General features: G+C 41.4%; 1 protein-coding gene across 1 annotated transcript; it reads right to left on the reverse strand.

Annotated features, from left to right (window-relative positions):
• Positions 1–28,828: 28,828 nt before the first annotated feature.
• On the reverse strand, positions 28,829–87,329 carry tmem170b (transmembrane protein 170B). Its single transcript, XM_060849989.1, has 3 exons — positions 86,944–87,329; positions 52,806–52,976; positions 28,829–32,223 (listed from the first exon to the last, which is right to left on the reverse strand). Exons 1-3 carry the CDS (start codon positions 87,089–87,091, stop codon positions 32,093–32,095), a joined length of 450 nt encoding a protein of 149 aa, XP_060705972.1. The 5' UTR covers positions 87,092–87,329; the 3' UTR covers positions 28,829–32,092.
• Between the last annotated feature and the right edge of the window lie 56,850 nt (positions 87,330–144,179).

The following is a 144,179-nucleotide window of genomic DNA, read 5'->3' on the forward strand; positions in this document are numbered from 1 at the left end:
CCTTTTTAGGCATTCCTGGACAGCTGAAAATACAGGTAAGTCAATTTTTAAATGTTTCTTGGGGCTCCACAATCTTTCCAACGCCCCAAGAAATCCTGATGACCTGGGTTGGGTGGGTTAAAGGACCGTCCTGCTCCTGCTGCGATGCGAAGCTCTGCAGTGTGATCTTCTCAGATCGCTGCCATCTTAGATCCCCCCTCTTTGTGCTTTCTTAACAAGTCTTTTAACTGATCCTCCAACCTTCAGAGGTCTGTCAACAAGCACATATCTGTGTGTGTGTACCATCAGTTAGCTCTGAACCCAGGCTGTGTGCACATCTATGATACTTGACCTTAAAAAAAATTGTTAGCATTGTTGGCAAAATTAAACAATTTGACTCTATAGAACCGAACTATCTGTAGTGCATGTTTTTCAGCAACAATATAGAAGGCCACAGACGCCATTGGAGTGGGTTTTCTTCATGAATCTTAATAAACCAAGAACCTTCATAGGTTTGTTCAGAGGGAACGAAGGAGAAGAAACTGGAATCTGTCAATTATAAAATGGACTCAAAGCATGTAATGTCCTCAATGAATGAGTAAGATCAGCATCAATTATTTTATATTTGTAAATGATTAGTGCAAATTTGAGGAAATTGAGGGATTTGTCAGTGCTGAGTAAGGCAGGTTCTGACTTGTTCTTTATGGTTGCAAACTGTTACTAAGTTTCAAATAAATAATTTAAAGATCCATTCTATGGAATCCAGGGGAACAGTTAGCATCTCACCCCACTCATTGCCTATTCCAGTCAACCCTTCGTGACCCAGCTAAGGCCAATTCATGATTTTAATGCTCAGTTTTAATTTTCACTGATATGCTCACAAGTTGCTTGGATCAGAAATTCCCTTGTTTTCAAAATGCATGTAAGAAGGCTGCTTTGCTCAGTTAACTGAATGGTGAACACAAGGGTCAGGATAATGCAAATAGTATGGATTTGATTCCTATTTTTGGGACCTGCATCTCGAGATAGGAAGACAACATGTCAATGCTTGTTTACCTAACTACCCAAAAGACTTGTTAACAATGTAGACAATGAGTCAAGGACATGCATTTAGATAGAGTGCACATGAAGGAAGTAAATATATGTCAAATATGTCAATCTATGTTGGATACTCATAGGTTGTTCCTGAATTCCAGTTACTTAAATTGCTAACACAACATTGTGCAATAGAAAACTTCCAAAATGTGCTGATATACATAAAATTATTCAGAGGGTTGTTTTGATTAATAACCTTTTTGAAAGAAACTTGCCTTTGTTTTAAAGAAATTCAACAGTATAGCTGGACAGCTTATTGAGTGCTCACTCCCCTGTTGCTATTTTGTTTTATACAACGACAGTGGGAAAAATTTCAAGGAGCTGAATTACCCCTGCAAGAAATAGCAGAATTTTTTTACCTTATGAGAATTTTAGAAAATGGTTTAAATGATTGTTAAAGTAAACCATTTGTGCGAATTTACTGTACTCTTAAACTTCTTTTTAATGAAGACATGTGCAAGTAAAGTTAACTGATAAATTTAATCTGAACAATATGATCTGTCAGTGGGGTGTTTTCTGCCTTTTGATGTTGAAGATTTAGGGTGATGAATCAAATGTCTGACATGAAAGACTACATTGAAAGATAAATGTTAACCTTTTTGTTTACTGCCACCTTCATCTCATGCATCAAATGTCAAGTGATGGGAAACACTTGAAGAAAAGTATAAATGTACCTTTTGAATATTGAATGTTAAAAAAAAGAGTAATCCAGAACTACAATAGGTGGATTAGAATTCTAACCTTTGATGAACTCAAAATCTTTTTGTACACAAATATATTCAATAATATATTCATTATTTCCTCAAACTCCAAATCAGGGATTATGTTTTCAAACTTAGAAGAGGGACAGAAACAATTTCAAAACTAACCTTTCAATACTTGGATCAACGCAGTGCATCAAAGATCATGTTTAGATTAGATTAGATTACTTACAGTGTAGAAACAGGCCCTTTGGCCCAACAAGTCCACACCGACCCGTCGAATCGCAACCCACCCATACCCCTACATTTACCCCTTACCTAACACTATGGGCAATTTAGCATGGCCAATTCACCTGACCCGCACATCTTTGGACTGTGGGAGGAAACCGGAGCACCCGGAGGAAACCCACGCAGACATGGGGAGAACGTGCAAACTCCACACAGTCAGTCGCCTGAGTCGGGAATTGAACCCGGGTCTCGGGCGCTGTGAGGCAGCAGTGCTAACCACTGTGCCACCGTGCCGCCCACTAGAACTTTCTTTCAATTCAATTTCAGAAATTAAAATTTGGATTTAAAAGTCACCACTCTAGTCAGATTGCAATTACATCGCTTAAAATAATATTCTATTTTCTCAACAGCACAGATCTTCATTCACATACTTAATCTGATATAACAACTTAATTTACTAAATGATACAGCACAGAACCTTTTGGTGGGAACAATATTGTTGGATTGACTTTAGAATTACTGACCAATAGCCATTAAAATTCTGACTTTGTCCTTCAGAAGTTTGGTTATGAATTCTCTACTTTGTGTAAATGATACAAACAGCTTGTGCCATAAAACAGCTTGACATTCAAAAGGACATAGGTGCTGACTGAAAAGGTCAGAGCACACGAGTATTTGACTTTTTGAAAGTATAATCAGATTTTCAAATCACTAATAAATTATGGCGTTTTCAAAGTATTAGCCAACCAATTTGATCTGTGACAGAAGAGATGTATATGATTACTACATAAACAACTAGTAAAAGAAACAAAGCATTGCTGAACTGACAATACGTTGAATTTAAACTGTGGATTCTCTTTTTAAAATGGATCGTGCAGATTGAGGTAAGTACAAAGATAAGTAAATCATTTTTACTTCTTTTTATTCTTACTTGCTCCTACCTACTTAGATAAAGGATAAGAGTACTTTGGTTTTAATAGTATTGTACAGACAACAATGCCTTTGAAGACTGCTCTATAATAAATTTCTGTTATAGGTATAATCAGTACTTTCCTCTTGCTTGTATTAAATGTATGATTTAAGAGCACTTCAGTAATATTGAAAAACACATTGAGGATCAGAGATTATGGGGCCTAAGGATAAAAAGTAAATGGTAACACTCATGCTTATTACAATTTGATTATTGTTAAATCTCCCAAGTCACATTCAATTCTTTTGGTTGGAGTGTCATTAAAAAAAGTCCATCTGGTTCATCAGCATTCCTTTAGTGATTGAAACGCATCTTCTTTGTCTTTTCTGGTTTCCATGTGGCTCTGGACCCTTAGCAATCTGGATGATTTGAAATTATTTTGCCAGCCATTCAGTTATTCAAACTGCAACAGCAAAGTCAAAAAAGTATCAAACAGGATTGACCATCTGACAATGTCAAGAGTAGCAGAGATATTAAATGTGCACAGATCCCAATTGATCCTGCAACAAAACTTCTCACAAACACCAGGAGACACGTACTAAATTTGGGAACGGTATTACACAGACTAGTTGAGGAAGAGTCTGATAAGAGCTGAAAATGTGTTGCTAGAAAAGCGCAGCAGGTCAGGCAGCATCCAAAGAGCAGGAGAATCGACATTTCGGGCAAGAACCCTTCTTCTCCTGCTCTTTGGATGCTGCCTGACCTGCTGCGCTTTTCCAGCAACACATTTTCAGCTCTGATCTCCAGCATCTGCAGTCCTCACTTTCTCCTCGAAGAGTCTGATAAACATAACCACCTTTTCATACTTTAAACCAATGATGTAGGCTGCTTCAATATCATCCCTGAATAGATTTCACTAGCAAATAAATCCCCAGAGCAAGGGTCACAGTGATGTATAGTTCGGGGAAAGAGTGATCATGGAAGTCCCCAAAATTGACTTAGGGCCTATGAAGTCTCATGACATCATATCTAACATCGACAACTCAATCTCCAACTGATTATTACTTTCTGCCCTCATTGAACTGTTGAATTGGTACTCTTGTATGTTGAATACTACTTGAAAGAGACACTGAGGATACAGAAGGCACAAAATACATTCTGGGTTTGTTGGTGGCGGGGGGTGGAAAAGGGGAGCTTCAATGTTGATTACCAAGAGCATCTTGAGAGCATCATAACTGTTCAAACTGATCAAGTCCTAAAGGACATAGCAGACAGACTGGGTGTCTCACAAATCTGCAAGAATGAATCAGCAAGGGAAAGAAATCTACTTGACATTACATTACCTTTAAGAGAGAGTAAATGCTGTTCTGCACTGAGAGCTTACAAGAGCAATCTCACAGTGTACTAGAAAATCGAAAATATATAATATTTGGCTGTGAAATACATACCTGGTTGTTGTTTTGGTTAAATTCAAATTGTTATTAATCAGTTTAAATTATGCCCCAGGGTAGTAAACCCCATTTGAGTTTGAATTTATTGTTTTGCCAACATCAAACCAATGAGACATTCTAATTGGGGATATAAAAAAAGAAAGCATTTTGAAAATCAGACAGAGCAACTGTCATCAACACAGACCCAAGAAATTAGGAAACACTCTCTATCAAAGGTACCTTTTCATATGAAACATCTGCACAGTAAAAAGAACGAAGACGACCCAAGGAGATCTTCAGCCGGAAGGCGACAGACACAGAAGATGACGGTGGCTGTGTGGTTTTGAAATTGAGTTGATGTAATTTTAATAAGTGTTTTATTAGAACAGTAAAGTTGGAAGCAGGTAATAAGCAGTTAAGAGAAAGGGGGGCTTAGAGATGTGAATAGCTGTCTTATAATGCTGACTTTTAGAGTCAAAGAATAAATTGATAGTATTTTCTTTAAATAGTGGAATTTGGGAGTTCTCTGTCACTCATTATTTAACGTATTACAAGGTAAATGAGCTTTTCTGGGTGTTTGGTTTAATTAACAGAGGAGTTCACTGCCATGTCTAATAACCCTAAACAATTTACTCGTCACAGATGCATCTGTCCATGATGCTATAGGTAGGAGTGATCGCTCAAAGTCTCATATTCACACTGAGGATGCCCTCCATAACAGTGTGTGGAACTAACACTCTAAGAGACATAGATCTAAATCCAATTGAGCAGTGTAAAACTAAGCTTCTATATAGCTTGGAGGTGCATCAGCAACAGTAGAATTTAGGTTCAATCAGAATAGGAGAAAGGTCTGTCAGAAGCAAGTGACAGCATAGGTAAATGTGAAAGATCAACCTGATGAAACTAAAACGCAGGATTAAAAACAAACTCATCAGCGGAAATGAGATGCAACAGACAGAACTAAGTGATCCAACAACCGTCAAATTTGACCAAGAGTCTGAAATCCACCCATATCCAGTTTTGGATGATAATGAATAATTCTGAAATAGCCAGAGGAGGTTCCATGAACATACCCTCCCTCAATGATTAAGCAGCCCAACATGTCAGTGCAAAAGACACAGTTGAAGCATTGTAACTATCTTTAGACAGAAATACAAGATGAATCATGCATTTTGGCTTCCTTCTAAAATGCCCAACCATAACAAAATGAAGAGCTTATGCTTGAAGTATCGACTCTCCTGCTCCTCAGATGCTGCCTGACGGACCGTGCTTTTCCAGCACTGCTCTTTTCAACCATAATAGATACCAGGCTTCAGTCATTTAATTCACTTAATATTCAATTAATAAATGGCTGAAGACACTAAATGCAACAAAGTCTATGGGACCAGACAACATCTTGTGCAAAGTGTTGAACGTTGCATCTGCTGTCATCATTCTTGTCAGTGTAAGGATTAACAAAAGCTCCTTTGTCTAGAGTGATAAAGATAACCACTTACTGCTCTAACCAGATGTACGACATGGATTTAAGACTGTTGGCTTTGATTCTGTTCCTGACAATATGAGGTGTGAAAAATCCCTTTAAAACTAACCACTTTTAAACTCCGATTGGTTTCTCAGAGGATATCTGGCCTTCAGTAAAAGGCAATTTCTTTTTTTCATATCTTGAATCATTAGTCATTACTCAAACTCTCTCAGTGCTAGAGAGTGCTCATGGAGTTGTATGCAATGCATCTTCAATCTGTGCTAGCAAAGTTTTATTCTTAATTTGCCAATTATTGTGACCATGTAACTATTGTTGATTGTCGTAATAGATCATCTGTTTCACTCATGGACTTCAGGATATCTGCCATTCTTAACTGAACTGTCCCAAAGGAGACTCCTGACCCATGTGATTAAACATTAACTGCCCTTTGGGCAATAAATGCTGGCTCAACTAATGAGTTATACATCCCTGATTGAGATTCCATGTAGGAATATCAGCCCCTGCAGGTTCAATATCAAGCTACACAAATTATTCAGCCTTGGAACTATCTCACCATTCCTTCACCATCACTGGGTCAAAATCTTGTAACTTCATCCCTAACAGCACAATGGATGTTCCTACAGCAAATGCACTGCACCACTTGTTCAAGAAGGTGGTTAATCATTTCCTCCTCAAGGGATTGGCAACAATGCTGGCCTTGTCAGTGTAACTTATATTCCATGAATGAGTTTTTAAAAAACTGACCTACTTTAAAAGGACAGTGTTGGGCATTATTATCAACAAGCTGGTAAGCTATGGATGACTTATGCAGTGCACTGGATAAGAGCCTCAGTATCTATATCACTGTATCATTGACATTCCATGAAGTGTAAGAGAAGAAGGGATGTTCAGAAGGAACAACATAGTGGGGATTGACTTTAAGGAGTTTTATGATGGGAGGATGATGACGGGAATAAGGAAGGGTAGCAGTGAAAATAAAAATTGACTGACCTCACAGTCAGAAGGAAGTAGGGCGACTAACAGCCAATGCGAAGAAATATTTGCTCCTAACATCTGCACAGTTCCCATGGTAATAATTTTAAGTTGGTGCATCCTTGTCACTGCCTTTTTTTTATTACCCATTCAAGCTCTTATTAATTTTTAACAACTTAGTTAAATCTCTTGGAGAAAGTAAGGACCCCAGGTGCTGGAAACCAGAGCGAATTGATGTGGAGCTGGAAAAGCACAGCAGTTCAGATAGCACCAGAGGAGCAGCACAGTTGACATTTCAGGCTGACATTTTTGATGGTAATGAAGGATTTCAGCCTGAAAGGCTAACTCTCCTGCTCCTCGGATGCTGCCTGACTTGCTGTGCTGTTCCACCTCTTCAACCATTAGACGCCAATAACCAAAATATTTGGAATTTTTCTTCTCTCAATGCTGATTTCACCTTGCTGAATTTATCCTCTACACTAAACCAAATAAATAAAGAGGGGAGCCAAACAATTTCTCACCTCCAAGTGCAAACCCTGTGCCATGTTTATGGCAGATCTGGCATTTCAGTGTGTAGATCTTCCTCCTTTAGCTGGTCAGAGTATTGAATACAGGAGTTGGGAGGTCATGTTGCAGCTGTACATGACATCGATCAGGCCACTGTTGGAATATTGCGTGCAATTCTGGTCTCCTTCCTATCGGAAAGATGTTGTGAAACTTGAAAGGGTTCAGAAAAGATTTACAAGGATGTTGTCAGGGTTGGAGGATCTGAGCTACAGGGAGAGGCTGAACAAGCTGGGGCTATTTTCCTTGGAGCGTCGGAGGCTGAGGGGTGACCTTTATAGAGGATTCCAAAATTATGAGGGGCATGGATAGGATAAATAGTGTTTTCCCTGGGGTGAGGGAGTCCAGAACTAGAGGGCATAGGTTTAGGGTGAGAGGAGAAAAATATAAAAGAGACCTAAGGGGCAGCTTTTTCAGGCAGAGGGTGGTACGTGTATGGAATGAGCTGCCAGAGGATGTGGTGAAGGCTGGTACAATTGCAACATTTAAGAGACATTTGGATGGGTATATGAAAAGGAAGGGTTTGGAGGGATATGGGTCGGGCACTGGCAGGTGGGACGAGATTGGGTTGGGATATCTGGTTGGCATGGATGGGTTGGACTGAAGGGTCTGTTTCCATACTGTACATCTCTGTGACTCTGTAACTGCTGGACTCCAAACTAAGCTGGATATGTGTAAGTGCTGCTTAATAGCATCTTCCACTCCTTTAATGACTGCTGAGAATACATTGATAGGTGGTAATTGGCTTTGTTAGATTTGCCCTGCTTTACTATGGGCAGCACTTGCCTGGAAAAGTTTCCATTCAGTTGGTAGAATCTTGTGTTATGTGTTAACTGAGCTGATTTGGGCACCTAAATCCCATCTTAAATTGATCAATGGTCTGTTTGATAATCAATCTGGTCACAGCAAGGTTCCCATAGAATCATAGAGTCCCTAAAGTGTGAAAGCAGGCCATTGGGCCTATCAAATCCACACTGATCCTCTGAAGAGAACCCTTACCAGATCCACCCCCATCCCTGTAACCCTGCATTCCCCATGACTAATCTCCTTAATCCTACACATCCCTGTGCCACTATAGGTAATTTAGCATGGCCAATTCACCGAACCTGCATGTCTTTAGACTGTGAAAAGAAGCCAGAGCACCCAGAGGAAACTCTCGCAGACCCGGGGAAAATGTGTAAACTCCACACGGACAGTCACCCGAGGCTGGAATTAAACCCAGGTCCTGGTGCTGTGAGGCAGCAGTGCTGACCACTGAGCCACCATGACACCCACTCTCATTATAATACTTCTCTTTCTCAATGCTAGGATTCATTAGCATTTTTCAATGAGTACTGCTTATTAGTAATTATGCAGACTTAAAAGTGCAAAGGGTGAAGTTGACGTCTACATATATAAAAGCAAGACTGTCCTATGAATAATGTTCATATGATGTCTGCCCAGTAAAACTATTGACTAATGGATGCTTAGGTTTTCTGGATATCTAGATGTCTCACCTTTAATAAATTTCCCCTTTAATGTTTACAGACTGTTTGGTTGACATGGATATCTGTTGACCCAATGTCTGTTCAGCATCAGCAATTCTGTCAGGAAGTCTCTACTTCCTCATCAGAACCCCATTTTTATACCAGCAGCACTGCAGAACTTCTGCTCCAGTTTCTGTCGATTTGAGATGATTGTGCTACTGAAGTCTGATTTGACTTGCTGAGCCTCAGAGAAAATCTAGGATTTCCTTCATCTTATTCAAAATCCCAAAAAAATTTCAGCTATTCAAATACATACCTGGTGTGCCAATTTGACCTCCTGGAAAAGCTATTATCTCAAAGTTTGTGAGAAGATTTGTAGCTCGGGTGCTTGTAGTTGTGGTGCTGTTCGTCGAGCTGGGAGTTTTTGTTGCAAACGTTTCGTCCCCTTTCTAGGTGACATCCTCAGTGCTTGGGAGCCTCCTGTGAAGCGCTTCTGTGCTGATTCCTCCAGCATTTATACTGGTTTGAATCTGCCGCTTCCGGTTGTCAGTTGCTGTCCGCTGCAGTGGTGGGTATATAGGGTCTAGGTCGATGTGTCTGTTGATAGAATTCGTGGATGAAGCTACTATCTTCACTCATACCAAACCATTCCAAAGAGTAGGGCTCCATCTTCAAGTAAACTGTGGATAACCCTTATCATTATTATACCAGACATTAAGATGCACTCCATTTGCATCCAGTACAAAGATACTAGTATTTACTCCCTGCTGATACTACTTTCTAAAATTCTGCATTTAATGTGTTCTCTGGTGAAAAAAAATTATACGTTTTCCCAGTGAAAGACTTTGGCTGGCTCCTATATCCCAAATTATGATGACAGGTTTATCTACCTTGTTTGATGGAAAACTGAGTGATTAGAATGGATGGCCTTGAGGTATGTAGGGAAGAGGTCTGGGGAATACTGGAAAGGATGAAAATAGATAAGTCCCCTGGGCCTGATGGCATTTATCCTAGGATCCTCTGGGAAGCTAGGGAGGTGATAGCGGAGCCATTGGCCTTGATTTTTATGTCGTCGTTGTCTACGGGAATAGTGCCAGAAGACTGGAGGATAGTGAATCTGGTCCCCTTGTTCAAGAAGGGGAGTAGGGATAGCCCTAGTAACTACAGGCCAGTGAGTCTCACTTCTGTTGTGGGCAAAGTCTTAGAGAGAATTGTAAGGGATAGGATTTATGAACATCTGGATAGGAATAATGTGATCAAGGATAGTCAGCATGGTTTTGTGAAGGGCAGGTCGTGCCTCACAAACCTTATTGAGTTCTTTGAGAAGGTGACCAAGGAATTGGACGAGGGTAAAGTAGTAGATGTGGTGTATATGGATTTTAGCAAGGCGTTCAATAAGGTACCCCATGGTAGGCTAATGCAAAAACTATGGAGGTTTGGCATTGAGGGTGCATTAGAGGTTTGGATTAGGAATTGGCTGGCTGGAAGGAGACAGAGGGTAGTAGCTGATGGTAAAGGTTCATCTTGGAGTGCAGTTACTAGCGGTGTTCCACAAGGATCTGTTTTGGGACCACTGCTGTTTGTCATTTTTATAAATGATCCAGACGAGGGGCTTGAAAGCTGGGTGAGCAAGTTTGCGGATGACACGAAAGTCGGTGGAGTTGTGGACAGCGAAGAAGGATGTGGCAGGTTACAGCGAGATATAGATAAGTTGCAGAGCTGGGCAGAAAGGTGGCAAATGGAAATCAATGTAGCTAAGTGTGAAGTCATTCACTTTGGTAGGAGTAACAAGAAGATGGATTACTGGGCTAATGGTAAGCTACTTGGTAGTGTGGATGAGCAGAGGGATCTTGGTGTCCATGTACACAGATCTCTGAAAGTTGCCACCCAGATAAATAGTGCTGTGAAGAAGGTATATGATGTACTGGGCTTTATTGGTCGAGGAATTGAGTTCCGGAGTCCTGAGGTCATGTTGCAGTTGTATAAGACTCTGGTGCGGCCTCATCTGGAGTATTGTGTGCAGTTTTGGTCGCCATACTATAGGAAGGATGTGGAGGCATTGGAACGAGTGCAGAGGAGGTTTACCAGGATGTTGCCTGGCATGGTAGGAAGATCGTATGAGGAAAGGCTGAGGCACTTGGGGCTGTTCTCATTGGAGAAAAGAAGGTTTAGGGGAGATTTGATAGAGGTGTACAAGATGATTAAGGGTTTAGATAGGGTTGACAGTGAGAACCTTTTTCCGCTAATGGAGTCAGCTGTTACTAGGAGAAACAGCTTTAAATTAAGGGGTGGTATGTATAGGACAGATGTTAGGGGTAGATTCTTTACTCAGCGGGTTGTGAGTTCATGAAATGCCCTGCCAGTAGCAGTGGTGGACTCTCTCTCTTTATGGTCATTTAAACGGGCATTGGATAAGCATATGGAGGTTATTGGGCTAGTGTAGGTTAAGTAGGCTTTGGTCAGCGCAACATCGAGGGCCGAAGGGCCTGTACTGCGCTGTATTTTTCTATGTTCTTTTTGACAAGAATTCCCTGTAGATTTCTGACCCCTAACTCTGTCAGTAAGCCTGCTTCGTATGAGCAGTGATCAGTTTTCTTTTAGGCATAGTAGCAGTTTAGCTACATTTTAAAATCTATAACCCTTTTGTCAAACTTTTAGAGGGATTTTACAGATTTAAACAGCTCCTGACTAAGTTTTGAATAGGAGTCAAATCTCTCTCTCCTTAGGAGGTTCTTCTCAGACTTTTCCACACTGGAGGCCTGTGACCAGTGGAGTGCCACAATGATCAGTGCTGGTTCCACTACTTGTCATCATTTATTTAAATGGATGCGAGCATAAGAGGTACAGTTAGTAAGTTTGCTGATGACACCAAAATTGGAAGTGTAGTGGACAGCGAAGAGAGTTACCTCAGATTACAACAGGATCTAGACCAGATGGGCCAATGAGCTGAGAAGTAGCAGATGGAGTTTAAGTCAGATAAATGCGAGGTGCTGCATTTTGGGAAAGCAAATCTTAGCAGGACCTATACACTTAATAGTAAGGTCCTAGAGAGTGTTGCTGAACAAAGAGACCTTGGAGTGCAGGTACATAGCTTCTTGAAAGTGGAGTCGCAGGTAGATAGGATAGTGAAAGCAGCATTTGGTATGCTTTCTTTTATTGGTCAGAGTATTGAGTACAAGAGTTGGGAGGTCATGTTGCGGCTGTACAGGACATTGGTTAGGCCACCATTGGAATATTGCGTGCAATTCTGGTCTCCTTCCTATCGGAAAGATGTTGTGAAACTTGAAAGGGTTCAGAAAAGATTTATAAGGATGTTGCCAGGGTTGGAGAATTTGAGTTATAGGGAGAGGCTGAACAGGTAGGTGGGACTAGCTTGGGTTGGGATATTTGGTTGGCATGGACGGGTTGGACCGAGGGGTCTGTTTCCATGCTGTACATCTCTAGGACTCTTATGGTCATTCATCACTGGGTAAATAGCACCATCTAATGATCTAAAGTGAAATAACATCAACAGCCAGTGAAACATCAGTACACAGTAATTAAAGCATACCTGTATGCTGACGTATACAAGTTTGGCAAAATCATTAAAATTGCATTTAATAGCAGCTTATTACATCTTGAGAAACAGTGCAAATCAATTGATGTGAATCACCTTTTCCAAGGTATAGCTGCTGCTATTATATAGAAGAACAAAACAGCCAATTTTCACAAGACAAAATCCCATAAAGAGCAGTGAAATAAATGAATAATTAATCTGTTCATGATTGGTGTTTGAGAATGATGATTCTTGTAAACTGCGACATCAGGAAATTCCATGTTTGCAGCAGGACCTTTCACGGTTAACTGTGTTGGCATTTACTTAACATCTCATATTATGGTCGTACTTCTAAAAAAACATAACATATCCTACTTTATTTGACTTCAATTTTGGCAGGGGGTTTGATTTTATAATATTCTGCATTAACGATAACAATAACTACTTGGGCCAAGTTCATGTTCTAAAAGTAATTGTGGAGTTTAAAAAAAAATCAATATTTTATGTTTCGTAACGAGTCCAATCATATTATTTACAACTTACTTGGTTGTTTAGCTCAGTTCGCTGATAACACTGCGGGTTCAATTTCCACACCAGCCGAGGTCATAAAGAAGATTCTATTTTCTCAACTTCACCATGTGGCAGGGTGAGGTGACCCTCTGGTTAAACTCACCACCTTTCTAATGAGAGCGCGCTCCTCTGGGATTATGGTGACATTTCTATTTGTAGATCATCTGTGGCATTACTCTTGGATTGTCCAAGCCAGAAGCATGGCTGTTGAAATTCATCAGTTGTATTTTGTTACCAAGCAAAAAACTGTCAACCACTTTAGTCATGCTGAAGGATAGCCCCCACTCCATCCTATATATCCAATTTACTGCTCAATGTTATTTTGGAATCTTCCTCCATCAGACAGCACATTCCAGATGGTTACAATTTACCACAAGACAAATTGCCTTCTCATCTCCTCTTCAGTTTCTCAACTTATCTGAACCAGTTTCTCCTTAATTATGTTATCACAGTCCTTCATAATTTTTGAATATCCTTATTAAATGTTCCTGTAATCTTGCCGCAAAGAGAGAAAGAAACCAACATCTGTATCTCCATGGAAAATCTTACTGAGTTATTCTGACTGAGAAGAGCAAAAAGGGGGCATAGTGAAGGACTCGTGAACAGGTTTATAAAGTATTCTAGGATTCTCCTTAAATACATTAAAGGGAAGTTAACCAGGAAAACGGAGGAGCCATTAGAAACCAAGGCGCATGAAGCTGCAGGATATTGAAATGATGTTAAAGGATTCCTTGGTCTTCACTTGGAAAAGATAAACATGGGTAAGGAATTCAGGACAATTTGACATAGGAAATGGGAGGTTTTGGAAACTCTGAATAGGCTGAACAACAGACATATCCTCTGGCCCAGACAAAATGCATCTCAGGCTGCTGTGGGAGCCGAGGCAGGATAATGGAGCTCTGACAGTTATGAAGTTGAAGGCGTGTAATGTATCTTTGAGAGAGAGTGCATGTTGTTTTAGATGGAGAGCTTACAAGCCTGTATATGTGACTAGATGGTAGTCATATACGCAGGCTTGGAAAATTGGAAACATGGAATACTTGGCTGTGAAAGGGATACCTGAGGTTTGGTTGCTATTTTAACAATTTGAATTTAACCAGTTTAAATTATGCAGCAGGATACTAAAACCCAACTGAGTTTGAATTTGTTGGTTTGCCAACATCAAACATTTTGAAAATTGGAGAGACAGCAACTGCCATTGGGACAGAAATGCAGGGAGAGCTCTCCATGAAATTAGGAAACACTCTCTATCAAAAGGACCTTTTCATGTGAAATAAACTCACAGTAATAAGACAAACGACAACCCAGGGAGATCTTCAACCGGAAGAAGATAGACACAGAAGATGACAGTGGCTCTGTGGTTTTGAAATTAAGTTAATGAAATTTTAATAAGTGTCTTCCTAGAACAGTATATTGTTATAGAATTGAAGGCAGATAATAAGCAGTTAAGAGAAAAAGGGTGCTTAGAATTGTGAATACTTGTTTAATTTTCACTTAGAGTTTAAAAAACAAATTGAAGTTATTTTCTTAAAATGAGCGTTCAGTTTAATAGAGGGGCTCACCCCTGTGTCATAACACTGACATAAATTATTAATTCCTCGCGGGCCATGGGAAGTGGTCTGGATGGTGAATGTGGTTCTACTTTTCAAGGAAGGTGTTAGAGGTGAATCAGGAAATTGCAGACCAGTGAGTTTCATATCAGTGGAAGGAAAGCTTTTAGAGAAAATTCTGAAGGAGAATTAGTACCCATGTGAAAACATATAGGTTGATTACGGATAATCAGCATGGCTTTGCCAGAGAGAGGTCATGCCTAACAAGTTTGTTAGAATTTTACAAAAATGAGAAGAAGCGTGTGGGTGAGGGAAGTTCAGATGATGTAGTTTATATGGATTTTAACAAAGCTTTTGATAAGGTCCTATGGGGAGACTGATTGAAAAGGTTAAAGCACATGAAATGGAGGAAAACTTGCTGAAGTGGATCAGAAACTGGCTTAGTAACAGGACACAAAAAAATAGTGGTCAAAGGCTATTCGAGTGACTGGAGGACAGTGTCCAGCAGTATACCACAAGGATCAGTACTGGGACCCTTACCGTTTGTTACACACATAAATTATATAATGAAAGTCTGGAGGTAATGTTAAACAAATTTGCAGAGAACAATAGTGAAGAAGATGCTTCTAGGTAACTGAAAGACATACATGGGTTGACCAGATGGGCTGAGCAGTGGCAGATAATATTTAATCCTGACGAGTGCAAGGTGACTGGAAGATGACACAAGATGAGTTTATATTTAATGAATGGCATGGCACAGGGTAGCTCAGAGCAAGAGAGAGATCTTGGAGTGGGGGGGGGGGTAATCATTCACAGATCTCAAGTCAGAATACAAGGAGTAAGATAGTTAAGGCAGCGTATGGGCATTTGTTTTCATTGGTTGTGGCATAGAGTAGAAGAGCAAGGAGGTAATGTTGGGAGTTGTATAGAGCATTGGTTAGGTCACGGCTGGAGTAATGTGTGCTATTCTGGTCACCTTACTACAGGAAGGATGTAACAGCACGACAGGTGGTGCTGAGAAGGTTCGCCAGGATGATGCTTGGGATGAGCAGTTGAGCTACAAGGAAAGACTAGATAGGCCTGGATTGTTTACTTTAAAGCGGAGAAGGTTGAGATGTATCAAATTATGCGGGGAATGGACAAGGCGTGTAGGAAGCAGCTGGTCCCCGTGGTGAGGGTTCAATTACAAGAAAACAAAGTTTTAGGAGCTTCAGAAGGGATTGAAGAAAAATGTTTTTTCCCTCAGAAGGTGGTGGGAATGTGAAATGCTTTGCCTGAAAAAGGTATTGGAGGCTGGAAAGCTTACAGCCTTTCAAAAACAAAAATTTGTATGAGCACTTGAAATATCATTATATTCAAGGATGTGGGACAAATGCAGGAAATCGGGATTACCACTAATAAGCTCAAGGGCCTTTTCTGCACTGCATGAATTTATATCCATGCACATTCAAATTAATGTTCACTTATTAGTAAACTTCTCTCTTTCCCCACCTACATTTGGGACAGAACCCACACCATCCACCTCCATGGCTTTTGTTTCCCCCCCCAGCCCCCAGTGCCTCACCTTCACCATGGACTTCTAGTCCCTTTACGCCTCTAACCACCATGACCAGGGCCTCCGAGCCCACCATTTCTTCCTCTTCTGGCATACCCACAAGTACCCTTCCACTGACACACACATTCATTTTGCTGAACTGGTCCTCACCTTCAATTTCTCCTTTTCCTCCATACCAAAGAGGTAGCAGCCGCATGGGCCCGAGCTATGTCAGGTACATGGAACAGTATCATCTTCTGCAGCTACATGGCACCATTAAGGCAGTGTGGCTCCGTGGTTAGCACTGTTGTGTCACAGCGCCAGGGACCCGGGTTTGATTCCCGCCTCAGGCGACTGTATGGAGTTTGCACCTTCTCCCAGTATCTGCGTGAGTTTCCTCCCACAATCTAAAGATGAGCAGGTCAGGTGAATTGGCCATGCTAAATTGCCCATAGTGTTAGGTGCATTAGTCAGGGTTAAATATATGGTCAAGAAACAGGTCTGGATGGGTTACTCTTTGGAGGGTTGGTGTCAACTGGTTGGGCCAAATAGTCTGTTTACATACTGTAGAGAATCTAAACATTTCCCTCTGTTACATTAATAACTGGATTGGCACGACCTCGTGCCCCCACGAGAAGGTTGAACAGTTCATCAACTTCATCAACATATTCCACCCCAACCTTAAGTTCACCTGGACCATCTCAGACTCCTCCCTCCCCTTCCTGCACCTCTCCATCCCCATCAACAGTGACTGACTCAACATGTCTTCTACAAACTCACCGACTCCCACAGCTACCTGGACTACACCTCCTCCCACCTTGCCTCCTGTAAAAATGCTAATCACTTATTCCTAATGCCTCTGCCTCCACCGTATCTGTTCCCAGTTCCACCACAGAACACACTAGATGGCCTCATTTTTCAAAGACCGCAATTTCCCCTCCTACATGGTGATTGATGCTCTCCGGCGCATTTCATCCACTTCCCACACTTCCATCCTCGAACCCCATCTCTCCGACTGCAACCAGGACAAAATCCCCAGTCCTCACATTCCACTCCAACCAACCTCTGGATACATCATATCATCGCCTGCCATTTCTACCACCTACAAGTGGACCCTATTGCCAGAGATATATTTCCCTCCCCACTCCTATCTGATGCCAAAAAGACCATTCCCTCCATGACTCTCTTGTCAGAGACAGGTCCCCCACTAACCCACCCTCCCCTCATAGCACTTAGCCCCGCCACCACAATAATTGCAAAACCTGCATCCTCACCTCCACCCAAGGCCCCAAAGGATTCTTCCACGTCCATCAGAGATTTATCAAGGAACTTGGTCAGGAACAGCTGTACTAAACTGTTCTAAGGGTAATTACAAACAAATGAGAGCTGAACTAGCTGGAGTGGATTAGAAAAAAAAAGAAGAGTTTAGCCGCAAAAATGGTTGATGAACAATAGCAAGCACTAAAAGAAAATTCATGCCTCACTGAAAATATATATCCCAATCAGGAAGAAACATTATTAGAAGGGAAGAAGTCAACAGTGCTGACCCAGTGAAGTTACAGATAACATTATTTATAGTTTAGTTTAAGTTAGATTCCCTACAGTGTGGAAACACACCCTTCAGCCTAAAAAGTCCACAGCAACCCTCTGAGGAGTAACCCACACAGACCCATTTCCCTCTCACTAATGCACCTAACACTGTGGGCAATTTAGCATGGCCAATTCACCTGACCTGCACATCTTTGGACTGTGGGAGGAAACCCACGCAGACACGGGGAGAATGTGCAAACTCCACGCAGACAGTCACCCGAGACTGGAATCGAACCTGGGACCCTGGTGCTGTGAGGCAGCAGTGCTAACCACTGAGCCACCGTGCAGCAAATATTATTGGTAAGACAGAAGATTGGGAGCTTTTTAAAAAAGCTAAATGATGACTAAAAAATGAAAAAACAGTATGAATTTGCAAATAACATCAAGATGGACAGCAAGAGGTTCTTTAAAATATATATAATAGCAAGTGAAAAGCCAAAGCAAATATCTACCCCTTAGGGAATGAGGTTAGGGAAGTAATAATGAGGAACAAGGAAATGGTAAGGTTATGTAATTTGGCAGCAATAGAAGAGTTGGATATTATTTAAATAGAGGAAGACTGCAGAGGGTTGTGGAAGTCCTTGCGCATAAATCACAATTCAGCAGGTAATAGGGAGAGCAAAGGGGATATTGGCCTTTATTTAAAAGACAAAGACAAAGAAATATAAAAAACAGGGAGGCCTGCTCAATGTATACAATGTCAGACCGCAACTTGGGGGAGGGGGGAGGATGAAGAGTGGTCCCGGGCGTGGGAGAGAAAGGGTGTGGGGTTGGGGGAGTGGGGGGGGGGGTGGAGGAGAGAAGTTAAGAGAAGGGCAGAGAGAGAAAATTATAATATAGAATAAACAAAAACAAAAAAATGTGGATCCTGAAGGTCTGGCAGCCTCTGTGGAGAGAAAACAGAGTTAACATTGACACTTTTTCAGAACTTCCCTTGTGCTGCCTGACCTGAGTTTTTCCAGCAATTTGAGAGCATTATCATTTCAGGTTAATCACTATTGAACAAGAAAAATGTTGTTTAAAACAAAGCATTAATTCAGTTTTCCTCTCCACAGATATATTTTTTTTAATTACCCCCAGGACTTGGATGTTCAGACTGATTGACAGGCTGGCCAGCATGCATTGACCAGCCCATGATTAAATTAGATTACTTAGTGTGGAAGCAGGCCCTTCGGCCCAACAAGTCCACACCGACCTGCCAAAGCGCAACCCACCCATATCCCTACATTTACCTCTTACCTAACAATACGGGCAATACAGCATGGCCAATTCACCTAACCCACATATCTTTGGGCTGTGGGAGGAAACCCAAGCAGACACAGGGAGAACATGCAAACTCCACACAGTCAGTAGCCTGTGAACATAGAACATAGAACATAGAACATAGAAGGATACAGCGCAGTACAGGCCCTTCGGCCCTCGATGTTGCGCCGACCGAATCCTACCTAACCTATACTAGCCCAATAACTTCCAAATGCCTATCCAGTGCCCGCTTAAATGACCATAAAGAAGGAGAGTTCACCACTGATACGGGCAGGGCATTCCATGAACTCACAACCCGCTGTGTGAAGAATCTACCCCTAACATCTGTCCTATACCTACCACCCCTTAATTTAAAGCTATGTCCCCTAGTAACACCTGACTCCATTAGCGGTAAAAGGTTCTTAGTATCTACCCTATCTAAACCCCTAATCATCTTATACACTTCTATCAGATCTCCCCTAAACCTTCTCTTCTCCAATGAGAACAGCCCCAAGTGCCTCAGCCTTTCCTCATAAGATTTTCCTACCATTCCAGGCAACATCCTGGTAAACCTCCTCTGCACTCGTTCTAAAGCTTCCACATCCTTCCTATAGTATGGCGACCAAAACTGCACACAATACTCCAGATGAGGCCGCACCAGAGTCTTATACAACTGCAACATGACCTCAGGACTCCGGAACTCAATTCCTCTGCCAATAAAGCCCAGTACACCATATGCCTTCCTCACAGCACTATTTACCTGGGTGGCAAATAGTGGTGGGAATTGAACCCGGGTCTCTGGCGCTGTAAGGCAGCAGTGCTAACCACTGTGCCACCGTGCTAACCACGGTGCAGCAGTGCTAACCACTGTGCCACCGTGACGCCCGTGATACCCTTGAAAAGACGGTGATTAACTGTCCTCTTAAACCACTGCCGTAGGCGATATGGTGTAACAGGTAGACCCACAAACCTATCAATGGGAGGTGGTGGTAGTGGTGGGGTGGGGAAAGAGAGCGAGCATAGAACGAGAGAATGAGAGAGCATGAACAGAGAGCGAGCGAAGAGAGAGTTTGGAGAATTCCAGGATTTTGACCCAGCTATACTGAAGGAATGCAATATATTTCCAAATCAGCAAAGTGTGTGGCTTGGAGAAAAACCTGCAGATAATGGCGGTCTCATATCTGCTGCCCTTGTCCACCTAGATGGAAGAAGTTCTGGGTTTGGAAGCAGCTATGGATCTTGGGTGAATTTCTCCAGTGGATCTTGTACATTGTACACACTGTTGCTGCTGAATGCTAGCAATGGAGGGAATGGATGTTTCTGGATCTGGTGCCAATTTTAAACAGGATTTGCCCTGGATAGTGTCAAACTTCTGGTGTATTCAAGTAGTATTGGGAATTCTTGGAGGTGCACCCATCTAGGCAAGTGGGGTGTATTCCATCACACTCCTGACTTGTGCATCGCAGATGACAGATAAGCTTTGGGGAAATCAAACAAGGAGTTACTTGCAGCAGTTTTCCTAGCCTCTGACCTACGCTTGTAGCCACAATTTATAACTCCACTTGAATTTCTGGTCAATAATAAATCCCAGGATGTTGATGGCATTGCTATCATTGAAATCTATACTATCATTGAATGACAAGGGACAGTGCTGAGCCTGTCCTTATATTGAAGATAGATATTGCCTGGCATGAATGTTACTTGCCACTTATCAGACCAAGCCTAAATAATGTCCAGAACTTATTGCAGCTGACCATGGACTGCTTTACTATCTGAAGAATCATGAATAATGCTGAACATTGTACAATGAATACCTCTACTTTTGACCTTATCATGCAGAGGTGGTCACTGATGAAACAGCTGAAGATGGTTGGCCCTAGGACACTACCCTGAAGAAGTCCTTCAGAAATATCCTTCAGCGGAGATATCGGACCTCCAAAACCACAACCATTTTCCTATATTGTAGGTCTGACTCCAAGCAGCAGAGGTTTTATTCCCTAATTACCATCAATTCCAGTTTTGCCAGGGCTCCTTGCTGTCAAAGGAGTTGAATGCAGCCTTGATGTCAAGGGCTGTCACTCCTACCTCATGTCTGGAATTCAGCTCTTGTCCATTTTTGAACAAGGCTTTAATGAGGTCAGGAGCTGGGCAATATTGGTGGACCCAAACTGGGCTTCACTGAGCAGGTGTTGCTTGATAGCACTGTTGATAACACCTTCAATTACTTTAATTATGATCAAGAGTAGACTGAAGGGGCAGTAAAAACCAGTTTGGATTGGTCTTGCTGTTTGAATTAAGTCACACCTGGACAATTTCCACATCATCAGGTAGATGCCCTTGGTGTAACTGTACTGGAACAGATTGGCTAGAGTCATGGCAAGTTTTGGAGCATAAGTCATAAAGTACTATTTCTAGAACGTTGTCAGTGCCCATAGCCTTTGTAGTATCCAGTTCCTCCAACAGCTTCTTGAGATCCTGTGGAGTAAATCAAATTAAGTGAAGACTGGCGTCTGTAATGCTGGCGATGACTGGAGGAGGCAGAGATTGATCATCTACTCCTGGCTGAAGTTTGCAGTGAATGCTTCAGCCTTATCTTCTGTACTGATACACTGGACTGATCATCCTCATCCTTGATAAAGGATCTCTGTGGAGCGTTCTCCACAAGTTAGATTTTTTAAAATCTGCCATGTTGGGATTTCAACTTAGATGGCCAGAACACACATTGAGCATCTGGATTAATAATCTAGCAATAATTACGCTAGACCATCTGCTCTCCAGAAAGGAGAGATAATGCAGACCTGATCAAAAGTAGTTTAAAATTTAGTTGTACATGCTCCCTTGAAATATTTCTCTGGACTATGAATCCAATTACCCATCACAGAATAAGGCTAGCATATTTTACAGGCCGTTTCAAGCTAATGTGAACTTTGCTGCTGAATATTTGCACCAGTTCCTGTTCTTATTTCCTGCTGTTCTGTGACATTGCACATTGACGTGCTGATTGAAAAAGATAAAACTTCAACAATTTACAAAGCGATAATCAGCACTTTTCACAGCTACCTTTAACCTTTCAAGTGACCTGAAGTGAAACAGAATGGATAAAGGCAGGCCAAGTCAAAATAGTTCACTGCAAAACTTTATTCTCCAAGTAGTTATGTACAATACAGGGCTGTATCGTAAATAGGGAAATAAAAATGGTTGCTTATAAAAGAAATTAAAAACTATAATATACATTATTTACAGCTTTGTAATTATCATACAGTAAGTGTAATCAAACCCAGTTGTAGAGTTCAATGCACCCAAACATCATTGGGATGGGAGGAAAAAGGGGTGCCAGGCAAAACACTAAATGAATTTGCTACACATACATAACCATTGCTTGAAGCCAAAATTCTTTCATTGGCAAAATAAAAGTGCGCTATTCCATTTTGTAATTTTATTCATTTCAACAAACAAGAGGAAACAGCAAGCTTGTTGACGAGTGCGTAGGTGTTCGGAGTTGCTACAAGAGAGTATATTTTTGAAGAAGATAAATTGAAAAAAAATGAAAGGTTTTGATTAAATACAGAGAGGAGGATGCTTTGTTTCACTCCATCAGGTTGAATAATAGAATTTTCTCCACTGCAGCAGTCTACTACAGTAGGCCACAGTGTTGCAAACAACACATGTTAATACAATATTGTTTGCAAAAGAACTGAAACACAGTTAAGTCTAATTTTGCTCCAATTAATACATCGTCCATCTGCAAAAAAGTTAACAAATCTTTCTATTCAGTTAAGATTTTAGAAAACACAATACTTTGAGAAAACTTCCCTTCCATCATTTATAGTAAGCCATACACAATACAAATATTCCTTCGTGTTCAACAATTCCCACATTTTTGGTCTCACCATTGAATCTGGCCTCCAACTAATCAATTAGTAATACATGAGTTTTTTTTAGAATTGAAGTTCTATCCAGTTCTGGACATGGTGGTTGCATTATTAAAATTCCCTAGAGATGTTGTGTGCTCCCTGCAAAACTGTAATACTTCTGTAAACAAATGTCTTTTGAAATATTTGAGACAAATAAGACACAGTTACTAACATGGTTTAGCTCTCAAGTGTGAGCTCAAACACTCAGCACATTGGAGGGAAAGATTGCAAGAGAACCGGGTTAACGGATGCACCTTCGATCCTCTAGCAACGTCTCTCAATTAGTCATTCTTTCTTTGTGACTGACCTTTACAGGAAAGTAGTTTCATTAATGGTCACCTAACTCAGGGAATGCAAGGAAACAAGTTACTACAAATTGGATTCTTCCAAACACCTTGCTTGTTTGGTTACAGCCACTTGCACTGTTGAACAGGCTAGGAGTATCTAAGAGACAAAAGTAGCACAGAAGTATTTGCAATCAAGGAGCAGCCTCCAGTGCTGTCCCCACTACCCAAGATATGAAACAGAGGATTGTTTTGATTATTATTATGGCACTGAGGAGTTGAGGTGCCCCTTTCTTCAAAAGAAAAAACCCAGAATTTTGTGATAAATGCAGAAAGAATCAAGCTGCATTGTTGCTCCTCAAAAGAGGCCATGTACAACTCATTACAACTTAATGCTGAAATTTTGCAAGGTCACAATTACTGCACAATTTCTAAAATTGATAATTTTCACATTAGGAAAAGGAGACCTGCATTGTATATTTAACAAAAGTGCTATCAACCTGAATGCATTAAAACCATTCTCATCCTGGCTCCTCACCACTGTCCTGACCAATGGTTCAGGAGGACTGAACAGCTGGAATGGCCTTCCCAATTCCTGCGTAAAGAGGAGGAAAAGCACCTGAGACAAAAGCTTTCGATCATACGCTTTTTTACAATTGAATTGTCAGATATCAAAGCTCGCAGATGATAGAAACTTAGGAGATCCAATTGGTCAAATGCTTAAAAAAAAAATGTTGCTTAACTGAAGGTAAAACTATGATAGATGCAGTTTATGGTAGACAAGAGAGAGTTCATCCATTTTCAGGAATTGCAAGGTTTGTAGCTCGGGTTGAGGTTTAGGGTGTAGGCTTGCTCACTGAGCTGTAGGTTTGATATCCAGGCGCTTCATTACCTGACTAGGTAACATCAGTGGCGGCCAAGTGAAGCGAAGCTGTTGTCTCCTGCTTTCTATTTATAGATTTGTCCTGGATGGGGTTCCTGGGTTTGTGGTGATGTCATTTCCTGTTCATTTTCCGAGAGGTTGATAGATGGTATCAACAGGAAGATGGCTTCTTCCTGTTTGTTGGAACACTATTCCAACAAGCCACCACACACTGCAGCACAGGCGAACTTCAGAAAACAGGACAACCACCGATATAACATATTCAAGAACGGATACTCAAAAAATACAGTCCGCAGATTCAAGAACAAACGACGACAAGCAGCCAGAAACCCTAACCACCTTACCATATGTCAAAGAAGTTTCAGAAATGACTGCCAGACTACTAAGACCCCTCGGAATCCTAGTAGCACACAAACCCACCAACACTCTCAAACAAAAACTAAAAAGACCCAGTAGAAACCATGGACAAAACCGACATCATCTACAAAGTTCCATGCAAGGACTGCCACAAACACTCCGTAGGACAAACAGGAAGAAAGTTAGCCACCAGGATACACGAACACCAGCTAACCACAAAAAGACACCACCCCCTCCTTCTACACACGGATGAAAAAAAAAACACCATTTCGACTGGGACAACACATCTATCCTGGGACAGGCTAAGCAAAGACATGTCAGAGAATTCCTAGAGGCCTGGCACTCCAACCACAACGCCATAGACAAATACATAGATCTAGATACCATCTATCAACACCCCCCCCCCCTGAAAACAAACAGGAAATGACATCACCACAAACTCCAGGAACCCCATCCAGGAGAAAGATATAAACAGAAAGCAGGAGACAACAGCTTCGCTTCACTTGGAGGTCGCCACTGATGATGTTACCTAGCCAGGTAATGAAATGCCTGGATATCAAACCTACACACTAAACTTTCAGGAATAGACAGCAAAATGGAATATTCTTTTAATTGTGTAAAGTGAGGAATTATATTTGACCAAAAGAGATGCCAATATACACCATCACGGCAAAAATAATCAAAAGTTTTGAAGAGCAATTAAAGAAGCCTAGGACTAACTGCAGGAGTTTCTTAGGTCCAACCATCTTTAGCTGATTCAATGACTTCCCTCTAACAAATGTTCAGAATTGTAATGTTCTGATGATTGCACATTGTTCAGTACCATTTGCAATTCCTCAGACACTAATACGTGCGCATATACAACCAGACCTGGAGAAAACGGAGGCTTATGCTGATAGTAGGTAGTGAGTAAATGTGCAAAGCCATCAGGCAATGATTATCACTACCTGAGAAAAGCTAACAATCTCCTTTAACCTTCAAAGCATCATCATTGACCCCTCTATTACCAAGAGATGAGATTGCCACTGAGCAGAAATTTAACTGAAATAACCACAAATATTGTGGTTACCAAAACAAGCCAGAAGCTAGGAATCCTGTAGCAATAAACTCACCTGCTGAATTTCCAAAGTCTGTCAATCTACAAATATACTTTCCTTGTCAGGATGGGCGTAACTTTAATAATACTAGAGATGTTCAAAGCCATCCCAAAATAATCCACTCACTTGATCAGCACCTTCCCCATCACATTTATGCTCTCCACCACTGGCATCAAGTGACAGCAATGTGCATCATTAGAAGGATGTACTACAACAAACAGTCCGAGCTCTTTCAACGGTAGTTAAAACTTGACTTCATCACGAAGAAGAGCAAGGAAGTGTGGAAACGTTAGCACCCAGATGATCCACTCCAAGCTACACATCATCCCACCTTGAACCACATTGTATTCCTTCACCATTGAGACAGATGCTGGGCTAATAGAGAGATGGGCAAAAATACTGACCTCACCTGCAACATGGACAGCGCAAGAGCAATTTTGTTTCAATTAAATATATCATTGTATGCATGAATTACCAGAAACAAAATAGCTGAATTTCAAAAAGTGGAGAATTTATTCTTCAGTTGTACAAAAAAAAAACTTATATCAGACCCCATCTGAACTACAATGAGTTATAAAGATTTATTGCTGTAGTCGTGGGCACATAATGTACTTTTTTCTTTAAAAAGTGGCTCATCAGAATAGACATTTTTGGATTTTGTTTTTACAATGCATTAAAAATATTGCTCTCAGTTTCAATACAAGTGATAAGCTAAGGATACTGTTTGTCTGTACAGTTGGCTTTAAAACATTACAGCAGGTTGCTTTCTATTGCAAGAAATGTTTATATACATTTAGCAAGCTTGAAGTTGCAGCTGGTTTAAAGGTTTCCTGGGAATTTTTTCATACTGGATTTTGTTTGAATGATTTGGAATAAGAAAAGTTTGACTAAAATATTATATAATAATTGCATGAAATTACAAGCATATACTGTCAAGAAAGCCCTGCCAGTCACTGAGCTTTTAGTTTTAGTTGGTTAAACTGTGCTAAATATCCATTTTTTAAAGTTCTAAACTCTCAGTGTTGGCTGAAGGAAACAAAGGGCAATGTCTTGGAAGTAAACTCATTTAATTAATTGTAGAACAGGAATGCCTAAAACATTAAAAACAACTAAACAATTTTCAGGAAGGGGGAAAATGCAGTGCATTAAGTGACAATTTTTAGTTGAATACATTTTAAACAATGAATTTAAGAGTTCATTCCACATGCCACTAATCTTACTCTTGGATGTAGGTTTGCTCGCTGAGCTGGAAGGTTCATTTTCAGACGTTTCATCACCATACCAGGTAAGATCTTCAATGAGCCTCTAGATAAAGCACGACTGGTGTTTCCTGCTTTCTATTTATATGTTTGGGTTTCCTTGGGTTGGTGATTTCATTTCCTATGGTGAGGTAATTTCCTGGTCTTTTTATCAGAGGGTGGTAAATGGGATCCAAGTCAATGTGTTTGTTGATAGAGTTCCTATTGGAATGCCATGCTTCTAGGAATTCTCATGCATATCTTTGTTTGGCTTGTCCTTGGATGGATGTGTTGTCCCAGTCAAAGGGGTGTCTTTCCTTAGCTGTATGTAAGGATACTAGGGACAGAGGGTAATGTCTTTTTGTGGCTAGTTGGTGTTCATGTAACCTGTTTGTCCAATGTAGCATTTTTAACAGACCTTGCAAGGTATTTTGTAAATTACATTAGTTTTGCTTGTTGTCTGTATAGGGTCTTTCAAGTTCATTAGCTGTTGTTTTAATGTGTTGGTGGGTTTGTGGGCTACCATGATGCCAAGAGGGCTAAAAATGAACCTTCAAGCTCAGCGAGCAAGGCTACATCCAGAACCTCAACCTGAGCTACACAAAATCTTCTCAAAACATGCTAATCTTAACCTTACCACAATTGTCTGAAATTTGTTTTAGATAGCTAAAGATAATAATGAGGTAGCCAAAATAAATATGTTTTTAATCATAAAATGTTTAACTAAAGGAAAGAATAATTGTGCACTAGAACAACAGAAATGCACAAGTTTTGTCATCTAGAAGGTGGTGATTGCATCAGAAGTGTTCCCCTTTACTGGGGCCAAGCATTCCTTTCAGCCCTGTTAAGGAGTTATTGTCCAGTTTAAGCACTGCGCGTCTTCTTTGGAGAAATAAGCAGAACTCAGGATTTAAACAATTTTACAGCACCTGCTGTTTTTAAAAATAAAAAATAATTCAGCATTTTCACACAAAAAGATTTACCAATTTCTTGACTGAAAATTAGGGCCTGTGCAAAACCTCAATTGTCTTTTTTTTTGTCACCAATACATCAGATATGGGGGTGAAAACAATCAAGTAAACTTTACTGACCAACAAGTGCTCCCAGATCCAAAAGAAACAACAAACATTTTAGACTAGATTTTCCAAATCTAAAACTGACTATAAATCCATTTAAAATGAATGACATTCTGTAAGAGGAAAAAAATCTAGGCCTTTTACAGCAGTATATTATTATTTTCAGTGTCAAGTATGGCACAGGTCAAATACACATCTGCAGCCACATTACCATCAATAGAAATCCAAAAAGTCAAGCTGATCTAAATTTTAATGTTATAGCATCTTAAAGTGGAGTCCTTTCAGACTAATGCCAATTAGGAGGACATTAAGGAAATCAAAATCAGCAAAATCCAAATAAATATCACTCAAAATCATTTAAGCAATGATTACTCAAGCAATTTAAATATAGAAAAGGAAGTCTAGGCCATCATGTTTCAGCAGATTTGACAACACTAATTTGCATATCTCCCAACCTTTACACCAAACAAGTTATAATAAAGTACTCGAAATAGGTTTTACTGCCTTCTCTTATACCAACTACTAGTGGAATTCTCTACAGTTTGAAATTCAGACAAAGTTGAACCAATACACAGCCCTCCTTGGATTGGACTCACATGGCACAGTGTTCTTACAGACCGAGCTACCATAGTGGCTTTAGGTTATCATTTTAAGACAAGTACAGTTATGGGTTTCTGGTCACCAGTTTTCCAAACTGTGTAGACAATAATGGGGGGAAAAAAAAAAGTGCCCAGTACTCAAGAACAGTAAATCCCACTGATACAATTTTATAACTTCCAGTTTGCATGTGAATTCACATTTTAACCTCGAATACTGTGTTTGACATAGAGAGACATCTCATTTTTAAAATATTGTTTGAGATATACAAAAGACAGCTTAGAGCTAATTTGACTGAACTCAGCCTTTTGTAATGGATAACTGATAAGATTTGAAACACACCAGGAGCATTCAACAGGCTTTTGGTTGGTAATAAGAATAAAAACCAGTTGGAGATGAAATTTAAGGCTGTAGCAGGCAGATGATTTATTGTAGATTCAAAATAAAGAACCAATAAGTTTACTGGACTAGCACTGCATCTTGCTATCCAGCAATTAAAGAGCACAGTGCTGGAAAAAGTTTAAAATCCTGGCATTTACTTAGAACCTCAATAATAAATACTGGTCTTTAAATGATGTATAAAAATATAGGTTAGATTTTTCTTCAGAGAGATTTAACTATTGGATCAATAAAAAGGTAAAGTATTCATAAGAAAGTTTATAGTGGAGATGTTAATGCAGAGTCTGAGGCATTGACATTGACCAGCAAAACTTCACTCCAGAATGTTAGCAGACATAATTGGGTATTCCTAACACAGGCAGAAAAATAACATCATGCATGAGTCAAACGGAACATAAGATAAATGCTAAATAACCCAGCTGTTAGAGTATACCATATTTGTCACCCCATAAACTAACATTCTTTTGTTATATTCACTAATCATTCAAATAGTTCTGAAAAGAAATGTCAAAGATTAAATTCTTATCAGTTTTGGCTCATTTTTTTAAAAAAACCATTCATTGATTGTTGGGGTCACTGGCCAAAAGGTAATTACTAGACATCCACATTGCCCAGACCATTAAATGCTGGGTTCCTTTTCGAAAGGACATTAGTGAATTAGAGGAGTTTTCCTGACAATTGACAGTGCGTTCCTGGTCATCATTAGGTTTTGAATTCCAGATATGTATTAAATTGAAATTCCACCACCAAGGCTATCATTAAAGCCTTTATACTGCAAGCAGGTAACCATAACTAAAACTCTATTGATGGTAGTGACTTGGAAGTAGGTACAATTCTACGTGGATCTGAAGGGCTCTCATTTTATCTAATGATTTAACAGCTGTAGCAGAAGGTTAGGAGCACACATGGAATTTCAGAGCTTAAATACTTTACAATCTGTCTGCAGCTTTTGGCAAACTGTAGATCTTCATTCCCCATAGAATGAGTCAAATAGAATATGTGTGAGGAGATGGAACTTTCTGAAACATGATTGTATAGATCAAAATTATGGGCATCAACTGGATAGATTTAGGGTGTATTTTGCAATCAGGCAATGATTCTTTTATCCATCCCAGTCCTTTCTCCTGAAAACATACTTCTAAACTTGCATAGTTTACTAAAACAAACGACTTAAGGAAATACTCTCTGGCTTTCAGGTATTCCTTTGTTTTTCAGTCCTCTACTCATATTTTGCTTATAGTTTGCCATTTCAAGATTCAATGAAGGAAAGTTTTGTTTACTAAGTCGGTCCAAAGGAGACAGCTACAAAATGTTCCAAGTTAACAAAGCACTTGCATTACACTCCACCCATGTATATTCAAAAATTATGTTTTTGATGTTACACCAACACAGTTGAAAGCTATAATATTTTTAAAAAGGCAAACTATTCTTTGTGATAGCCATCCTCCTTATACCATTCTGAGGAAGGCATACAGAAAAAATAAAGTTTCATTTTTTGATAAACTAGTTTAGAAAAGTTTATACACCAGATACATGTGAACATAGTCTGCAGTCTCTGTGGGTGTTAAACAAGATTTAAAAGGGTTAGTTACCAGATTATCACAAGTCATCAGATAAATTTTAAAATTGTCCATTGAATGCATTTCTTCAAATTGTGATAGACATGGAGCCTTTTTGGAGGCCTTTAGAAATTTGTACCGTGTATATTAGGGACACATGATTTTTAAAAAAAATATTAAAATGAACCAAGCCTGAAGTCTTGATGTCCATGAATATATTTAGTTAATAAAGCAAAATTAAAAATAAGTCTGGAGCCAAACTTGGATCTTAATGTTTCCAGAACCATAGCCTCCAGCAATGTAATGTTTACGTTTCAAAATGATTCACAAAAAGAAAATTTACTCAAGTTAAACAAAAACAGTGACAAATTAGCAGCAGAATGGGCAACACCCCAACACCTGGTTTACAAATCTTTGGTTACAGTCCCAGTTTCAATGTTACAAATAAATCAAAACATTCAATGCATTCAATATACAGTAATGCCCATCTCTCATACCATCAAACATAGCATTTTAAATCAGCTCTAAAGCTACCTCTATAACAGCAGTGTCTGAGTATTTCCAGCCACAATTTACTACAGTAATGTAAATCCAAAAGGATGTGCACAACAGACATGCTTCAAGTATACCATGGTGTTCAACATCAAGGTTTGCAACTTCCACCTTATAATCAAGTGCGAGTATTCCCAGCTGTAACAGGCGAGAGGAGTTAGAGGAACATGCAAATCAAAATTTGAATGGAGTTTGTTGGGAAGGCAAGCCGCGTAAACTACTGCACAGCAACTCAGATCTGCCTAGAAAACTGACCCTGTAAACCACTGTGCATCCATTTGAACCACAAAAAAAAAACTCCACGCAGCATAGGGAGGTTGGATGAAAGAAGTGGAAATGATAGATATGTACGAATTTCACAGGATTACTCAGAAATACTTAACCATAATTTTCCTGTGCATATTAAGAAGTGTAAACTGAGTGAACAATGGTTCATTTTTTTTTGCTGCTGGCATGCACACTGCTAAAAGCTAGCTTGTGCACAATCATACTGGCTAAAAGGTGACATGCACAAGCAGCAATACTAAGTTTCAGTCGAGTGAAGAGTTTACTGGTATTATGATTACTTTCCAAAAAAAATAACATAGTTGAATAGTCTGCACTGTTTGAGGAAGCCGCAGTGATGAACAAAAGCAAGATTGGTCATTACAAAAAGTTAAAATGGCAATGCGCTAATGCTCATTACTAATGGCGGTATTTAAACCTCGTCATCTGATAGGGCTTTTCTATCATTACAACACAAATACAAACACAATATCCTCAGGTTTGTGGGAGAAAAGGATGAACAAGAAACACCATGTCTAATTCTTATAATAATCTTACTTATGTACAGTAGTAAACATCTCCCCAGAGCCCACTTTTTAACCTGGATATCATAGTTCACATTTTCAAATTAATGTTTAAAAATGTCCAAGTTTGGCACATGTAATACTGACACTCTCCCTGCAGTTTATATTGGAGTGCATTTACAGTTGTGTGCATTTGCCACCATTAACAATTAATGGTAACTGTATAAAATGTTTTGCTTGTGAGCCTTCACTGATCCCATAATCATCTTCATGCCCTCCTTTCTGGGGAAAAAAAGCACATGTGGCGCCATACTACAGAGATCCAAACAGCAAACTGTCTTCCCCTGCTGGCCTGGAGATCACAACGGTTGGATATTTCATACAACTTCATGACCTTACAGGTTGGCATTCAATTCTGGTGTCTTCAGCTGGTTTTTCCTCAACCATTCCCCACATTGAGAGCTCCAACAGTCTTGCTTAGCTTAAATGAAATCTGCCCTCATAGAGTGGCTAGAATCCTCGAGAATGAGATGACAACTGTGAGAACTGTCTGTCCAGCACCAAATACCAGAGCCTCAAGCGGAGCCATCGTTTTGCCTGCTACCCTGTATACACCAGCCACTGCTGCACCTATACAAAATTTAAAAAAAACAAATTACTTCACAAGAAGCAAATCATTAACATTTAAAAAAATGAATACATAATGGTGAACTAAACAAAGCATTTCTGGTAACAGAAAACATGAGTATCCGTAAGAATAAAACCAGGATTTGCCATCAATATGACCAACAGACTGGACTTAAATAGGATACAACTCCAGGACCAGATATGATGGATCCAACAACATGAAAAGGTTAAAGATGGAAATCGTAGAAGCACTAGCTAAAATCTTCTAATTCTCTTTCTTGAACAGGGATGTCACCAGAGGATTGGAGATCCCAAAAGGACATGCAAAGAAAATCTCCACAATTGAAGACTAAAGCTCTCGAAGCGGGTTCCCCCAGTGAGTGTCACTTTGGGCACATATATATTAAGGAACAAGAGCACAGGTTTAGTAAAAGGCATTAAATAAACAAAAGTATTAGAAAAACTCAGCAAGTCTGGCAAGTTCTTGGTAGAAAGCAACATAATTTAATATTGAATTCAATGACTCCTCAACACCTTACAAAACACTAAGAGGTAAAATAGAAAACAATGAAGATGAATAAACTGAAAAGAAAAAGTGTGAAATAGAAACCCTGTCAGAGAGAAGAGCAGAACCTCTTCAATGGATATACCTGCAAAAGAAGTGGCAGTAAATTAAATACTCAAAAACAAAATAGCAGATGCTAGCTTTATGAAACAAAACGTATTGGGAGAACCTCCGTATCTGTGGAAAGAGAAACAGAGTTTTCATTGAATCCATTGATTATTCAACACTTCAAATACCAGGAGGGTAATAGAAATAAGAACTCTTGAAAAAGGAAAATTGCATTTAATTAACTTCATTAACTCTCAGATGAATTAGCAGAGATGGTAGTTGAGGGTAAAAATATATTGAAGTGGTGTTTATGAACTTCCAAAAGGCATTGGTCAAGTGCTATACATGAGCACTCCCAGTAACTTTCTAGTTTTTAAGTGATAAAATAAAGCACCAAATAGAAAAATATGGATCAAAGATGATCAACTTGAATTGGTTTAGAAAAGATTCTACTTGACTTAAACTGATTTTTTAAACAATTGCCTACACGTGGAATTGAGGCAATTCAACAGGTTACAATATATTTGTATTTTAGCACATCTTTGATACAATATATTTGTATTTTAGCACATCTTTGACAAAAAACAGACAGGCCAGAAAAGCAAAAGCTCATGGGAAGTCAGAAACTTGCATATATAATTGGCTCAGTGCAGGAAACAAAAGGATAATAATCAAATGAGTCCTTTGGGACTGACATGTTGTTACTAGTACAATTCCACAGTGCTCAGGATCAAGCCCTCATGTGCAGGCCCACAGATCCCTGAAGGCAGCACAATAGGCACAGAAGATTTTTCTAAGAAAAAATCATTCATAGTGAATTAACTGAGTCAGTGAGCAATTATGAGCCAATGATCACTCTTAGTCCATTCGACCTACCTAATTTCCTGTGATAGGAAGAAGGCATTCCTAGATCCAAGAGGGCCAATGACATCACAATCAAGGAAATTCTCGGGCACACATTTCCAAAATTCCTCTCCCTCTTTTACCTTTATTGTAATTACCCAAATACAGACTGATAAAATCAGGTCTCTCAGTATCAGCATTCTACAGTTCTTGCAAAACTGTGATCTCCCAGATTTGTTCTCCCTCGTTATTGGAGGGTCTATGGAATGCACATATCCTTTTTACCTCTAACCAAATTGATTCTGTCCTTAGTTCCTCAAGGGTGTCTTACTTTGCAACACCAAAAGTACATTCAAGCCAATCCACCATTTCTTTTCTAACTGCAAGGATCGGTGCAGGGTCCTCTAGTTTTTGTCATTTACATAAATGATTTGGATGCGAGCATAAAGAGGTACAGTTAGTAAGTTTGCAGATGACACCAAAATTGGAGGTGTAGTGGACAGCGAAGAGGGTTACCTCAGATTACAACAGGATCTGGACCAGATGGGCCAATGGGCTGAGAAGAAGTGGCAGATGAAGTTTAATTCAGATAAATGTGAGGTGCTGCATTTTGGGAAAGCAAATCTTAGCAGGGCTAATACACTTAATGGTCAGGTACTAGGGAGTGTTGCTGAACAAAAAGAGACCTTGGAGTGCAGGTTCATAGCTCCTTGAAAGTGAAGTCACAGATAGATAGGTTAGTGAAGGAGGCGCTTGGTATGCTTTCTTTTATTGATCCGAGTATTGAGTACAGGAGTTGGGAGGTCATGTTTCGGCTGTACAGGACATTGGTTAGGCCACTGTTGGAATATTGCATGCAATTCTGGTCTCCTTCCTATCGGAAAGATGTTGTGAAACTTGAAAGAGGTTCAAAAAAGATTTACAAGCATGTCGCCAGGGTTGGAGGATTTGAGCTATAGGGAGAGGCTGAACAGGCTGGGACTGTTTTCCCTGGAGCGTCGGAGGCTGAGGGGTGACCTTATAGAGGTTTACAAAATTATGAGGGGCATGGATAAGGTAAATAGGCAAAGTCTTTTCCCGGAGGTCAGGAAGTCCAGAATTAGAGGGCATAGGTTTAGAGTGAGAGGGGAAAGGTATAAAAGAGAGCTAAGGGGCAACTTTTTCACAGAGGGTGATAAGGGTATGGAATGAGCTGCCAGAGGAAGTCGTGGAAGCTGGTACAATTGTGACATTTAAGAGGCATTTGGACGAGTACATGTATGGGAAGGGTTTGGAGGGATATGGGCCGGGTGCTGACAGGTGGGAATAGATTGGGTTGGGATATCTGATCACCATGGATGGGTTGGACCGAAGGGTCTGTTGTTTCCATGCTGTACATCTCTAAGCAGACAGTACATTTTGACCAATAACTGAAATATTCTAAGAGTGAAGATGGATTTATGATGGACCTATAGCGGTCTCACAAAAAACCCCAAACAAAATGTGGAATAGGAAGCCAGAAAAGGAAAAAAAAAAGAGATAGACATCAACTAGGACAGCATCACATAAATAACAGATTAAAATGAAAGGCAGTGAATTTATAGGAGCTGACAACAGCATTATATTTTGCCTACTGGTTAATGCATTACGCCCCGTGGTACAGGAAGAATTATAACATAAGGCACTTCCCTTTGGTATCATTTACACCAATGTAAATTCCTGATCAATGCAAGTTCAATGGCACCTCTGGTGTAAATGATGGTGCAACATTTCTGTTGATTAGTGGCTACTGCCGCATGAACAGCTCTCACTTCCTTTAGAGTACAATAAAACACACAATGAGTTTCTGCAAGAAAATACAACTTTGTTATCATTCCACATTATGACTGATTGCCAGAACCTATCTGAAAAGCCAAATTCTCTTGAGCAATAGATAATCAAAGCTGAAAATGTGAACTGAAGATCACATTTGAAAACAGTTCCTATCTATTCCCTACAGTTTCCTCTTACTAAAAAAAAACACCTAAAATATCTATCTATCTATCTATCTATATCTATCTACACACACACACACACACACAGTCTACACAAGACATCAATAAAAGGACAGGGTTCCAAAACTGAAAATCTTCCGCAGCATTTCACTCCGAGAGTAGTGACCTGTCATTGCAATATAGCCAGTTTGTCTATAACAAGATGGTTGCGTTGTGAAACCCGGTGATATTGAAAAGTTGCGCTTTAGAAACAACACTTAAACCATGCGTTGGCTGTAACATGATTACAGCGCCAACACTTTAACTGTTCACGCCACAGAAACAGCATCCCCCATTCATGAATCACGATACAGCACATACATGTTGACAAAATGTGCATTACTGCTGTATTGGAAATTCTAAGCCCTTTCCCACAGAGGCCACTTTGTTGCCTTCTATTCTGCTGGAGAGGTGGAAATAAAAAAAGTCACACAGGGAAACCAACGTTCCTAAGATCAAAAATTGGCATTTCAGAACTGGTTTAAATTGTCTGTCTCAATTCCTTTTCATTTCAACATGGGTCCATTGTAAAACGATAGTCATTGTTGATTTGATGGTTGATTTAGTGGGCGGCACGGTGGCACAGCGGTTAGCACTGCTGCCTCACGGCGCCAGAGACCCAGGTTCAATTCCCGCCTCAGGCGACTGACTGTGTGGAGTTTGCACGTTCTCCCCGTGTCTGCGTGGGTTTCCTCCGGGTGCTCCGGTTTCCTCCCACAGTCCAAAGATGTGCGGGTCAGGTGAATTGGCCATGCTAAATTGCCCGTAGTGTTAGGTAAGGGGTAAATGTAGGGGTATGGGTGGGTTGCGCTTCGGCGGGTCGGTGTGGACTTGTTGGGCCGAAGGGCCTGTTTCCACACTAAGTCTAGTCTGATCTTATTTTAAATTATTTGAAAAAAAAAGCAATATATTGCAGCTATTGGAGATCTTAAGCAAAATCAGAAGTTGCAGAAAAAATTCAGCAGTTCAAGCAGCATAAATGGAAAGAGAAACAGAGTCCAATATGACTCTTCCATAAATTCCAAATTAGTCTGATCAGACATGAAACATCAACTGTTCTTCTCTACACTAATGCTGCCAGGACTGCTGAGTTTCTGTAGTACTTCTGCTTTTCACTCAATACTGACTGACTGCCGAGAGTCAAAATATCAATCGTCTCTTGGTGCAATAATTGCCAGTACAATGACATAAGGGTTAGGATATATATTTTCTTCTCATGTTATTCAATTTTTTTTTAAAACGATTCATTAGTGGGATGTGGGTGCCACTGGTGATGAAGCATTAATTGTCCATCCGTAGTTGCCCTGAAGACATTGACGGTGAGCTGTCTTCAACTGTTGTCCTTGTGGTTTAGGAACTTGCCAATGAGTGTGTGTGGCACAAGTATGCAGTACCGTGCTCAGTACTACCTGGATGTTACCCTTTTAGATGCGGAGGTAGCAGTTAGCTCCATGGAATAGCTGACCAGTTTAAATGTGAACATCTTTGACTTGGCCTTTTCCAATGTATTCCAGCATAAATACATATCTCACAAGTTAACCTTCAAAAATTCTTTGTAAATATTAAAAGCTCAAACCTCTCATCTACCATGTAGGACACTATTTCGATAAAAGTTACTGCTGTCTGGATGTTATGCAGAGCCTGGTTTTTAGGATTTAACAAAATCACTTCACTTCTGAAGCAGTTTGGAAATTCTTGCTGTGTTGTATTATGTCACCATGTTATAGTGCGTTCAAACAGAATGACAGCAATGTCTTATTGTTCCAGCATATACGCTGCACCAACACTGCAGCTAGCAAGTGCTGTTTAACTGTACAAGATTTGAGTTGCAATTTAAGGTGTACATTAAGTGGAGGTTACAAGACATCATATAGTAGACATTTTACATCAATACACCTTCACTGTACCACAATCAAAATATGTTGTCATCTTACGACAGTGGAAGTACCCTCATTGACTTCCCGAAGGACATAGCATTTAAAATCTAAATCATAGGTAAATTATCTGGGGTTAATCATGGTCTTGCTTCAAGAGGAGAACATTAATAGGGCCCATTATCTCAAAAAGAGATTTTTTTTCTTCTTTTGAGCAATGTGGGGCCACTTTCCAAATCCCCAACACATCCACGTGCCATCCAAAGCTAGGGCTCCAACGTTGTGAAAGCAGATTGTTCTGGTGGTTGATGTTCCTGTGGTTTTACAATGCAGGTTTCTTTTTGAAATGGCTTCTATAAAATGATCATATAGTTGTGTCTTTTGGGAGTATAGACTGGAATGGAATTTCGATTGCTATGAAAGGTGAAATAGCAGAAAAGCTCTGCAACACAGAAGAATCACTAGTTACCTATTTTTCGTCGTACAAGAAAATATAGCTTTTGGGAGCAGCCAGAGGGAGGGAGGAGAGGGGTAAAAAAAAAACGGAGAGACAGACAGCAATAATGAAACGAGAAAAACTGCCTGAAGATAGCCCTCCAATTGTAACAAACTGCCAAAGTAGCACGCTCAGGGAAGCCATCATCATTCAGAGCCTAAAACTGAAAATCTCCCTCTGTCCCCTTTCTTATTCTGGATGAAAGAGAGAGAAAAAAAAACAAGGAGGGTTAAAAAGACTGGATTCAAACAAAATAAAACATCCTAGGTCCATAAGATCAACCATCAAATTAACAACAAGCATTGCTGTATCCAGCGCACTCATACTGAAATCAAAAAGAATTAAGACAGACAATTTAAACCAGCCCTGAAATGTGAACTTTTGATCTTAGGAATGTTGGCTTCTTTGTAATAATAAATTACAACAATTATTACAAAGAAGTTACATTAAGTATCAAACCAGTTATGTTAAGCATGAATATGCACAAGGGGTTTCTAAAGATATATAGTTTAAGCTGTTGTTACAAAATGGCCAACAACTGCCACTGACAAGCTCTTCAGAACATGGCTACAGTAGTTACAGTGTCTGGGAAAATATTTGCCTAATGTAGCCTCAGCAAGTAGGACAATAGCAAGACTGTTTAATCAAGGTTACTGTGGGATGGAATGCACAGCTGCAATTTCTTACATAGACAAGAACATTTTACACTAAGTAGTCGTTTCTCTTGAATTATTTAATCAATCTGTGACAATATTAAAAAGTAGGTTTTTTTCAGATCAAAAGATATAGTAATATATAGATTCCATAGTAGCTATAGATCTACATATGTATGAAAAATAACCAAAAGAAAATGATTCAGGCAATAGAAGTGGCCCCTCTTATCATCAAAGACTGAAAACATCATGAGTGTGGGTGAACCAGCCTGTCCATTGGTTTAAGATGCAGTACTAAAAAGGCAATTACAGAGGGTCATCTTAGTGCTGCTGACCAATAATGTCAAAGGGAGAACGTGTGCATTCTAAGTATTAACTACACGCAATCTGAAGATTTTGTGTACCTTATTGGGAAGATAATCTGAAGCTGTACAAAGTTGTACCTAAATCTACCATAAGATTTAGACTCTCATGGTTAAATAGGAGATCTAAACGTTGTGCAGCGAATCCTTTCCTTTGTCAATATTTGTTGAAATGTATTACAGTAAATAAAACTCTGAATTACTTTTGCCCTGAATTACAGTCAAGCAAAATTAGTCTTCTTGGTGGTCTAACTGGAATTTCATGATTTGGAGATGCTGGTGTTGGACTGGAGTGTACAAGTTAAAAATCACAACACCAGGTTATAGTCCAATGGGTTTATTTGGACTAAATAGACCTGTTGGACTATAACCTGGTGTTGTGGGATTTTTACCTTTGGAATGTTATAGCTTTTAGGGAGACCTGCAGAACAATGCGCATGTTTAGTGGTACGTCAAAAAGTGTGGTACTAGAAAAGCACAGCAGGTCAGGCAGCATCAAGGAGCAGGAGGGTCAACACTTTGGGCATAAGCCTTCATCACGGCTTATTCGCAAAACACCAACACTGCTGCTCCTCGGATGCTGCCTGACCTGCTGTGCTTTTCTAGCACCACACGTTTTGACTCTGAACTGAAACCAACATGGTCATTCTAAAAGATGAGAGACTTAAACAATTCAGGTCTTTTTCAATATATAATTTCAGTTACATCACACTAAATTCTGTGTCTTACGATCGGATACTCCACAACCACATGAAAAAGCAGCGCTTAGAAAGCTAGTGCCTCCAATAAACTTGTTGGACTATAACCTGGTGTTGTGAGATTTTTAACTTTGTACACCCCAGTCTAACACCGGCATCTCCAAATTATAGAATAACTACCTGTCCCTATATTCGGAGGTCTTTGATCTTTCACACTTCAGATATCTATTTTAAATGCTTTGTATCAAAGTACACATTTGTTATAATTTTCCTAATTCACTAGATTCTGCAAAAGTCCAAGTGGGTTATTAAACTGCAGATACAATGCGATTTTAAAAAAAGGAGATAGAAACCAAGAAATCATAGACCAGTTAGTCTAATAATCTTACACTGAGAAAATACTGCAATTCATTAAAAGGTCATTACAAAACAACTAGAAATCCAATTGTAATGCACATTATGGAGCTGTGAAAGAAGAAAAAAAAGTGTCTTTGGCAATTTTTAGAAGTTAGAGAATGTAACAAGCAGGCTACATACTTGGGAGTACCATGACAAAATTAACAAGATGCCATGAAGAGCATTATTATAAAGATTCATGGTGTTGGGGCACTAAATTAGGACAGTTGGCCAATGGGTAACTGACCAAAAACCAGAGCCAGTATAAATAGCTCACTTTCAGAACAACAGTATAGGTAATAAAAAGGTGGCAAAGATATTTACAATGCTTGTGTCAGTACCAAGAATGCTGACAATACATAGATTAGGTAGGAGAACAAGCACAAAGTACAAAAGAAATGTACATAAGTTGTGTAAGGGCAAGAAAATTGCATTATATTGTGGGAAATTGTCAAACCACCTACTTTAGCAGGGACTCTAGAAAAGCAAAATAGTATGTAAATGGAGAAACAACAGGGACTTAAGTATCCTTCAGTACCATAAGAGCATAAGACATGGGGGTGGAAGCAAGGTCATTCAGCCCATCGAGTCCACTCCACCATTTAATAATGGATGATGGGTGTTTCAATTCCACTTACTCTCACTCTCCCAGTATCCCTGAATTCCTTGCGAGATCAAGAATTTATCAATCTCTGCCTTGAAAACACCCAATGTCCTGGCTTCCACTGCACTCTGTGGCAATAAATTCCACAGGTCCACCACTCTCTGGCTGAAGAAATGTCTCCTTCTTTCAGTTTTGAATTGACCCCCTCTAATTTTAAGGCTGTGCCCACAGGTGCTAGTCTCCCTGGTTAATGGAAACAAAAATTCCCAGCATCCACCCTTTCTAAGCCATGCATTATCTTGTAAGTTTCTATCAGATCTCCCCTCAACCTTCTAAACGCTAATGAATAAAATCCCAGGATCCTCAGCTGATCATTGTATGTTAGGCCTCCATTCCAAAGATCATCCGTGTGAATCTCCACTGGACATGCTCCAGTGCCAGTATGTCCTTCCTGAGGTGTGGGGCCCAAAATTGGACAGTATTCTAAGTGTGGCCTAAGTAGACATCGCTACTTTTACATTCCACCCTCTGGAGATAAATGACAACATTACATTTGCTTTCTTAATCATGGAATCAACCTGCAAATCAAACTTTAAAGAACCCTGGACCAGCACTTCCAGATCCCTTTGTACTTTGGCTTTATGAATTTTCTCACCGTTAACAAACAAACAAAAACAAACAAAGAGTCCATGCCTGTATTTTTTTTTCTAAAGTGAAATTCATCAGCTATTTCCTGGACCACTCTTCTAACTGTCTAAATCTCTCTGCAGGGTCTTCACCTCCTCAGTACTACCTGCCTGTCCGCCTAACTTCATATCATTGGCGAACTTTGCCAGAATGCCCCCAGTCCCTTCATCCAGATCATTTACATATAAAGTGAACAGCTGCAGCCCCAACTCTGCAGGACCCCACTTGTCAGCAGCTGCCACTCCGAAAAACAACCTTTTATCCCAACTCTCTGCCTTCTGTCAGACAGCCAATCCCCAATCCATGCCAGTAGCTCACCTCGAACATCATGGGCCCTCACTTTACTCAGCAGCCTCCCGTGAGACACCTTAAAGGCCTTTTGAAGTCTAAATCAATAACATCCACTGGGTTACCTAGTCTAACCTACTTGTTAACTTTTCAAAGAATTCTAACAGGTTTGTCAGGCACGACCTCCCCTCACTAAATCCATGCTGACTTGTTTAATCTGACCCTGCACTTTCAAGAATTTAGAAGCCTCATTCTTAAAATGATGGATTCTAGGATTTTACTTACAACCGATGTTAGGCTAATCAGCCTATAATTTTCCACCTTTTGCCTTGATCCTTTCTTGAACAAGGGGGTTACAACACAGAGTTCCCAATCATCTGGGACTTTCCCTGACTCCAGTGATTTTTGAAAGATCACTGTCAGCGCCTCCGTCATTTCCTCAGTCACCTCTCTCAGAACTCTAGCATGTAGCTCATCAGGACCAGGAGATTTTTTAGATCTTTTTGCTTTTCTAACACTTCCTCTTTTGTAATGGCTACCATACTCCACTCTGCCCCCTGACCCTCCTTAATTGTCGGGATATTACTCATGTCTTCCACTGTGGAGACTAACACAAAGTACTTATGTTCTTCAGTTATTTCCTTGTCTCCCAGCACCAGCCTTCCTGCATCAATTTGGAGCAGCCAATTTCTACTTTTGCCTCTCATTTGTTTCTTATGTTTTGAAAGAAACTTTTACTATCATTTCTAATATTACTGGCTAGCTCACCTTCATATTTGATCTTCTCCTTCCTTATTTCTCTGTTATCCTGTTTGTTTTTGTAGTCTTCCCAACTTTGATTTCCCAGTGCTCTTAGCCACTTTATAGGCTCTCTCTTTTTCTTTGATACATTTCCTGACTTCCTTTGTCAGCCATGGCTGTCTAACCTTCTAATCTTTCTTTTCTATGGGATGTACCTCTGTAATGGTGCCCTCAATTACGCCCAGAAAATCCTACCATTGTTGCTCTACTGTCTTCCCCACTTGGCTCTGCTTCCAGTCAATTTTCATCAGTTCCTTTTTCATGACCCTAATTATATTTAACTGTAACACCATTATATCCAATTTTGCTTTCTCCCTTCCAGACTGAACTCTACCATATTATGATCGCTGCTTCCTAAGTGTTCCCTGACTTTAAGATTTTTTATAAAGTCTGGCTCATTACATAGTTCGAAGTCCAGACTGCTCCCTTGTGGGCTCCATCACAAGCTATTCCTAAAAGCCATCCTGTAAGCATTCCATGAATTCCCTTTCTTTGGATCCACCAGCAACATTATTCACTCAATCCACCTGCATATTGAAGTCCCCCATGATCACTTTGACCTTGCCATTCAGACATGACCTATTTATTTCCTGGGACATCTTGCATCCCTGGTCCTGACCACTGCAGGGAGGTCTGTACATAACTCCCATTATGGTTTGATGGCCTTTTAGTGGTTCCTCAACTCCACCCACACAGACTCCACATCATCTGACCCTATGTCATTCAGTGCCATAGATTTGATCTCATTCTTAACTAACAAGGCAATCCCACCACCTTGTCCGTCTCCATCTTTTCGATAAGTTGCAAATCCTTGAATGTTTAACTGCCAGTCCTGAACTCCCTGCAAACACGTCTGTGACGTCTATCACATCATAATCATTCATGCTTTGTGCCATTAAATCATCAGCTTTGTTACAAGTACTATAAGCATTTAGATAACGCTCCTTAATGCTAAACATCTTATCCTCATGATTTCCAACATCTCTCGTAATATGTCCTAAGTTATCATTTCTTTTTGCTTCATTCCTAGCCTGTTTTGAACTTACATCATGCACACATGCTAACCTGCTGCTAATCTTTCTACTTGAGTCCAAACTCCCTGTTGCTTTCCTTTTCCCTTCCCTCCTACTCAAACTTAAAATACAAAGGGATCGGTGTGTCCTTGGACATAAAACAAGTTGTTAGTATGCAGACACAGGAAAGGTAGGTAACCAAATGGTCTGTTGCCTTTATTGCAAGAGATTCAAAAGGAGAGAAGTCTTGCTACAACAAATCATCGGTGAAAGCACACCTAATGTATTGCATACAATTTTGCTTTCCATATTTAAAAGGATGAAATAGTTGGGTTGGAAGCAATTCTGATAAGGTTCATTAGACTGATTCCTGGGATGAAGGGGTTACCTTATGGAGGAGAGATTGATGGTTTTAAGGATTTTTTTAAAGAGATGGATAAGCTGGCAATTTGACAGGAAATTATACTCTGCTTGCAACACTATCTACCAATTAAACGTGAAAGGTAAGAATAGGAGTAATTATTGAGCTTTCACAACCACTAGGCTGACACCAGCATTGCTAACGATCTTGCAAGTGATTCAAGAATGAATCCTCTAGGTTTTAACCTCCATCAAAACAATGGTCTATACCCAATCAGATTCACTCCTCCACAACTGAAATCTTAAGAACTGTAGTCTGAACACCACATTGTGAATTAATGCAGCATACAAAACTCTGCCACAGGATGCAAGATATTCAACTCGCCACTGTAGTGTGACTTACTGTCTGCATTTAACTTAGACTTGTGGTTACCATTGTGCAGCTTTACATGATCATAAATCATTGAATCCCTACAGTGTGGAAACAGGCCCTTTGGCTCAACAGGTCCACAGCGACCCTCCAAAGAGTAATCCCCCCAGACCCACACCCCTACCCTACTACTCTACATTTACCCCTGACGAACGCACCTAACCCTCCATATCCCTGAACAGTATGGACAATTTTGCATGGCCAATTCAACTAACCTGCACATCTTTGAATTATTGGAGGAAACTGGAGGACCTGGAGGAAACCCACACAGACATGGGAGCTTGTGCAAACTCCAGGCAGATAGACAGAGGCTGAAATGGAACCCAGGTCCCTGGCGCTGTGAGGTAGCAGTGCTAACCGCTGAGCCACCGTGCTGCTCAGTAGATAAATTGTAGATGCCAAGAGAAGGTTCCCTTCAATAAAAAAAAATGAACTAGGGGTGATAATTTAAAAAATAAGGGTCTCCATTTAAAATGAACGTAGGGAGGAATTTCTTTACTCAGTGGGTCACGCAATTATGAATCACCACAGGAAATGACGGCATCACCAACCCAAGGAAATCTAAACAAATAAAAAGTGGGCCATACAGTGCTTCATGGGAGGCTCACTGATGTTACTAGTATGGTGACAAAACGTCTGAAAACAAACATTCCAGCTCAGTGAGCAAACTTACATCCATTAGGAAATTTTCTACTTCAAAAGCAATGATGCTAGGTTATTAACATATTCATTTAGGCAATACAGTGAATCCAGAGTTTATATGTAAAATGGCTTACTCCTCTATCTTACATTCTTTAAGCCAACTTTAATCAATATGGTAAGAATAGTTAAAGAAAGGAATGAACAAGATTTTCCTACATCATGTGTATTACAGATCTGTATATGTTGAGGGATTGACTTATAACTACAATACAAGAACAGGCCTTTAGACCCACCAAGCCTGCACCAAATCCTTATTTAAACCCACTACTTATTGCCCATGTGCAGTGTCTATGTCTCTGTTCACCTCATGTTCATTGTCTGTCAAGATACAGATTAAGTGTTAACGTGCCTGCTTCCACCACCTCCAGCGGCAGTGTGTTTCAGACATCACCACACGGAGAAAAATCTTTCTCCCCCACACTTTCATCTGCTCACTTAGAAACTGGTCATTGACTTTTACCACCCTGGGAAAAAAGCCTTTCCACCCTCTCTATGCCTCTCAATTTTGTAGACCATCAAATCGTCCCTCAGCCTCAGTCTTTCCAGTGAAAAGAATCAGAGTTTATCCAACCTCTCCTTACGTCCAAAGCCTTTCAGACTAGGCAACGTCCTGCTCAACCTTCTCTGCACCCTCTCCAAAGCATCTACATCCTTCTGGTAGTGTGGTGACTAGAACTACATGTAATATGACAAATGTGTTCTAACTAAAGTTGTGATTGGCTGTACAGACGTAATAGAGTAGGATTCATGAAATTTAGTGAGAAAATTTTAATGTACAATAAAATCAGAGAAAGGTAACTAATAGTGCTCAGCATTGCAACTTAATTGGGGGTGTGGCATTTAAAAACATCCATTAAAGGAATCGATTTTCAAATGCTGCAAAGGGTTTTACATTCCTGGAATCAACTCCACTTAAGAATAAACAATCCCTTAAGGTTTACGAAAGTTAAAACAAGTTTCAAAAAGAAACTTTTAATTACATCAGGATATGAAATATTATTGACAATCTTAAATGAAAGCCAATTAATGTGTCACTTCAGGTCTTTAGCTATCACCATAAGACAGCAGGTAAAAACTCTGGTTCAAATTCCTGAGTGAATAGGGCTATAATCAAATGAATTGGAAGTTACTAGTTTAAAAAAAAATCAATCAAGACCATATGCTGTCCACATCGGTGGTCAAGTTGCATTTATGTTACATGTTTACTGGCTTCCTCTTCTGCCTTAAATCACTCTTCAACATAATAACACATGCCCCTTTGACCTTCAAATTTTGAGGGATCATGTTTGACAATCTCCAGTTTCCCCTTCCAGAGTATAGACATCACATCCCTAAGGAGCTAAATTGGTCAGCTCTGGTGTTTCTCTGGTTTCCAGGCTCCTTTCCATGTTAGTTTCTCTCATTCATTCACTTAACTCTCAACTTTTGTTCATTGCCGTTACATGAGCTCTGGAATCGACAATGTTATTGCAGGTAGGAAGGTCACTCAGCCCCTCAAACCTGTACCAGTTCTTTTGAAGAGAAATTTAATCAGTTGTATCACCTCCCTGTACACAGTCTCTCCCTCTCCACCACACCCCCCCACCTCACAAGTATTAAATTTCTTTTTGAAAGCCAATTTAAATCGCCAGCACAATTTCAGGGAGCAAGCGCATGTCAAAGCCCAACCGTGAAAACTTTTCCTCATCGCACCTCTAGTTCATTTATCAACTTTAAGTGAATCTATATCTGAGCCCTTGGATTATCAATTCTTAAGCCACTGGAAACACTTTACATTTACTAAGAAAATAGTATTTAGGAACAAGATCAGGCTAATAATGGCAGAGAAGGTGTCAGCCCCATTTTCTTATTGGCCCTCCTTATAATTTAATCCTTAGTTATGTTTTTCATATCTGCATCAAATCCCCTCAGGTTTCTGGGGTCAGTGAAGAACAACCTCAGATCCACATCAGTCCCTGATTCCTAGAGCCATTCTACTGAATCTTTGGACACTCTACAAAGTCTTCATCTCCTTCTCATGTCCAGAATTTGAACCCATAGGCAGAGTGGGGTTGATCTGTCTCAATATAGGCACAGGACAGCTTCGTTGTTGGTGGACTCTGCCTTGTATTATAAACGTTCGTTAGAAGTGCAGGTTTCAGTATGATACCTAGTCAGAGTCATACAGAAATGTACAAGACTGAAACAGACCCTTCAGGCCAACTCGTCTATGCCGACCAGATATGCCAACCGAATCTAGTCCCATCTGCCAGCACCCGGCCCATATTCCCTCCAACCCCTTCCTATTCATATATCCATCTAGATGCCTTTTAAATGCTGCAATTGTACCAGCCTTCAACACTTTCTCTGACAGCTCATTCCATACATGTACCTCCCTCTGTGAAAATGTTGCCCTTCTCACTCTAAACCTACACCCTCTAGTTCTGGACTTCCCCACCCAAAGGAAGAGACTTTGTCTATTTCTCCTATCCATGCCACTTCATGATTTTATAAACCTCTAAAAGGTCATCCCTCAGTTTGAGTTCCAGGCAAAAAAAAAAACAACCCCAGCCTATTCAAAACTCTCCAGCCCTCTCTAGCTCAAGCAACATCCTTGTGAATCTTTTCTGAACCATTTCAAGTTTCACAACATCTTTCCAATAGGATGGAGACCAGAATTGCACACAATGAATTCACAATCATTATTTAGTCAGGCAAATGCAACTTGGTCATTCATATCACACAACTAACCAACCCCACTTCTCTGAACCTCACCGTATGAAATATCGGGACAGCAACACCCAAAAACCAAGTACTATTATCAATAACCCCAAGCACAAACGAGAACTTCTGGAATTAGCAGCAAATCAACTGCAGTGTACTATTCATATTCTAAACTAAAAGGGCTTTGTTAACAAAACTGAGTGACAAATATTGTCTCATTTTAAATTAAAGTTAACCAATTTACAAATTTCCAGCAGCAAGCATTTAATAGAACATACTAGAGATACTGAAAATAATACAAACAGAAAACCAATGGTATACTCAGCAGCCAGGCAGTATCTGGAGAGGTCACATGAGAGAATCAATGCATCAGGGGCACAATCTACACCAGATCTGACAAAGGGTCACTGATGTCTAATTCTCTCAGCATAGATGCCATCATATATGCTGAGGATTTCCAACATTTCCCATTTATATTACAGCAAATATAATTATGCACCTTTTGCAGCTGCATTCTTCTTTCCTTCCACCCTCCGTTGCCTCCCTCTTCCCTCCCACATTTGCTGCTGATTCACTACTATTGAGACAGTGAGCCTATGTGGGTAAGAACACACCATAATTAGAGGAGCAGTTTCTCAAAGGCTATGTCCCTTTCACCTATACAGATTACCTTGCTCTGACTGGTCACCCTTTAAGTTTTTTCCTCCCTGGAGCTGTGGGCAAAATCACCCTCTGCCCTCTCATATTTTAAAATGCTGCAAGTGACAGGAGATGGTTACTTGAGAGACAGTCGGTCAGCACTGCAGGAGACGGAAGCTTCCTGAAGGCTCCAGTAATTAGCATTGTCAGTACCATCCTCTCTCAGCCACTGCCCTCACCCTCACCTTTAATGGCCTCATCATCATCATCATTACACTTTGCAAAATGGGCTTTCATCTCTGTCCCCTCAAGGTTTAATAAAGTAAGCTTGAATAAATAAGGTGGACAAGTGGTTTAGCCATTCACTGCTAGATCTCATTTGTGAAATCAGTTCACCTTTCTAGGATAACACCAGAACATAAATGTAATGTCAGTTTCTCTCCTTTGTTGAAATTCCTCTTTTACGCAGGACTGCAGAGATCATGGATTTTTTATTACTAAGAGCAAGGCCACCCATCAACTGCTACGTCTCCATTTCCCCAAACCCACTAGGTCAAACTTTCTCTAAAGCTATCCATGCACTAGCCTTGAATTTGTGACTCTCTCTGAATTCTTTCCAATTTTCTGTGTTCTCCACGCTCATCCTGTTCATGAGACCAACCTCCCACTTCTCACTAAACTACTGACAGCTGTTACAATAGGAAGGTTAAAAGTATTATGATGTTTTGGATACAATCAGTAAATGTATGGGGAAATTAAGGGAGTTATATGACATGTTCTACAGCCTATCAGACAGTAAGCCTGGCTAGTTTATGTTTATAGTAGTCATGATTTGGAGATGCCGATATTGGACTGGGGTGTACAAAGTTAAAAATCACAACACCAGGTTATAGTCCAACAGGTTTAATTGGAAGCACATTAGCTTTCGGAGCGACGCTCCTTCATCAGGTTGGACTATAACCTAATGTTGTGTGATTTTTAAACTTAGTTTATGTTTGATATCAAAGAACAGCTTAGATTGTTTATTGGGAAGGCAATGCAAGACATTTCGCTTGAAATCAACACCAACAGAGAGAGTTTGCAAACTCCTTGCAGTCTCAGTCATAATGTTTTTTGATCTAAACTAGATTCTGATAAAATCAGACATTTAAAATTCTCACCAAAATCTCTCTACAGACTTGCTGTTTCACATTTATGTAATCTCTTTCAGCCAACAATGCTGAGGTGTCTATAGTCCTCTAATACAGGCCTCTTCAACATTACCAATTTTAAAATTCATTCACCATTGTTTGTGGTTTGGTTTACAACTGTGTTTCTAGCTCTGCAACTTCCTTCTAAGTCCCAGAGATTCTTCCACCTATCTTCCCTTTAGTCACCCTTATGAATCTGTTTTTCAGCTGTGATCTAAGAACTGTGGGTAGCAGCATATATGTTTAAAAAAAAACCGAACAAACTGATATTCATTAGGCCAGGCCTGGAAGTTAAGTGCAGGTTGGCTTTCAATCAAAAAAGGTTCTACAGACTCTGACACCAGGGACAGACATTATGTTTAAAAAGTTGACATACACTGGCCATTAAAAAGGTCAGTGCCTGGGAACTGGTTCTTCTAAATCTGAAGCAGAACTTATCCTCCTGAAGACGGTAAATGTTAAAATGGTAACCAGAACCTCATGGGGAGACAGGCCGGAGTTTTGAACTCTGTTTTAGACTGCATTTTCTGTTAGAAGGAGAAGTTTGACTGTTAATGAGACATTCTTTTGACAGGCAACCACACATTTGCACATTGTACCTCACAGTGACCAAGCTGAACTTGGTCCTTTTGGTGCTCAGAGAGAAAGTTACTAGAATTAACTTTATGATTTTTTTAGAATAAAAGTTTTATTTTTGAAGAATGGCTGCCATAGTGTTTCAAAGATAAAGTCAACAACTTCAATTGCATCATGGTTGGAAACTATAAATGATCTTTCATGGGTTGTTAAAGTTCAAGAACCTTGAAAATGTTACGTAAATAATTATTCACTTAAATTAATTTTTTTGTAAAACATGAACAATATTTCAATTTGAAATAATCTAACAGAGGCAATCCCCATTTGGAAACAAATTCACATTACTTCCTACAGTCTAATGGAGAAACATGACTGACATGATTCTCAAACTTCGTGACTTTAATTTTACATTTGGAGATAATGTGTGCAATACAATGAGTCAGCATAATCTGAACAGTTCAGGTGGAAGAATATCACCTCTGCTCTGAAGAAGTCTGGATTGGGCACGGGCTTTGGGGGTTGGCCCTCCCACCTAATCAGCAACTGAAACCTTCAAGCAGGTGTAATTAATGCCTACTTAAAAAGGGACTCATCGCACTGTCACTTAATAGCTTACCAATAGGCAGGAGAGACATGACAGGCAGCACCCAGTATCTCTGAGGGGCTTGGCCCAACATTAACCTGTCAAATGCCCCAGTGGACCAAGACAAGGCACATTTTCCCTAAAAATAAAAAAAAGCAATGCAGGACTCCCACTGGATCTTCAGACATCAGAGATCTCCATCCCATGCCATATCTTAAAGCCAAGACATCAGGAAATTGGTCTTATTTCTCTGAAAATAATGTGCATTCAGTTTAATTTTAAGCAATCCCCACATTCAATAAAACACTTTAAAAGTTACAGAATAAATACATGTAAGAATTATCTGGAATTTCAGTTTAAACTAAATTCTCCCCATTGCTCAACACTGTTTGAATGTTAGATCAAAACAGGACTTTTGAGATTGGGTGCACCCAGTATAACACTGATTCAAAAAGGTATGGAAACTGAATACAGAAATATTAAGAGTATAAAAGAAGTCCACAAATACGTATGGATTGCACAATGAATGCAAACATTTTAAAACATTATGAACACTTTGCCCCCCTATCTCCTGTTGCCCTGGCAAACTGACTGGAAACTCCGCCTGATTTGCTGCATGAACTTTGTGGGGCACAGGCTTAGATAGTAATTGTAAAATGTTGACTTGTCAGATCAATCTAAAAATAAGAATGCAAAGGGGTTGGTATTGACAATACAAAAACAACTATATACAAATTGATGTGAACATGGTTTTAAATTTAATATGCCTGCCAAAGTTTCATGGTAGATACATGGGCCACAAAAACAAAAAGCGTTGGTGTCAATGCCTTAAAGAGGCATTCCTGTGTTAATAGCATTGGTATTGAACCAAAACTCAAACACTGCAGTTACTAACCCCAAATCTGTGCAATTTTTGATGACAATTTGCATCAGTCTTCATTCATCATCTGAATCTAACCACAACTTCAGGGAAAGTATTTTGGAAAATTTGATGTTGCAGTCTACCTGCTCTGTCTCAGTCTGTGGTGTGACATGACCTATTTCCACCACTGAATGGGCAAAACAACTTGCTCAAATGAAAGCTGCCCTTTCACCAAGCAAAAAAAAAATATTTGTCATAATGGACTAGAAACATTAGCTCTGTTTTTCTCTTCACAGGATGTGGTCAGACCTGCCGAGTTGCACCAGTTCTATTTTTATTTCAAATTACTATAGATGCTGAAGATCTGTTTTTTATTCCCCATTTAGCGTTCTCATTGGGCTGTTAGAAAGCTGATAACAAGCTTATCCTTGTTCAAAGAGCTGCAACTGGGTTATAATGGCAATGAAGAAATACTTGGGAAAAAAATCAGTCTAATACCAATTTGGGGACAGGGGGGGGGAAGGTTGTTACGTTCTTAAAATTAACCTGTTTAACTGTCTAAAAAAAAGCTACTACATTTTATGCATATTTTAGCTTCCACCTTATTACTCCTATTTCCCTTCAGTAAAATGTTCACAGTAGTGATTTAGAGCTTTTCATTATGGTTCAGAGATCACTAGACCGACCTATAGCTTTTCTTCAGGCTCAAACTGCCATCAGGTTGATCACAGGTTTGCCAGTTATAATGGCAAACATTTCATGATCTTATCAATTCACGTTATAATTAGTCTCATGACACAGCCATTATTCTGTTCTCACAAACATTTCCTGTTCAATATCAGAAATAAAAAAGTGACTAATAATTCCTGAAATGACAACACTTATTCTTGAGGGGATCCAGACTGTCAGAAGCCTCAGTACTTTTAGATACACTGTGTGCCTCGGTTTGGTGAGCAGAATATTGCATTTTGCAGTGTGCAAACAAACATCAATCACAGCATTATATTTAGAGAGACAAAAAGGAGGGGTGGAGGGGGGGGAATTTTGTTTTTAACCTCAAAGAATATACAGTACATTAAAATGCAATTTTCTTTTACAATATCTTGTAGCCAGAGGTCTAGGCAAAGGCACAGAATTTAACTGTAGCTAGCATATGCTGAACTAACAAAATAGCACCTATGTAACAGCACAAACACTTACTGGTAATCATTCCTCCAGTTATGGATGCCAGGAATCCCACAACAATTGCCACCACTGATATCACTCTCCCTTGCTTGTGCCTTTGAAGCATCACAAACATCAGCAGTCCCACTGCACCATGCAGAAAGAGAGAGGAGAAGAGAGCCCACAGGAAAACCCAGTACCACATTTCTGGGAGAGAAAAGAAATAATTAATTAGGATGGATAAATAAACCAAAAATATTTATAATTACTGACATACATGAAAAGACAAGGCACATAAGCTCATTAAATCTTCGACAAAGAGTTGGGTGAATAAAGCAAAACCCCTTGAAAGAAATAATGTAAGTTCCCAGGAATTGGCTGCGATAGGGTTAAGATTTCTCTTACACACCATCTGCCGGTCATGAAAACTTGTTTCTGCAAAACCCACTGGATGTTCTTACTGTCTGCATCAATTACCTCTAGCGGCTAATTTTAGCAATCAAACTCAAAATTTGCTAACAGTTAAAATTTAAGATAGAAAAATCGCTAAGGTTATTCACAGATGAATATAAAAAAAGTGATCATTTCAAAAGTTTCAAGCCAAATTGGTGGCACCTTAAAAAAGATTTTTCACAACATTGAAATCTAATAATATCTAGCAATTTTACAAAGTATCCACCCTAAGATTTTCTATTACATTAAACAAAGAACATGATTAGAACATAGAAAAAGTACAGCACAGAATAGGCCCTTTGGCCCACAATGTAGTGCCAAGGTTTAATCCTGATGTAAAATATAATAATTTAACCTATGCACCTCTCAACTCACTGCTATCCATGTACATGTTCAGCAGTCACTTAAAATGTCCCTAATGACTGCTTCTACCACCATGCATTTACAACTCTCTGTGAAAAGAACCTACCTCTGATGATTCCTTTATATCTTCCTCCTAATATTTCCAAACTATGATTCCCCGTACCAGTCAATCCTGCCCTGGGGAAAGGTCTCTGGCTATTGAGTCTATCTATTCCACTCAGTATCTTGTATGCTTTGATCAGGTCTCCTCTCTTCCTCCTCCTCCTCCTCCTCTCGAGAGAAAAGTCCGAGGTTATTCAAGCTTCCTTCAAAAGGCAAGCCATCCAGTCCAGGCGGCATCCTGGTAAGCCTTCTTTGCATCCTCTCCAAAGCCTCTATCTTTCCTATCGTAGGGTGACCAGAATTGGACACAATATTCCAAGTGTGGTCTCTCCGGAGCCTTGAAGATCTGCAGCAAAACCGCACGACATTTAAACTCAATCCCCCTATTAAGAAAGCATGATGTTTTGACTTTCCTTAACAACCCTATCCACTATTACTTGAACACCAAGATCCCCGTGCCAAGAATCCGGTCTTTAATCCCATATTCAGTATTAGAGTTCGACCTTCCAAAATGCATCACTTCGCATTTATCCAGGTTGAACTCCATCTGCCATTTCTTAGCCCAGCTCTGCATCCTGTCTATGTTGCGCTGCAACCCGCAATAGCCCTTGATACTATCGACGACACCTCCAACCTTTGTGTCATTTGCAAATTTACTAACCCACCCCTTAATCTTCTCATCCAAGTCATTTATAAAAACTATAAAAGAGCAGAGGTCCAAGAACAGAGCCCTGCAGGACACCACTCAACACTGACCTCCAGGCAGAATATTTTGCATCTACAATCACCCTCTGCCTTCTGTCAACCAGCCAGTTCTGAATCCAGATAGAATACAGGGAAATTTGGCTATACTTCCTGACGTTTAAATGAGCCTACCACGGGGAACCTTATGAAATGCCTAGCCGAAGTCCATATATACCACATCCGCTGCTCAACCTGTCTTGACACCTCCTCAAAAGAGGTCAATAAGATTTGTGAGGAATGACCAGCCCCTCACAAAGCCATGCTGACTGCCTTTAATCACACTATGCTCTGCCAAATAGTCATAAATCCTATCCCTCAGGATTATTTCCAAAACTTTGCTGACCACAGACACAAGACTGACTGCTCTGTAATTACCCTTCTTGAAAAGAAGAACAACATTCGCCTCATTCCAATCCCCCGGTACGACTCCTGTGGAGAGTGAGGAGGCAAATATCCTCACCAGCAGCTTAGCAACCTCCTTTCTCGCTTTCTGGAGCAGCCGAGGATAAATCTGGCCTGGCCCTGGGGACTTATCATATCTTATCTTGTTTGCCAAAAACTTTCCAGCACATCAACTTCATCAATCTTGATCTGGTCAAGACTGATTTCCACCTCCTCAAAGTTCTCATTCGCAACTAGGTCCCTTTCTTAAGTGAAAACTGAAAAAAAAATGCATTTAGGGCTTCCCCTATCTGTTCAAACTCCACACAAACATTTACTCTGGTATCCCTGATCGGCCCTACCTTCTACCTGATCATTCTCTTATTCCTCACATCTGAGTAAAATGCCTTTGGGTTCTCCCTAATCCTTCTTGCCAAGCCTTTCTCGTGCCCCCTCCTGGCTCTCCTCAGTACATTTCAGAGCTCCTTTCTAGCAAGCTTGTAATCCTCTAAAGCTGTGCTAGATCCTTGCTTCCTCCACCTTACATAAGCTGCTTTCTTCCTTTTGACGAGAAGCTCCTCTGTTCTAGTCATCCAAGATTCCTTAATCCTACCCCCTTCTTGGTAAAAACAAGGACTGCAGATGCTGGAAACCAGATTCTGGATTAGAGTGGTGCTGGAAAAGCACAGCAGTTCAGACAGCATCCAAGGAGCAGGACAATCGACATTACGGTCAAAAGTCCTTTATCAGGAACAGAGGCAGAGGGTGGAGAGATAAATGAAAGAGGGTGGGGTGGGGAGAAAGTAGCAAAGAGTACAATAGGTGAGTGGGGTGGGGATGAAGGTGATAGGTCAGAGAAGAGGGTGGAGTGGATAGTTTGAAAGGAAGATAGGCAAGTAGGACAGGTCATGGGGACAGTGCTGAGCTAGAAGTTTGGAACTGGGGTGAGCGGAAATGAGGAAACTGTTGAAGTGTCCCAAGGCAGAAGAAGATGAGGCGTTCTTCCTCCAGACGTCTGGTGGTGAGGGAGCGGCGGCGGAGGCCCAGGACCTCCACGTCCTCAGCAGAGTGGGAGGGGGGAGTTGAAATGTTGGGCCACAGGGCAGTGTGGTTGATTGGTGTGGGTGTCCCAGAGATGTTCCCTAAAGCGCTCTGCTAGAAGGCGTCCTGTCTCCCCAATGTAGAGGAGACCGCGCTGAGAGCAACGGATACAATAAATGGTATTGGTTGATGTGCAGGTAAAACCTTGGATGTGGAAGGCTCCTTTGGGGTCTTGGATGGAGGAGAGGGAGGTGGTGTGGGCGCAGGTTTTGCAATTCCTGTGGTGGCAGGGGAAAGTGCCAGGATGGGAGGGTGGATTTGGGGGGGGGGGGGGGGGGGGCGCGTGGACCTGACCAGGTAGTCACAGAGGGAACTGTTTTTGCGGAAAGGGGTGGGAAGGGAAATATATCAACGGTGGTGGGGTCCGTTTGGAGGTGATGGCGGATGATTTGGTTTACGTGAGTGAGCACCAGAAGGTGTTCTGTCCTTGTTACGGTTGGAGGGGTGGGGTCTGAGGGCGGAGGTGCGGGATGTGGACAAGATGCATTGGAGGGTATCTTTAACCATATGGGAAGGGAAATTGCAGTCTCTAAAGAAGAAGGCTATCATGTGTGTTCTGTGGTGGAACTGGTCCTCCTGGGAGCAGATACGGTGGACACATTGGGAATACGGGATAGCGTTTTTGCAAGAGGTAGGGTGGGAAGAGGTATAATCCAGGTAGCTGTGGGAGTCAGTGGATTTGTAAAAACTGTCGGTGTCAAGTCGGTCATCATTGATGGAGATGGAGAGGTTCAGAAAGGAGAGGGAGGTGTCAGAGATGGTCCAGGTAAATTTAAGGTCAGGGTAGAATGTATTGGTGAAGTTGATGAATTGCTCAATCTCCTTGCGGGAGCACGAGGTGGTGCCAATGCAGTCATCAATGTAGCGGAGGAAGAGGTGGGGAGTGGTGCCGGTATAATTGCAGAAGATGGACTGTTCTATGTAGCCAGCAAAGAGATATGTATAGCTGGGGCCCATAAGGGTGCCCATGGCTACCCCTTTGGTCTGGAGGAAGTGGGAAGATTCGAAGGAGAAATTGTTAAGGGTGAGGACCAGTTCAGCTAAATGAAAGAAAGTGTCGGTGGAAGGGTACTATTGGTGACATCGGGAGAGGAAAAAATGGAGGGCTTGGAGGCCCTGATCATGGTGGATGGAAGTGTAGAGGGACTGGATATCCATGGTGAAAATGAGGCATTGGGGGGGCGGGGTAAACAGAAGTCTTGGAGGAGGCGGAGGGCATGGGTGGTGTCGAGGTAGGTAGAGTTGAGTTCAGTGGGGCAGGAGCATGCTGAGACAAATGGGTAGGCCAGGGTGGTCAGTCTTGTGGATCCAGCTCCAAACTTCCAACTCAGCACTGTCCCCGTGACTTGTCCTACCTTCCTTTCCACCTATCCACTCCACCCTCCTCCCTGACCTATCACCTTCATCCTCACCCCCCACTCACCTATTGTATTCTATGCTTTCTCCCCACCCCCACCCTCCTCATTTATTTCTCCACCCTTCAAGCACTCTGCCTATATTCCTGAAGAAGGATTTTTGCCCGAAATGTTGATTGTCCTACCCCTTCTTACCGGTCTCAGAGGAACAAATCAGTGCATCATTCCCAACAACTGCTCCTTAAATTGTCTCCACATGTCTGCTGTGACCTCTCTGTGGAACATTTGCTCCCAACCTGTACTTCCCAACTCCTGTCTGATAGCGTCATAATTTCCTTTTCCCCAATTATATATCTTCCCTCAGTAACTGCTCCTTTCACTCTCCAAGGCTATGCTAAATGTGAGGCAGTTATGATCACTGTAACCAAAAGTGCTCTCCCACCGCGAGATCGGATACCTGTCCTGGCTCATTGCCGAGCACCAAAGTCCAAAATGGCTTTTCCTCTCATTATACGATGTAGCACCATAGTGCATTACTCTACAGGTGAGGTTCACTGGTGCCTGATTAAAGACCACCAGATCTACATTAAAAGAATCAGTCTTGCCGATTGCTGTTAGTAAACAAAGACATATTTTCAATTCCTGGTGTGGATAAAAGGAAAAGTTCAGATGTTGTTGTTACAAACTGTCCGCCATTTACATGGTTAAAGTAAATATTACTGGTTTTACCTCAAACAACTAATATTCCAATCACAGTTGCTTTTGAAGCAATTTGGGAAAAGCCATATAGTTATACCCAGAGGAAGAGTTGGAACGTTGAAAACCCAAAACAGGAGTATGCAATTCAGCCTTGAGCGCTTGTTCTGCAGTTTAAATACGATCATGGCTAACCTCAGACACAGCCAACAGTGACCATGAGGAGAAGCAGATCTCAGGCTTTAGGACTAATAGTGGGATGGATAGACGAAATCCAAAAGTTGTTAATTACATTACTGGATTAGTTATTTGACAACTCCAAAATATTCATTTATCTTGTGGTTCAGGATCACACAGGGTTGTCATTTATCCTCATTTCCTCTCTCCTGGTGCCTGAAATGCTGTGCTTCCGGTATTTCCCTTTTTACTTACTTTCAGCAGGTCTGTTTTACACCTATCACAGCAATAAAAACTGAAAATACTTTTTGTAGCCAAAGGAATCAATCAACTGAATATTCTCAAAGAGAACTCAAGCAGAAAGAGACAGGCAGGTTTTCCCAGTAGGTGGTGATTCCAGAAGTTTGGAGGGGCCCAGTCATTGTTGTGGTTCCGCTCACCAAGCTAGGAATTTGTGTTGCAGATGTTTCGTCCCCTGTCTAGGTGACATCCTCAGTGCTTGGGAGCCTCCTGTGAAGAGCTTCTGTGATGTTTCCTCCGGCATTTATAGTGGTTTGAATCTGCTGCTTCCGGTTGTCAGTTGCTGTCCACTGCAGTGGTCGGTATATTGGGTCCAGGTCGATGTGTTTGTTGATAGAACCTGTGGATGAGTGCCATGCCTCTAGGAATTCCCTGGCTGGTCTCGGTTTGGTTTGTTCCACAATAATAGCATTGTCCCAATCGAACTCATGTTGCTTGTCATCTGAGTGTGTGGCTACGAGGATAGCTGGTCATGTCGTTTCGTGGCTAGCTGGTGTTCGTGGATACAGATCGTTAGCCGGTTTGTCGAATGCAGTGTTTTGTGCAGTCCTTGCATGGGATTTTGTACACTACTTTGGTTTTGCTCATGTTGGGTATCGGGTCCTTTGTCCTGGTGAGTTGTTGTCAGAGAGTGGCTGTTGGTTTGTGTGTTGTTATGAATCCTAGTGGTTGTAGTAGTCTGGCTGTCAGTTCAGAAATGATCTTGATGTATGGTAATGTGGCTAGTCCTTTGGGTTGTGGCATGCCTTCATTCCATTGTCATTAAATAATATTTTAATGCACCTAAAATCAGTCAGATATCTGAAACTACTTGGAATAAAATCCAAAGATAGTCAGAAGGACCAGGAATCAGGGCTGGCTGTTGTCACAGACCTAAGGGAATAGTCCCCAGTTTGGGGTTAAAACATAGATGTTGCCAGAACCTGAAACCATTGTAAAATGGGGAGTACTGCGGAAAGAGGAAGCCTGAGAATTTATGTCAGGGTCTGGACCTTCATTTCTTCTACTCCTACAACCCTTCAGAGATTACACTGTGGAAACTAAAGTTTCTCTTTTCTAAAAATAATTCATTAATGCGAGTGAGTGTTGCTGGCATTTATTGCCTATCTCAACTTGCCTGCAAGAAGCTAAAGACAAGCCACAATCTTGAAATGCTGCTCTGTGTGGTATAGATATGTACACAGTACGGTTAGGGAAGAAATACAAGCAGTTTGACCCAGCAATAATGGGGAAAAAAAAATCACATAAATCCACATGTGAGTGTGTAACTCGGTGGGAAACTTTCATACACTGTGTTTAAAGGCCTCTGTTGCTCTTGATCTGATCAAAGTAGATACTGTGGTTTTGGAAGGTGCTGTAGAATGTACGGTTGAATTTTGCTGTACAACATGCAGGAGATACAAAGTGCAGCCAAGGTGTGTCTGCATTGAACAGAATGAAATGTTGAAGGTGTTGGATGGAGTGCCAGTCAAATGACTTGCTTGATGGCATTAAGCATCTGGGAGGTGGTGTTCTCGGAGTTACACTCATCCAAGTAAATGGAGAACATTCCATCATATTTTGCACTTGTGCCTTGTAGGACAGTCTGCAACAGAGCAGCTCATGCAGAATTCCAAGCTTTTTTAGCCATTAAAGTAGATACTGACTAGAGAATTGCACACCAATGCAACTAACATCAATGGTCGAGAAACGATTGGAGAAACGAGCGATGGTGATTTGAAGTTTCTCCATTTAGAAAGGCAAGATTTGAACAGATATGGTCAGTATGGCTTTGTCAGAGGCAGGTCATACATAACAAATCTAATGGAATTTGTGAGGAGATAAAGATGGGGCTGACAGAGTTTATATAGATTTCAACAAGACCTTTGACAAGGTCCCATATACAGAAGCAATAAAGAAAGTAGAAGCTCTGGGGGTCCAGGGAAATTGGTCAAGATGGATGCAAAATTGGCTTAGTGGCAGGAGAGAGAGAGGATGGTGGTAGAAGAGGTGTCTGGAGGCTGAGATGCAGTGGAGAACACAGGCATCAGTCCACAGGCTGGTCCTTTATCATTTGTGATAACAAACAAAAAATTCCTTTGTGGAGATATGTAAGTTTGCTGATTACAAAGATTGGCCAGGTAGTCCACAGTGAAGAGGAAGGTGTTAGGTTACAGAAAGACAAACAGATTGATCTGATTGGCAAAACAGTGGCAGATGGAGGTTAAACTTGATAAATGGGAGGTGATGCACTTTGGCTGATTGAGGAAAACAATAGAGTACTCTATGAATTACAGGTCTCTAGGAAGTGCTGATGTATCTTGCCGTGCTTATCCTGAAGGTGGCAAGACAGATTAACAGAGTAATTAAAGTGGTTTACTGGATGGTTGCCTTCATCAGATGAAAAGAGCAGGGGAGTCATATTGGAGCTATACACAACTTTGGGTATGCTGCAGCAGGAGGAGTGTGTGCAGTTTTGGCCAGCACAATAAGAAAAATGGGACTGCACTGGAGGGAGGGCAAAGGCAATTCACCAGGCACTTGCTTGGGATGGAGCATTTCACCGATGACCAGACTGGATAAGCACACAGATAGTTTTCCTTTGAGCAGAGAAAGTGGAGGAGACCTGATTGAGGTGTATATGGTTATGAAGGGCTGGTTAAGGTGACTAGAAAGCAGCTATTCATCTTAGTCCAAGGGTCAATAACAAGGAGGCATAATTTTAACATGAAAAGCAGAAGGTTTAAAGGTCATTTGAGGATTTTTTTTGTTTTCACTTTGAGGTTGTTGTGTCTCTTGAATGCATTGCCTGGAGGGATTGCAGCAGAAAGCTCAACCTTTTTAAAAGTATTGGGCTAAGCACGTGGAAGTATCCTGACATTAAAGGCTATGGATCTAATGTGGGAAAAGTGGAACTAGTGTAGGTAATAGTACATTTTTCAGGGTATAGACTTAATGGACCAAATGGCCTTGTCTCAACTATTTGATTCTGTGATTTATAGGGTTGGTGAAGTTGCATTCGTGGTCAGTACTGAATCCCAGAATGGTGATGGTGGGGGAAATCAACAAAGAATACTATGAATGTTTGGGTGGGGGAGAGAAGAAGAGGAGCAGGGAAGAAAGGTCAAGGCATTCGAAACAAGGAGTAGACCATGAGGTCAATCTAACCTGCTCCTGTGTCAGATTAACAGCCTTAACTCCACTTTCCTGTCCACTGCCCACTTCCCACAATTGCCCGAGAAACCAAAACTCGGCCTCTCAATTTTAATAATAATCAAATGATGGAGCATCCAGCATCCACAACACTGTCGTCTGGTAGAGAATTCCAAAGATTCAGAACCCTTTGGAGTGAAGAATATCTCCATCTCAGAAGCAAACAATTGTTCCTTTATTCCAAGGCTCTGTTCTTCCTGTTCTACACGCCCCAGCCAAAAGAATCAACCACTGTGTCTAAACAGTCAAACCCCGTCAGAATCTGGAATGTTTCAGAATGGCCTTTCGTGGAGTGATATGCTCTTCTTGTCGGATGTGGGAGTTTAGGGAGAGTTTATGTGTTACTGATAATTATATCTGCAATAAATGCAGTTGGTTGCGAATGCTATCAGGTCGAATGGATCAGTTGGAGAGACAGTTAGAGGCAATGAGGAATTTACAAGAGCAAGGGGATGTGATGGATGGCAGTTATAGAAAGGGGGAGAAAGGTCGCAATTACACTCCTATAGATGGGTTAACTCCAGGAAAGGTAAGAGAGGTAGGTAATTAATGCAGGAGTCTTCTGTGGCTATCCTCATTTCAAGCAAGTATGCTAAGGAGAACATAGCACGAACAGCCAAGTTTCTGGTATTGAGACTGGCTTTAATCCAATGAGGGATACGTTGGGTTCCAAGAGATCAATTGTGATAGGAGACTCTAGTCCAAGGTACAGACAGACGTTTCTGTGACCAACAGCAAAAAAGAATCAGAGTGGAGTGTTGCTTTACTGGTGCCAGGATCAAGGATGTTTCCCAGAGAGTGCAGGATGTTCTCACGGGAGAGAGGAACCAGCAAGAGGTCATTGTATACATTGGAACCAACAACATAGAAAGGGAAAAGTTTGAGATTCTGAAGGGAGATTACAGACAATGAGGCAGGAATTTAAAAAGGAGGTCCTTGAGAGTAGTAATATCTGGATTATTCCCAGTGCTACGAGCCAGTGAGAGCAGGAATAGGAGGATAGAGCAGATGAATGCATAGCTGAGGAGCTGATATATGGGTGATGGATTCACATTTTTGATCATTGGAAGCTCCTCTGGGGTAGAAGTGATCTGTACAAGAAGGACAGATTGCACCTAAAATTGGAAGGGTAGAGCTGCTCAGGAGAATTTAAACTAGTAAGGTGGGAGGGTTGGGAACCAGGGAGATAGTAAGGAAAAAGAGATCAATTGGAGACTGGGACAGTTGAGAACAAAAGGCGAGTCAAACAAACAATCAGGGCAGGCAGAGACAAAGCAGAGAACAAAAAGGTAGAACTGATAAATTAAACTGCATTTATTTCAATGCAAGAGGCCTAACAGGGAAGGTAGATGAACTCAGGGCATGGTTAGGATCATGGGACTGGGATATCAGTAATTGCAGAAACATGACTTGGGGTGGACAGGACTGGCAGCTTAATGTACAGCTGTACTGAGGGACAATATCCATCCAAATAACTTCCCTGGATGTAACTGAGAAATAACAAAAGGGATGATCACCTTATTGGGATTGTATTATAGTCAGAGGGAAATTGAGAAACATTTGTAAGGGGATCTCAGTTATCTGTAAGAATAATAGGGTGGTTATGATAGGGGATTTTAACTTTCCAACATTGACTGGGACTGCCATTGTGTTAAAGGATTAGATTAGATTAGATTAGATTACTTACAGTGTGGAAACAGGCCCTTCGGCCCAACAAGTCCACACCGACCCATCGAAGCGCAACCCACCCATACCCCTACATTTACCCCTTACCTAACACTACGGGCAATTTAGCATGGTCAATTCATCTGACCCACACATCTTTGGACTGTGGGAGGAAACCGGAGCACCCGGAGGAAACCCACGCAGACACGGGGAGAACGTGCAAACTCCACAGAGTCAGTCAGTCGCCTGAGTCGGGAATCGAACCAGGGTCTCAGGCGCTGTGAGGCAGCAGTGCTAACCACTGTGCCACTGTGCCGCCCACAATGGACAGGAATTTGTTAAGCATGTAGGAGAAAATTTTCTTATTCAGTATGAGGATGTACCTACTAGAGAAGGTGCAAAACTTGACCTACTCTTGGGAAATAAGACAGGGCAGGTGACTGAGGTGTCAGTGGGGGAGCACTTTGGGGCCAGCGACCATAATTATATTCGTTTTAGTGATGGAAAGGGATAGACCAGATCTAAAAAAAGTTGAAGTTCTAAATTGGTGAAAGGCCAATTTTGACAGCATTAGGCAAGAACTTTCGAAAGCGGATGGGTGGGGCAGGTGTTCGTAGGTAAAGGGACAGTTGGAAAATGGGAAGCCTTCAGAAATGAGATAACAAGAATTCAGAGAAAGTATAATCCTGTCAGGGTGAAAAGGGAAGGCTGGTAGGTATAGGGAATGCTGGATGACTAAAGAAATTGAGGGTTTGGTTAAGAAAAGAAGGAAGCATATGTCAGATATAGACAGGGTAGATTGAATGAATCCTTAGAAGAGTATAAAGGCAGTAGGAGTATACTTAAGAGGGAAATCAGGAGGGCAAAAAGGGGACATGAGATAGCTTTGGCAAATAGAATTAAAGAGAATCAAAAGGGTTTTTACAAATACATTAAGGACAAAAGGATAACTCGGGAGAGAATAGGGCCCCTCAAAGGTCAGCAAGGCAGCCTTTGTGTGGAGGCGCAGGAGATGGGCGAGATACTATATGAGTACTGTGCACCAGTATTTACTGTGAGAAAGGACATGGAAGATATAGAATGTCGGGAAATAGATGGTGATATCTTGAAAACGTGCTGGATGTCTCGAAACGGGTAAAGGTGGATAAATCCCCAGGACCTGATCAGGTGTAGCCTAGAACTCTGTGGGAAGCTAGAGAAGTGATTGCTGGGCCTCTAACTGAGATATTTGTATCATTAGTAGGCACAGGTGAGGTGTCAGAAGACTGGAGGTTGGTTAACATGGTACCACTGTTTCATAAACATGGTAAGGACAAGCTAGGGAACTATAGACCAGTAGCCTGACATCAGTGGTGGGCAAGTTGTTGGAGAGAATCCTGAGGGACAGGATGTACATGCATTTGGAAAAGCAAGGTCTGATTAGGGATAGTCAATATGGCTTTACGTGTAGGAAGTCATGTCTCACAAACTTGACTGAGTTTTCTGAAGTAATAAAAAGAGGATTGAGGAGGGCAGAGTGGTAGACATGATCTGCAAGGACCTCAATAAGGCGTTCGACAAGGTTCCCCATGGGAGACTGCTTAGTAGGGTCAGATCTCATGGAATACAAGGAGAATTAGCCATCTGGATACAGAATTGGTTCAAAAGGTAGAAGGCAAGAGGGTGGTGGTGAAGGGTTGTTTTTCAGACTGGAGGCCTGTGACCAGATCGGTGTTGGGTTCACTACTTTTCATCATTTGTATAAATGATTTGGATGTGAGCATAGCAGGTCATAGTTAGTAAGTTTGCAGATGACACCAAAATTGGAGTTGTAGTGGACAGCGAAGAAAGTTACTTTAGATTACAATGGGGTCTTGATCAGATGGGCCAATGGGCTGAGAAGTGGCAGATGGAGTTTAATTTGGATAAACGCGAGGTGCTGCATTTTGGGAAAGCAAATCTTAGCAGGACTTATACACTTAATGGTAAGGTCCTGGGAGGTGTTGCTGAACAAAGAAACCTTGCAGTACAGGTTCACAGCTCCTTAAAAGTGGAGTCACAGGTAGGTAGGATAATGAAAAAAGGTGTTTGGTTTGCTTTCCTTTATTGGACAGAGTATTGAGTACAGGAATTGGGAGGTCATGTTGCGGCTGTACAGGACATTGGTTAGGCCACTGCTGGAATATACTGCGTGCAATTCTGGTCTCCCTCCTATTGGAAAGATGTTGTGAAACTTGAAAGGGTTCAGAAAAGATTTACAAGGATGTTGCCAGGGTTGGAGGATTTGAGCTATAGAGAGGTTGAATAGGTTAGGGCTGTTTTCCCTGGAGGGTTGAAGGCTGAGGGCTGACCTTAGAGGTTTATAAAATCATGAAGAGCATGGATAGGATATATAGATAAAGTCTTTTCCCTGGTATGGGGGAGAATAAACAAGAGGGCATAAGAGGGTGAGAGGGGAAGACATAAGAGACCCAAGGGACAACTTTTTCATGCAGAGGGTGGTACATATATGGAATGAGCTGCCAGAGGGAGTGGAGGAGGCCAGTACAATTACAACATATATACCCATACAAATGCCTCTTAAAATGACTAGGAAGGGTTTGGAGAGATAGGGGCCAGGTGCTGACAGGAGGGACTAGACTGGGTTGGGATATCTGGTCAGAATGGATGAGTTGGACTGAAGGGTCTGTTTCCGTGTTGTACATCTCGATGACTCTAACAAAATCACTTCACACATTCCTCTAAACCCCAAAAAACATTCATTCTGTTTTGGGACAATCCACTTATCCTGGGGATCAATCTAATGAACCTTTGAACTGTTTCCAATGCAAATATTTCCTTCTTTAAATAGGAGACAAAACTTTCAGAAAGTTTCCAATGCGTGGTCTCTTCAAAATAGTGTACAATTATCAGAAGACTATTTCATTCCTATGATCCAAATCCTCCGAAATAAAAAAGTCAACATGCCATTTTCTTGCTTGCGCCACCCACCTGTCAACCTTGCATTTATGGAGCACATCCAAGTCTTTCTAAAAACCAACATGTCCAGGGTCTACCTTCTAAATATATTCTGCTCTTTTATTTTGTGCAGGAAGTGATTAACCTCACTTCTGCACATTTACCTCACCTCTCCATATTAATCTATAGCTCAGGTCCTCCTAGCTTCATATTGCCTACAAATCTAGAAACCTTATTGCCTTTTCACCCAAGTTATTAAATATTCATAAACAGTCAAAGGCCTGACCTTGTTACAATCTGCCAACTGGAAAAGACCCTTTAAAAATCACTGTTTCTCATCCATTAACCGATTTTCTATCCATAGCCATATTAACCTCAACTCTGATCATTTATCATTGGTGTGTAACTGCATGGAAACCCAAATACACTACATCTACTGAATAAATATTTAACTATCCTGCTAATTAGATCTTCAAAAAAAAAAATCAACTAAAAGCAGGCAGGCTTTGTTTGATTATAATATGAACTTGAAAAGTCATTGTAAGTCTTCCTTAACAGATTACCACATTTTCTGGACAACAGTTTTCAGGTTAGCCACATCTCTTTAGATTAGATTAGATTACTTACAGTGTGGAAACAGGCCCTTCGGCCCAACAAGTCCACACCGACCCGTCGAAGCGCAACCCACTCATACCCCTACATTTACCCCTTACCTAACACTACGGGCAATTTAGCATGGCCAATTCACCTGACCCGCACATCTTTGGACTGTGGGAGGAAACCGGAGCACCCGGAGGAAACCCACGCAGACACGGGGAGAATGTGCAAACTCCACACAGTCAATCGCCTAAGGCGGGAATTGAACCCGGGTCTCTGGCACTGTGAGGCAGCAGTGGTAGCCACTGTGCCACCCCCCCCACCAAATCTTTTATCTTCCTCTCTATAGGGACCATGATAGAATCCAGGAATTTTTTGGAATGTTAGCAACATAGATAAAGGATACACCGGTTCTCTTTTCGAACCTTTGACTAGGAATTTACCAAATTGTAGTCCCTTGAGTTTTTCCACTACATTTGTTCTGCTGGGATTAGATAACTTACTTTCCTCACTCCTTTCACCCCTAGGTTGCCCTTTATTTCTGGGATGCAACTGTGCTTTCTACAGCAAAGGCAGACAGAAGTACTTGTTCAATGTTGCTTCCATTTGCCTAGCTGCTGTGATAGGAACAATTCTCAGTCTCTTTTAGGAGGTAAATATTTACATATTCCTTGATGTTCTTGTAAAAGCTCCTACAATAAATCTTTATATCCCTGACTAGATGATTCACTCCACCTTTTCCCCCAATGGTTTCTTGGTAGCTCAACACTGGTTTTGAAAATTCTCCCAATTCTCAGGCTGCTGTTCTTGGCAACGTTACAGGATTCTTCATCTATTACTAGCCTTAATCTCCCTAGTAAGTAAGTTGAACACCGGTGGATTTTCTCACTGAATTTTCTGTTGAGCATATTCAATTATTTACTTTGCCATTAATTTACTGCAAGGCCTTTATCCAATAAGGAAATTCTCCCTACCTATGAACCAGGGAAGAGGAGCATACAGTATTCCAATCCCAAAGCAATGAAACTATTGTCCAAACTCAGTCTTAAATTTGAAAGAATAAAAAGCCAAATACTGCAAATGCTAGAAGTCAAACAATACTAGAGAAACTCAGTAGGTCTGACAGCATCTGCAGAGAGAGAAATAGGGTCAACGCTTGGAGTTGGTTATGACTGTGCTTCAGAACGTTGTTGGAATGTTTTTTAAAAAGTCACACTTTTGACTGAAGCAGAAGAGAACTAAGGGCAGACAGTGAACAGGCACTGTGCAACAAACAAAGGGCTTATTAATGATAGTGAAAGATAAAGGGATGCAGAATGGGTATAAAATTAAAGATGTGCCAGTGAGACAAATGGATCTTTTTAAGACAAGACAAACAAGAAAATGCCTTGGCCAGGATTGCAGAGGGAGGGAGGGAGAGAGATGCATATAAAGTGCAAGATGTACATAATGTGGTCAGTTACTGAAGTTATGCAATTCAATATTGAGACCTCAAACCACAACATGCCCAAGCAGAAAATAAAAAGAAAGGTGCTGCTCCTCAAGCCTGCATTCTGCTTTGTTAGAACATTGCAGCAGGCCCAGGACGGAAGTTCTAATAAGGAGAGAGAGAGAGAGAGAGACAGGGAGAGAGAGAGAGAGAGAGAGAGAGAGAGATGCTTCATTGGAATAGTAAGCAACTGGGGAGGTCAGGGTTATTCAGGGTCAGTAACTACTCAGTCTGTGTAATTTCAAGGATTGCAGTTCTCAGGTCTCAACTGGACTAACTCAAAAATATTGTAATTATTATAATTACAAAAACAATCACCAACTCCATAAGAAATACGAACAGGAGTAGGCTGTTTGGCCCTTCCAGCCTGCTCTACTATCCCATAGGATCATGACTAACCTGACACACCATGTCCACTTTCCTGCCATTTCCCCAGAACCCTCACTCTACTGATGAAGAATCTGTCTAAACCTTGTGTATACAGACAAGGCCTCTCCCCCACCCCCGGCCCCCACCAGAGCTCTCTATGACAAGCAGGTTCACTACCACTTTTACACAGGTAAACACAGCATCACCTCAGACTGGAGGCACAATCTTCGCTTAGATTGCTTATTTAATTCACTTGCTTTAGTTCTGAATGTTAATTCAGGTGATGCAGAGAAAACTCTGCTGTGGTGACAAGGAAGAAAACAGGAAGGCAGCAGAGACTCAGAAGTCACTGTCTCTACAACCATGAGCATAAATTATAAGATGCTACTTTACTTTTAAATGCGAAGGTGAAGGATATTACGAAAAGGCTGCAGAGAACATGAAGGGGAGGTTGATGGCCAGAGGTCATGGTCAATATCAGGTCACAGGCAGGAATAAAGCAAGGTCACTTAAGTAGATTTTAGGAACCTCAGAAAGCACAAACTCAAGGGGTTGTGATTTTAATACGCAACTAACTGTGCTGTGTAAGACATATATCCCAAGTAATATAGACTGAAACACAAATCCTTGGAGCACATTTCTGCTGCTACAAATTAATGAAAAAGTCACATAAGTAAGAAAACCAAGTTAAAACCCTGGCTAACCAAAGCAAGGTAGCTACAATTCTTGAGGATAAAAATAATGTACATAACTGATTGACACACCCAAACTGGACTGATGCCAGAATACCAACTGGGCACTGTTTAAATAAGATTGGGCAGGGCAAGGTAAGGTTTCATTGCTTGAACAAAAGACAGATTAATAAAACCGGATTAGAATATTGCCAAAACTTCAGCGTCATAAAACGCATCACGTCATCCAGATAGCAAAAGTGAACCACCACATGGGATTGTTAAAAAGATAAAGAGCAGAACAATCAACATTTGATCCGTAGCCACTGATGCATAAAAAAGGTGCATTAGAGGGATTATTGGAACCCAAATTAGAATGGAAATACTAGAGAAACGGTCAAACAAAGTCCACAGGGAGAGAGAAATGGAGTTAACAATTCAGGCTGTTTAATCTAAAGGTGGGAAGAATTTGAAACACGAATTGCTTTAGCCAAGTGAAATGAGGGGAGGGAGATTTTAAAAAAAGGGAAGGTTTGCGATAGGTTGGAAGATAAGACAAGGAAACGTCTGGATGGAATGGAATGGCACAAATGGAATGATGAACAGTTACCATCCAAAAGGTGATGCTATCCCTTGAGCTGAATTGAGTTTCATTGTTCTCAACTGACTACAGTTTACCACAGAGATCAGCATCAGAGAAAAACAGAGATTTAAGACTGAGTGATTGGAGGTGTTCTGCCAAGTGGCCAATGCTGGGAATTTGCTGAATAATAAAAAAAGGACTTCATCTCTTATAAAAAAATCTTATTTGGTTTATATTTCACAATTAGCATTGAACTGTAAATTTACTGTTTAAAGTCTAAACTTCTTCCAGTTTAAGCAGTGTTATACAAGCTCTCTTAAAGAGGTAATTAAAAGCAACTGAAGTTAGTTAATGAAATAACATTAACTAAAAAGTTTACTCTGTAGCTGGACCGAGTTAATTCTTTGATTCAAAGCATACAAATGGCAAGGGGGGGGGGGTTTAGCACAAAATAGCTTTTGAAGCTAGGTGAGTCAGTGAATCAAGGATCAGGTGGTGCTCACTGTTCATTTTAAATGGAATTAGCTCATGTTCTAATACAGAGGAAGCAGCTAGCAACTCAGAATATCTGGCAAGTGGTCAAGGGCTATGCAGATCCTAATATTTAAAATAGTACAGAAGCTGGTGGGAAGTTCAGCAAAATGCAGAGGGCAAAAAAAAACTACATAATTATTTTAATCAGTTAATTAAAACACACTGAAGTTTGGCAGAACAGGTGACGAGGTACAATTACGAGCGTGACAGCCGCTAGGTGAAAAGGGGATTCTGACAAACAACAGCAGTGACTGCAGTTCAAATGGTTTGGGCAAAGAGAATAAGAACTGGAGCAAGGATTCCCATAAACCGCAAGGGGAAAAAAAAATTTCCTTCACGCCAACACCAAATCTCCTGCCCTTTACCTTAAAGGTATGCCCCCTGGCATTGATCCTTCCACTAAGGTGAGAGGTTCCTTTCTAAACAGGTCAGTTATGTCCCCTCTCAGTCTTGACTGCACCAAGGAAAACAACCCCAGTCGATCCAAAGTTAGAGACAAAAAAAACCCTGCAGATGCTGGAATCCAAAACAGACAAACAGGAGGCTGAAAGAATGCTGCAAACCAAGTAGTATCAGGAGATAGACAAGTCAACATTTCAGGTATTAACTCTTCTTCAGAACTCAGTCGTTGATTTCTCCACCTCCTGAAGCTGCTTGGTTTGCGGTGTTCTTCCAGTCTCCTGTTTGTCTACCCAGTCTATCCAAACTCTTTTCATAAACTCTCCAGTCCAGGCAACATCCTGGTAAATCTTCTCCCTACCCAATGCAGTGCAATCATATCCCTCCTATGATGTGGATTCCAGAATTGCAGATAATAGCTGTGGCCTTTAACACTTCAACTCGTTCCAGCAGAACATGCCTAGTCTTAAAAACTTTATGCCTCAGCTAATAAAGGCAAGTATCTCATATCTTTCTAACCACTTATCAACCTGTCCCACTAATTTAAGGGACAGAAGTTCATGCATGCCAAGGTCTCTCCAACCCTCAGTGCTTCCCAGGCTCCAACTCTTGATCATGCATTCCCTTGCCTTGTTTGCTCTGTCCAAGTGCAGCATCTCAGAATTTCATATGGTAATGATGATTTATCACCCATACCCTACAATGAGCAAAAAGTAAACAGCTTCACCACAATCTGTTACCATGTGAATATTTTAAGAATTAAGAAGATAAAGCTAAAAAAAATTCTCTTCATTCTGCTATTTCCAACATCATTCCTGAGTCACTGACCAACATCAACACTGCCACCCACTGTCAGACCCACCATTGCTACAGACACCACTATTTAGGTGCCATCTCTTCATTGCTGGGCTCACCTCACTGATGGGCCACCAATGCCTTTTGGACCCACACTCGCCCTGCAACCAGGAGACCCTGACTCCACTGCCAGGCCAGGCTGCCATCTCACCAAGAGTCTCACTCTGGCACTCCTCCCTAATGTCACCCTCTTCTTCACTGCTGACAGGAAGATGAAGGAGGGAAAGAAAAAAAAGAGGTAAGGAAAGAAGGAAGCAAGCAAGCAATCATCTGGAGCAGACAGGCCCAGGAGCGTGAATACTGCCTACCTTGCCGACAGCACCATCTTGATTTGCTGCTGATCATTTATCACTGATCAGCCCATCTATATCCCACTGTAATCTCAACTATCCGCATTATTTACTATCCACTAATCAAACTTCCAAATGTTCAACTCTATGTATGCCACAAACATTAAGAAACATTAATAATCCCTATTGAAGCCCATTGGTGAAAAATGTGTTGCTGGAAAAGCGCAGGTCAGGCAGCATCCAAGGAGCAGGAGAATCGACATTTCGGGCATAAGCCCTTCTTCATTGGATCCAGTCACAAAGACACTCCTCGACCATCCCCTTCTGCGTCTTGCACTCAGCCAATTCTTTCCAATTTGTCAAAATTTCCTCAGACTTTGTTGGCTCTCATTTTCACTAAATTTCCCATGCAGAACTTTATCAAAAGCCTTGCTGAAATCTAAGTAGACGATGTCAAAAGCACTGCTCTCATCTACACACCAGGTCACTTCTTCAAAGATTCAATCGGATATGACTTCCCTTTAAAACCATGCTGACTGTTCTTGAATTAATTGCTGCCTCTCCAAGTGCAACTCAATTCTGTCTCTCAATTGCTTACAATCATTTTCCCACCACTGAGATTGAACTACAGTTTCCCGGTTTATCCCTTGGTCCCTTCTTGAATAATACCACCATACTGGCTGTCCTCCAGTCCTTGGGCACTTGTCTGGTGTATCTGGAGTTATTAGATTAAGAGGTGACTTGACGGAGACACGTGATGATTGGGAATGTTGAGACAAGGTTCATGAGGAATTTCAGTCCGAGAACAAAATAAATCTAGAACAATGGAAGTGCTAACTTGCAAATAAACATGAAAGCAGTGTTGCTTTATTGGCAACAAGACGTCGAAAACTAAAGGCAGTAAAATGGAGAGACAGAGACACAGAGTTATGGTTAGCATTTTAAAATTTGGGGCAGCTCTTCTAGACAGAGAGTAGGAGAAATTTTCTCGAGGATTGTTCCAAAGTTGCACAATGTCACTGCAGGAAGTGGATTAATCAATGAATCTATGGAGAGAAACAGAACCATAATCGAAGTGTTAACTCTGTTTCTCTCGCCACAGATGCTGCAAGTCCTGATACGTTTCTCCAGCATTCTCTGTATATAGATTCTCATTAGGCAAGGGAATCAAAAAGGTTTCTTTGTTAGTGGTGACAGTGATGAAGATGGTGGAAGAGTGGGGGTGTAGAATGGAGACTTGGAAATTAAAACAAACACAGTCATGATCTTCCCGACTGGGACAGCAGCTTGCAGAAACTGGGAGAGTTGCCCCTCTGTTTGAGTCAAGAATTCCAGAAGGGACCACACTCTTTCCCCCCCCCCCTCATAGAATTCTTCAAGTAATTGAATCAATTACTGAAGGTCCAAACCACTAAGAACAATGGCTGACTAATTCACAGACGTGCCCAGAGAGGCACAGCAATTGCAAAACAGAAGACGATCAAGCTACTCTTTCAATATTATAACAAAGCAGCGAGTTAAAACACTAAACTCGAGTTGAACCGAGCATGAACAGAAAGTGATAAACGTGCTCAACGATTAACTTTTGTAAGTGGAAAGCTAGTGAAAAATATCAAATACACACAATGTTCACTGAAAATTTGAAAATGATAAAATATAGAGGTTATTCTTGAATAAAGATCTTCACTTGCCTTTTCTCCTTTAAGGATACTGTTTAACCAGTATACCTTTAAATCAAGTCATTCATCACCTGCTTTAACTGCATTTGACAAAGTTCCTGTGAAGTACACTAAGTTTTTCTAGCTTAAAAAGGCAAAATGTAAATGAAAGTTGTGAACTAGTTGTCCATAGAAAGCACAAGAACTTCACTGACTTGAATATTTGGATATCCCATAATTAAAGGACAGAGAAAAACACTTTTTCCTTCCATTCCTCTTGGTGTAAAGGAGAGGAAGTTGTGTTTCCTATGTGTGAAGTATAGAGCACGGTGTTCAGTTTTGCACTATTCAGGATACATTCGTGTTTGAAAGGGATCCAACTCAGACAGAAACAGGGGAAAAAATAGGTAGTCATCCTGAAGACAAATTCCATACACCTGGGCTTGTACTTCATTGGGTAAACAAGTAAAACAGAACATGATCTTTAAAATGTGAGGGTGATTTGATAAAGTAGGTGTAGAGAAATGATTTCTTTTGATAGTGGAATTATTAACAAGGGGATATAATCTTAAGTTTGTTTCTAAAGTCTCATTTTTATGAAGCACTTTTGAAATCTGACATTCTCCAGAATTCTGTATTTTCCAAATCAATTGAGCTTTTAAAACTGACTGACATGTTGATTTTTTAAAAAAAACAAGTGAGGATTTAAAGTGACATGGTGCAAAGGTACAAAACCAGATCGGTGGTACAATTCTGCAAGGATCGAAAAGGAAGGAATGGTAAGGGAATAGCAACAGGCTTGTCAGGTTGAATGTCCTAAATTTGAAAAAGATAAATGAGAATAAACATCAGAGCAAAGCGCAATTATGATGAAACCAAAGTGAGAAAATTGCCACCTATTATATCTCTCACAGATAATTCATTTGCATGCACAGTGTATTGAGTTTATGAAATACAATAATCCTAAAGTAAGCAAACAGTGGAGTTGTCTTGCAGTCAACATGACCCCACAAATAACATTAAATTCACAATCTACCTTGGACGACATTTAGCCAATTGTAGCCATGACATTTAATTTAATAAAGGATTTAATAATTACAGCCAAGACTAAATTGCTATTGAGAGTTTTTAAGAAGTTAAATCTAATGAACAGTTTACCTTTTAAAAGGAAATTGGTGTTTCATTTTGTTAAAACGTTATGAACACATGCCCTTAAGGTTCACTCTTAAAAGACCAATGACAATTCCCATGCTATGATGAGGCAATGTTTTTGGTATTTAGGTTGCCTCCTTCCTCATAATTTGAGTGACATATCATGGAAGTAAAAATGCTCTATTTCAGACTGGAATCAATTGGAAATTATTGATCTCTCAGCAAAATCTATCTTTTCGGAACTAAATTTTCTGCACTTTTAATAAAATTTTGTTATACAAAAAAAAACTGGCAGGTTAGCAATAAAATGAGCAACAAGTAAAAGCAATAATTTAAATTTTAGTTATAACTGAAAATTGCCAGAGATTTCAAACGACTCAGCACACTTTATGAATATTGTGTCATTCTGAAAGGCACTGCACTTGTCCTTCTTTCTAGATAAATAGAAGTATTACTGAAGCACAGACCAGAAATAATAAGAATTCCCATAGCATTTTATTTCAGTCTTGTGTCACCCCTTTCCCACTTCTTCCTCCATACATATGATGAGACGGAGCATACAAAACAGAAGAGCAACAAGGGTGCATCAACTAGTTGTAGACAATATGCTATGAGTCAGAATGAATGACCAATGACTCTTGCTGGCATTAATAGAAATTAAATTCAGAAATTTATGAAAAATAAGTGTTAGAAGTTCCACTTCTCCATACATTGTTGTGTAATGTTAAAAAGATTAAGTGAGACTCTCTCTCTCTGGACATTAATATTACATTAAAGGGTTAAACTGCACGGTCTTTGGGTGGAGATAAAATCCATGACAATAGACAATAGGTGCAGGAATAGGCCATTCAGCCCTTCGAGCCTGCACCGCCATTCAATATGATCATGGCTGATCATTCCTAATCAGTATCCGCTCCCTGCCTTATCTCCATAACCCTTGATTCCACTATTTTTGAGAGCTCTATCCAACTCTTTCTTAAATGAATCCAGAGACTGGGCCTTGCCATGAAAGAATTTGGATGACTATCCATTGTAATTGAATTTGTAGATGCCGGGGTTGGACTGGGGTGTACAAAGTTAAAAATCACAACACCACCAGGTTATAGTCCAACAGGTTTAATTGGAAGCACACTAGCTTTTGGAGCGCCACTCCTTCATCAGGTGGTTTACCTTCAGGTAATTGACACTTCATTTAGACATTACTCACCTGCTATTGTCAAGTTAAATTATCAATTCAATCTCTTCCATTCAGGAATGCTTTCTGGCCAGAGGTATGTCACACTTGTATTGTCTTCGGAAAGCACTCAGTCAGAAAATAGTCTGCATAACGATTCCCCAGGATTAAGTTATTAGCATTATCTCAGAGAATGATCTCATCCAGTCACTGTACCTGGGGTAACACGTGACTGTGAGTAACTAGGGGTTGTCTTGAGTGGAATGTGACTGGGGAAATGGCCAGAGCATCTGTAATTTAGCCAACTGACCTGTATAAAGGAGATGTGCTTTCTTTGTCCAGGGCCTCACTTTGACTCAACTTTGCACAGCTGCAAGGTGGGGTGGTCAAAAGGGGGTCATCTAGCTTGTGCAAGCTTTAATAAACTAACTGTTTGGTTTGTTCACAGAGAGCTTTTACCATGACCCTATAAGCTCTGCGAGGTGTGTTAAAGGTTCCTCCAGAAAGCTTGTACTTTACCGTGTCTAATAAATTTGGTTGCTTGTTCGCAGAAGTTGGTGTGTTGCAGTTTCATCGAGGTGTGTGAAAACCTCAAGAGTAAAAGGAACTTAACATTGGATAACACAAACTGTTCTGCCAAAAGCCTCACCAAAGCGGAGCAACAAATGTTTGTTTTCAATGTCAGGCTCCCCAGTGACAATAATGCAAGATTTGCAACATTACTATGAAATATTCCCACCAGTCATTTAAAGTCTGGAAATTAATACAATGAATTCGGTGGTGACTTGTGGCTCTATTTGGAGCCTGAATACTCAGAGTCTATTCTGGAAATAGTGAAGCTCTAGTACTTCACAACAATGGGTAGTGAACTGTTCGTATTTTTTTAAAAAAGGATTATTTTTAAAACTTGCTTCACAATATTTTTGTGTCACATTTCTGTTGGTGAAACAAGACAATAGATATAAAAGCTGTTCACAAACACAAATTGCTCACCATTCAAATGCAAATTAGATAGATCTTTCAGAAACTAAAACTGAGAGTATGCAAGTAACTTAATGCCATCATATTCAACACAGCATGTTCAAAAGTTAACATGGAATTTTCAACCTATGGATCTCACAAACTTTCCATTTTTGGATTTTCCTATTTAGGTTTCTGTAGGCTGTTTTTTTAAAAAAAAGTCAGAGAAACCTGCAGCACAGAAGGAGACTAATTACTGTAGTCAGTTACATCTATGCTTGTTCTTTGAAAGAACACTCATGCTTCTTCTCTGAAGTACCTGTCCAATTACCCTCTCTGGTCCAAGGAGAACAGTTCCAACGTTTCTTCTGTCCTCAGAACTGAAGTCTTTCAAGCCTTGGTAAATTTCCTCCATTTTCTGACTGAAGGTGTTTATAACTTCCCACAAGTACAGCATCCAGAATTGTCAACAATGCTTAGACTGAGGTCTAATGGCATTCAAGTGTATCTCTTTGCTTTTATGCTCTATTCATAAACCACCACGCTCCCCCCCCCCAATAAAAATAGCATTTCTGTGGTGTTTTTCAAGGCACAGTCAATAATTACCATTTTGAAGCTTAGTCAGAAAACAATGTTTAATTTTGCCCAGCAACTCTCACCAACTGCAAATGGTGACAAACATTTGTTTATGATGCTCACTAAGAGATAAATGTTGTAAATCTTCAAATAGTGTTATTAAATCTTATGTCCACCTGAGAGCACAGATGTTAAAAATCACATCCAGAAGCAACACCTCTGGCAGTGCAGCATTCCTGCATTGGAATATCAGCTATGAGTTTATGCACAAGCCCCATAGTGGGACTTGAATCTAGAACCTCTTTCAGCTCAGATGCAAGTTTAGTACTGACTGAACTCTCATAGCTGACTCATGACTTTGTAGAAGAGAGAAAAAAAATCACCATCAATTCCTACCACCTTTAACGATGTGACTACAAAGATATCTCAGCTTCACAACACATTTCAAAATTGAGAAATTTATAATTGTGCTGTCTTTCCATCACAGCTTTCCCAAAGTGCATCACTTATCACCTCTCCACAGGAATGAGCTGCTTTGCTCCCACCCATCCCACCATATCACCACCCCATCTGGTAGGAATCCACACCTCCATGATAACACATCACGGGAGGTGCCCAAGAATGCATTCTCAGCCCTCTACTGTACTCCCCGCACACTCACGACTGCATTTCCAAATTCCAAATGAGCGGTATCTATCAAGTTTGCTGACAACACCACTGTGGTAGGACAGGTATCAAATAATGAAAAATCAGAATACAGAAAGAAGATAGCAAGTGTGGTGACGTGGTATGAGAACAATCTCTCTCTCTCAATGTCAGCAAAACTAAAGAACTGTTCATTGACTTCAGAAAAAAAGGAGGAGAACGTGCCCCATTTACATTAATTCGGCAGAGGCTGAGGGGATTAGGTTCCAAGGAATGACAATAACCAACCGGACATGGACTTCCCATGTAGATGCAGTGGTCAAGAAGGTACAACAACACCTCTTGTACCTCAGGCAGCTCAGGAAATTAGCATCTACATAAGAACCCTGACCAACTGTATAGATGCACCACAGCAAACATACTATCTGGATGCATAGCAACTTAGTATTGCAACTGCTCTGCTGTAAGAAACTACAAAAGTTTGTGTGCACAGTCCAGACCATCACGGAAGCCAACCTCTTACCTATGGACTCCATAGCAACAAGACATTTAAATGGAAAGGCTGTAGACTTTCCCATCTCATCAATGCTCTCCCACAATCTCCTCCATCTGGTAGAAGATGCAGAAGCTTGTACACATGTACCAGCAGGTTCAGGAACACCTTCCCTGCCATTGTTGGACTGATGAATGAACTCTCCAACTTCAAATAATGCCAACCTTGCGAATGTAATCTTGCCTAGCGCACATTCCTGTGTGGTGTAACCTGTCTGCCTTTGTCCAAGTTATTTTTCCCACCCTTATGAGTTGTGTGTCCTTGCTTACTATGATCTGCCTGTATTGCTTGCAAACAAAGCTTTTCACTGTAGTTGGTACACATGATAATAAATCAAATCAGTACCACTTTCCTCACTTGCTGCTACTTTGGCAAGTTTCATTACATCCATAAACTTCTCCCTGCATGAAAATCTGTCATTTATAAAAATTCAAAAAAAGTAGAATAATGTACCCAAAGCCAAAACTTGGAAGAATGTCACTGTGAACTACCCCCAAATCTGAAAAACAAAATCTGACCACCCCTCACATTCTGCCACTGATTCCATCCTGTATTCATAGACACATTTCCTCCAATTCCATGGGCTCCGATTTTAATCGTTCTGCTCAACAAATATTCTAAATTGAACTTTGTTGAAAGCCTTTTGAAAGTTAATATATTCAATTCATAGTCTAACTTGATCAAAGTCATCAAACATGCTAGTCAGATATGATCTGCCTTTAATACACTGTCTCTCCTTATTAGCCTTTTCCTACCTGACTTACAGTTAATTCTGTCCATTAAGAGATGTACCAGTTCAGTGGCAGGGACACTATCCCTGCACCACAAGACCCTTCAGAGCATCTCTGTCACTGGGTTTTTCTTTGTTTCTTTATATTCACGAAACAAAGTACACAAAAAAAAAATCACAACAACAGGCTATAGTCCAACAGGTTTATTTGGAGGCACTAGCTTTCAAAAAGCTGCTTCTTCATCAGGTGGTTGTGAATCAGGACCATAAGAGAATTTATAGCAAAAGATTTCAGTAGATCATTTGAGCTGCATGACACTATACAAACCTAGATTAAGTCTTTCATCTTTTAGAAAAGGTTTACTAGTTTCGGTTCTTTAATATATAAATACCAGAACGTCATTTAAGTCACATTCTTGAGGTACCTTTTTGTTTATAAAACCTGAAGTTACCATCTCAGCTCAGACAATGCATTAAAAGGTGTGAGGCTAAAAAGTCAGTCTGTATCCCAGTCTTGAATCAGACTGGTTCCATCTCTAAAGTGGAATTTACGTGATATCACATGGACTGACTATCTGTAGGTTATGCATTTTTTGAGCAAAATAGAATTTATATGCAAATATAAACTCACCCCATAAACTTAAGTGTGCGCATGCATGCAGGAGAGAGAGAGAGAGACAGACAGACAGACAGACAGACAGACAGAGAGTGTGTGCTTGTCAGACAGTGCGTGTAAGCTGGGTAAAGTATGTGAGAGAGAGTGTGATAGGGTATAGGCCTGTGAGGTGTGTGCATGGGTGAGTGAGAGTGAGTGGCAGTGCGCGAGAGTGCGCCTGTTGTATGACATGAACCCACGGTCCCAGTTGAGGCCATTCCCACTGGTACTGAATCACTCTGCATTATTGCCTGTGCCAAAGCCTGCCTTGGAGGATGGTCACCCAAAGGTCGAATGCCCCTGACCACTGGAAGTATTCTCCAACTGGGAGGAAACACTTGTCTGTTGTGTGTCCATTCATCCGTGGTCATAGCCTCTGCTTGGTCTCGCCAATGTACTATGACATCCTCAGGGCATCCTTGCCTGCAGCGTATGCGATAGACAACATTGGCAGAGTCACATGAATACCTGCCGTGTACATGGTGGGTGGTGTTCTCACACGTAATGATGGTATCTGTGTCGACACTGACATGTCTTGCAGTGGTTCCCATGATAGGGTTGTATGGTGTTGTGGATGATGTTATGCTGAAGGCAAGGCAGTTTGCTGTGAACAATAATTTGTTTAAGGTTTGGTGGTTGTTTAAAGGTGAGAAGTGGAGGTGTGGAAAAGGTCTGGTCCAAGAAGCATGATTCTAAAAGATGAAAGACTTAATCTAGGTTTGTTCAATATCATTTCAACTGCATGACACTAATCGTTTGCTATAAATTTTGTGTCTTACAATCCTGCTCGACAACCACCTGATGAAGCAGCAGCACTTCGAAAACTAGTGCCTCCAAATAAACCTGTTGGACTATAACCTGGTGTTATGTGATTTTTAAACTTTGTCCACTCCAGTCCAACACCAGCTCCTCCAAATTAAAGAAATAAGTATGGACAACATAGACCACTTAGCGCATTATTCAGGTGGTCACAGCTGCAACATTAAGTTCATTGTGACTTGATTATATACTGTCAATTTGGAGAAGATTAATGTTAATAGTGAGCAATGAAGTCAAATTAACATTGTTGCCACTGCAGTAATCTCTAGCCCTACATCTGCCAATTTTAGATCTAATATGTTGAAGCACTGATAATCTTATGTTGTGAGCAATAAAAAGGAGTGCTTACTTAAAAGGAATATAATTGTGATGATAAAGTATAACTCAAAGTATGTGTTTATTTAAACAGTGCACTTTACAGTAGCTAATACATTCAGTCTTGCCAAAAATACATAGTACTTAGAACTCAATGTATCATAATTTGATATGACTGTTAAGGAAACCTTCCTTTGTAACTTTCCCCATTTATCACTTGCACTTCAATCTAGTTAAATATTTTCCGAAAGGAAAAAATGCAATGATAATGGAAAAACAGAAGAGCAGAAGTCTGGGACTAACTGGATTGCTCCTTGTAAGGGCCAGTGCAGATTCAACGAGCCAAACAGCCTTTTTGGGTGGTCTTTAAATTTATAAAGAATTCCCAAAAAGTGGAGATGTTTAAATATTCCTTATTAAGGTTGAATTCTTTTAACTTCTCCTACCTTAAAAGCAACTTCTTCCCAAAATGACTTTAATGTATCTGCAAGGTCTCTACATAGAACCATCTGGATGGGTACAAAACTAACCATACTTAATTGATTTGATCATGAGTAATTGGCTCTATATGTTGAGTCTAGAACATTTGTATATTCCACACAAATACTCTCAATGCCAGCAAAACCAAGGAATGTGCTATTGATTTCCAGCAGGATGTTACTCATGCTCCCCCCCACCCCACGAAACATTAACAGCACAGAAGTGGAATGAGTGAACAGTGTCAAACTCCTGGGAGTGGTCATCCACAACAAGCTTTCTTGGACTGCTCATGTGGACACACTAGTTACAAAGGCCCAACAACGTCTCTTCTTCCTCAGGCAGCTGAGGAAATTTGGCATGACAGCAAATACTCTTGCCATCTTTTATAGGTGCGCCAGAGAGCATTCTGTCTGGATGTATCACTACCTGGCATTGCAACTGTACCATTCAAGATCAGAGACAGTTACAGAGAGTGGCGAACTCAGTAACATCCTGCTGGAAGTCAATAATACATTCCATGGTTTTGCTGGCATTGAGTGTATTTGTGTGGACAATCACAAAGACCAACCTCCCATCTATAGAATCCAACTACCATCATAGAAAAGCTGCCAGCATTCTGAAAGATCCATCCCATCCTGGCAATGTTTTTCTACAACCTCTACCATTGGGGAAAAGGTACAAAAGCCTGAACACACGCAGACAGTTTCGTAACAGTTTCTACCTACTGTTTTTAAGAATACCAAATGGATTCTCAAACTCTTAACATTCGCCTGTACCTCTTTTTGTTTACCTATTATTTACCATCTACACTACTTAATGATGATCTGCCTGTATTGCTCGCAAGACAAAGCTTTTCTCTGTGCCTCGGTACACGTGACAATAAATTCAATACCCTATCATTCACTTATTAAACTTTCACAAAAATCAATGCTACAATTTATGGACACAACTGAGTTACAACGTTCTCTTCTTCTGCTTATTTAAAAAAAATCTTATCACTTTTGTGTAACTGAATGCTGATAAAAATATGTCTGCTTTTAAAAATGTATATACTTGTAATATATATTTAAAGCAAGTTACTTTATCTGACTGCAAACAGGACCAAAATAACTGCTTTCTAAAAAAAAAACAATTTTAAGTTACGATCCAATATTTCCGTAACAGTCACATCGGTGAAAATTAAAATGGAAGTCAAGCTAACCGTTACCCTCAATGCCTCATTTTGCTCAGTCTCCATTTCTTTGATGCCTCAGTTGAACACTTTGGAACATTTTTCTACATTAAAAGTAGTATAAATGCATGTTGAACAATAAAAATCAGTTTATTAGCTATTTAATGCAGTCCTTTTGCGAGAAATTATTTAAGCTCGAAAACAAAGGGTTCATCAAAGAATATGAAGTCATTGAATTGTGGATCTTTAGTTTAAGAAGTCCTAATTTTTTTTAAACTGTAATAGTACTTTAAAAAAGGGATGGTTGTTATCATAAAAGGAGAGCTGGGTTAAGTATGAAAAAAAAATCAACAAAACACACTTGCTTTGGATGACCAAATCTAATGAGATTTCGGCACTAGGACTGTGAACAGCTTTATTGTACAACGGAAAAGCACAATGTTGTGACGGTCCTATCAAGGCATTGTGTGGAAACAAAACAAGCTGCAATTTATCATTAAAAATCCTGCAAGATAAAGCTGGTGCTGATCAGTATAAGAAATGTGATCAAGCTGCTTTAAAATAATGAAAATTTCACTGTATCTTCTCATTATAACAATATTTAGTAAAACCCCTCCCCAAAAATGATGCTGTTGTGGTTTTTGCCAGCATGTGTTCTATTCATGCTATGGAAAGTGCAGTATCCAGTCAGTACAATAACTCTCTGCTAATAGGTCTGGTTGTAATCATGCAAATTGTATGCAGAGAGCAAATTCAGGATGCTCATTAAGGTATTGCAAAAAAAAATGAAGATGGATAAATTCTGCAGCATTTTACAAAGCAGCAATGCATTTTGACCTCTGAGATGGTATCTTATTTACTTCAACTCCTGTATTTTTGAACAAATTCTCATCCCTCAATACAGGGTCTTGAAGTTAAGAATTCCATGGATCTTCAAAAGAGAAAACAAAAACAAAAACAAAACTTGCCCCCAGTACACAAGAGGATCATATATTAGGACAGGTAGTGGCCTGGAGCAAAGTTTCAGGGGAGACACAGGAGCATAAGGAGGGAGGGATTTCCAAACCTTAGACCCAGGCAACTTAAGGCATGACTGCCATAATATCATGCCGACTATCATAAAATAGTTCACATAATGTGGATTTTTCTGGAGACGCTATCATTTACTGCCAATCCCCAAATGCCTGGAGAAGGTGGTGGCAAGTTACCTTCTTGAACTGCCTGAGTCCATGGGTGCAATTACATCTTCAATAAGATCGAAAGGATTTGGTTTTTAACCCAGAAACAGAGCAATATAAAATCAGGATTGCATGGTTTGGAGGGAAACATGGTGGCAGTGCTCCCACGTAGCCACTGCCCTTGTGGCTCTCAGTGGTAATGGTCATGGGTTTGGAAGATGCAAATGAAGGAGCCGTGATGAATTACTATGGTGCATCCTGTCGATGAAGCACCCTGCTGCCACTATGCGTCAGTAATAGAAACAGTAAGTATTCACAGAGATGGATGGGGTGCTGATCAAGTGGATTGCTTTGTCCTAGACGGCAATACATTGCTCTGACATATTGTCCAATAACAATTGCTGATTAACTAGAGACAATTCACTACATTTTAGTGCAAAGTACAATATGTATCCAAAACACATGAAAATACACTTACTGGGATATTTACTTACATATCAATTCAATCCATTAACAAAAGGAATTAAAATACTCAAATGGTCAAAACAACATCTGTACTCTCATGTCCATATATTTTTAAAAGAATAAATTCAGTATGCAAATATTTAAAGATTAAAAAAAGGACTTTGGAGCAGAAGTAGGCCATTTAGTTGCTAAAACCTGCTCTGCCGATTAACAGGATTCTGGTTGCAACTCTGCTTCAACACTCTTCTCCTGCACTTACCCCATATCGTTTTGTTTCTAAAAAAAAGACATTGATCTTGATCATAAATATTCAAAGTGACTAAGATCCTACTTGTATCCCAGGATAAAGAATTCCAAAGATTCACCATTCTAAAAGTGAAGAAATTTCTCCTCATTTTAGGCCGAAATTGCCTCTTACTCCGAAAGTGCTCCAACCTAGTTCTATTTTCCCAACCGGAATACCACTGCATCTATTCGGTTGAGCTGTTTAAAGTATTTTGTATGCTTCAAATGAAATCATTTCTCATTCTTCTGAACTCTAGAAAATGCCAGCGCAGTTTTAGCAATCACTCAGTCACAGAATCAGCGTTGTGCAGCATGAAAGCAGACTCCTCAAGCCCAGCAGATCAAGGTCCTACTGTACTCAGAGATCACTATCTATTACACCACCAATTTTGATGTCATCTGCAAATGTACTAACTATTCCTCCTCTGTTCACATCCAGATTATAACAAAAAAAAAGTAACTAACGCCAATCCTTGCCGGTCACAGGCTTCCAGTTTAAAAAAATACAACCCGCTGCCACCACCCTCTGTCTCCCACCTTCAAGCTTACCATGCATCACTCCTCATGGCAAAAATTCCAGGAAATAGCCTGGTTATCCTGCCAGTATGGTAGGTATGTAGCTGCTTAAGTAACATAACCAAACCTGCACAAACTATTCCAGGAGTTGACTCACAGGGCAGCACAGTGGCTCAGTGGTTAGCATTGCACCTCACATTGCCAGGCACCAGAGTTAGATTCCAGTCTCGGGTGACTGCCTGTGTGGAGTTCACACATTCTCCCAGTGTCTGTGTGGGTTTCCTCCAGGTTATCCTGTTTCCTCCCACAATCTAAAGATGTGCAAGGATGCATTGGTTAAGTGCATTAGTTAGGGGTTAATGTAATACAGTAGGGAAACAGGCCTGCACGGGTCACTCTTTGGAGGGTTAGTGTGGACGTGTAGGGCTGAATGGCCTGTTTGCATACTTTAGGGATTCTACGATGACTTTATGACAGCACAAATGAAGATGTCTATTTCTCATAATAACCAATCTGAATTTCCATTTAACTATGAAATTGGAATGCATATAATCAAATTGCTCCTTTCTTTAATCTGAAAGCAAAGTAGATTTTCAAACCACCTTCCCCTCTTCTTCATATACAAAAACAAAATTCTAAAAAAAAGTTTAAGGTAAACTTACAATGAAAGTTACTGCAAGAAAGCAATTGCTCTTCAGGCCTTGAAACAAAGTGTACACCCACCTCCCCAAAACAATACCTCATAACCATGAATAACAACAACACCACCTCTTTGTCTGTCCCATCTTAAAGCACACTGCAAGTGATTGTTAAATGGCATTTCATTATAGTAGTCAATGTGACTAGTATTGCATGTGATATTATCATTTGCCAGGGACAAAGAACAATCCCACTGGCAGATTGGTAGCTTAATATATAATTCATGTCGCAGTATCTCATTTCCTTACCCCATACTCCGTGGGTAATATAATTAACTCTTTATTCAGAATTGGTCAACACATGAAAGTGATAAAACTTATTTTAAAATGTTGAGATTTTTTGCCCCGCCCCATTTAATGCGAGGGTGTGAACATCATTTTAATTTTCCAACTTAGGCGAAAAGGATATTGAAACAATATGTACAGTTCCATCACAAAAATTTTTACTCCATCCCAAAAATGTCGATATTAACCTGGCCAACCTCAAGTAACCTAACTCAGTAACGCCAGCTTCGAAACGCTGGTTTCTGCTCCAGGTTCGATCCTATTGCGGCCCTCAGTGTTGGAAGTCACACAACTAGGAATCAATTGTTACAATCAGCTGCTACATATTGTAACCACCACAGCTCGCAACTCGGGCTGTGCAGGAACTCTCGACCTGCTGGAGAACCGGGGATTTCGGGGAACTGGCCAGCCCTTCGCTTGTCGCTCGGGATTTCATTGCAACCTTTTCCCATGTCTTGACTTGGCCCTGGCGGCCTGGAGTTTAAGCAGCCTCGGTTTCCCTGACCGTCTCTCCGGCACCAGCTGCAATCACTACACTTCAGTAGACTCCCACCACCCGCCCTGCTTCCAGCCCCCCTCTCCCCCTCCGTTGTGTCCCTCTTTTACCTGTGAAATGCCGCAGGGTGCCGTGTGCCCACAGGCTCAAGACTTGCTGCACCGTCAGATTGATGGAGTAATCGCCGGCGGCCATGGCAGTACGGCCCGCTCGCTGCTGCTGCTGCTGGGGAACCCTCTTACTCGAGGCGGCCGGCATTGGGATGCAGGGTATGGGGAGAAGAGAGACTGCCAGTGCTGCCTGCCGCGACGCCCAGCCCAGGACTGAGGCGGTGTGCGGTGGACAGCCGAGAGGAGAGCAGCAGCAGCAGCAGCCTCTCCCAGCACTCTCCCCCAGCTCGCTCCCTGTCAGCCAGCGTCGCGAACGGGCACTGCAAGCATTGCAGGGTCACCTCAGACTGATAGCCTTCCCGTGCTAACTCCCCAGCCTTCCTCCAGCATTGCATACGCCTTTAAGAGAGAGAGAAGGCGTAAACTCTTAAAGGGGGTTGTCTAAGATCGAATCAGGTGTTTCTGGCGCGGAAGATCCGGGTTCAAGTCACTCCTGTTCCGAGGTCTCTGACAACAGGGTGATTTTTTTTAAAAAACCTGGCGGTCACTTCTATATATTTATAATACTCTCTTAAATCCATTTTTTTCAAAAATAGGGCTAAAGCGTTTGATAAGGTTCCCACGATAGGCTATTGCAGAAAGTACTATGGGATTGAGGGTGATTTAGTGGTTTGGATCAGAAATTGGCCAGCTGAAATAAGATCTTAAGACATAAGGTGGTGGTTGATGGGAAATGTCCATCCTGGAGATCAGTTACTAGTGGGGCACCGCAAGGACCTGTTTTGGTGCCATTGCTGTGTATCATCTTTATAAATGAGCTGGATGAGGGCATCGAAGGATGGGTGAGTGAATTTACAGACAACATTAAAGTCGGTGGAGCTGTGGATTGTGTGGAAGGATGTTACAGATTACAGAGAGACATGGATAAGCTGCAGAGCTGGGCTCAGAGGTGGGAAATTGAGTTTAATGTGGAAAAGTGTGACGTGATTCACTTTGGAAGGAGTAACAGGAATACAGAGTACTGGGCTAATGATAAGATTCTTGGCAGTGTAGATGAGCAGAGAGATCTTGGTGTCCATGTGCTTAGATCCCTGAAAGTTGCCACCAAGTTTATAGATTTTGTTAAGAACGCATATGGTGTGTTAGCTTGTATTGGTAGATGGATTGAGTTTCGGAGCCATGAGGTAATTTTGCAAAACTTTGGTGTGGCTGCACTTGGAGTATTGCGTACAGTTCTGGTTGCCACATTATAGGAAGAATGTAGGAGCCTGGTATGGAGGGAAGGTCTTAGGAGCAAAGGCTGAGGGACTTGAGGCTGTTTTCATTAGAAATAAGAATGTTGAGAGGTGACTTAGAACATAGAACATTTTTGCGCAGTACAGGCCCTTCAGGTATGTTGCGCCGACCTGTGAAACCAATCTGAAGCCCATCTATCCTACAGTATTCCGTTTTCATCCATATGTTTATCCAATGACTAGTTAAATGCTCTTAAAGTTGGCCAGACTGCAACTGTTGCAGGCAGGGCATTCCACTCCCCAACAACTGAGTAAAGAAACTACCTGTGACATCCGTCCTGCATCTATCACCCCCTCAGTTTAAAGCAACGTCCCCTCATGCTCGCCATCACCATTGAGGAAAACGGCTCTCACTGTCCACCCTAACTAACCCTCTGATTATCTTATATATCTCAATTACATCAATAGACAATAGCTGCAGGAGTAGGCCATTCTGCCCTTCGAGCCTGCACCACCATTCAATATGATCATGGCTGATCATCCTTAATCAGTATCCTGTTCCTGCCTTATCTCTATAACCCTTGATTCCACTATCCTTGAGAGCTCTATCTAACTCTTTCTTAAATGAATCCAGAGATTGGGCCTCCACTGTCCTCTGGGGCAGAGCATTCCACACAGCCTCCACTCTCTGGGTGAAGAAGTTTCTCCTCATCTCTGTCCTAAATGATCTACCCTGTATTTTTAAGCTGTGTCCTCTGGTTCGACACTCACCCATCAGCAGAAACATGTTTCTTGCCTCCAGAGTGTCCAATCCTTTAATAATCTTATATGTCTCAATCAGATCCCCTCTCAGTCTTCTAAACTCATGGGTATACAAGCCCAGTTGCTCCAGTCTTTCAGTGTAAAATAGTCCCACCATTCCAGGAATTGACCTCGTGAACCTACGCTGCACTCCCTCAATAGCCAGAATGTCTTTCCTCAAATTTGGAGACCAGAACTGCACACAATACTCCAGGTGTGGTCTCACCAGGGCCCTGTACAGCTTCAGAAGAACCTCTTTGCTTCTATACTCAATCCCTCTTGTTATGAAGGCCAGCATACTATTAGCCTTCTTCACTACCTGCTGTACCTGCATGCTTACCTTCATTGACTGGTGTACAAGAACACCCAGATCTCTTTGTGCTGCCCCTTTACCTAAATTGATTTCATTGAGGTAGTAATCTGCCTTCCTGTTCTTGCCACCAAAGTGGATAACCATACATTTATCCACATTAAACTGCATCTGCCATGCATCTGACCACTCAGCTAACCTGTCCCGGTCACCCTGCAATCTCCTAACATCCTCCTCACATTTCATCCTGCCACCCAGCTTAGTATCATCAACAAATTTGCTAATGTTATTACTAATACCATCTTCTATATCATTAATATATATTGTAAAAAGCTGTGGTCCCAGCACTGATCCCTTCAGTACCCCACTGGTCACTGCCTGCCATTCCAAAATGGAGCCGTTTATCACTACTCTTTGGTTCCTATCAGCCAACCAACTTTCAATCCAAGTTAGTACTTTGCCCCCAATACCATGCACCCTAATTTTGCTCACTAACCTCCTGTGTGGGACTTTATCAAAAGCTTTCTGAAAGTCCAGGTACACTACATCTACTGGATCTCCCTCATCCACCTTCAGAGTTACATCCTCAAAAAATTCCAGAAGATTAGTCAAGCATGATTTCCCCTTCATAAATCCATGCTGACTCTGACCTATCCTGTTACTACTATCCAGATGTGTTGTAATTTCATCCTTTATAATAGACTCCAGCATCTTTCCCACCACTGAGGTCAGACTAACTGGTCTACAATTTCCTGCTTTCTCTCTCCCAACTTTCTTAAAAAGTGGTACAATATTAGCCACTCTCCAATTCGCAGGAACTGATCCCGAATCTAACAAACTCTGGAAAATAATCACCAACCATCCACGATTTCTCGAGCCACCTCCTTCAGTACCCTGGGATGTAGACCATCAGGCCCCGGAGACTGATAAACCTTCAGACCTAACAGTCTCTCCAAAACCAATTCCTGGCAAATATAAATTCCCTTAAGTTCAGGTCCTTCAGCCACCATTACCTCAGGGAGATTGCTTGTGTCTTCCCCAGTGAACACAGATCTGAAGTATCAATTCAATTCTTCTGTCACTTCTTTGTTCCCCGTAATATATTCCCCTGTTTCTGTCTTCAAGGGCCCAATTTTAGTCTTAACCATTTTTTTTGCCTTTCACATGCCTAAAAACACGTTTACTATCCTCCTTTATATTTTTGGCCAGTTTACCTTCGTACCTCATTTTTTCCTCTGCGTATTTCCTTCTTAGTAATCCTCTGTTGTTCTTTAAAAGCTTCCCAGTCCTCCGTTTTCCCACTTATCTTTGCTATGTTATACTTTTTCTCTTTTAACTTTATATGTTTTTTAACTTCCCTCGTCAGCCACAGCCACCCATGCCTCCTCCTGGGATCTTTCTTCCTTTTTGGAATGAACTGATCCTGCATCTTCTGCATTATATACAGAAATATCTGCCATTGTTCCTCTGTCATCCCTGCTAAGGTATTGCACCACTGAACTTTGGCCAGTTCCTCCCCCAGTTCCTCGCTCATAGCTCCATAGTTCCCTTTATTCAACAGAAATATTGTCACTTCCGATTGTATCCTCTCCCTCTCAAATTGCAGATTGAAGCTTATTGTATTATGGTCACTACTTCCCAATGGCTCCTTCACTTTGAGGTCCCTGATCAATTCTGGTTCGTTGCACAATACCAGATCCAGAATTGCCTTCTCCCTGGTCGGCTCCAACACCAGCTGTTCTAAGAATCCATCTCGGAGGCACTCCACAAAGTCTCTTTCTTGAGGTCCAATACCATCCTGATTCTCCCAGTCTACCTGCATGTTGAAATTCCCCATAACAACTGTAGTAACATCTTTGCGACAGGCCAATTTCAGCTCCTGATTCAACTTACATCTGACATCCAGACTACTGTTTGGGGGCCTGTAGATAACTCCCAAGAGGGTCTTTTTACCCTTAGAATTTCTGAGCTCTATCCATACTGACTCTACATCCCGTGATTCTATGTCCCCCCCACGCAAAGGATGAATATTATCCCTTACCAACATGACCACCCCACCCCCTCTGCCTGTCAGTATGTCCATACGATAGCACATGTAGCCTTGAATATTCATTTCCCAGACCCTGTCCACTTGAAGCCACGTCTCAGTTATCCCCACAATATCGTATCTGCCAAGTTCCAAAAGAGCCTCAACCTCATCTATCTTATTTCTAATGCTTCGTGCATTCATATATAGTATTTTTAATTTGTTACTGCCCTCACCCCATCAACTCCTATTTCACTCAACCTTACAGCATGATCCCTTTTTGAGTTTTCTGCCTCATTGATACAGTTGTCTTTCTTGACTTCCCTTGTTCTAACTTTCCCTTCAATTTCCTTCTTAAACATTCCGTTTGTCCTTCCCCCCCCCCACTACTTAGTTTAAACGTAGCTGTATTGCAGTAGCAAACCTGCCTGCAGAATGCTGGTCCCCAACCTATTAAGGTGCAAACCGTCTCTCTTGTATAATTTATGCTTACCACAAAACATAACCCAGTGATCCAAGAACATAAATCCTTGCTTCCTGCACCAGTTCCCCAGCCACAAGTTCAAGTCCATTATCTCCCTGTTTCTGGCCTCACTTTTCAACCTTCTTCTCGTTAATGAAAACAGCCTCACGTCCCTCAGCCTTTCCTCATAAGACCTTCCCTCCATACCAGGCAACATCTTAGTTAATCTCCTCTGAACCTTTTCCAAAGTTTCCACTTCTTTCCTATAATGCGGTGACCAGAACTGTACGCAATACTCCAAGTGCAACCACACCAGAGTTTTGTACAGCTGTAGCATGATCTCATGGCTCCGAAACCCAATCCCTCGACCAACAAAAACTAACACACCCATATGCCTTCTTAACAACCTTATCAACCTGGGTGGCAAAACATAGAACATAGAACAATACAGCACAGAACAGGCCCTTCGGCCCACCTATCCATGTACCTACCCAATTGCCGCTTAAAGATCACCAATGTTTCTGACTCTGCCACTCCCACAGGCAGCGCATTCCATGCCCCCACCACTCTCTGGGTAGAGAACCTACCCCTGACATCCCCCCTATACCTTCCACCCTTCACCTTAAATTTATGTCCCCTTGTAACACTCTGTTGTACCCGGGGAAAAAGTCTCTGACTGTCTACTCTATCTGTTCCCCTGATCATCTTATAAACCTCTATCAAGTCACCCCTCATCCTTCACCTTTCCAATGAGAAAAGGCCTAGCACTCTCAACCTATCCTCGTACGACCTATTCTCCATTCCAGGCAACATCCTGGTAAATCTCCTCTGCACCATCTCCAAAGCTTCCACATCTTTCCTAAAATGAGGCGACCAGAACTGCACACAGTACTCCAAATGTGGCCTTACCAAGGTCCTGTACAGCTGCAACATCACCTCACAACTCTTTAATTCAATCCCTCTGCTAATACACCATAGGCCTTCTTACAAGCTCTACCCACCTGAGTGGCAACTTTCAAAGAGCTATGAACATAGACCCCAAGATCCCTCTGCTCCTCCACCTTACTAAGAACCCTACCGTTAATCCTGTATTCCACATTCTTATTTGTCCTTCCAAAATGGACAACCTCACACTTGACAGGGTTGAACTCCATCTTCCACTCCTCAGCCCAGCTCTGCCTCATATCTAAGTCCCTTTGCAGCTGACAACAGCCCTTCTCACTATCCACAACTCCACCAATCTTCGAATCATCTGCAAATTTACTGACCCACCCTTCGACTCCCTCTTCCAAGTCATTAATAAACATTACAAACAGCAGAGGACCCAGAACTGATCCCTGCAGAACTCCACTTGTAACTGGGCTCCAGGCTGAATATTTACCATTTACCACCACTCTCTGACTTTGACCGGTTAGCCAGTTCTCTATCCAACTGACCAAATTTCCCACTATCCCATGCCTCCTGATTTTCCGCACAAGCCTACCATGGGGAACCTTATCAAGTGCCTTACTAAAATCCATGTACACTACATCCACTGCTCTACTCTCATCCACATGCTTGGTCACCTCCTCAAAGAATTCAATAAGACTTGTAAGGCAAGACCTACCCCTCACAAATCCATGGTGGCTGTCCCTAATCAAGCAGTGTCTTTCCAGATACTCATAAATCCTATCCCTTAGTACCCTTTCCATTACTTTGCCTACCACCGAAGTAAGACTAACTGGCCTGTAATTCCCGGGGTTATCCCTATTCCCTTTTTTGAACAGGGGCACAACATTCGCCACTCTCCAGTCCCCTGGTACCACCCCCGTTGACAGTGAAGAAGAAAAGATCATTGCCAACGGCTCTGCAATTTCCTCTCTTGCTTCCCACATAATCCTAGGATATGTCCCGTCAGGCCCGGGGGACTTGTCTATCCTCAAGTTTTTCAAAATGCCCAACACATCTTCCTTCCTAACAAGTATCTCCTCTAGCTTACCAGTCCGTTTCATACTCTCCTCTTCAACAATACGGTCCCTGCGCTATTCCTGCAGACAATGACAACATAAAGATCAAAGCCAAAGGCTTAATTGAGACAGATGAGTTAATCAGAGGCTTATATTAGGTGGGCAGTGACAGCCTTTTTCCTTGGCTGGTGATGGCTAGCACGAGGGGACGTAGCTTTAAATTGAGGGGTGATAGATATAGGACAGATGTCAGAGGTAGGTTCTTTACTCAGAGTAGTAGGAAGGGTGTGGAAAGCCCTGCCTGCAACAGTAGTAGACTCACCAACTTTAAGGGCATTTAAATGGTCATTGGATAAACATATGGATGATAATGGAATAGTGTAGGTTAGATGGGCTTCACGCTGTTTTCATAGGTTAGCGCAACATCAGGGTCCAAAGGGTCTGTACTCAACAGTAATGTTCTATGTTCTAATGAAAAAATATGTTCAATTTAGTTTAACAGATGTGAGTTTCTTCTTAAAGACATAAAGCACAGAATGAAATAAAAAGAAATCCTATCTATATTTAGGAATATCGCCAACTTTCTAATACAGTACGTTTTTTTGTCCTGCACTGCTTTTGTGGGGAGTCAATTTCACATCTTTATTACCCATTGGTTAAAATCTAAACTCTGTCATGGCATATTTTCTAAAGCAGACCTCCCCTAGTTCTACAGTCTCCAGCAATCTCAGATAAATAAGAATTTTGAATACTTGCATGATGCTTCCATATAAATTTCCATTCTTCAGAGTGAATACTCCCAGCTCTCTTTAGCATCTCTACGCTCAACGTCAACTTGGTTGTCCTTTACAGCTCAGACATCTTACTGTTCAGCACCAGAATTTCTGATGAAGGGCTTTTGCCCGAAACGTTGATTCTCCTGCTCCTCAGATGCTGCCTGACCTGCTGTGCTTTTTCAGCACCACGCTCTCAACTCTAATCTCCAGCATCTGCAGTCCTCACTTTTTGCCTACCAGAATTGTGCAGGATATTTCTGATATGACCAAATAAAAGTTTGCAGTGCTCTGGCAGCTCTTGTTAAGATCCTGCTAACCTTCCTCACTACTACTGCTTCAATGAACTAAATGGTACAAATCTCCAACTTGGGTTGTGTTCTGTTGTCTCCATACAACTCCCAGGTCATTTCCTCTGCTATGAAGCTCTTCTATGCTACTCTCTCCCCACCCCACCCCCCTCTTGCTTATCTCTCCATGCTTCCAGCTCACTGCCTTTATTCCTGATGAAAGGCTTTTGCCCGAAACGTCGATTTCGCTGCTCGTTGGATGCTGCCTGAACTGCTGTGCTCTTCCAGCACCACTGATCCAGAATCCATCTACTTCCCTGCTTACCTCTCTGTCACACAGAGACATGGTCACTGCAAAGTCCATCTTTTCAAACTCTCCAGATCCCTTTATGTGTTTGCTGCTTAACCCCTTATCCTGTTTAATGCAGGCAGGTAGGGAACAGAGTGAATACTTCAGGAAAATGATAAGAAAGATAAGAAAAATGATTTTAAAAAATGAATATTAGATTACATTAATTCAATATCATCAGGACATAAGACATTGGAAGGAAACAAAAAATTCGACTTGTCAGGTTAGCGGGTCCGATGTTTTGATTTGAACACAGAATGAATGTAGAGAGGAAGGAGAGCATTTAGAAGGAACAAAAAACATGGTCTATAACTTGATGTTATGTGATTTTTAGCTTTGACAACCCCAATCCAACACTAGCACCTCCACGTCATGAACAAAAAACAGGTCAGGTTAGCATAGACCACCTAGCAACAAGAGAGGAAATAAAAGCTCATGTTTGTTTGAGGCAAATGGAAACCAGGAGAGGCAGCGGATTCAATATCTTCTGTTTTACGCTAACAATCAAAGTCAAACCATCTATACAATATGCTTGATACTGAAAACTGCCATTTTCATTCAGTTTGTATAATTTGACTTTTCAGAAGTTAGGAGATGGATGACTTATTAACTTCATTCCTAATTTCTTTGTCTCTTCCAATTTGCTGGGGTATTTTCCCAATAAACCTGGTTATGGTCATTCTTCCTTGGCGTCCATTATGCATTAAGGGAGTCTTGGAATTTTCTAAATGCTGTGATAAAGCTTAATCGATAAACATTGGCTTTTCTTTTATGGCAGTTATTGATCATATTCTCCAGTACATTACTCATTGGTATGTTTTCTATTTCGTTAAATTAATATTCTTAAGAATGAAGTCGTTATCTGCTGCCATTCCCACTCCCTCCAGTCTGCAACCACACCTTTTATCGAATTCCAAAATGGGATTCAAAGGGATCACAAGGGAAAATATTTTGAGGAGTACTGTGGAAGAGGTTAATGGCTTTAAAATCATTGGTGCAAAACCATTGGTATTAAGTGCTAACCATTGCTTAACCAGTGCTAAGCAACATTATGAAGTCTATACAACATGCCCAAGGTAGAGAAAGTTTTTGTAGAAGAGATGATGTGCCATCAGCATTGTCAACCTGTTGACTCAAGGTGATTTGAATCAATTTAGGGATGAGTGAACCTGCAGATAAGATGTTTCAGTGTTTCATTTGGAGATTGAAACATTTCTTTCTCCCATTTTGAAATGATGCTTAGGAGAACTGCAACTACCATTCTCTCAAAAAGAAAATGATGCATTCTGAGCGACCAACATCTGAAAGGCTATGTTGATGCTAAATATCCCATTGAAGTCACAATTGGATTAGAGAAATATTTCTATATTTTCTTTGTATCACTTTCTGTCATCCACTACAGTGTGAAGCTTCCAGATCTTGACAATTATGACCATATTTCAAGATCACATTGATTCCGGCGGTTGTGAAAAGACCGTTTTTCTGCATGTATTTCCTAACAGGGCATTTTATTTCTGAACAGGAACAAGATGTGAGAAGTAATGATAATCTAAAAAAAAGTTGTATTAATTTAACTTTTGAACATTTGAACTGCAAAAAAATTTAACTGTCTACTAAGTGCCTGCAACCAAACATCAGAAAGTTCCAAATCAAATTAGATAATGAGTTAAGTCAATAACCTAATGGCAAAGCAGCGATTTTAACTATGACGAGCTTAAAGATGGAAACAGTTTTTTTTACGGTATTTAGAATTCAAAATAAACAAAACAATTGCTAACGTTCCCAATAATGGTTACAGGAGAAATCTCAATGCCTACTCAGGCAGAAAATTTTAATTAGGCATCTGGGCCTTTTCTCCTACAAGTGAAATGTGAGGTACATACACACACAATTTCTTCTTCCTGCTGTTATGCCCAGAAGGCAGGAAAAAAGAAATCCTATGTTATTTTGTTTGAAACTTGTTCCCTTTGCTTAAAATTTCTTAAAAATTGACAACTCTGGGTAGTCAACATGGATGTCATTGATCTCATGATGCCAGCTGGTCATAATTTCTGGAACGTTGTAACCAGCAATTACTAGAGGTCAAAAACCTTAAATCTAAGCAGACAATCTGAGAGAATCTCAGCAGGTCTGACTGCATCTGGCAGAGAACGAAACAGAGTCTAAAATGACTCTTCTTCGCAGCTGAAAGGGGTTTGGATAATGGTAGTTATTATGCTTTTGACAGAGATGGAGTAGGAATAAGTGTAACATATAGTGAGGGGGTCCAGAGCAAAAGACAAAGTGAGTGCTAATGGTGTTGAAGCATGGGTAGAGCTGTGAGTAAATGATTAAACAGAGAAAATGGTTCTCTGCTGACAGGAATGCTGACAAGACAACAAGAAGCCACTTTGGAACCCTAGAGGCATAAAATTGCCAAGGCAGAAAATGAGATGTTGTTCCTCAAACATGCATGATCTTCATTGGAATGTTGTAGAAATTCCAGGATAGAATTGCAACTAGAAGGTCAGGCTCATTCTCACGGATAGAGTTGGGTTATTCCCTAAAGTAGCCACCTAGTCTAGTTTTTGTTTCGACAATGTAAAGGAGACCACATTGTAAGCAGTGAATACAATAGACTAAATTGGAAGAAGTGCAAATTAAATGCTACTTCACCTGGAAGATGCATTGGTGAGAAGGGAAAGGTGAATGGGCACGTGTAACACCCTATGTGATTGCATGGGAAGGTGCCATAGAGGAATGAGGAAATATTGAGTGGTGGAGGAGTGGATCAGGATGTTGTGGATGGAGCAATCCTTACAGAATGCTAACAGTCAGGAGAGGGGAAGGTGCCATCCCTGCTGGAGGTGGTGGACATGGTAGAGGATGATTCTTTGAATACAGAGATGGGTAGGCTGGAAAGTGAGGACAAGAGGAACTCTGTTGTTGCTCTTGGAAGGTGGGGAAGGCGTGAGGGCAGAAGTGCCAGAACTGGGTCCCATTAACCAGAGTGGAAGTGAATCCTCAGTTGAGGAAAAAATGAGGACAAATTGGAGGAGCCCTGTGGAATGTGGCATCATCAAAACAGATGCAACAGAGATGGAGAAACTGGGAGAATGGGGTGGAATCCTTGCAGAAGACAGGGTGTGAGGAAGTGAAGTTAAGGTAACTTCAGCGTTCTTTAATTTGTAGTGGTTATTTGTGGAATGTGCTCCACCTTGTAAAAGACCATAACAAATAAGAACAGGAGGAGGCATTTGGCTCTTTGAGCCTGCTCTGCTGTTCAATAGGATCTTGACTGATCCGACATGCCTCACGGCCACTTTACCGTCCTTTCCCTGTAACCCTTAATTCCCCTACTGATCAAGAATCTTTCTGTCCCAGGACTTAAATTTGTACAAGGATGCTACCCCCACAGCTCTCTGTGGCGAGGAGTTCCAAAGACTCACAACCCTCTGAGGGAAGAAATTTCTGCTTATCTCAATCTTAAATTGGTGCCCCCTTATTCTGAAACTATGCCTTCTGGTCCTAGAGTCTCCCATGAGCGGAAACATTATCTTCCCATTTATCTTGCCAAGACCCTTATGAATCCTATGTTTCAATTCTTCTATACTCCAATTAGTAGAGTCATGGACCAACCAACCCAACCACCCTGTGGCTCAACACTTCAACTCCCCCTCCCACTCCACCAAGGACATGCAGGTCCTTGGACTCCTCCATTGCCAGACCATGGCAACACAACGGCTGGAGGAAGAGCGCCTCATCTTCCGCCGAGGAACCCTCCAACCACAAGGGATGAACCTAAATTTCTCCAGTTTCCTATTTCCCCTCCCCCCACCTTGTCTCAGTCAAATCCATCAAACTCAGCACCGCCTTCCTAACCTGCAATCTTCTTCCTGACCTCTCCGCCCCCACCCCACTCCGGCCTATCTCCCTCGCCTTGACCTCCTTCCACCTATTGCTTTTCCAACGCCCCTTCCCCAAGTCCTTCCTCCCTACCTTTTATCTTAGCCTGCTGGACACACTTTTCTCATTCCTGAAGAAGGGCTCATGCCCGAAACGTCAATTCTCCTTCTCCCTGGATGCTGCCTGACCTGCTGCGCTTTTCAATGAAATAGTACCATTCCATAAATAAAGGGACCAAAATTGCACCCAATACTCCCATTATCTCACCAGCACCTTATATAGTTGGCTTAAAATAAGGGCCATTATAAGAACACTCCAGCCAAGTCAACAGAAAAGATTCATAGTGCTAATATCACTGGGCTGCTAATCTAGAGACTCAGGTAATATTCCGGGGACTCGGGTTCAAATCTTGCTGTGCCAGATGGTGGAATTTGAATTCAGTTAAAATCTGGAATCAAGAGTCTATTGATGACCTTAAAACCATTATTGATTTGCAGAAACACCTAAGTAGTCCACTAATGTCTTTTAAGGAAAGAACCTACCATCCTTACCTGGTCTAGGTTACACGTGACTCCTGACCCACAGCAATATGGTTGACTTTTAATTGCCGTTTGGGCAATAAATGCTGGAGTAGAAAGTCATACTTTCATCCCTTGAAAAGTAAAAATAAGCTCATGATACTTACCCCACAACCCTGCCTGCTCCAATCTTAGGCTTATTGTCAAAAAATGCATCAAAAGAAACCAGACCAGTAGTGTTGGAACCAGGCCCTGATATGACAGACCTCCATTCCATTTCCCTTCTCTTGTGAATCTGCAAAACAAGCACCTGATAGTTACAACAAAGAATATATTTTTCAAAGCTACATACTTAGGATTTTTCAGAGCAATGTATGGATTGTGAAAAGTTCTAAATTTCCCTTGGCACAAATTGGAGCTGATGTTAGGACTGCACCCTGGTTGGGAACAGTTAAAATAGCGTAGCTAGCCATAGAATCAGTTCCCCAACTGAATCTCAAGGTAGCTATTTTCGCAGTGGTAGGCTGGTGGAGAGATATCAGGTACCAACCAGGCTTAACAAAGGCCACTTATAGTCAAGGAAAAGAGGCTGACTGAAATAGCAGCAGGTGGCCGCATGGTAACAGATCCTCAGAGTGTAAAGATGCAGCACTGAAACAGACCCTTCAGTCCAACCTACCTATGCCGACCAGATATCCTAAATTAACCTTGTCCCATTAGCCAAAATCTGGCTCATATCCCTCTAAACCCTTCCTATTCATATACCCATCCAAATACCTTTTAAATGTTGTAATTGTACCAGCCTCCACCATTTCTTCTGACAACTCATTCCATATACGCACCACCCTCTGCGTGCAAAAGTTGCCCCTTAGATCCTTTTTAAATCTTTCCCCTCTCAGGCTAAACCTGTGTCCTTTTGTTCTAGACTCCCCCACCCCAGGGAAAGGACCTTGTCTATTTACCCTGCTTTTTTGTTTTTATACATATAAATGAATTGGATATTGGAAGACAACGTAAATTATTGCAATATCTCAATGATACCAAACTTGGAGGCATGACTGAAAAAGGATAGAGATAAGCCAGAAGAATGGGGAGACAAGGGAAAATGGAATTTAATGCTGAAAGTTATGAGATGAATCTTAGCAGAAGGGATAGTGACAGCCAAAAACGTGGGCAGAGAAACATGAGAGTGGTAGGAATATTGAGAGATTAGTTAGTAAAATGAGATTTTAGGTTACATAAAGTATTAAATACAAAAACAGGAAGTAAATCTATACTTCCAAAAATTTCTGGTTAGCTCACAACTAGCATATTTCTGGTCAACACATTCCAGGAAGGAAATGTTGAAACTTGAGAGGGTGAAGAGGAATTTTAATGAAATGATTCCTGGGATGAGGGATATTAACTAGAAGGTTGTTCTCCTTGGAGGGAAGATTGATTAGAAGTGTACAAGGTTATCTCAGGATGAGATAAGGTAGACAAAAAAAGAGCTGTTCTCATTTGTTGTGGTAAAAGGACTAGAAAAGTCAGATTTAAGGTTTTAGGCATAAAATGCAATGAGGAATGTGAGGAATAACTTTTCCAGTTAATGACCTGGAACTTTCTGCCTATGGGGACATTAGAAGCAATGATGTTATATCATTGCAAAAGGAAATTGGATGTACAATTGAGGGAAGTACACTTACAGAACGAAAGGGATAGAATTGTGCAGATTATGCTGGTGAGACCCAGTATGGATTTGATGGTTTGATTAACCTCATTCTGTACTGTAAAACCTCTATTACTCTATGATCCTGAGTCCAAGATTTATTAACAGTGCAGTACTGTTGTTGTGAAGTTTTGCTGTTAGCGATAAAATAGTGAAAGCAATATTCTTGGTGGCTTTTTCCTAGTTAGTTTCTGTCAAGTAAAAAGGGCAGGCTAGTACTCTGGACTACTGACCAATCAAGGGGCTGTTACAAAGATAAAGTTTCATAAACTGTTATATTTTGGATTAAGTAACTTAATTTGAATCCTGTCAGTTGTGGATGATTCAGATGTTTAAGTGATCAGGAGTGCTTACTGAGAAAAAGGCGCAAGATGGAGTGCAGGTTCATAGTTCCTTGAAAGTGGAGTCGCAGGTAGATAGGATAGTGAAGAAGGCTTTCCTCTATTGGTCAGAACATTGAGTATAGGAGTTGGGCGGTCATGTTGTAGTTGACAGGATATTGGTTAAGCCACTTTTGGAATATTACGTGCATTTCTGGTCTCCCTCCAATAGGAAGGATGTTGTGAAACTTGAAAGGGTTCAGAAATGATTTGCAAGGATGTTGCCAAGGTTGGAGGGGTTTGATCTATAGCAAGAGGCTGAATAGGCTGGGGCTGTTTTCCCTGGAGCGTCGAAGGCTGAGGGATGACCTTATAGAGGTTTATAAAATTATGAGGGGCATGGATAGGGTAAATAGGCAAAGTGTTTTCCCTGGTGTGGAGGAGTCCAGAATTACAAGGCAAAGGTTTAGGGTAAGGGGGAAATATATAAAAGGGATTTAAGGGGCAACATTTTCATGCTGAGACTGGTGCATATTTGGAACTAGTTGCCAGAGGAAATGGTGGAGGCTAGTACACTTGCAACATTTAAAAAGCATCTGGATGGGTATACGAATAGGAAGGGTTTAGAAGGATATGGGTCAAATGCTGGCAAATAGGACTAGAGTGGGTTAGGATATCTGGTGGACATGGATGAGTTGGACCGAAGGGTCTGTGTCAGTGCTATACATCTCTATGACTGTATGACTCTACATTCATACAGATTATCAATTGTGAAAGCAGCTGTGCTGTTGTTGGTAGACTTTAGGTCTCACAGGGAGATGTTAAAAATGTCAGGCTTTATAAACAGTTATACCTTACGTAAAGACTTATTCCTTTTGAATTTAATTGCAAAATGGAATAGAGTTAGTCCAGATGCTTACTATTTCTATAAGGCCCTTTTGATTTTCATTGGCACAGAGATGGGTTTAGAGAGGGGAAGAGTCCATAGCAAGTCGATATAATATCAGCTTACAAGTTTATTTTAAGATGTCTCTGAATCAAAGATGTGTGATGTTGGTAAACAAGAATCTGAGAGAGAGTGCAGAGATATAAAGACAGCCAGTCTCTGTTATTCAACTTGCAGAATGTGGGGAAAGCTTTTGTTAATATGAAGAAACTGGTGTCAAACTGCTGACATGCACACTGCTCACAAAATAGCTGATTATGCGACTACATCAGGGAACTCTCCTGATGTAAATACTGCCTGACATTTTACTAGCTTCTAGCCCACCAGCTGGGTCAGTCGAGGAGATGGAAGGAGTCTCTAAATTATTATTTCTGCATGGTAAACATTGGCAGAGAGAAATGTTCTGAAAGCACCCAAAGAGGCAGAAGATGTAGAGAAAAACTATAGAAGCTAACCAAATGTTTCTTTATTCTAAATGGTGCTTCTAGAATGTGGTACTTCTTATTTTCAATGAATATCAAATTCCAATTATTCAATTGGCTGGGTGTTCTGTGATGCCAAACAAAAGAGTAAGGGAGGACATCCATGTTAATCCCAATAGCTTCGGAGCCATTCAAAAAGCATTAATTGACTGGAGTCAGGACTTCCTTTACTTCTGGGGAGAAGAAATTACATCTCTGAGAGCTGCCAGCCAAAGTGAATGACCTGTTTTTGTCGTAACAACTGCTGAGACTACATGCAATCATCAGATTTAAATGCTGGGATTTGAGGACTAAACAGGTCCAGTGCTGTCACAGCGATGATTCAAAGGGAATCCAAGGGCAAGGGTGTTGGACATTGTGTTAGAAATACTGAGGTAGCAGAGGACACCTGAGAAAAATGAGAAGGTGCAGACATTGAGGAAAATAAGATCAGGATAAGTAGGCTGGGGTGAGAATGCTTCCTACCCTTTCCCAGCTGAGGCTTGAGCTGGACTAGCTGCCAGGCTTCACCTGATTTCTGACATAGAACATAGAAAAATACAGCACAGAACAGGCCCTTTGGCCCATGATATTGTGCCAAGGTTTAATCCTAATGTGAAATATAATAACTTAACTCACTGCTATCCATGTGTATGTCCAGCAGTCGCTTAAATGTCCCCAATGACTCTGCTTCCACCTTCACAGCTGGAAACGCATTCCATGCATTCACAACTCTTTGCGTAAAGAACCTAACTCTGATGTCTCCTTTATACCTTGCTCCTAATATCTTCAAACTATGATTCCTTGTACCAGTCAATCCTGCCCTGGGGAAAAGTCTTTGGCTATTGATTCTATCTATTCCACTCATTATCTTGTACACCTCGATCAGGTCTCCTCTCTTCCTCCTTCTCTCCAGAGAGAAACGTCCGAGCTTATTCAACCTCTCTTCATAAGGCAAGCCATCCAGTCCAGGCAGCATCCTGGTAAACCTTCGTTGCACCCTCTCCAAAGCCTCTGTATCTTTCCTATAGTAGGGCAACCAGAACTGGACACAATCTTCCAAGTGTGGTCTCACCAGGGACTTGTAGAGCTGCAGCAAAATCTTGCAGCTCATGTCTGTCCTTGCCTTAAAATTACTATTGGATAGAATGCAACCTTTAATTGACCAATTAGCCACTCCAGGGCCTTAACTAGGGATGAAGGTTGACAGACCACTCTTGCCTACCTTCGTTAAAATGTCTGATAGTCCAGGCAGGCAGGAAAGTGGTAGGAAGGTTTACTAAAGAATTTTATGGGCCTCTCTACCTACAAATTCAGCAGGCACCTGTAAGATTTTGTCCTAAATTGGTGTTCTAACAGAAAACTTTCAGGCATTATCATGATTCATGTTTATGATTTCTTATGGGGTCATACTACAGAATTCTAGAAATTAATAAAGTGGAGTGGAGTCTAAAGTTGGGTTCAAACTCGTGGGACTGTTAAATATATTAATTTAGATATTTAGCAAGGTAGGTCTCAAGTGACCTTAAATCAATAATCCTATCAAAACTTATTACTCCTATCCAAATTACAAAGACATCATAGAAAGATGATGTCATAAATAAAGAAGAGGCACAGTCTAATGTATTCGTATGTTATAAACTGCACATGCACAATTAAAATCTGAGGATTCTGGGTAATTCAAAATGGAGGACAGATAAATATTGTGGCTCTAAGAGCTGCTCCTTTTTTGAGGTATTTCTAGTGTTGGAGCAGATTTCCTTGAATTCTAGGAACAGTAATTACTGATTTATAAGCTGTTTCATTGTTTAGAAACTTTGGAAAAAAAAAGATCAAAAGAATGACACTTTAAAAAGGAAGAAGAAAGACACACCAGTGACCACATGAGTAGTGAATCGAACAGAAAAGTAAATCTGCACAGCTGTTGACCCAGAAGTAACCTGCACAGCTGACTGCCTTTGCTATTTGGTTTCAAGAATCTCTGGACATCAGAGTTCATTGAAGAGAAATAAACAAAAAGTGAAATTCACAGCTGATCTTGGAGAAATCTGTTGGGGGGGTTTGGGGACTCACAGCAGGGGAGCAGCTAAGTGGCCTGCTTTTAAAGTGGAATCTCAACAGTTTTTGTGTAAATCTACAATAATGAGTAGAGTGGATTATTTTTTGATCATATGTTTTTTATTGAGATCGATCTCTTGATTAAACTTTAAAAATAGAAAAGATAGGTACTAAGTTAGCATGGAGTAGTGTTTTTAGAGCAGTAATTCTGGGCAATTTTCTGGATCTGTAGATTGCTCAGGCACAAAGATGTCTTCAGTAGAGTGATGCGCTCTTCCTGTCGGGTCTGGGAGTTGAGGGAGAGTTTCCATGTTCCATCTCTGCAGTAAGTGTGAATTCTATCAGAATGAATGGATTGGTTGGAGCAGCAGTTAGAGGCAATGAGGAATTAACACGTGCTGGGGCTGTGATAGATGGCAGTTGTAGGAACAAAGAAAAACAGCAGATACAGACAAGTAGAAGGGTTACCTTTGGGAAAAGTGGAAGAGAAAGGCAGATAGTGCAGGAGTCTCCTGTGGCTCTCCCCATCTCAAACAACTATGTTTTGGAAAAAGAAGGGGGTGTAACTCTCAGGAGAATGTAACACTGACAGCCAGGTTCCTGGTATCGAGACTGGCTCTACTGTAATGAGGGTACATCAGGTTCCAAGAGATCAATTGTGATAGGGGGACATTCCAGTCAGAGGCACAGACAGAGAGACATCACTGGTACCAGGATCAAGAATATCTCGGAGAAGGTGCAGGATGTTCTCAAAGGCAAGAGGGACCAACAGGAGTTGTTGTACACATTCAAACAAGTAATGTATGAAGAGAAAAGCACAATATTCTGAGGAGAGAATATAGAAAGTTAGGCAGGAAATTAAAAAATAAATCCTCAAGTGTAGTAATATCTGGATTACTACCAGTGTCACGGGCTAGTGAGGGTAGGAATAGGAGGACAGAATGAATATGTGGCTGAGGAGCTGGTAAAGGGGAGAAGGATTCACCTTGTGGATCATTGGAATCTCTTCTTGGGTAGAAGTGACCTGTACAAGAAGGACAAATTGCACATGAATTGGAAGGGGACTAATATACTGGCAGGGAGATTTGCTAGATCTACTCCAGAGGATTTAAACTAGTAAGGGTGTGAAGGGGTGGTGGTTGGATCCAGATAGACATTGAGAAAAGAGAGCAGTCTGAGATTGGTACTTTTGGGAAAAAGAGCAAGTCAAACAGTCAGGGCAGGCAGGAACAAAGCAGAGGATGAGGTAGGACTGATAAACTGAACTGCATTTATTTCAGTGCAAGACGCCTAACAGGGAAGGCAGATAAACTCAGACCATGGTTGGGAACATGGAACATTGCAATTACAGAGATGTGACTCAGGGATGGACAGGACTGACGGGTTAATGTTTTGGGGTATAGATACTAGAGAAAGGAAAGAAAGAGGATAAAGAGAGGAGGGGGAATGGAGTTTTTGATGAGTGATAACATTACAGCTGTACTTAGGGAATACATCCAGGGAAGTCATTTGGGTGGAACTGAGGAATAAGAAAAGGTAATCTCCTGACTGGGATTATACTATAGACCATCCCAATAGACAGCGGGAAATAGAGAAACAAATTTGTAAGGAGATCTCAGTTGTTTGTAAGAAAATAGCGTGGTTTTGGTTGGAGATTTTAACTTTCCAAACATAGACTGGGACTGCCATAGTGTTAAGGGCTTGAATGGAGAGGAATTTGTTAAATGGGTACAAGAAAATTTTCTGATTTAAAAAGTGGATGTACCTACTAGAGAAAGTGCAAAGTTTGACCTACTCTTGGGAAATAAGGCAGGGCAGGTGACTGAAATGTCAGTGGGGGAGCACTTTGGGGCCAGTAACTACATTCTATTAGTTTTAAAATAGTGATGGAAAAGGACAGACCAGATCTAAAAGTTGAATTTCTAAATTGGAGGCAGGCTAACTTTGACGGTATTAGGGAAGAACGTTCAAAAGTTATTGGGGGCAGATGTTCACAGAAATGTGGAGGTTGTTTAGGGAGCACTTGCTGCGAGTGCTGGATAGGTTTGTCCCACTGAGGCAAGGAAGGGATGGTAGGATGAAGGAACCTTGGATGACAAGGAATGTGGAACATCCTGTCAAGAGGAAGCAGAAAGCTTACTTAAAGTTGAGGATGCAAGGATCAGACAGGGCTCTAGAGGGTTACAAGGTAACCAGGAAGGAACTGAGGAATAGACTTAGGAGAGTGAGAATGGGGCATGGTGGGTAAAATTAAAGAAAACCCCAAGGTATTCTACACTTATGTGAGGAAAAAGAGGATGGCCAGAGTGAGGGTAGGGCCAATCAGGGATCGTGGAGGGAACTTGTGCCTAGAGTCAGACAAGGTGGGGCAGGTCATAAATTAATACTCTGCTTCAGTATTCACTAGTGAGAGAGACCTTGTCATTTCTGAGGACAGTGTGAAACATGCTGATATGCTTGAACAGATTGATGTTAAGAAGGAGGATGTGCTGGAAAGTTTGAAAAACATGATGATAGGTAAGTCCCCTGGGCCAGACCAGGATATACCCAAGATTCCTATGGGAAATGAGGGAAGAGATTGCTGCTCCTTTGGCAATGATCTTTGTGTCCTCACTGTCCACTGGCGTAATGCCAGATGATTGGAGGGCAGCAAATGCTATCCCCTTGTTCAAGAAATGGAATTGAGATAACACTGGGAATATCAGACCAGACAGTCTTACGTTGGTGGTCGCCAAATAATTGGAGAGGATTCTGAAAGACAAGATTTATGATTATTTGGAAAAGCATAGTGTGATTAGAGATAGTCAGCATGGCTTTGTGAGGGGCAGGTCATGCCTCACAAGCCTTATTGAATTCTTTGAGGAGGTGACAAAACACATTGATGGAGGTAGAGCAGTGGACGTGGTGTCTATTATGCCAATGACATGAAGGTTGGTGGAGTTCTGGATAGTGTGAAGGGCTGTTGTAGGTTGCAATGGGACATTGACAGAATGCAGAGCTAGGCTGATAAGTGGCAGATGGAGTTCAACCTGGAAAAGTGTGAAGTGATTCATTTTGGAAATTCGAATTTGAATGCAAAATACAGGGTTAAGGACAGGAACTTTTGGTGATGTGGAGGAACAGAGGGATCTTGGGGTCCATGTCCACAGATTCCTCAAAGTTGCCACCCAAATTGATAGAGTTGTTAAGAAGACCCAAGGTATGTTGGCTTTCATTAGCGGGGAATTGAGTTTAAGAGCTGTGAGGTTATGCTGTAACTCTATAAAGCCCTGGTTAGACCGCACTTGGAATGTTGTGTTTAGTTCTGATCGCCTCATTATAGGAAGGATGTGGAAGCTTTAGAGAGGGTGCAGAGGAGTTTTACCAGGATAGTGCCTGGACTACAGGGCATGTATTAAGAAGAAAGGTTAGGAGAGCTAGAGCTTTTCTCATTGGAGTGAAGAAGGATGAGAGGTAACTTGATAGAGGTGTACAAGATGTTGAGAGGCATAGGTAGAGTGGATGGCCAGAGACTTTTTAAGGTGATTGGAGGAAGATTTAGGGTAGATATCAGAGACAGATTCTTTATGTAGTGCTTGGGTGCGTGGAATGCACTGCCAAGGGTGGTAGTCAAGTCAGATGCATTAGGGATATTTAAGCGACTCTCAGATAGGCACATGGATGATAGTACAATGAAGGGTATGTAGGTTAGTTTGATCTTTGAGTAGGTTAAAACGTTGGCACAACATCGAGGCCCAAAGAGCCTATACTGTGCTCTACTGTTCTATGTTCTATGTAAAGGGATGGCTAAAAAAGCGAAGCTTTCAAAAACGAGATAATGCTAATCCAGAGACATTATGTTACTGTTAGTGTGAAAGGCAAGGCTGGTAGGCATAGAGAATGTTGGATGACTAGAGAAATTGTGGTTTTCGTTAAGAAATAGAAGGAAGCAAATCTCATCCTACACATCACCCGGAATTACATTTTCCAGATCTGCCTCCCAGATAGCTTTAATAGAATCAAGAAAATCTGAGCATACTTTATGAATGTTTGAATAAATGGCTGAAATAGCCCCTTTTAATGAAGAAAGTGGTTCTAGAAAGATGTCATTGTCAGAATCATTAGGAAAGGTGGGGGCAAACCTTAAATAAACTATATACAAAACTACGAACATGCAGGTATGAAATTTATCAACTAATTGTTGAAAAGATGCAAAAATGCCATCAACATATAAATCTTTCATGGTTTTTATTCCTAACCTAGCCCAACCGGAAAAGACACTGTCCACTAAAGATGGGGGGGCAATATGATTTGCCAGCAATGGCGCCTTAGTAAAAAATGACTGAAAGCCAAAGTGGTGTCTAAATTGAAACTAAATTTTAAGACAGAATAAAACAATTATATTGTTCATGAAGGTTGAAGAAAGGAAAGATGAATGCAATAAAGCCTTCAATGTTACCGGATGGGTGGAATTTCCTCAATAGCCAACCAAATTGGGAGAGCATCAAGGTTCTCATATTGGAGCCAATAGTTCAAATTTCTAATATTTGCTGCCCATAATAAAACAAAGTATTTAGCAGTACCTTTCCAGCTAGTATCTTAGACCTCTGTAACCTAGGACTTTTTTTATTTCAAATAAATTCAAGAATGAGTATCTACTTTATGGAAAAAGGACAGAGGGAGAAAAATTGGCATGTATTGAAATAAATAAGAAAATCCATGGAAAAATAGACAAATCAAGGAGAGACCATGGTTCAAAGTCTCGTATAATTTGTACGAGTAATGGTTCATAACTTTTCCTGTACAAATTGCCTCGTGTACCTGCCACCTTTACACCAAGATAAACAAAACCAGAGTAGGCAATTTTAAATGGAAAGTTATCTAATGGGTATTCCCTGGCAGGCTTATTGATAGCAAATATCTCACCTTTGCTAAAATTCAATTTATACCCAGAAATCTTACTGAAAGATTCTAAAACTGAAAGTGTGGTGAGAATGGAGAGGGAGAGAAGTTTGAGACAAGTGGCAAAAGGTCATCTGCATCGAGGGCAAGCTTCAACTGCGCACCATTTCTAATAATGCCCAAGAAATCAGGATGAGTCCATAGAGCAATGGACAGAGGTTCAATTACAACAGCAAACTGCAGTGGAGTCAGAAGACAGCCTTATCTAGTAGAATGATAAAGGTGGAAATAATCAGAATTCATGTTATTGGTCCTAACAGAGGCCTGTGGTGATGCATAGAGTAGTTTGATCCAAGAAATAAATTTTTCCCTAAAGTCAAATTTCTACAAAATAAAAAAATAATTACATTCCACTCTATCAAAAGCTTTTTCAGCATCTAAAGATATCAAAGCCTCGGGGAGAATGGATGGTGAAGAATTGTAAACAACATTAAATACCCGCCTAAGAATGCCTGTTGTGAATTAATTCCACTTGAACCAAGGATATAATAGATGGAAGGATGGTTTCCAAGCGTCAAGCCAATAGCTTTGACAATAACTTAAAGTCAACATTTATCAGCCTTGTAGGATGATATGAACCACACAGTAAGGAATCTTTGTCTTTCTTTAAAAACAAAGAAATTGATGCCTGAGTTAAAGTTTGAGGTAGAGAGCCAGAATTAAATGCTTCAACAAACGCATTTGCCAAAAGCAGAGCCAGCTTTTTCCAAAATGTTTTATAAAACTCAGCCGGCAAACCATGGGGTCCAGACTTTTACCACTTTGCAATGATCTAGCTGCAGCCTCTTGCTGTGATTGGTTGTTCCAATTCCTTTGCCACATTTTGATTAGTATAGAAATGTTAATCTTATCCAAAATACTATCAAAATCTGCTGGAGCAGAAGAACATTCATGATGAATAAAATGAAATGTAAAATTCCTTAAAAGTCTTGTTGATTTCTAATTGGTCTGACGTGATACCTGAATTTGCCTTAGTTTGTGGGATTAATTGAGATGTGGACATTTGGAGCAACTGATGTGCCAACAATTTACTAGTTCTATCTCCTTGTTCATAAAATTTAGATCAAGAGTGAAGTAAAAGTTCGGTGGTGTATTGTGACATTATCACATCATACTTGGCCTGTAGGGATATGCGTTCTTTATATACTTCTGAAGACTTAAAGATCACATAAAGAGAGTCTAATTGAGACAGACATTGTTCTAACCCTGCCAACTTCTCTTTCCTAAATCTACTCTTATGCGCTGCATAAGAAATTAGTTCACCCCTGATGAATCTCCAGCAAAGAAGCTGTACTGTCCAGGGTTTTGTTAAATTTTTGTTTTAAAATCTATCGGCTGGGAGACAAAATTAGCAAAATCTTCCTCTAAGAGTAAGCATGTGTTTAGACGCACAAATGGGCGTGTATTAAGAAACTTCTGAAAGCGAACATTCATAGAGACTGTTAAAGCAATTGAATCATATTTGCAAACAGAAATAGATGTGAGCAGTCTGTCATCCACCAAAAAGAAATCAATACGCATCAAAGTGAGCTAGACATGTGAAAAAAAAAGAATTTTCCTTTTTAGAAGGATTAAAGAACCACCTGGGATCAACAACATTAAACTCCTCCATAAAAGTTTTAATTATTTTAATAGACTTGGACTGGGCACTTGCAACAGAGGAAGAACGGTCTAAATGAGGATTCAACCAACAGTTAAAATCTCCTCCCAAGGTTAACTGGTGTGAAGATAAACCTGGTGGACGTGATCTATATTGCCTTCAGTAAGGCATTCAACAACATTCCTCATGTAGACTGGTTAGCAGGGTTAGATCACACATAATAACGGGAGAGCTAGCCATTTGGATACAGAACTGGCTTGAAGGTAGGAAACAGAGGGTGGTGCTGAAGGATTATTTTTCAGACTGGAAGCCTGTGACCATCAGTGTGCCACACGAATTGAAGCTGGGTTCACTGCTTTTCATCATTCTTATAAATGATTTGAATGTGAACATAGGAGATACAGTTAATAAGTTTGCAGATGACATCAAAATTGGAGGTGCTGTGGACATCAGAGAAGGTTTCCTCAAAATACAACAGAACCTTGATCAAATGGGCCAATGGGTTGAGGAGTGAAACGTGGAGTTTAATTTCGATAAATGTGAGGTGCTGCATTTTGGAAAAACAAATCAGAGCAGGATTCATATATTTAATGGGAAAATCCCAGGGTGTGTTGATGAACAAAGAGACTTGAAGTGCAGATTCATAGTTCCTTGAAAGTGGAGCTCCAGATAGAAAAGATAGTGAAAAAGGTGTTTAGTACGCTTGCTTTGATGGTCAGTGCATTGAGTATAAGGATTGGGAGGTCATGCTGCAGCTGTGCAGGACATTGGGTTGGCCACTTTTGGAAAACTCCGTGCAATTCTGGACTCCCTCCTATCGGAAGGATGTTGTGAAACTTGAAAGGGTTCAGAAAAGATTTACAAGGATGTTAACAGGGTTGGAGAGTTTGAGCTTTAGTGAGAGGCTGAATAGACTGAGGCTGTTTTCCCTGGAGCATCAGAGGCTGAGGGGTGATCTTATAGAGAGTTATAAGATCATGAGGGGCATTGATAGGATAAATAGCCAAGGTCTTTTCCCCAGTGTGGGCAAGTCCAAGACTAGAGGGCATAGGTTTAGGGTGAGAGGGGAAAGATTTAAGAAGGACCTAAGGGGAAATATTGTCACACAGAGGGTGGCGCATGTATGGAATGAGCTGCCAGAGGAAGAAGTGAAGGTTGGAACAAGGACAACATTATAAAGGCATTTGGACAGGTATATGAATAGGAAGGGTTTAGAGGGATATGGGCCAAGTGCTGGCAAATTAGGATATCTGTCGGCATTGATGAGTGGGACCGAAAGGTCTATTTCCATGCTGTACAATTCTAAGATTCTAGACTTTAAGTGAATTGGCCAGCTTGGTTTCTGTCCTCTCCTTGCAAGTGCTTCTCATTGTGCAATAGGTTTAGGCAGTGAGATGGAATCAAAGTACAAAAATATTTGCAGGATACAGGGGTAGAATCTTGATCCTAGTTCCTAGCTACCTACCTGCTCAAATGGCACTGATTTCAATTGGATTATGTTGTGAATATGCTCATAGGTAGACCTGAAGCAGGTCTTTTTAAACAGAATTCCTTTGATTGAATATGTACACCATAATGGATAGCCAGAGTCTCTTTCCTATAAAATATTAGGGGGCATATGTTTAAGGTAAGGGGGGAACATTTAAAGGAGATATGCGAGAACAGGTTTTTGCACAAAGGGTATAATGTGCCTGGAATACACTGCCAAGGGAGGTGGTAGAAGCAGATACCATAGCAAAGTTTAAGATACATTTACATAGACACATGAACAAGCAGAGAATAGAAGGATATGGGCCATGACAGACAGATGGGATTAATTTAGAATAGCATCATGGTCAGCACAGATATGGTGGGCCAAAGGGCCTGTTCCTGTGCTGGACTATTCTACAATGTCAACATAACAAGGAATGATTACTGCATGACCATTCTACAGTCAGGTTTATACATGCTGCCCATCACATGACCTGATGTCAGTGCTAGTGATGTCATCAGCTAACCTATATAGTTGCTTCCCTTATGCAACAGCTCCCCCAAGTACTCATACAGTCCTTCAATGTTTACATTTCTATTCACCAACCTGTGTATCAATACCCTTCCTAAAAGTTTGCTTCCATTATCCCTGAGTCAAATGGACGGTTGTTGTAATGATTTGACTTGTCAGCATGATCATATTCTCAGCTAGATATAGGACCATTGTTCAGCAGAGGGACATGTGAACCTACCAGTGAAATGGTTGGTTGACTTCTTGGCTCTTGATCATTGGGTGAGTGTCACATTCCCTTAAAGACTTCTTGTTTTGGGTGGATATTGTTTTGATGCTGACATTTTTTTTCCTGAGAATGCTGTGGTCAGTTTATTCATGGTAATATTGAGGATATACAAAGAGATCTTGACCTCCATGATTCAGATCATGAACTCATGCTAACTACCCTGCCTGAAATCCTTTTAAGACCTCTGTTTTATGGTGACAGTTGTAGTTTATTATCTGGTTTGCATAATTGTGTCTTCTTTCTCTCATCTTCTCTCTTTCTGTTGTCTGGAAGCCCAGCTGAAGGTTAAACAGAAGAGTCAGAAGCTGCATGCTTAGACTTCTGTCCAACTTGGGTTCTGCTTGGAGACAGCCTATTACATAGTGGTATGGAATAGAAATCATACACTTCAGATCCTTCTCTCAACTGCTCCGTTAACCTGCTGTATTTAACAAACTAGCGATGTGAATAAAGCCAAAGATCTTTGTAAATCATTTAATGCAGTCATTGGTGAACTGTAGACTACTGTTCAAGAAGTCTAAGTCTAGAATGCCTGTGTGGTGAAAACCTCCCTGGAGAAATGCAATAACAGTGGCCAAGGTAGGACTGTGCAGTTATTTGACTTTTACCCATCGTGCGTAAGATTCAACTACAATAAGGAATGTTTATGTTTGCATGCAAAAGAGATCCATCCTGAGGCTTTCCAATGGTCTGGAAGGGAATGAGCGATTATCAATGGCTGTTTATAATTTTGACTATGAATGGAGCAGGAATTACAGCTGGTCATAATGTACTTGATAGCTTTAAAGATTCCTGGCCACCAAATCAAAATTTGAGTTCTGTACTGGAACTTAGTTATCCAGATACCCTCTGTGTAAGCATTAGACCTTGTTTAGCCTAAGGACTCTGGAACTGACTAGTCTTTCATCAGAAACCAAGAAATCATCCATAGTAATAAAGGGTTGACATTGTACAAAATATTGTCTGAGAATAAAAATCACTAACCCTCTCCTCATGCACTATTCATTATATTTGGTCATGAGATGACAGCGACATAGGCTAGGCCAGCATTTATTGCCTATCCCGAAATGCCCAAAAGACAGTTATTTTACTTTGGGTGTGGAGTCACATGTAGGCCAGATCAACTAAGGAGAGCAGATGTTCTTCTTGAAGGGGCTTTAGTGAACCAGATGGGTTTTTACAACAATTGACTGTTGTTACTTGATATCCTTTTATTTCATATATTTTTTTACAAATTGAATTCAAGTTTCACCATCTACCACAATGGCATTTTAACCGATGTCCCGAGAGTATTAACTTGAGGTTCTGGATTACCAATCCAGTGACATTATCATGACATGACCAGATTCAAGATCATTACGGTAAGTGAATGCACCTGATATCAAAGTTCTTCATTGGGAGAAGGCCGATTTGAATAAGATCAGGTATGATTTGGCCAGAGTGGACTGGGACACATACTTTCACGTAAATATGACTCAGAACAGTGGGATGCATTCAAGAAGAAAATGTGAAGAGTACAAGGCCAACAAATTTTAATAAAGATAAAAGGTGGGACCATCAAATTTTCTGTTCCCAAAAGGAATGCATGGAGTCATAGAGATGTACTGCATGGAAACAGGCCCTTCGGTCCAACTCATCCATGCTAACTAGATATCCTAAATTAATTTAGTCCTATTTGCCAGCACTTAGCCAAAATCCCTCTATACCCATCCAGATGCCTTTTAGATGTTGTAATTGTACCAGCCTTCACCCCTTCCTCTGGCAGCTCATTCCACACAAGCAACAGATTTTGTATGAAAAAGTTGCCCCTTAGATCCTTTTTAAATCTTTCCCTTCACACCCTCAACTGATGTACGTAGTTCTGGACTCCCCCATCCCAGGGAAAAGACCTTGTCTATTTACCCTACCCATGCCCCTCATGATTTTATAAACCTCTATAATGTCACCCTTCAGCCACCGACGCTTCAGAGAAACCAGCCGCAGCCTATTCAGCCTCTTCCTATAGCTCAAACCCTGCAACCCTGTCAACATCCTTGTAAACCTTTCCTGAACCCTTTCACTTTTCATAATATCCTTCCGATAGGAGGGAGACCAGAATTGCTCATAATATTCCAAAAGTGGCCTCACCAATGTCGTGTATAGCTTCAACATAATCTCCCAACTCGTACTCAACGCTCTAAGCAATTAAGGAAAGCATACCAAACACCTTCTTCACTATCCTATCTACTTTAACTCCAGTTTCAAGGAGTAATGAACCTGCACTCCAAGATCTCTTTGTTCAGCAACACTCCCAGGACTTTACCGTTAAATGTGTAAGTCCTGCCCTGATTTGCATTTCCAAAATGCAGGACCTCACATTTATCTAAATTAAACTCCATCTGCCACTCCTCGGCCCATTGGCCCAACTGATCAAGATCACATTGTAATCTGAGGTAATCTTTTTCGCTGTCCAGTAAACCTCCAATTTTGGCGACATCTGCAATCTGACTAACTATAGTTTTTATGTTCACATCCAAATCATTTTATAAATGATGAAAATGTGGAACACTACTAGTCACAGGCCTCCAGTCTGAAAACAACCCTCCACCACCACCCTCTGTCTTCTACCTTCGAGCCGGTTCTGTATCCAAATGGCGAGTTGTCCCTGTATTCAATGTGATCTAACCTTGCTAGTCAGTCTACCATGATGAACCTTATCGAACGCCTTACTGAAGTCCATATAGATCACATCTACCACTCTGCCTCATCAATCCTCTTCATTAGTTCTTCAGAAAACTCAATCAAGTTAATGAGACATGATTTCCCACATACAAAATCATGTTGACTGTCCCTAATCAGTCCTTACCTATCTAAATACATGTAAATCCTGCCCCTCAGAATTCCCTCCAACAACTTGCCCACCACGGACATCAGGTTCACTGATCTATAGTTCCCTGGCTTCTCCTTACCACCCTTCTTAAACAGTGGCACCATGTTAGCCAACCTCCAGTTTTCCCACACCTCATCTGTGACTATTGATGATACAAATAACTCAGCATGGGGCCCAGCAATCACTTCCCTAGCTTCCCACAGAGTTGTAGGGTACCCTTGATCAGGTCCTGAGGGTCTATCCACTTTTATGTGGTTCAAGACATCCAGCACCTCCTCCTCCCTAGTATGGACATTTTTCAAGATGTCCCAATCTATTTGGGCGGCATGGTGGCACAGTGGTTAGCACTGCTGCCTCACAGCGCCTGAGACCCGGGTTCAATTCCTGACTCAGGTGACTGACTGTGTCGAGTTTGCACGTTCTCCCCGTGTCTGCGTGGGTTTCCTCCGGGTGCTCCGGTTTCCTCCCACAGTCCAAAGATGTGCGGGTCAGGCGAATTGGCCATGCTAAATTGCCCGTAATGTTAGGTAAGGGGTAAATGTATGGGTATGGGTGGGTTGCTCTTCGGCGAGTCGGTGTGGACTTCTTGGGCCGAAGGGCCTGTTTCCACACTCTAAGTAATCTAATCTAATCTAATTTCCACACACACTATACAGAGTCATAGAGATGTACAGCACAGAAACAGACCCTTCAGTCCAACCTGTCCATGCTGACCAGATATCCCAACCTAATCTAGTCCCATTTGTCAGCACTTGGCCCATATCCCTCTTAACTCTTTTTATTCATATACCCATCCAGATGCCTTTTAAATAATGCAATTGTACCAGCCTCCACCACTTCCTCTGTCAGGTCATTCCATACATGCACCACCATCTGAGTGAAAACGTTGCCCCTTAGGACTCTTTTATATCTTTCCCCTCTCACCTAAAACCTATGCCCTCTCATTCTGGACTCCTCTACCTCAAGGAAAAGTCTTTGTCTATTTATCCTATCCATTCCCCCTCATGATTTTATAAACATCTATAAGGTCACCCCTCAGCTTTCAATGCTCCAGGGAAAACATCCCTAGCCTATTCAGCCTCTCCCTATAGCTCAAATCCTCTAACCCTGGCAACACCTTTGTAAATCTTTTCTGAACCCTGTCATGTTTCACATCGTCTTTCCAACAGGAATGAGACCAGAATTGCACACAATATTCCAAAAGTGGCCGAACCAATGTCCTATGCAGTCGCAACATGACCTTCCAACTTTTATACTTAATGCTCTGACCAACAAAGGAAAGCATACCAAACGCCTTCTTCACTACCTATTTGCCTGAGACTCTACTTTCAACCTACACTCCAAGTTCTCTTCATTCAGCAACACTCCCTAGGACCTTAAGTGTCTAAGTGTTGCTAAGATTTGCTTTCCCAAAATGCAGCACCTTGCATTTACGTAAATTAAATTCTATCTGCCACTCCTCAGCCCATTGGCCCATCTGATCAAGATCTCGTTGCAATCTGAGGTAACCTTCCTCGCTGTCCACTACACATCCAATTTTGGTGTCATCTGTAAACTTACTAACTTGCCCTCTTATGCTCACATCCAAATCATTTATATAAAAGTAGTGGACCCAGCACTGATCGTTGTGGGACCCCATTGATCACGAGCTTCCAGCCTGAAAAGCAATCCTACCACCACCCTCTGAATTCTATCTTGCAGTTCCAGTGGCTAGTTCTTCCTGTATTCCATGAGATCTAACCTTGCTAACCAGTCTCCCATGTGCAACCTTGTTGAACGCCTTACTGAAGTCCATATAGATCACATCTACCGCTCTGCCCTCACCAATCCTCTTTGTTACTTTTTCAAAAACTCAATCAAGTCTGTGAGACAGAATTTCCCACGCACAAAGCCATGTTTACTATCCCTAATCAGTCCTTGCCTTTCCACATACGTGCAAATTCAGTCCCTTAGGATTCCCTCCAACAACCTTCCCACCATCGATGTCAGGCTCACTGATCTATACTTCCCTGGTTTGTCCTTAAATAATGGTATCAAGTTCGCCAACCTCTAGTCACCTGATCCAAATATCTCAGCAAGGGCCCAGTAATCACTTCCCTAGTTTCCCACAGAGTTCTAGGGTACACCTGATCATCTCCTGGGGATTTATCCACTTTTATGCATTTCAAGGCATGAAGGCTTATGCTCGAAACGTCGAATTCTCTATTCCTGAGATGCTGCCTAACCTGCTGTGCTTTGACCAGCAACACATTTGCAGCATTTTTAAAGATGTCCCCATCTATTTCCCCACATTCTATATCTTCCATACCCTTCTCTACAGTAAACACCCATTATCTTATTTTTGAAGGCGTCCCTTTACCTGCAAACATCTACCCCCAATCAACTTTTGGAAGTCCTTGCCTAATACTGTCAAAGTTGGCCTTCTTCCAGTTAGAACTTTAACTTTTAGATCTGGTGTATTCTTATCCATCACTGTTTTAAAACTAATAGAATTATGGTCGCTGGCCCCAAAGTGCTCCCCCACTGACACCTCAGTCACTTGTCCTGCCTTATTTCCCAAGAGTAGGTCAAGTTTTGCACCTTCTCTAGTAAGTACATCCACATACTGAATCCTAAAATTTTCTGGTCCACACTTAACAAACTCCTCTCCATCTAAACCCTTAACATGATGACAGTCCTCGTCCACATTTGGAAAGTTAAAATTGCGTACCATTACCTCCTTATTATTCTTACAGATAACTGAGATCTCCTTACAAATTTGTTTCTCAATTTCCTTCTGACTACTGGGGGTGGGGGTCTATAGTATAATCCCAATAAAGTGATCATCTTTTCCTTATTTCTCAGTTCCACTCAAATTGAATGTATTTCTGGAAATATCCTCTCTCAGTACAGAAGTAAAGCTATCCCTTATCAAAAACGCCACTTCCCCTCTTCTCTTGCTCCCCTTTCTATCCTTCCTATAAAATTTGTATCCTAGAACAGTAAGCTGCCAGCCCTGTCCATCCCTGAGCAACATCTTTGTAATTGCTATGATATCCCAGTCCCGTGTTCCTAACCATGCCCTGAATTCATCTGCCTTCCCTGTTAGGCCTCTTGCATTGAAATAAATGCAGTTTAATTTATCAGTCCTATCTCATTTTCTGCTTTGTCCCTGCCTGTTTGGCTCACTTCTTTTTTCAACTCTACCAGTCTCAGTTGATCTCTTTCCTCACTTTCTCCCTAGGTACCACCCCCTACCCTTACTCATTTAAACTTTCCCAAGTAGCTCTAGCAAATCTCCCCAGCAGTATATTAGTGCCTTTCCAATTCAGATGCAATCTCACCTTCTCACATAAGTCACTCCTATCCAAGAAGAAATTCCAATGATCCAAAAATGTGAATCCTTTTCCCCTGCACTAACTCCTTAGCCACACATTCATCTGCTCTATCCTCCTATTTCTACCCTCGCTAGCTCCTGGCACCAAGAGTACTCAGGATATTGGTATCCTCAAGGCTCTCCTTTTTAAATTCCTGCCTAACTTCCAATATTCTCCCTTCAGAATCTCTTCCTTTTTCCTTTCTATGTCATTTGTTCCAATGTGTACAACAACCTCCTGTTGGTTCCACTCCTCTTTGAGAATATTCTGCATTCTTTCTGAGATATCCTTGAGTCTGATACCAAGGAGGCAACACACTATTCTAATTTCTTGCTGTCGACTGCAAAAACATCTGTCTATGCTCTGACTAGAGAGTCTCCTATCACAATCGATCTCTTTGAACCCGACATTCCCCTCGTTCCATTAGAGCCAGAAGCTTGGCTGTTTGTGCTACATTCCCCTGAGATTCCAAAACAGCTATTCGTTTGAGATGGGGATAGCCACAGGAGACTGCTGTACTACGTGCCTTCCTCTCCTACCTTTTCTTGGGATAAAGAGGAAAAGTAGATTTGTGGCAGATACTGAGGGCTCAGTACAGGAGAAGCCCTTGAGGAATACAGAGTATGCAAGAGAGAACTTAAAAAGAACATTAGAAAGGCTAAAAGAGCACATGAAAGGATCGTGGCATGTAAAATAACAAAAATCCTAAATTGTTTTACAGATACGTTAAGCATGAAGGATAATGAGGGAAAGAGCAGGCCCATTAACGACCACTGTTGTACTTTGTGCATGAAGCTACAGGATGTTGGTTCGGGTTCTAAAGGAATACTTTGTATTGGTGTTCACTAATGATCGGGTTGGATGAGTATAGAAATAAGGAGAAGGTCGATAATACAATTAAAGAAATTAGCACAGATATAGAGGAGATTCTGAGTGCTCTGAGAGTTGGTAAATCTCCAATACTGGAAGAAGTATATCCCAGATTGTTGAGTGAGGCAAGGGAGGAAATAGCTAGAATGTGTGCATAAGTTTTCAATTCCTCTGTAGTCACAGGACAGGTGCCAGAGGAGTTGAGGGCAGACAATAATGTACCATGACTCAAGAAAGAAGAAAGGGATAAATCAGGAATCCACAGACCAGTCAGTCTAACCTTGATGATGGACAGAGTATTAGAAGCAATTCAGAGGGACAAAATTAATCTACATTAAGAGAGACAGGAGTGATCAAGCATGGTTATGGGGAGGTCATGTCTGACCAACTTAAGTGAGTCTTTCAAGGAGGTGACCAGGTGTGGATGAGGGCAATGCTTTTGGTATAGTCTACTTGGGCTTCAGCAAGGTGTTGCATGGGAGACTGACAGCAAAAGTAAAAGCCCATGAGATCCAAGAAAATTTGGCAAATTGGCTAAGTGGCAGGAAGATTTCAACTTGAATGTAGCAGGGTTAATAAGTAAGTTCACATATGATATGAAAATTGATGGCGTGATCCATAATGAAGAGGATAGCCTTAGATTACAGGTGAGCTGTTCAGTTGGGCTGGTCAGTGGCAAATGGAATACAATCTGGATAAATGTGAGGTGATGTATTTGCACAGGACAAATAAGGCAGGGAATACATGATGACTGATTGGATTCGGAAAGCACTGAGGATCAGAGGAACTTTGGTGTTGCATGTACACCTGTCCATTAGGTATCTGGACAGGTGGATAAATTGGTTAAGAGGCATATGGTATAATAGTTGCTTTTATTAGCTGAGACATAGAGTTTAAGAGCAGGGAGATTATTTTGGAACTGTATAAATAATCAGTAAGGCCACAGACAGAGATCAAGCAAGTACAAACACTGGAATTTTCGAGCCAAAGAAAGTTTAATCAAGCTCTTATAGTGCTATAGCTACTTAATCTAATTAAGCTAATTAATTATCTTGGTTTTGCTTCTTGTATCAGGGCAGGTGTTAGAGAAAAGCTAGGCCTACAGTGCTCCAAGCACAGAGTGCAACCAGCAAGAGAGTGCAAATGCTGGGAATTGAGCTAAGTGTGGGAGTTTAGGCAAGTGCGAGAGGAGGGCTTTGCCATGCTTTGTTCTGGCCATTTTTGTTGGGGGCTGCTTTGCGGTTGAAGAGCAGGTGAATACCAGGCTCTGTTAAGAAGGTGAGCAGCAACAAGGTAGGGTAAGGTAAGACCTTTTTTTTCCCCTTAAGTCCACTAGTTTTTAAAGGGGCAGCGATGGCAACCAGTGAAGTGATAACCTTCTCCTGTCAGATGTGGGAGATCAAGGAGCAGTTGAGTATCCCTGGCAACTATGTCAGTAGGAAATGTGTGAGGCTGGAACTCCTCTTAGCCTGCACAAATCAGGTGGAGTCACAATTGGAAACAATAAAGAGCACACAGGAGACAGAGAGTGTGATAGTCGATTCAGGAAGGTGGTCACATTGCAGGAACATTCGGGTAGATGGGTCACTGCTGGGAGAGGTAAGCAGGTGGGGCAGGAATCTCCTGTGGCTATCCCCCTCTCAAACAATTATACCGTTCTGCATACTGTTATGGGGGGGGGGGGGGTAGCTTCTTTGGAAAATAGCAGCAGCAACCAGGTTTTAGGCACCAGTACTGGCTCTGCTGTAAAGCAGATTATGGGAAAGTCCAGTCGAGCAATTGTGATAAGGGATCCTCTGATCAGGAGCAGAGACAAGCAGTTCTGCTGCCGTGAGTGATGTTCCTGGATGGTGTGTTGCCTCCTGGTGCCAGGGTCAAGGATATCTCAGAGCAGTTGCAGCAAATTCTCAAAAGTAGGGAGCAGTCAGAGGTCGTTATACACATTGGTATGTGTGCATAGGGTAAATATAGGGAGTTGGACAGGTGATTAATAAGCAGGACCTCAAGGGTAGTTATTTCTGCATTACTCCTGATGCCATGTGCTAGTGTGAGTAGGAACAGGAGGTTAAGGCAGATGAATGCATGGCTGACGAACTTTGCAGGGCTGAAAATGTGTTGCTGGAAAAGCGCAGCAGGTCAGGCAGCATCCAAGGAGCAGGAGAATCGACGTTTCGGGCATGAGCCCTTCTTCAGGAATCTCCAGCATCTGCAGTCCTCACTTTCTCCGAGTGAACTTTGCGGGGTCAGGAATTCAGATTTTGGATCATTGGAATTTCTTCTGGGACAGAAGTGACCTGCACAAGAGGGACAGGTTGCACCTGAACTAGAGACAGACCAGTATACTGGCAGGGAGATTTGCTAGATCTACTTCCGAGGATTTAAAGTGGTGGGACAGATGGGTGGGACTCTAACCAGGAGTGCGACAAGAGAGAAGGCTGAGTCTGGTACAGAAGTTAAAGCGAGCAAGTTAAATAGACAAGGCAGACAAGAGCGCAGCAGAGAATGAGAGAAGACTGATGAATTAAATTGCATTATTTCAATGCAAGAGGTCTGACAGATAAGGCAGACGAACTCAAGGCATGGATAGGAACATGGGACTAGGATATCATAGCTATTAGAAATACATGGTTGAGGGAGGAACAGGACTGACAGCTCGATGTTCTGGGGCACATTTGTACCTGACGGAAATGACCAACATGATAAAAATTCAATGCTGGAGGGAATAATGCTGGAAATAAGATAGTACAAATGACTGAGGAATTGGTGGAGGAGCACTTTGGCACCAGTGACTATAATTAATTGCAGAAGTAACAGTTTAACTCCAAATATAAGGCAGAACAAATACAATTCTAAGAACAGGGTGTTAACACGAAAATTCAACACTGAGAAGGGATTGCAGCATTTGCAGCTTGGTTCTGACATCGTATAAGATAGCATAGAAGCATCTGATTACTTCCCTAAAGCATAATGTACTGTAGAAGTCTCCTCTCACATCATTCCATAAGATATCCTCTCTCTATGCATTCTCAGGAGTGGGTATACAATCTCCCTGGTGAAGAAGTGGGTCATTACCTGACTCTTCCTTCACAATCTCTGGCCCTGCATCATGCATACCTTCTAAGTAGCGAAGTTGCAATACAGAAAGTAATATTCATGAAGTGCCAAATGTCAAAGCAAAAGTGTGATTTAGCAAATGAACAGGCCCAGGGGTACCACAATTTGAAGTTGGAGATTGGGTTTATGTTAAGCCACCAAATTAGATGACAAATTAAGCCAAAGCACAACCACAAACTTGGATCATCTCTACCCGAAACAAAGCAGATTAACCAGTTGCTCTGTACCAATCCTTACCTATTGGATGACAACATTATGTGGAATGTGTGACACTTGATATTGAAGTGGCAGGATATTTCAAGGGCAGTGATTATTAGTTAAGTTTCCTTTTTCAATGGGAGACATTGATGTTATTTAGGGCAGCATGGTGGCTCAGTGGTTAGCACTGCTGCCTCGCAGCACCAAGGACCTGGGTTCGATCCCAGCCTCGGGTGCGTGGAGTTTGCACACTCTCTTTGTGTCTGCGTGGATTTCCTCCGGGTGCTCCGGTTTCTTCCCACAGTCCAAAGATGTGCGAGTCAGGTGAATTGGCCATGCTGAATTGCTCATCGTGATAGGTGCATTAGTAGGGAGTAGGTAAATGGGTTTGGGTGGGTTATGTTTCGGAGGGTTGGCGTGAACTTGTTGGGCCAAAGGGCCTGTTTCCACACTGTAGGGAATCTAATCTGCCTCAGTATGGTGATCCATAGAATCATAGAATTTATAGATATTTTGGTAGAACTGAGAAATAAGAAGTATTTGATGGGATTGTCCTACAGGCCCCCAGTAGTCAGCAGGAAATTGAGGGCCAAATATGTAGGGACTTTACAGATAGCTGTTAGAATAATAGGGTTGTAATAGTAGGGGATTTGAATTTAGACTGGGACTGCTATGGTGTTAACAGCTTGGGATGGGGAGAAATTTGTTGAGTGCATTCAAGAAAACTTTCTCAGTCAACATGTAGATATCACTACTAGAGGAGGGGCAAAACTCAACCTCCTCATGGGAAATAAGACAGGACAAATAACTGAGGTCTTGGTGGAGGAGCACTTTGGGACCAGTGACTATAATTCTATTAGTTATAAAATAGTTACAGAAAAGGATAGGGTAAAAAATGAGGTCTGCAGATGCTGGAGATCACAGCTGAAAATGTGTTGCTGGTTAAAGCACAGCAGGTTAGGCAGCATCCAAGGAACAGGAAATTTGACGTTTCGGGCATAATTCCTGATGAAGGGCTTATGCCCGAAACGTCGAATTTCCTGTTCCTTGGATGCTGCCTAATCTGCTGTGCTTTAACCAGCAACACATTTTCAACAGAAAAGGATAGGCCTAGTGCGCATGTTAAAATTCTAAATTGGGGGCAAGGGCAATTTTGATGGTATTAGAAAGGAAGTTTGAAAACTTGACTGGGGGAGACTAAAGGGATGTCTAGCAACTGGAAGGCTTTCAAAAGCGAGATAGCAAGAGTCCAGGGACAGTATGTCCCTTTTCAGGTGAAGGGCAAGACTGGCAAGAGTAAGGAACACCAGATGACTAGAAATATTGAAGCTCTTGTCAAGAAAGTAAAGGGGCCATTTGTCAGATATAGACATATAGGATCAAGTGAATCCCTTGAGGAGTACAGGGGATGTACAACATCTTACAAGGAAAATCAGAAGAGTAAAAAGGGGACATGAGATAACTTTGGTAGATAAGACTAAGGAGAATCCAAAGAGAATCTACATGTCTATTAAGGGCAAAAGAGTTACTAGGGAAAGAACTATGGCCCTTTAAATATCAATAAAACCATCAATGTGTGGAAGCACTGGAAAGGGGTGACATCCTAAACAAATATTTCACGTCAGTGTTTACTGTGGAGAAAGATATGGAAAGCCAGGGAACTCAGGGGAATAATAAGTGATGTCTTGTAAAGTGTCCACATTACAGAAGATGAGCTGCTGGAAGTCTTTAAATGTATAAAGGTAGATAATTCCCCCGGACCTGTTCAAGTTCATCCCAGGACATTGTGGGTAACGAGGGAATAAATTGCAGGGCCCCACACAGAGATATTTATATCATTGATAGCCATGGGTAAGGGATCAGAAGACTGAAGTATGACTAAAATGGTGCCATTATTTAAGAAGTTAAAGAAAAGCCAGCGAACTACAGACCGGTCAATGGTGAGTAAGTTGTTGGAAGGGATTCTAAAGGATAGAATCTACATGCATTTGGGAAGGCAAGGATTGGTTAGGGATAGTCAGCATGGCTTGTGATTGGGAAATCATGTCTGCAAACTTGCTTGAGGTCTTTGATGAGGTGACCAAGAAAATAGATAAAGGCAGAATGGTAGATGTTGTCTACATGGACTTCTGCAAGGCTTTCAATAAGATTAGGCATGGAAGACATGTAAGGTTAGAAAACATGGGATCCAGAGAGAGCTAGCCAGTTGGATACAACATTGGTTTGTTGTTAGAGGATGGTGATAGAGGGTTGTTCAGACTGGAGGCCTGTGACAAGTGGTGTGCTGCAAGGATCAGTGCTGGGTTGACTGTTATTCATCATTTATGTAAACAATTTGGATGAGAATATCGGAGGCGTAGTTAGTAAGCTTGCAGATGACACCAGTGGTATAGTGGACAATGAAGAAGTTATCTAAGAGTACAACGCGATTTTTATCAACAGGGCCACTAGGCTAAGGAATGGCAGATGGAGTTTAATTTAGATAAATAGGAAGTGTTGCATTTTGCTAAGACGAACCAGGCCAGGACTTACACAGTTAATGGTAGGGACCTGGGGAATGTTTTTGAACAGAGAGACCTGGCGCTACAGGTATATGGTTCCTGGAAAATGGCAACACAGATAGACAGAGTGATGAATAAGGCATTTGGCATGCTTGCTTTCATCGGTCAGAGCACTGATTACAGGAGTTACGATATCATGTTACAGGATATCCTTACAGGTAAGGCCACATTCAGAGTAATGTCTACAATTCTAGTCACCCTGCTTTAGGAAGGATCTTATTAAACTGGAAAGGGTGCAAAATAGATTTACAAGGATGTTACCAAGACTGGAGGGTTTGCATTATAAGGAGAGGTTTGATAGGCTGGGACCTTTTTTCTCTATAGAGAAGGAGGCTGAGGGGTAACCTTAAAGAGGTTTATAAAATCACAAGGGTCAAAGATTAGGTCAGTAGCCAATATCTTTTCCCAAGATTGGGGCAGTACAAAACTAGAGGGCATAGTTTTAAGGTGAGAGGATAAAGATTTAAAAGCTCCTTGAGGGGCAATTTTTTCACCCAAAGTGTGGAGCATATATGGAATGAGCTGCCAGAGGAAGTGGCAGAGGTGGGTACAATTGTAATATTTAAAAGACATTTGGACAGGTATGTAGATAGGAAGGGTTTAGAGGGATATGGGCCAAACGCAGACAAATGGGACTAGTTCAGTTTAGGAAATCTGGTCAGCCTGGACGAGTTGGACCAAAGGATCTGTTTCAGTGTTGTGTGACTCTATGACACAGCTAGAGCAATGTGTGCAGTTCTGGAATCCACATTATAGGAGGGAAGTGATAGATTAGATTAGATTCCCTGCAGTGTGGAAATAGGCCCTATGGCCCAACAAGTCCACACCGACCCTCCGAAGAGTAACCCACCCAGACCCATTTCCTTCTGACTAATGCACCTAATACTATGGGCAATTTAGAATGGTCAATTCACCTGACCTGCATATCTTTGGACTGGAGAGGGTACAGAGGAAATTTACCAGGATGTTGCCTGGGCTGGAAAGTTTCTGTTATGATGGAGAATTAAGAGGAAACATGTTTCAGTTGTATAAAATTATGAAGGGCATAGAGAGGGTAGACAGGAAAATACTTTTCCCATTGATGGAGGGATCAATGACTAGGGGCAAAGACTTAAGGATTAAAGAAAAAGGAAAACTCTTATCACCCAGATATTGGTGGTAATCTGGAACTCACTGCCTGTAAGTGTGGTAGAGGCAGAAACTCACATAACATTTAAGAAATGTTTAGCTGTGCACTTGCAATGTCAAGCAGACAAGGCTATGGGCTGTGAAAATGGGATTAGAATAGTTAGATGGTTATTTTGAAGAGTGCAGATGTGATAGGCCAAAGGGCCTTTCTCTGTGTTGCAGATCTCTACTATTCTAAGATTCCACCACCTCTACCAAAGGGAAATTATTGTATATACACTCCATCCACTTTGATTGTTGCACAACTTTCTTTGGGTGTTAAATTGTTGCTGTTAGAGTTTGCACAGCCAAAGAAGTATTGGATTCCACATCAGCAGCCCATGGGCAGCTTTGTAGTGATGCTGTGGCATAATGTTTACTTTGGATATTTTCAGTAGGAGCGTCAAACGGCACGACTTGTAGATGAATCTCTGAACTCTGGTGGCATCTTCACCCAGTCTTAGTACGATCTGACCAGCAATCTTGAGTTTCAAGGTGTAATCTGAAAATTTCTCTTAAGTCCAAGTGATGGATAGGACTTCCTTTTCTATGACATGTTGCTCTGTGTCTGTCAATGCCCTGGAAACATATTATACCAACCTGCGAGTAATATCTCTCTGGGGATGACAACTTTATAGTTAAGCATAACTCCACAGACCTGCAAGTATTATAATATTGCCCATACCTAAAGACATTCATAATTCATAAAATCTGTAAAGATACATTATGTAACATGTCCACTTGAATATTTGTGACAAAAAATCCATTTTATCCCCACACACCATTTCTACTCAGTACAATTGTATTAGAATCTGACTTAATAATGATGTAGAGATTTCTCTGATTTTCTTCACTTTGTCTGGAACTTAGCAGTAAACTGTCCTTTTACTTTTGCCATTCCTATTTCTTGAGGAGCATTCTTTTTCAGCTTTATTGCTGCCACCATTTTGTAAATGCTCATGGCTCAAGTCTTTGTAACCGGAACCTTTCATTGAACTATGCGTAATATTTACATAATAAGAAGAGATCACTGTGTAATCATCTTACAGTAAGGCTTTTGGCCCACTACCTATCATGTGACCTGATGTCATCAGCTCCCTTGTTAATAGCTGCTTCCCTTATACTACTGATTGTGCTGAGCCTCACTGTTCCCAAAAAATCTTAACTTTGAGCTGGCAAGTGAAATAACTTTTATCATGGTAATGTCACCAAAGACTTGTCGAGTATTTTGTCCTGTGCAAGTGACTGGTGAAACCCCCACAATGTCAAGCCTGTGGTGTCAGAGGAGTGCTGGTGATAGTGAGTTGTTTTCACTTTAATGGAAACCACAAAGCACAGCCATGTCAGTGCAGAAATGCAAAAAGGCTTTTGTTGTCAAAGACCAGATTGCAATTGCTTGCTGAGCAAAGATGAAACAGGATTCTTAAGGGGAGGGAGAGCGGCCAGAAGTCATGGTATATATTGGTACCATTGACATAGTAAAGAAAAGGGAGGAGGACCTGAAAAGAGAATATAGAGGGTTACGTTGGAAGCTAGAAGGCAGGACAAGCAGAGTAGTAATTTCAGGATCGCTACCGGTGCCAAGTGTTAGTGAGGCTAGGAATAGAGAGCGAGTGCAGCTGAACTCGTAACTGGTGTGGGAGGAATGTGGATCTGTGATATGTGGATCATTGGGATACCTTCTGGGGAAACTCAGACTTGTACAAGAAGGATGGGTTGCATCTGAATTTGAGGGGCACCAGTATCCTGGGTGGGAGATTTGCTTAAGCTCTTCGGGAGGGTTTAAACTAGTTTGGCAGGGGGATGGGAATCGGATATACGGGTCAAACGATGGACGAGGTAATGAACAGCCAGATATAGTGTGCAGAGAGTTTATGAGGAGGGATAAGCACTTGATAGGGCAATGGTGCAGTCATTGTGAAGGGTTGAAGTGTGTCTATTTTAATGTGAGAAGTATGAGGAATAAGGGTGAAAGCTCAGAGCATGGATCAGTACTTAGAACTATGATGTTGTGGCCATTGCAGAGACTTGGATATAACAGAGGCAGAAATGGTTGTTGTATGTTCCAAGGTTTAGATGTTTGAAAAGGAATGTGGTGGGAGATAAAAGAGGTTGGGGAATGGCATTGCTAATCAGGGATAGTGTCACAGCTGCAGAAAGGGAGATGATTGGGGAGGGATTATGTACAGATTCAGTATGGGCAGAAATCAGAAACGGGAAAGGAGCAGTCACTTCATTGGGAGTTTTCTACAGGCCCCCAAATAGCAACAGAGACATTGGAGGAGCAGATTTTGAAAAGTGCAGAGGTAACAAAATTCTTTCATGGGTGACTTTAACTTATTTAATTCCAATATTGATTGGAATCTACTTAATTTAAATAGTTCGGATGGATCATTTTTATCAGGTGTGACCAGGAAGGGCTCCTGACATGATATGTAGATAGGCTCACTAGAGAGGAGGCCATATTGGATTTGGTGTTTGGCAACAAACCATGCCAGGTGTCAGATTTCTCAGTGGGAGAGCATTATAGTGATAGTGATCACAACTCCCTGACCTTTACTATACTCACGGGGAGGGATAGGAGCACACTATATAGGAAAATATTTAATTGGGGAGGGGGAATTAAAATGCTATTAGGCAGTAACTGGGGCACCTAAATTGGGAACAGATGTTCTCTAGGAAATGCACAATGTGGAGGTTCTTTAGGAAGCACTTGCTGATAATGCTGGACAAGTTTGTCCCACTGAGGCAAGGAAGGGATGGTAGGTTGAAAGAATCTTGGATGACAAGGGATGTGGGATATCTAGTCAAGAAGAAGAAGGAAGCTACGTAAGGTTGAGGAAGCAAGGATCAGACAGGGTGTGTACAGAGTTACAAGGTAGGAAGGAACTGAAAAATAAACTTAGGAGAGCTAGAAGGGGGCATGAAAAAGCCTTGATGCGTAGAATTAAGGAAAACCCTAAGATGTTCTACAGTTGTGTGAGGAACAAGAGAATGGCTGGAATGAAGGTAGGGCTGATTAGGGATAGTGGAGGGATGTGCTTGGAGTTGGAGGAAGTAGGGAAGGTCCTTAATGTGTATTTTGCTTCAGCATTCACTGGTGGGAGGGACCTTGACATTTTTGAGGACAGTCCATAACAGACTGATATGCTAGAACACATTGACACTAGAAAGGAGAATGTGCTGAAAAACATTAGGATAGATAAATCCCCTGGGCCAGACTGGATATTACAGGAAGTGTGGGGAGAGATTGCTGCACCTTTGCCGATGATCTATGCATCCTCACTATCCACTGGCATAGTGCTAGGTGATTGGACAGTGGCAAATGTTATTCCCTTGTTCAAGAAAGGGAATAGGGATAACCCTATTCAGTCAGTCTTACATTAGTGGTGGGCAAAGTATTGGAGAGGATTCTGAGAGACATTTTTATGATTACTTGGAAAACCATAGTTTGATAGAGATAGTTAGCATGGCTTTGTGAGGGTAGGTCATGCTTCACAACCTTATTGAGTTCTTTGAGGATGTGACAAAACACATTGATGAATTTAGAGCAGTGGATGTGGTGAACATGGATTTTAGCGAGGCGTTTGATAATGTTCCCCATGGTAGGCTCATTCAGAAAGTAAGGAGGCATGGGATACCAGGAAATCTAGCTATCTGGCTGCAGAATTGGCTGGCCCATAGAAGACAGAAGATGGTGGTAGATGGTAAATATTCAACCTGGAGCTCAGTGACCAGCGGCATTCCATAGGGATCAGTTCTGGGACCTCTGCTCTTTGTGATTTTTATAAATGATTTGGATAAGGAAGTGGAAGGGTAGGTTAGTAAGTTTGTCGATAACACAAAGGTTGATGGAGTTGTAGACAGAGTAGAGGGTTGTTGTAGGTTATAACGGGACATTGACAAGATGAAGAGCTGGGCTGATAAATGGCAGATGGGATTCAACCTGGAAAAGTGTGAAGTCATTCACTTTGGAAGGTCAAATTGAATGCAGAACACAGGGTTAAAGGAATGATTCATGGCAGTGTAGAGGAGCAGAGGGATCTTGGGGTCCACATGTATAGATCTCTTAAAGTTGCCACCCAAGTTGATAGGATTGTTAAGAAGGTGTGTGGAGTGTTGGCTTTCATTAGCAGGGGGATTGAGTTGAAAAGCCATGAGATTTTGCTGCAGCTCTATAGACCCCTGGCTCGACCACGCTTGGAATATTGTTTAAAATCTGATTGAAGATTTGTAGCTCGGGTATCCGTTGTTGTGGTTCTGCTCGCCGAGCTGGAAGTTTTTGCTGCAAACGTTTCGTTCCCTGGCTAGGGAACATCATCAGTGCTGTTGGAGCCTCGTGTGAAGCGCTGCTTTGATGTTTCTTCCGGTATTTATATTGGTTTGTTCTTGCCGCTTCCGGGTGTCAGTTTCAGCTGCAGTGATTTGTATGTGGGGTCCAGGTCGATGTGTCTGTTGATGGATGTTCTTGCCGTTTCCGGGTGTCAGTTTCAGCTGTAGTGGTTTGTATATGGTGTCCAGGTCAATGTGTCTGTTGATGGAGTTTGGGGATGAATGCCATGCTTCTAGGAATTCTCTGGCTGTTCTCTGTCTGGCTTGTCCTATGATAGTGGTGTTTTCCCAGTCAAATTCATGTTGCTGGTTGTCTGAGTGTATGGCTAGTAGCCATACACTCAGACAACCAGCAACATGAATTTGACTGGGAAAACACCACTATCATAGGACAAGCCAGACGGAGAACAGCCAGAGAATTCCTAGAAGCATGGCATTCATCCCCAAACTCCATCAACAGACACATTGACCTGGACACCATATACAAACCACTACAGCTGAAACTGACACCCGGAAACGGCAAGAACATCCATCAACAGACACATCGACCTGGACCCCACATACAAATCACTGCAGCTGAAACTGACACCCGGAAGCGGCAAGAACAAACCAATATAAATACCGGAAGAAATATCAAAGCAGCACTTCACACGAGGCTCCAACAGCACTGATGATGTTCCCTAGCCAGGGAATGAAACGTTTGCAGCAAAAACTTCCAGCTCGGCGAGCAGAACCACAACATTGGAATATTGTGTTCAGTTCTGGTTGCCTCATTATAGGAAGATTGTGGAAGCTTGAGAGGGTGCAGAGGAGTTTTACCAGAATGCTGCCTGGATTGGAGGGTATATCTTATGAAGAAAAGTTTGGGGAGCTAGGGCTTTTCTCATTGGAGCAAGGAAGAATGAGAGGTGACTTGATAGAGGTGTACAAGATGTTAAGGTAGAGTGAATGGCCAGAGACTTTTTCCCAGGGAGGAAATGGCTATCACAAGGGGGCATAATTTTAAGGTGATTGGAGAAAGGTTTAGGGGAGATGTCAGAGGTAGGTTCTTTATACAGAGAGTGATGGGTGCGTGGAATGTACTGCCAGATTCGTAGTAGAGTCAGGTACATTGGGGACATTTAAACAACTCTTGGTTAAGCATATGGATGATAAGTGAAAGTGAGGCCTGCAGATGCTGGAGAGCAGAGTCGAGAGTATGGTGCCGGAAAAGCACAGCAGGTCAGGTAGCATCCGAGGAGCAGAAGAGTCGATGTTTCGGGCTTAAGCCCTGATGAATGACTTATGCCCAAAACATCGATTTTCCTGCTCCTTGGATGCTACCTGACCTGCTGAGCTTTTCCAGCATGACACTCTCAACATGGATGATAGTATAATGAAGGGTATGTAGGTTAGTCTGATCTTAGAGTAGGATAAAAGGTCAGCACAACATTGAGGGCCAAAGGGCCTGTACTATGGGTAGTGTTCTATGTTCTATAAAACAATAGCTGTACAAAACAACATTGAAGTTCACAATGTTAAAGTGAACACAGAATGCATGATTAAAATGGAGTATTTATGCTTTTTGCAGTCATTCAAATGATAATTTTGTGGTAAGATGTGCGTAAAGTAACAGTTCATCAGCATACGCATTGATATGGTAACAATTTGTTCCACTATGAGTTAAGACACACGTTTCATCAAATTCAGTAATGTACCACTAACTGAAAACAGTTTCTAGATAATCTGCTCTGGTGAGGTGTTAGTAATGTGGCATATTTTTCAAAGTAAGGGCCAGTCCATCAAGTTCCCCATTGACATATCTCACTATAACAAAAGTCTACTGTTAATGAAATAGTAATGGAAATAAAATACTGTAGATACTGGAAACCTGAAACAAAAACAGGGAATGCTGGGCAAACTCAGCAGGCCTGACAGCAGGTGTGAAATGAAAAACAGAGTTAACATGTTGAATCCAATATGGCTCTTCTTTAGAATGGAAAGGATCTGGAAAATGTTTGTTTTCATGCTGTTGACGGGGGTGTGGGGAAACAAAGGGATGAGTGGAACAGATGATGATGGTAAAGGAGAGATGGAGATGTAGATGTAACTACTAAAAGGAGAAAGTAAGTCCATTTTGCTGAGTGCAAAGTTAACAAGACAATGCTGGGGACAGGATTGGGGATTGAGTTGTAATCAAATGCAAGGTAGAGATCGTGCTATGTAGCTGTTAATCTAAACGATGAATCATAGATTCTGTTCTAGACCTAAGCAGAAAATGACAGCTTGTGTTGAGCTTTATTGAAACACTGCAGCAGGAACAGGATGGAAGTGTTAGCATGGGAGCAAGACCGTTTATTGCAATGACAAGCAATTGAAAGATCAGGGGTTGCTTGCCCTTTGCCAGCCACTTCCCATGCCAAGATTTCTGCAACATTTTTGAGGACTGTTATGAACATAAACTATTCAGGCCTGATGCAAGCAGTACACATTGCAAAGCTAGGGTGATTCCTTCTAATCTCTTCGTTAGGTTGGGGAAATAAAGAAGCTAGAGAGAAATGAAGTGCCAGTGAAAACGGAATATTGTACAGTTGTTGGGTGATTCCATTTTAGCAGTTCCTCCAAGTCAGATAACAAGTAAGATGATTTAGAGGCTACAACATCAATATCAACCAGGTAGTTGATGATGGGCAGTATCCATGACCAACTTCATAAGATGTATAAGCAGAGATTGCAGGATGCAAGATATTCTCTAAATTGCATTTGCCTCATTTTCAAGCACAGCTCAATGTGGATTGTAAGAATCAACACATCTCTAAAATGTCCTAAGATGTGATATCTTCTTCAAAATCTTCCAAGCACAATAGATAAGAGCTTGCCAGTGCAGCATTGCTTGTGCAATCAATGCTGTTGATGATGACTGCAACAGTGAAAGAATTCTCAAGTTCTGAAGAAAGGTCACTGGACCCAAAATGTTAATTCTGCTTTCTTTCTACAGTTGCTCCCAGACCTGTTGAAGTTTTCCTGCAATTTCTGCTTTTGTTTGAGAATTCTCAAATATTAGATAAAGTGAGAGGGGAAGGATTCAAAAATGGCCTGATGGATAACTTTTAAACACAGAAGGTGGTGCATGTATGGAATGAGCTGCCAGAGAAAGTGGTGGAGGCTGGTACAAGGACAACATTTAAAAGGCATCCGGATAGAGAAATGAATAAGAAGAGTTTAGAGGGACATGGGCCAAATGCTGCCAAATGGGGCTAGGTCAGATTGGGATGATTGCGAGGCACAGACCAGTTAGACCGGTCTGTTTTTGTAACTAAAACAGAAATTGCTGGTAAGGCTCCACAGCGTCTACAGAGAGAAAAAGAGTTAACTTTACGAGTCGAGTCACCCTTCCTCAGAACTGATGATGGTTAGGAAAATGTTGGTTTATATGCAGAAAATAGGGTGGGGGGAGGGGTAAGGAGTAAACAATAGGTGAGGATCAAGCCCAAAGAGAGAGAACAGGTGGACAGCGAAAGGAGTGAATGTGCAGGTTAGGTGAATTGGCTGTGCTAAATTACCGATAGTGTTCAGGGATGTGTAGGTTAGGTGCATTAGTCAGGGTTAAATGTAGAGTAATAAGGGAATGGGCCAGGGTGGGATACTCTTTGGATAGTCAATGTGGACTTGCTGGGCCAAATGGCCTGTTTCTACACTGTAGGGATTCTATGATTCTATGAATGCATAATGATTTGGCTGGTGTGATGAATAGCTATTAATGGGGACTGTTAGTGGCTATCAATGAGTTGTGCGTAATAGCAGACGATGTGATACCAAGGCCTGGTGTGTGGGGATTGGAATAAGGACATGGGAGAGCTCAAGCTCTAAAGTTATTGAACTCGATATTGAGCCCATAAGGTTGCAGGGTCACCAAGTAGAAAATGAGGTGCTGTTTTTCCAGCTTGCACTGAGCTTTATTGGAGCATTGCAGCAAGTCTGAGACAGAGAGGTTGGCCAGGGAACGGGGTGGTGTATTGAAGTGGCAGGCAACTGGATTTTCAGGGTCTTTTTTGCAGACAGAATGTAAGTATTCTGTGAAGTGGCCACCCAGTCTATGCTTCGTTTCACCAATGTAGAAGTCTGTTTCTGTGCTGTATGACTCATTGCCTCTATGAGTCTAAGCGCTCTGGCACAATGATTGCAATGAGACGCATTTGTGCTAGGTTATAGAGGCTATCATCATTACACCAAGCCAAACATTGTACCTGAGTTTTGGCATGGAACGTTATATCCCTTTTGAAGAAAGATTTGAAATGGGAGTGGCCTAAAGCACAACAAGACACTAATGATGCATGTAAAAGACGCTTGCTGGTAATGCACTACTTTAGATTAAAGTCCCTACAGAGGCCCAAAAAGTCCATACTGACCCTCTAAAGAGTAACCCACGCAGACCCATTTCCCTCTGAGTAATGCACCTAACACTATGCGCAATTTAGCATGGCCAATTCACTTGACCTGCACAGGTTTGGACTGTGGGAGGAAACCAGAGCACCTGGAGGAAACCCAGACACGAGGAAAATGTGCAAACTCCACACAGACAGTCGCCTGAGGTGGGAATCGAACCCGGGTCATTGGCGCTGTGAGCCAGCAGTGCTAACCACTGAGCCACCGTGCCACCCATTGTATAGATTTCTTCATTACATAGATTTCAACCCAAATCAAACATCTGCTGCTTCAAACTATGGAGTGGAGCTGCCAGTGTTGGACTGTGGTAGGCAAAGTTAAAAATCACACAACACCAGCTTAAAGTCCAACAGGTTTAATTGGAAGCACTAGCTTTCAGACTGCTGCTCCTGCGTCAGGTCTGTCTGTCTGCTTGTCTTCACTGCGCACCTGGAGGTCTCTTAGGAATGATATTTACATATTCCTATTATGGGCCTCTAGGTCCTCTTCATCATTGGTATTGTATTTGTTTCCATTCGCAAACCACATTTTCCTTTTTTATGTTTACAGGAAACTACAGTACACTATGATAATGAGGGAGCTATATCTGGTGGATGGACGCTATAGTTAATACTCTCAGCAATGGGGGAGAAGGCAATGAATTTAGCAAGTCAATTTGTGGAATTGCTGATAGCAGAACAGGAGTACGCCCCAAAGGGAATAAGTTTTTGAGTGTGGGTACCCATGGCATAGTGGGCATCCCATCACAAACAAGACACAGTGCTCAAGTGATCAATGTTGGACACTTAGTGTATTTTAGATGAAGTTGCCAGAGAATTTCAAGAATAAATAGTGCTGAAATGTTGATGTTGCTTAAACAAAGTGCCCCAGAAAAACTCCTGACGTGTTTTAGAGGTTCTTTCACAGCTCCAACAACAAGTAAAAGGTAAATATCCCAAATCATATTTGAAATCAGCACCATATTTAATTCCATCAGCTGACTGTTATTTAGGAAGGTCAAAGTTGGAAAATCTGTTCATTGAAGTGTTGTTCAACTTCTTTGATGAGCACTAGCGAGCATTTAAAATGGCAATCAGATATTCAACAAACCTCCGAGTGGTTATTTAGTGCTGACTTCAACTCCTTAGCAATTTGGCATCTTGTACTAAATTTGAGCTAGACCAGCATTTTAGCTAAGAACGTTTCGAGCATAAGCCCTTCATCAGGAATGAGAGAGAGTAGCCCCTCAGGAATAGGGAATTCGACGTTTCGAGCATAAGCCCTTCATCAGGAATGAGAGAGAGTAGGGCTACTCTCTCTCATTCCTGATGAAGGGCTTATGCTCGAAACGTCGAATTCCCTATTCCTGAGATGCTGCCTGGCCTGCTGTGCTTTGACCAGCAACACATTTGCAGCTGTGATCTCCAGCATCTGCAGACCTCATTTTTTACTCGAAGATTTTAGCTAAGAACCCCATTTTAGCCATTTCCTTACTTCTTTAAAAAACACAGGGAAAGCTGGAGAAACTCAGCAGGTTAGATTTCAGCTGTGGAGAGAGAAACAGAGTCAACATTTTAAGTCATATCAGATTTCTTGCATCTGTAGTGTTTTACTTTTACTTGAGCCTTTATTTCTTTAGTGCTTAAACCAGGAATCGTCAACCTGTGCTTGTCTCTCAATTGTAGCTTCCAACCTTTTCCAACTGGACCATATTAGCATGGAATAAAGCATGTTAAAGAAATTATTTAAGAAATTAGTCAAGAAAAATAAGAGTTGTTCCTTTACAGTGCTGATCTTGTGATTTCAAGTCTTTATTTTAATAAAGAAAACATTATCGTGCTTTAAATAAACATTTTGGAGTGGTACGCTATACCACAGATGAGGAGCGGGTTTTATTAATGAGACCAATTTTTAAAATATAGTTATAGATGCTAAATTATTCTGAAAACTTCTAATAGTGCCTTTTGTTATACTTGTGCCTGAAATGTAGGCCTGTTGATGACTACAAAGCTGAGTTAATTTTACCAATGGCTGCCTTGGTGCCACACTCATCCCTGTACTGCACTGCAGGCTCTCAGGATTGACAATTACTTTATTCTACTTTGGAGATATGGGTTCTAAGGATACAATATGGTCTAGTACTGAATATACACATTTTACTGCAAATGGGTGAGTGGGAGGTTCAGATATTTTGTATGCTCTTTGCCGTTTGTGTTTGGCCTCCACCTGGGCCAGTCACATATAGATTAGATTAGATTACTTACGGTGTGGAAACAGGCCCTTCGGCCCAACAAGTCCACACCGACCCGCCAAAGCGCAACCCACCCAGACCCATTCCCCTACAATTACCCCTTCACCTAACACTATGGGCAATTTGGCATGACCAATTCACCTAACCTGGACTGTGGGAGGAAACCGGAGCACCCAGAGGAAACCCACGCCGACACAGAGAGAATGTGCAAACTCCACACAGAGAGTCGCCTGAGGCGGGTGCCGGGCAGGAAGATCGCTGAGAGTCTCGCACTCCTCAGGGATACAATCGCCTACGTGCAGGACAGAGGGTTGGACACCTGCCTGATCAACCTGGACCAGGAAAAAGCCTTTGACAGGATATCACACATATATATGAGAGATGTTCTCTCCAAAATGGGCTTTGGGGAGGGAATCTGCAATTGGATCAGACTGCTCTACACCAACATTGTCAGTGCAGTCTCAATCAATGGGTGGGAATCAGATAGCTTCCCAGTCAGATCTGGAGTCAGGCAGGGTTGCCTTCTCTCGCCTGCCTTGTTTGTGTGCTGCATAGAGCCATTTGCCGAGTCCATCAGGAAGGATGCAAGCCTAAGAGGGGTGACTATTCCTGGCAGCGGGGGCCTGCAGGTTAAGGCCTCCCTGTACATGGATGACGTCGCCGTTTTCTGCTCGGATCCGCTGCTGGTGCGCAGACTCATGTGCATATGTGACCAGTTCGAACGAGCCTCGGGGGCCAAGGTAAACCGAGGCAAGAGCGAGGCCATGCTCTTCGGGAACTGGACCGACCAATCCTCAATCCCCTTCACCATCAGGACCGACCACCTGAAGGTGCTGGGTATTTGGTTCAGGGGGACTGGGGCGTGCGCCAAGTCTTGGGAGGAACGTATCAGCAAAGTGAGGCAGAAACTGGGCAGATGGAAGCTATGGTCGCTCTCCATCGCAGGAAAAAACCTGGTCATCAGGTGTGAGGCACTCTCATTGCTGTTATACGTGGCACAGGTCTGGCCTATTCCCAGAACCTGTGCTACTGCAGTCACCCGGGCCATTTTCCAGTTTATATGAAGATCAAAGATAGACCGGGTCCGAAGGGACTCGCTGTACAAAGACCTGGGCAACGGGGGAAAAAATACAGTCAATGCCACCCTCACCCTGATGGCCACCTTTGCATGTGGCTGCATCAAGCTGTGCGTGGATCCCCGGTACGCAAACACCAAGTGTCACTACGTACTGAGGTTCTACCTGTCCACAGTGTTGCGAAGGATGGGCCTGGCCTCGCTGCTGCGGAACTCTCCGAGTAGTTGGACCATTCCGTATCACCTGTCCTTCGTGGAGAAGTTTATGAAGAAAAACACCTTTGACCACAAGTCCATCAGGAAGTGGTCAGCACGTAGTGTCCTTGAAACCCTTTGGGAAAAGGAGAGGGCGGATCCTATCGAGCAGTTCCCTGAGCAGACTGTCAAAGCCATTTGGCAGAATGCCTCATTGTCAGAACTTTCCAACAAGCACCAAGACATGGCTTGGCTGGTGGTGAGAAGGGCTCTGCCTGTGAGATCCTTTATGCATGCCCGGACTCTCAGCTGCACCGCACGCTGCCCTCGAAGCGGCTGCGGGGGGGAATGAGACTATGGCACACCTCCTTCTGGAATGTGCCTATGCAGAGGAAGTCTGGAGAGGAATGCAGTGGTGTTTGTCGAGGCTCGTCCCGAGCAGTGTCGTGACGCGGGACTCCGTGCTCTACGGCCTGTTCCCCGGAACGCACACCGAGACGAACATTAACTGTGCCTGGAGGATCATCAACTTGTTGAAGGACGCTCTCTGGGCGGTCCGAAACTTGTTGATCTTCCAGCTGAAGGAGTTGACCTTGACTGAGTGCTGCAGACTGGCACATTCCGAGGTCCAGGACTACGTGTTGAGGGACGCGCTGAAGCTTGGGGCAGCTGCCGCCAAGGCGCGGTGGGGAAAGACCACTGTGTAACGTCTGCCTGCCTAAAGAAGAACAGGGGACCCATGCAGTCAATTGGGCTCTGCTGACGCCTCAGCTAAATATATGGGCATATGATTGAAAAATGTACAGACCTGTATATAAAAATGATAAATTCTGATCTCTGTATGTAAATATTTACATATGTATGGCATGACCAACTGTACAGACCACCAAAGTATTTTATGAATAAAGTATATATTTGAAATAAAAAAAAGGTAATTGAGCCCAGGTCTCTGGCGCTGTGAGGCAGCTGTGCTAACCACTGTGCCACCGTGCCGCCCTATGGTTGGTACCCCAGTGGATGCCTCTTCTCTAGTTTGGACATTCTCAGGCAAGACATTCTCAATGGAGATTGTGCTTTTTCTTTCAGTGATGCTTTGAGGACAACCCTGAAGCAGTTCCTCTACTCTCTTGGTAAGCACATGCCGTGATGAAGCTCAGAGTGGAAAATTTATTTTTGAGTCTTATATTGGGCATGCAGGTGCTGAGACCTGACCACAGTCAGTTCTTCACTACTGGGTACATTGGCCTGAGTAAGACTCTAATAGTGGAGCACTTCCCCTGCTGCTGGATCTGTAGGATTTATGGTGGCATCAATGGTGATATTTCTCAAGAAGATGAGATGCCTGATGTGCATTTTACATGCCTCCAATAAATATAGGAGGACAGGTAACACTGTAGACTAAGTCTTTTTACCTGGTTTGAAGACTTTGTTATCACATGCAGTTCTTCAGACACCCAAAGTAAGAGAGTCATAGAGATGCACAGCATGGAAACAGATCCTTCAGTCCAATTCATCCATGCCAACCAGATATCCCAACCCAATCTAGTCCTATTTGCCAGCACCTACCTCATATCCCTCAAAACCCTTCCTATTCATATACCCGACCATTTGCCTTTTAAATAATGCAATTGTACCAGCTTCCACCACTTCCTCTGGCAACTCATTCCATACACGTACCACCCTCTGTGTGAAAACGTTGCCCCTTAGGTTCCTTTTATACCTTTCCCCTCTCATCCTAAACCTATGCCCTCTAGTTCTGGACTCTTTACACCAGGGAAAAGATTTTATCTATTTATCCTATCCATGCCCTCGTGATTTTATAAATCTCTATAAGGTCACCCCTCAGCCTTCAACACTCCATGGAAAACAGCCCCAGCCTATTCAGCCACTCCCTATAGCTCAAATCCTCCAACCTTGGCAGCATCCTTGTAAATCTTTTCTGAACCCTTTCAAGATTCATCATTTCCTTCCAATAGGAAGGAGACCAGAATTGCATGCAGTTTTCCAAAAATAGCCTAGCCAATGTCCTGTACAGCTGCAGCATGACCTCCCAACTCCAATACTCAAAGCTCTGACCGATAAAGGACAGGATATCAAACACCTTTTTCACTATCCTATCTACCTGTGACTCCACTTTCAAGCAACTATGAACCTGCACTCCAAGGTCTCTTTGTTCAACAACATTCCCTAGGACCTTACCATTATGTATATAAATCCTGCTAAGATTTGCTTTCCCAAAATGCAGCACCTCACATTTATCTGAGGTAACCTTCTTCGCTGTCCACTACACCTCCAAATTTGGTGTCATCTGCAAACTTACTAACTATATGTCCTGTGTTCATATCCAAATCATTTATATAAATGACAAAATGTAGAGGACCCAGCACCGATCCTTGTGGCACTCCACTGGTCACAGGCCTCCAGTCTGAAAAACAACCCTCCACCACCACCTTCTATCTTTGAGCCAGTTCTGTGTCTAAATGGCTAGTTCTCTCTCTATTCCATGAGATCTAACCTTGCTAATCAGTCTCCCATGGGGAAACTTTGTCAAATGCTTTACTAAAGTCCATAATAGACCACGTCAACCGCTCTGCCCTCATCTTTGTTACTTTTAGAAAAAAATCAATCAAATTTGTAAGATATGATTTCCCATGCACAAGGCCATGTTGACTATCCTTTATCAGTCCTTGCCTTTCCAAATAAATGTACATCCTGTCCCTCAGGATTCCCTGCAACAACTTGCCCACCACTGACATCAGGCTCACTGGTCTATAGTTCCCTGGCTTGTCCTTACCACCTTTCATAAGTAGAGGTAGCACGTTAGCCAACCTCCAGTCTTCCAACACCTTACCTGTGACAATCAATGATATAAATATCTCAGCAAGGGGCCCAGCAATCACATCCCTAGCTTCCCACAGAGTTCGAGGGTACACCTGATCAAGTCCTGGGGATTTATGCACTTTTATGTGTTTCAAGACCTCCTGCACTTCCTTTTCTGGAATATGGACATTTTTCAAGATGTCACCACCTATTTCCCCATACTCTATATCGTCCATGTCTTTCTCCACAGTTAACACTGACGTAAAATACTCATTTAGTATCTCCCCCATCTCCTCCTGCTCCACACAAATGCTGCCTTGCTGATCTTTGAGGGGCCCCATTCACTCCCTAGTTACCCCTTTGTCCTTTATGTGTTTATATAAAAACCGTTTGGATTCTCCTTAACCCTATTTGCCAAAGCTATCTCATGTCCCCTTTTTGCTCTCCTAATTTCTCTCTTAAGTATACTCCTAATGCTTTTCTACACTTCTAAGGATTCACTCGATCTATCCTATCTATACCTTACATATGCTTCCTTCTTTTTCTTAACCAGGTGCAAGGGTACGTGACGTCTCTGATCGTGTTTTCCGGGTCCTTAAGGGGGAGGGGGAGCAGCTCAAAGTCATGGTGCACATTGGCACCAACGACATCTTTCAGGGAGCTAGGTTGGAAGCTCAGAGTTAGAACAAACAGAGTTGTTGTCTCTGGTTTGTTACCCGTGCCACGTGATAGAGAGTCGAGGAATAGGGAGAGAGAGCAGTTAAATGCGTGGCTACAGGGATGGTGCAGGAGGGAGGGATTCTGGTATCTGGATTACTGGGGTTCTTTCTGGGAAGGTTGGAACTCTATAAACAGGATGGTCTACACCTGAACCTGAGGGGCACCAGTATCCTTGGGGGGAGGTTTGCTAGTGCTCTTTGGAGGGATTTAAACTAACTCTGCAGGGCATGGGAACCTAGACTGTAGCTTTAGGGTGCAGGACCTTGAGTGTAGGGAGGTTAGGAACATGGCATCAATCTCGAAGGAGGGTGCCTATAAACAGGAAGGTGGCTTGAAGTATGTATACTTCAATGCGAGAAGTATACGAAATAAGGTAGGTGAACTTGCAGCGTGGGTTGGTACCT

Source organism: Hemiscyllium ocellatum, chromosome 34, assembly GCF_020745735.1.
Source record: "Hemiscyllium ocellatum isolate sHemOce1 chromosome 34, sHemOce1.pat.X.cur, whole genome shotgun sequence".
NCBI lineage: Eukaryota > Metazoa > Chordata > Chondrichthyes > Orectolobiformes > Hemiscylliidae > Hemiscyllium > Hemiscyllium ocellatum.

Coding starts and splice junctions, on each gene's coding strand:
- tmem170b (XM_060849989.1), bottom strand. CDS start 87,091: ATGCCGGCCGCCTCGAGTAAGAGGGTTCCCCAGCAGCAGCAGCAGCGA. Junction 52,977..86,943: donor CACCCTGCGGCATTTCACAG/GTAAAAGAGGGA, acceptor TTTCTCTCCCAG/AAATGTGGTACTGGGTTTTC. Junction 32,224..52,805: donor AACTGGAGGAATGATTACCA/GTAAGTGTTTGT, acceptor AATTTTGTATAG/GTGCAGCAGTGGCTGGTGTA.